Source organism: Trematomus bernacchii, unplaced genomic scaffold, assembly GCF_902827165.1.
Source record: "Trematomus bernacchii unplaced genomic scaffold, fTreBer1.1, whole genome shotgun sequence".
NCBI lineage: Eukaryota > Metazoa > Chordata > Actinopteri > Perciformes > Nototheniidae > Trematomus > Trematomus bernacchii.
The window spans coordinates 12,234,265-12,366,109 of record NW_022987714.1 but is presented as its reverse complement, the minus strand read 5'-3'; the positions used below and the strand labels follow the sequence as shown (position 1 = coordinate 12,366,109).

The 131,845-nt window shown below is 40.2% G+C and overlaps 5 protein-coding genes across 7 annotated transcripts; all 5 read left to right on the top strand.

Moving 5' to 3' along the window:
• Positions 1 to 30,350: 30,350 nt before the first annotated feature.
• si:dkey-246g23.4 (uncharacterized protein LOC559426 homolog) lies at positions 30,351 to 40,884 on the top strand. Its single transcript, XM_034141553.1, is given in 11 exon segments — positions 30,351 to 30,531; positions 30,534 to 30,598; positions 30,697 to 30,750; positions 30,753 to 30,849; positions 30,939 to 30,960; positions 30,962 to 31,425; positions 31,428 to 31,480; positions 31,482 to 31,649; positions 32,387 to 32,595; positions 32,597 to 32,622; positions 40,793 to 40,884. Coding segments are annotated over 11 exon segments (1,431 nt in total).
• An 8,258-nt stretch (positions 40,885 to 49,142) lies between these two features.
• Positions 49,143 to 64,616, top strand: wfdc1 (WAP four-disulfide core domain 1). Of its 2 annotated transcripts, none has more exons than XR_004556754.1 (7): positions 49,143 to 49,596; positions 61,734 to 61,929; positions 62,072 to 62,155; positions 62,624 to 62,764; positions 63,067 to 63,126; positions 63,217 to 63,276; positions 63,378 to 64,616. XR_004556754.1 is itself a non-coding variant. In XM_034141111.1 (7 exons), exons 1-6 carry the CDS (start codon positions 49,504 to 49,506, stop codon positions 63,273 to 63,275), a joined length of 624 nt encoding a protein of 207 aa, XP_033997002.1. In that variant the 5' UTR covers positions 49,143 to 49,503; the 3' UTR covers position 63,276; positions 63,378 to 64,616. The 2 variants fall into 2 exon arrangements, 1 of the variants encoding a protein (XP_033997002.1); XM_034141111.1 differs by having other exon boundaries at positions 63,067 to 63,117.
• Positions 64,617 to 65,646: 1,030 nt separating this feature from the next.
• On the top strand, positions 65,647 to 97,698 carry dyrk4 (dual-specificity tyrosine-(Y)-phosphorylation regulated kinase 4). 2 transcript variants are annotated; one of them, XM_034141779.1, is made up of 15 exons: positions 65,647 to 65,678; positions 66,650 to 66,719; positions 85,217 to 85,300; positions 88,679 to 88,831; positions 88,980 to 89,130; positions 89,349 to 89,512; positions 90,738 to 90,874; positions 92,123 to 92,263; positions 94,332 to 94,470; positions 94,717 to 94,798; positions 94,920 to 95,092; positions 95,227 to 95,287; positions 95,466 to 95,595; positions 96,101 to 96,237; positions 96,723 to 97,698. In XM_034141779.1, exons 1-15 carry the CDS (start codon positions 65,647 to 65,649, stop codon positions 96,983 to 96,985), a joined length of 1,917 nt encoding a protein of 638 aa, XP_033997670.1. In that variant the 3' UTR covers positions 96,986 to 97,698. The 2 variants fall into 2 exon arrangements, with proteins under 2 accessions (XP_033997670.1, XP_033997671.1); XM_034141780.1 differs by lacking the exons at positions 65,647 to 65,678; positions 66,650 to 66,719 and adding an exon at positions 82,414 to 82,649 and having other exon boundaries at positions 96,723 to 96,985.
• Positions 97,699 to 99,392: 1,694 nt separating this feature from the next.
• On the top strand, positions 99,393 to 107,002 carry ndufa9a (NADH:ubiquinone oxidoreductase subunit A9a). Its single transcript, XM_034141763.1, has 11 exons — positions 99,393 to 99,498; positions 102,922 to 103,095; positions 103,497 to 103,594; positions 103,715 to 103,806; positions 104,243 to 104,384; positions 104,520 to 104,622; positions 104,838 to 104,908; positions 105,185 to 105,261; positions 106,206 to 106,301; positions 106,552 to 106,618; positions 106,727 to 107,002. The coding sequence occupies exons 1-11, from the start codon at positions 99,444 to 99,446 to the stop codon at positions 106,895 to 106,897; spliced, it is 1,146 nt and encodes a 381-aa protein (XP_033997654.1). The 5' UTR covers positions 99,393 to 99,443; the 3' UTR covers positions 106,898 to 107,002.
• A 4,548-nt stretch (positions 107,003 to 111,550) lies between these two features.
• LOC117491673 (probable polypeptide N-acetylgalactosaminyltransferase 8) lies at positions 111,551 to 118,258 on the top strand. The gene is made up of 11 exons (XM_034141762.1): positions 111,551 to 111,747; positions 112,536 to 112,884; positions 113,075 to 113,241; positions 114,181 to 114,367; positions 114,984 to 115,181; positions 115,343 to 115,457; positions 116,158 to 116,343; positions 116,978 to 117,115; positions 117,256 to 117,348; positions 117,448 to 117,618; positions 118,089 to 118,258. The coding sequence occupies exons 1-11, from the start codon at positions 111,570 to 111,572 to the stop codon at positions 118,206 to 118,208; spliced, it is 1,902 nt and encodes a 633-aa protein (XP_033997653.1). The 5' UTR covers positions 111,551 to 111,569; the 3' UTR covers positions 118,209 to 118,258.
• The last annotated feature ends 13,587 nt before the right edge of the window (positions 118,259 to 131,845 follow it).

Sequence of the window (131,845 nt, the reverse complement as noted above, 5' to 3'; positions counted from 1 at the left end):
ATTATTATTCTCTCTCCTGCCTCTCTGATTTTGCACAAAAAACTATTCAGCTTGGGGGGAAATGTTTCAAGTAGTGACTCAGTACTTTTTAAAACTTAAATATTAATGAAATTACCATATTTCTCTCATCAGAGGATTCCTGAGGCTGCCAAAACACGGAGTAGGATGTGAGTCAAAGACTGTATACTGGCCTTTTAAAGGAAATGTACTCACATCTGGTGAGCCATATAAATAACGTTTTTGAGTTATTCAGTGGTCCATTTCATTTTTCATTTAATCGTTTATTTGAATAGGGACAATGCACATTAATGAACACTTAAGACAAATAATGCTTCAAGTGTAAATATGCCGGATTTTAGGTTTGAGCTCATTTCCATCCGTAGTCCCTGACATACAACATATAAGAACATGACATTTATAAACATGACAAAAAATAAATACATGATATGCAAAAAGAGCAAGAGCAGCATACACAAGTATTAACCACATGGCAGTACAATAGCAGCAACGACATATAAAGTGCAAGAGAAGATACAAGAGCTACATAAAGTGCAAGAGAAGATACCCCTGTATTGAAGTGCATCTAGCGGTGATTGCACGTCTGTTTGTTTCTCAACCATTCTTTGAGTTAACCTTTAAAGCTATTGAGAGTGGGACAATCCCGTATCTCAGTTGGGAGGCTATTCCAGAGTGAGCTGCCTTTAATGGAGAGTACATTTTGACCAAAAGTGGTCCGTCTACGATGGACTTCCCAGTCTCCTCTGGTTTCTGACCTAGTGCAGCGTCCAGTGTGTTTTTTGCGGATGAATTCCCCTAAGGGAGGGGGGGGCCAGTCCATGTAAACATTTATAAAAAAAGTTTGTAAAACAGTATTCAATGTGGGATAGAATCATACAGTGGAGGTATGACTTTGCAGCATTGACAGTTAAGAAGGGTCTAATTTGTTCAACATTTTGCAAGTTGAATTGAATGGTATTGGATTCTTTCTTGATATGTTTCTTAAAATTCAAGTTCGAGTCCAGTATGACTCCAAGATACTTGAAGGAGGAGACTAGTTATATTTCTGCTCCGTTTAAAAATACGTTGGATCCTTCGATTTTGACTGGTCGTTTACTGAGCATCATGCATACTGTTTTTTTTACGTTTAACTCTAAGGAAATGTTGTTCAGCCAGTGTTGAACCTTGTCCAAAGCATTTGAGAGACAAGATGAGATTATTTCTGTATTTTTCCCATGTATAAAGATGACCGCATCATCGGCATACATTTGCACATTCAACTCAGGACATACATTAGGCAAGTCATTTATGTACAGTGAAAAAAGTAACGGTCCAAGAATGGAACCTTGTGGAACCCCAACAGGGTTGACAAGGTAGGACGATTTTGCACCGTTGACCAGAACACACTGTTTTCTGTTTGATAAGTAGGACTTGAGCCAATGTATAGAAACTGCAGAAAAATTGAAATGAGTCAGCTTTGTAAGTATGTAAGTGGTCAACAGTGTCAAATGCCTTCTTGAGATCAAGGAAGACAGCACCTACATATGGGCTCGTGTCCAACATACATTTAACCTTTTCCACAAAGACACAGTTAGCTGTCTCAGTGGAGTGGTGAGCACGAAAACCAAACTGCATTGGGTGGAGTGGAGCGAAACCTTTATCTAAATGTTTGGTGATTAGTTTTGACACCCATTGCTCAGCTATCTTAGAGACACAGGGGAGGATGCTGATTGGTCTGTAATTGGATATCATTGCCTTATCCCCAGATTTAAAAATCGGTGTCACCGTGGCCACCTTCCAGGATGATGGGACTTCCCTCGTGCTGATAGATTGATTCACTAGCATAGTAATTGTTTTTATTAGACCGTCGATATGGGTCTTTATAAAGTTGGTGTTGTAATCATATGCATCCCTAGCCTTAGAACCTCTTAACCCTAAGATTATATTTTTTACCTCAGCCTCTATGATTTCCTCCAGGTCAAAAAACGGGGTGTTTTTATGCACAGTCGGGCTACAGTACGTGAGACCTCAGATGGCGGGAAGAGCTTTGTAATATCCAAAGCACTAGTTAAGAAATACTCATTGAGAGAGCTGGCCAACACTGCAGGGTCTTTTATCAGGGCATCATTGATTTTTAATTCTAGTACATTATTTTCCTGTTTGGTATGTTTACCTAATAGTTTAAACGTTTTTACCGTTACCTTTCGCACCTTCGATTATATTGATGAAAAAGTTTGCTTTGGCCTGTCTTATTGTTTGTGTTACCTTGTTACGAGCATGAGTGAATTTCTGTCTATCAGTGGATAGTCCGGATTTCAAGCTCTGCTTCAATAGTTGGTCTCTAGATTTCATTACATTCCTGCATTGTAGATTCAGCCAGGGAAGATGATGTTCATTCCTGTCCCTAAGGCACCCTCTTCTTGAGAAGGAAGACATTGTATCATTCATTTTAGATATAAACAGATTACTGTTTTCACCAATATCTTCAGAGGACAGAGTGTCCCCCCAATCAATCATTTTCACTGCATCCATAAAACGTTGTTACAGGTTTTTGGGGATGAAGCGAGAAACCAAGGCAGGGGTTTTAGGTGTGGCCATGAACCTTTTTTTTGTGAGTTTCCTGGTAAAAATAATAAGATTATGGTCAGAAAGACCAGTCAGTAAATTGTAGGTTTTAACTATTCTGTCAGCTTTGTTTGTAAATAATACATCTATAATAGTCTTGGAGGTTTTGGTTATTCTAGTTGGTTAGTTGTATTAAGTTGTGTGTATCCGTGATCTGCAAATCATGGTGAGGGACATTTCCTCAGATAGTGTGATTTCCACACCGACACAATCAAACTCAATGTTAGCTGGGAGTGCAATCTCCCAACAGGTAATGGTATTCCTCATGTAAAGCAGCACACCCCCTCCTTTTCCCTTCAGTCTGTCCTTCCTAAACACATTATATCCTGACCAACCCACTCTCTTCAGTCTGCGTACAAATGACACGACTTTACACATTGGAAATGCGTGCAATAGATACGCAGAAGTCCGATTTTGCGTGCATATGATACGCTAACCATTCCCATTGAGTTCTGAGGCCGAGTTTTCCGTGCATATGATACGCCACGTTTTGTCCGGTCGGGTCTTGGTAGACCGGAAGCTGTGTGGTTCATAAAAACATGTTCTTACTCAATACCAAGCCACGAATATTGTTTTTATTTTAAATCGTATAATGTCTGACTTTTTTTGCCGTCCGTGAGGAAAATAAATGGGGCTCAGAGCCTCAGAATACTGAAATCTGTATTTTTTCAAATCTTTTTTTCCTTCTAATTTGTTATTCTTTTCTAAATAACACACTGTTATTTACTCAACAATAACACACAATTATCCTTGTTTTTATTTATTCGTTTAATTCTAACATCTCTGGCTTTTTAGCCGTTCCTCAGGAACTGAATTTCAAAATAAAGTCACCGGAAACAGACGTAGGCCTATAAGGGACATTTCGAGCATCATTGCGATACACCACACACCCACTGAACTGATTACCCAAGATCCTGAGCTTGAAGCTCGGTGATTGGATTGTTTAGCCGCAATACACGTTGGGATATGGTGTTTATGCGATATGAAATCCGAAAAACATTTAAAAAAAAAGAAAATAATACTTTATTCCGAGTGTGCTTGCTTTTCTCTTTGAAAATCATCACATAACGGCATTATAATACACGGTTCGGCTGCATTACATATTACACATCTGCCGTAGTTCTTTATTTATAGAGCCCTGATTAGAAGACTTCTAGACAAACAGGAAGAACTGCCACCGAAACTGAATACATGACGTGGATCATAAATATATCAGCAATTAAACAACATCTTCAATTTCTCTTCACACAATACGTCTCCTTGCAGTATCAACATTAATTCGGCTGATTATATTTGATCCAATTGGTAGATTGGTTATATTTACACCCATGGGCGTAGGAAGCATCCTGAATGTGGGGGGGACATTTTTAACGGGGGGTGTGGGGGCGAAAAAAAATATAGATTTCCTGTATTCTGGTGCATTTTAACAGGTGGTTTGATACTTTTATGTGGCTATACTAGCATGAGGAAAATGATGGGTACATTTTGTAATTTCATCCAGTAGTAAAGAAAGGAAACACATTTGATTATTAATTCAGAGCTGTCTTTGAATTAATAAAAAAAATGTTTTGTACATTTATATACAACAATAAATATTTGTGAGTGCATTGAGAGATATTGTTGTGGAGAGTCATTTATATATAAATCGCAAAATACATTTGTGAATCCTTCTGTGAGCATTTATTAATATTGAGACTGATCTGACTCCATACGGATGTTAAGTTCACCTAGGAATGGTATCATTGTTCAAATAAATGTTGCTCTTCTGTCTATATTGGTCATATGATGCCCCTTGACTGAAATGTTTCCTGTTCAATATCCCCACTGATTTCCTTAAAATCCTGGGATGAGAGTCCACATCACAATTTACTCTAAACTGTCATATGCCTTTCATCACTCACCTCAGCAATGGACCTCTCTCCACTGTCCCTGTATTCTGCCTCTGACTCACTCTCAAGCGCCTAGATGTCAAGAGAGGTGGTGAAGTGATAATTATTTATTGAGCAGTATACTCTTTCACATTGAATCATAACAAGTCATACTGAATGTAAATACAACTGACTCTAAAGTAAGTCCCAGTCTGTGACATTGGACATTTTGAAGACTCAAAGTCCCAAGCAGTAGGTAGAATATTAGCTAGTCTATGTAATGTGCACAGAAAATAAATAGTTAACTGAATACTGGGATGGAAATAGCCTATAAGCACTCAGTAAAACATAAACACACACAAACAGCTTCTGAATGATAAGAAGTATAATTAAAACATAATGCACATTACCATTTTGAGAGAGAGTAGTTAAAGAACTCAGAAAATAATCTCTTATCGAACTAAGGCTCCAGTAAAACACACTGACTGCGTCTCTACTGTACATGGACATCAGTAAGCCGTTTATGAGTATTATCCCGGTTATGATCATATTGGGGATATGGTGTTTACATGAGCACAGAGAGATCGGGTTATTCATGTTCCCTGTTTACATGATAAATACTAGTAACCTGGCATTTCGATGCCTTTTCTCATCTAAACTATTCAGTATTTGTATCTCTATCATGACATAAAGACGAAACTCCTCTCCAGAAGTGAGACGCCGCCATCACTGTTAACTGATTAACTGCTACCAGCTGATGACTTACTTTCCTCTTCTTTGAATTTTTTTTTCTTAAGTCCATGTTGTCTGGGGGAGAAAACATATCAAACCAAGAGATCGTCAGCTTTGATTTTCGCTGTATTAACCATTTCCTGAACATTTGGTGTGTGTGCCTTACCTCCGCTACCGGCATCGCTTCATACAACAGATCTGAGCTGTCCAACTATGACAACACTCCTTGAACATGCGCGCGCTATGTGAGAATCTGCCTTGGTACAAAGTCGCAGTGAAAACATGGTACGGAGTTTCATTGATTTGGGGATTCTCTCAATAAGCAAGTGGAATGGATTTCATTTGATAGTGAAGCACTGACACAGCGCTCTACAAAGTGCGGCGAGTGGATAGACCGATTCACGGACTTTCCGCATAGTAAAAGTGGGGGGGGTCTAAACTAATCATTTGAAAAAGTGGGGGGGACTTGTCCCACCCTCATATAATGGCTGCGACGCCCATGTTTACACCATAACGGTGCACAGCTGATATGAAAGGACTTTTAAAGATATTACTGATTTTCTTTGAATATAAGAATGTAAATACTGAGTTGAAAGAATAGTCAGGTGTTTTGGGTGATGGGAGACACATCTATGGATTCAGAATTTCAATAGCTTACCATGAAATGACGGATATACCTTTCTGTCTGTGATTTTTTACAAATCAGATATTAATGTGTAGAAGTAAAACATGTGAAATAGTATAGCAATATCCTGTAAAATTATGTGAAAACATGAATAAAACTACACATCTTCAGATGTTATACACACACAAGTGTCCTACACTAATAATACAAAGTTATTATGGCTGTGTGTACCTTGTGTGCACCGCCTAGTGGTTAAAGCACGTTATTGAATTAGTTTTGTTGAATAATGTTATATTTGATGAAAAAAATATTAAGAGTACATACAAAATAGGGGGAAAGTAGAAGGTCAATGATAGAAATATAGAATATAAAAAATCAAGAAGATACTGTAAGTGATCTCTCCAATAAAACAGTTTAGTGCCGGATGTACAAAGATATTAATATGAGGATATGCAAAACAGACAAACTAATTAACCTTTATTTAAACATTAAAGAATACTTTAGATTAAGGTCTTCTTTTAAATAACAAAAAAGCTTTGGGGGTATCTACAGATAAATATTAAGCCTGACAAAGTAATATATTGCTTTCCTGCAATGTTAACTGTTGAAGCAGTTATTTTAACTGATAGTATACATATTAATTATACTCTTATAAGATGTATGTAGATAGTATAAGAAATGTGCAGAATATGACAGTTTAATGGTGGAGGTACACACATATTGATAGATGTCTTGCAATGCACTGTTGAGGAACCTGCGACCCAAGTTTTTAATTCATTGCATAACTACACCGTAGTTGTGTATATGATATGTCAATAAACCTTAGAAAATCTTGAAAGGGATGTGCAAAATAGTCATTATAATATACAGTCTTTAATTAACTATTAGTAGAGAATAACGAGTAATAAATATGCTTTATAGGGATCTGCAGATAAATGTTTAGTCTTCTCAAGCACCAACTATCAAATATCTCACCTGATTGGCATCCTGATCGCCTGATTGTTGGCATTTGACACCTTCCCTGAATTTTACTCAGGTGTAACTAAAGCCTGATTTAAGGGTTGTTTATATTTCACATCATTAATCAGAATCTGCAAAGTAACTAAAATATACCAGGTTAACCTCTGAATTGTAGTGGAGTAGAATTACAAAGTAACAATGAGCTGTCATGTGGGTATATATTAATGCTGCCCATTATGGACACAAGCGATTTTCACCCATTTATTAATTATATGTTTTAAATTTGTACACACCAATGTGTTTCCTATCGCCTAAACCTCCAGGGGTGTACACAGTTTAATACTGGCAACTTCTAATTCTGGGAAAAAACGAAAACGTCTTTTAAAACTACAATTCCCAGTAGAGACGTGCCATAGAACATGTTGCGAAACACAATAGCCAGCATGTGTAGTTCTGGGGGGGCGTTCGAGTCCAGTTTTGGATAGTCTGCCGTGGTTTCGTTTGATTTCAAAGAGCTGTTTGACGCTCGGCGTAACCTTGGCACACTGCCACTCCAACATCCAATCCCAGAGCTTGAAGATTAATCACGGGGTTTGTCAAGCAACGGGACTGTAGTCCCAAACGATAGCTGAGGATTATGGCCATCCTAAACTCGGAAATGTTTTTCGGATTTCATATCGCATTAACACCATATCCCAACGTGCATAGCGGCTAAAACATCCAATCACCGAGCTTCAAGCTGAGGATCTTGGGTAATCAGTTCAGTGGGTGTGTGGTGTGTATCGCAATGATGCTCGAAATGTCCCTTACGTCTGTTTCCGGTGACTTTATTTTGAAATTCAGTTCCTGTGGAATGGCTAAAAAGCCCAAGATTATAGAATTAAACGAATACGGAAGGGGGTTGTCCGGTGCCTTGCTCAAGGGCACCACGGCAGGGCCCAGGAGGTGAACTGGGACCTCTCCAAGTAGCAGTCCACACTCCATATTTAGGTCTGTTCTTACTTACTTACTTACTTATCGTAAATGCAAATCCAACCCATCGATTAGCATCGAGAGAGTACACAGAATCGATAGGTATATATATCATCATCATCACTTCATGATAAGAACTCGCGACTTTATAAACAAAAACAGACATCAAAACATGTGGCGCTAGGTAGCCCAAACGAGAATATGTCTTACCTTGGTCGTTGTCTGATCAAAAGTTGTCTTCAATGGCATTAAAACGATAAAAACGCTGCTGAAGGTTAATCCATAGGTTAATCCAATGTGTCTGTGTCACTTTGAAATGATTTCTGATAATCCATAAGCAATAAATCTACTTTTCCGTTTTCAGATTTCAGAGCGTGAGACAGGTTTCGATTTTGGGGAAACTGCATGCGCATAGCCCCCACTTTGTTTTGGTAACGTTGGTGTGTATGTGGAAATTCCCCTTCGATTCTATTGGCTCTATTGGTTAAAAAGAGATGTCAATCATCAAAATCGACCAATGGGTTCCAGAGAAACGGCAAAAACGCCCATTTCCACCCAAATCACCCCAGAGGTGGAGTTTTTTTTGCTAAACCTCTCTAAAAAGGTCAAATGTCACTTGTTTTGCATCAATCTTGATACAGGGTACGTATTATATGTTGTACTTTGGATTCCTAAAGCTTTTAGTCTACCATCCCATCATTCAAGGGTGGTTTTCACTATAAGTAAAAAAGAATTTTTGGACGGACACTATCATTTACAGTTTTTTACTATGTTCAATCTGAATTTTCTTTAAAATAAAAAACATCTATATTGATTCTGACTTTTCTACATCCAACTCACAGGTTTATCATTACTTTGAGAAAAAAGATTATTAATTTTCCCCTTTTAGAAGGCAAGATATGGTCATTTGTTCTGGAAATGTCATTTTCGAGCCTGAGACCTGAAAAACAGGCTCGGGGCAGAACAGGTTAATGCGATATGAAATCCGAAAAACATTTCGGAGTCTAGGATGGCCGAAGACACTACACTACCCATAATCCTCAGCTATCGTTTGGGACTACAGTCCCTTTGCTTGACAAACCCCGTGATTAATCTTCAAGCTCTGGGATTGGATGTTGGAGTGGCAGTGCGCCAAGGTTACTCCGAGCGTCAAATAGTCTGTTCCCCCCCAGAACTACACATGCTGACTATGGTGTTTCGCAAAATGTTCTATGGGACGTCTCTACTGGGAACGTTTTCGTTTTTCCCACAATTAGAAGTTGCCAGTATTAAACACATTGGTGTTATCAAATTTAAAACATATAATTAATAAATGGGTGAAAATTGCTTGTGTCCATAATGGGCAGCATTAATATATACCCACATGACAGCTCATCGTTACTTTGTAATTCTACTCCACTACAATTCAGAGGTTAACCTGGTATTTTTACTCCACTACATTTATTTTAGTTACTTTACAGATTCTGATTAATGATGTGAAATATAAACAACTCTTAAATCAGGCTTTAGTTACACCTGAGTAAAAATCAGCGAAGGTGATTGTCAAGTGCCAACAATCAGGAGAGATATTTGATAGTTGCTGCTTGAGAAGACTAAACATTTATCTGCAGATGCCTATAAAGTATATTCATTACTCGTTGTTCTCTCCTAATAGTTAATTAAAGACTGTATATAATGGCTATTTTGCATATCCCTTTCAAGATTCTATATTTCTATCATTGACCTTCTACTTTCCCCCTAAGAGTATGTACTCTTAATATTTTTTTCATCAAATATAACATATTAAGAAAATAATTCAATAACGTGCTTTAACCAATAGGCGGTGCACACAAGGTACACACAGCATACAATGCCATAATAACTTTTTATTATTAGTGTAGGACACTTATGTACAGTATGTATAACATCTGAAGATGTGTAGTTTTATTCATGTTTTCACATAATTTTACAGGATATTGCTATATTATTTCACATGTTTTACTTCTACACATTAATATCTGATTTGTAAAACATCACAGACAGAAAGGTATATCCGTCATTTAATGGTAAGCTATTGAAATTCTGATTCCATAGATGTGTCTCCCATCGCCCAAAACCCCTGACTATTTTTTCAAAATCAGTAATATCTTTGAAAACTACAAGTCGTTTTCTATCAGCTGTGCACCGTTATGGTGTAAATATAACCAATCTACCAATTGGATCAAATATAAAAGTCAGCCGAATTAGTGTTGATACTGCAAGGAGACGTATTATGTGAAGAGAAATTGAAGATGTTGTTTAATTGCTGATATATTTACGATCCACGTCACGTATTCAGTTTCGGTGGCAGTTCTTCCAGTTTGTCTAGAAGTCTTCTAATCAGGGCTCTATAAATAAATAACTACGGCAGATGTGTAATATTTAATGTAGCCTAACCGTGTATTACAATGCCATTATGTGATGACTTTCAAAGAGAAAAGCAAGCACATTAAAGTATTATTTTCTTTCTTTTTTTAAATGTTTTTCGGATTTCATGTCGCATAAACACCATATCCCAACGTGCATTGCGGCTAAACAATCCAATCACCAAGCTTCAACCATAGCTGAGGATCTTGGGTAATCAGTTCAGTGGGTGTGTATCGCCTATGTCTGTTTCCGGTTATTTTATTTTGAAATTGAGTTCCTGACGGACGCCAAAAAAGCCAGAGATTATAGAATTAAACAAATAAATAAAAACAAGGATAATTGTGTGTTATTGTTGAGTAAATAACAGTGTGTTATTTAGAAAAGAATAACAAATTAAAAGGAAATAAAGATTTTAAAAATACAGATTTCAGTATTTTGAGGCTCAGAGCCCCATTTATTTTCCTCACGGACGGCAAAAAAAGTCCGACATTATACGATTTAAAATTAAAAACAATAATCGTGGCTTGATATTGAGTAAGAACATGTTTTTATGAACCACACAGCTTCCGGTCTTCCAAGACCTGACCGGACAAAAAGACGTGGTGCAGGCACGAAACATACTACCAATAGAAATACATTGCTTTTAAAATCGTTCTGTGTAACACGAAAAAAAGGGGGAAATCGTGTTGGTGAACACGAATCAATAGATTAAATGTCGTGACTATAACACGAAATGCCGTGAAACTGGGTTGTGTGGAGGCACACGCTCAATCTTGGCCTGTGCAGCCCTAAGGGTAGGTCACCTTTTACCAAGATACATCAGTGGCTTTTGGAAGGAGTCAAAAAAGCTCTTTTACCATCTCAAGGTAAAAGAAAATGCAGCACAATGTGTTCTGCCCTGCTTGTGTTTTCTGTTTCAGTGACTCAATATTTTTCCTGTCTTTGGCAGTGTGCGCAATATAGTGATATGGTTATTATATAGCATTGGACTGGGGCTGGATTAATCAATTGGACATGTTCATGGACGAATAGATGAAGTTTTCACAAGTCATCAGTATCTGTATGTTGCAACGCTGTGCTAATCAGATCATGGATGAACTCTTGCAAAACATAATATGCTATATTACATAAGGGCATACACGTTCTGTATGTCTGCCTATAGTTTTACATAACCAATCAAATAACATCAAAACCAAAGTGATTCTATCTCAAACGACTATGGGGGGTTATTGTGATTGCAGTTGCACATGTTTTAAACATCAAATGATTTCTATTGTATTGTATTACAGTCGTCAAGGTTGAAACACATTTAGCTGAATTTTTCTTCCGTCTGATCACAAACTTAAGTGTCTCTTTGTGTCCAATATAATACACCATGTCCTTCTTTGGTTTTTACAAAGAATTGGTTCACAAGGTTGTGTAATTTATTTTGTAACACTTGAACTTGAAAATATTGCTACAAAGGCTGTTTACAATTAACTATATTCAAGTTCCAACTGCTGAACAGATAAAACATATTTTCAACTCACTGCTAAGGGAAACATAATTTGCTTATTATATAAACAACATTTTCTGCATGTTGTATTGACAGTGTCATTACAAGTGAATCCAAATTGGATGTCACTAATTTCTTTACACAATGAATTGTATTCCCATGTGACCTTATGTTCTTCTGCACTCCCTCCCATTACTGTCCGTCTTTTGTCATGCTGGAAAATGCCACCATTTAGCATTTATTTCCCCTTTGTTATAACAAATGTCTTCTTGAATTCCTTCTTCATCATCAGATTGATCAGTTCATGTTTGCTCCCTTCTGTACCCCGTCAAGGTGGATGCACACCACAGGATTTTGATAAGACGCGGATCCAATTAAACCACACAGAATATCGGGATAGAAAGCCCTAAAGAGGCTGCATCCCACCATCAAGATCCAGAGACCGTGGCTCAGACTGCAAATGTTGAATTTAATCAGCTGAACGAGTCGTCAGGGAGTCCCGGAGTGTCTTCTCCTCCCTAATTTAAAGGAATGAAATGGACAAGGGAAGAAAATCTGTGCTGCCAACACTGCTTCACTGTTGGGACACTAGAACCAATTACCTAAAAATGTGTATGTCAATGAAAAGTGAAGTTGTGTTGGATTTCTTTCAGATTTGAAATGTAAAAGTTGGTTTAGCAGAGCGTAGGGGAAAAATCAGAAAAGTGTGGGGGTTTGATATAAATGTAAAACTATTAGAAAAGCAGAACACCTTTTTGGTGACAGAATGAGGAGAGGCAGAAAGACAGCGAGCAGTGAGATATCAAAGATAGAGAGAGGGGGCGGATCGAGAGGAAGGGAGTCTCTTTATATCTGCCTTGTGAAGCCGAGAACAGTTTTCAGCCTCGTAATGAGCCGGACTACAGTATGTGCTCAGACTTGGAATGAGCCCTTGATATTTTGTCAATATTGCTCTAATGATCCACTCCTCTTTAAAAAAAAACAACTCTTATTAGCATATACATACTTGCATAAAGAGAGTAAACGAAACAACTACACTTACACACAGAAAACACCGAACGCACAGCAGGAGGGCAGCTCAAACAGCTTATATTGAGCCTGTTAGGAAAACAATAGTCTTTCACACAGGAGGCTTTTCAAACTTAATCTCTATCCAGGAGCACCAAAAGAGTATCTCAGTGGGAGAAATAACACAATTTCATTAAGATTGTGTTTCACTAGGTCATGTTGCTCAATTGTTTACAGTCACTATGTTATATGACTCCAGCATGAATGCAGCAGATTTATTAGAGATCGTCCCGGTTACCATTCCCATTATCTAATAGAGGATTGTTCCAAATAATATCTGTGTATGGTAAAGTATAAGCCCACAAATATTCCGCTGATGTTATTGTAATCATTTATGTAACCATCATTTTTGCATTTGACAATTTCCATTAATACTATACTATGGTGATAGAAAAAAGCTACTGTTTCCCAAAGCTGCTTGGAGAAGTTAATTTGTTTACTGTCTTCCTGAGTTTGACTCTTATTTTCACTGCAGAAAGTGTGTTGGATATGGGACAGAAGTTTTATTTGTGGCTGTATGGGAGCCTATGTTTATGTCTAAGTATGCCAGACTAGATAGCAACATATGGCTTTGCAGACAGTGCAAGTATCTGACCTACTATTTTAACAATATTTGTTTGTTTTTTACTTGGCATCAACATCGAGTCTTATTGTTTATTTATTGCTGTGAGAACTTGTTATAGTTGTGTGAGAATTTCATAAAGTTTTGGAATCTCACAAGTTCATACCTTACTACAGTTTACTTATAGTTTGGTCTTTTGAGATTAACCACATATATATTGTATATCAATTTAATGTTTTGTCAATAGGGTGTACGTACAACAGGTACTTCTGTTATTCCCTGTTATTCCAGAAACCACAAACACTGCCTTCTCGACCTGAGCATAATCACAACAACTGTACCTAGCTCACAAAATCAGCTTCTGGTTTCACTCCACAAGAATAAATATTATATTGAGCCATGAATTATCCCCCATTGCACACTTTTGCAGCAGATACAGAGCTATTACCTTGTTGGTCAGACTGCCATTGTTATCACTTTTGCCATGGCTTACTGTACTAAATGCACACAGATCACAAACTCTTGTTTTTGGTTGGATTCTTAGTATTTATATATTTGTTTCAGATTACATTCCTGGATTACATTCAGCTATTTCTTAATGATATACTCAACTAATTAAAGCAATTTACCAGATACTCTAAAATAAATCTGATATAGCTCAAACTCGTCAATGTATGAAGGAATACCAACACCCAAAACTTTGTATTGTAAGACTCAAATGATCAGACTCAGCATATCCAGCTTTTGCTAAAAGAAAACCCTCCTTCATCCGTTTATATGATTTTCTTGCAATATCTTTGTTTTACAATTGAGGAAGGGGGGATGTTAACAAGGGAGGTATTCCCTTGAGAAATCTTTATTTTAAAATAAATGATCCGACAGCAGCTGATCCCACTCATTAAGCCCCAGCCCTTGCTCCCTCTTGCATCTACAGTACCTGTAAACACCTCTGCATTTCCTGGAAACAACCTCCTGACTCAACACCTTTCACCTGGAGACCAGAGCTTCACCTCAGCCGGTAAACCATGTGATAAACTGAACTCCTCCGCATCGGCTCCAAATCCACCCTCAGCAAAACCCCCAACCTGACACTCACCATCGATGGCACCCCTGTTTCCCCCTCCACCCAGGCACGCAACCTTGGCGTTATATTTGACCCCACCCTCTCCCTCGAGCCCCACATCCGCCAAGTTGTAAAAACCTAATTTTTCCACCTCCGCAATATTGCCAAACTCCGTCCCTCTCTCACCCGCCCCGCAGCCGAACGACTCATTCGCGCCTTCATCTCCTCCCGCCTGGACTATTGCAACTCACTCCTCTACGGCATCAGCACTACATCCCTCAATAGACTTCAGCGTGTCCAGAACGCAGCCGCCAGACTCCTCACCCACACCAAATCATGGCATCATATCACCCCGGTCCTCAAAGAACTCCACTGGCTCCCCGTTTCACACCGCATCCAATACAAACTCCTGGTCCTCACTTACAAAGCCCTCCACCACCTGGCCCCCCCCCTACCTCACTGACCTCCTCATCCTCTACCAACCACCCCGGTCCCTCAGATTCACCTCAGCCGGTTTGCTTTCCATCCCCAGGGCCAAACTGCGGAGCTTTGGGGACAGAGCCTTCTCTGTGGCAGCCCCGAAGCTCTGGAACTCCCTCCCCCAAGACCTCTGTGAGTCTGAGTCCCTCACCCTGTTCCAGTCCCGCCTCAAAACCCATCTCTTCAACTCTGTATATCCATAAGCCCCCCCCCCCCCTCTCAACCAACTTCCTCCTGACTGCTTTTCTGTTTTTTTTTTGTTTTTTTTCTGTTTTTGTTTTGTTTTGTTGTTGTTTTATTGCCTGTCCTTGTTTGTCTACCCTTCCCCAAATGTAAAGCGTCTTTGGGTTGGAGAAAAGCGCTATAAAAATACAATTTATTATTATTATTATTATTATGTGTACTCGTGCTGTGCCTGCTTTTTGTTTTCAGTATATTCAGTGCACGTTGAAACACAAACAGCTCTAATTGTTTGTTAAACCATTTTCATTGCAAGTGAATGTGGACAAGGTGATGTGCTGTTTGCTTCTATTTTTTGTTGTAATAGTGACAGGAGGACCAACCAGGGATGTATCTCAATTTGGCAGTCATTGATCTGGAAATAATATTGTGTCTCTCAGTGTGTAACACGGACATCAGACATCCAACAATATCAGCAAAAGGTATTTATTTCCCTCATACTACCTGTGCTGCAGCACCTCTCTTCACCCTTTGTCTGAAACCAGAGCCCAGTCTGCTCTGATTGGTTAGCTTTCCGGCTCGGTTGTTATAGGTTAACCGCTTAGAGATGTCCCGCCCCTTAGCCTATCAACTACAATGTTTTGGAGCACTAGCCAATAGAAGCGTGAGTATTACATAGTTATGTCACTATGTTACGGAAAAAACAAAGACTACAATGCAGGCGTTTCAGGCAGTGTGTGGGAGAGAAACTCCCTTTGGAGGGAACTTTGGGATTTTAGCCTTTGCAGACCATTTACATGCACCAAAACCCATATAACACACTACAGGAAAGGGAAACCCCAAATAAACATGTAGGAAGGCCGCTTTAAATGAACTTATTTCATTTAGAAATGAATAAATAGTATATTAAAGGTAAGGTAGGTAAGTTTGAGAAACCGGCTTGAGATACACTTTTTGTTATATTCCATGGAATGCTCTTAACATCCCGATGCCAATGAATATCTTAAGTGCTTTGACAAAAAATGCATACAAAAATGTCATCTGTGGAAGCCGATATACTGTAAAAAGCACGACCAATCATTTTAGCCGGCCCGGCTAAAATAACTGGATGGCCTACCTGCCTGTCAGCCTTCCATCTGTGCACAAACTTATCTCGTGCCCTCATTGGTCATGTGCGCGTTCGTGCGTGTTGGAGGAGGGGCTCTATAAGGAAGTGGAAGATTTTCTCCGGTCGTGTATTTTCAAATTCTAGCGATCTCGAGCCGGTTTCTCAATCTTACATACCCTACCTTCAACTCTTTAGAAATTAAATTAAAAACTTTTAATTTAAAATATTTTTTTGACATAGTTTGTGGCGATTAGACAAACAGGATATAATATTACTTCAATCAGGAGAGACGGTTTTGATGTAAGAATACATATTTATTGTCAGGAATAAATTAATGTAATGCAGTTTTGGCGATTAGGCCCCGTTGTGCAGGAGTATCATTCGGGAGGGGAGAACCGATCCGATGAAACCCCCCAGGGTCTAGACACTGGTGGTGGTGAATGGATAGTTAGGTCCGGTCTGAAGGGGAGTGGCTTGGCTTGACCCTGGATTCAGAGGGACAGGAGGTGAAAAGGGGTGGAGGAGGGTTGCGTCGAGTCACCTGAAATGACAGCTGAGGGGAGAGCAGATTTAAAAGGTTTAGCGGAGCGCTATGATAGGCTTGTGAGAATAGAGCGAAGTGATTGGTTAAGCTGGGGAGTGACGCCCCCGATCACTTATTGAGAGGAGAGAGAGTAGTAACATGGAAATAGTAAATGAATGAGTAAAGAAGGTCTTCCTGGTTGAACTTGCGCTGAGCTTCATTCGTCTCAGTGTTTTATTTTATTTGTATTAATTGGGTTTTCTTCCTCTACAGTAAGATGTGCCAAGCAGCCCACAGACTTGTGGAAACATTTCTGATTAAAGTTCTTATCGTGTTAGAAAAGGTTGGATGACCTGCATGCAATCGTGTAGTTGGCTGCTTCCACTCTGCATCAGCAACATCGCCATCTGGGTAAGCCCACACACACCTGTGCTTTCTGGGAGTGAGCCACAGAGAGCAAGGGCTGAAGCACTGAGGCAGAGGTGGAGGGCAGGAGACAGGATGCAGGTCTGCACAAAGACAGGTGGTGCAGGGACAGACTGCATCAACTTAGCCATATGGTTTTAAAAGATCGCCTTTTAAAAGTCCCAATTGGAATGCTTCAATCAGCTTGTAAGAATAAGAGTTCAGCTAGTGTGGGACAGTTGTTTTAAAATAGGTAAAATGTGGATTGAGCAGAAAAAGTCAAATAAAATATGATGTGATGAACCCTGTTATCCCTGATTATTTCAAAATCCTCCTCCCTTGAACAGTATACTTAGTTCCCATAGATAAGGACAATCAAGCTTTACAGGGAAACTGATCTCACACACTCATTAACTTTGTCTGCATAATTCCTACAAATATAGCTTGGGGAAAAGAGCAGGAGGGGTTAGCAACACACCTGTTCCCCGCCTTTTTGGCACAATACAGCCGGATTAATGGTTATCCACGTCAAAAAGGTTAAATCTATTTCCCCTCGAGCTTGCAGCAAGGGTTTGCTGGGTTTGCGTGTGTCTGCAGAATTTCTGACAAGGCTGTCAGCCAAAAGGAGCCTGCTCCACTCTCCTATTCATTCACCAGAATAATTCACACTCAGCTAAAAACAAAGACGTCCGCTGAACATTCTTTGGGGCTGAGGAAAGTGTGAAGATGGATGAAAGGATATCTGTAAGCTACAGGGTTGTGCAGATGTGTTGCTGCAGCGCAGGACAGGCAGTGTGTGTGGGTTGGTGTGAGTTAGGGTGCGTACATGCGTTGGTTTTTAAGCAGGGCTGAATCCTAAATGATTATTGACTAAGCCATTTTTCGGTGAAGAGTGAGGAAGGTGCCGGGGGCCAGTTTTACAGAACATGACTTGTCTAAAAATTAGCCAGCAAAGATATCTTGAAACTTTCTTCAGCTCAGGAACCAGCTTGGCAGAGTTTACAACCTCACTGTTCTTTCTAATTAAAACACAAGAGGCCATTCAATCTGTTATGCTGCATACATGAATATGTATGGGAGGCCTTAGAACCACATGGCTTACTGTTTCTAGACAGCAGAGTTTATATAGGACAGAGGCCCACAACAAGAGCATGAAGACTTATAGCTTGGGTTGGCCAGTTTTGTTGGCATCATTGAGCATAATATCCATAATAGCCTTTAAGCGTATTGTAATTCAATTGATCTGAGAGAAAACTAGACTTCAGAACCTCCTCCTGGCTCAGTGTTCAGGCTTTAGAAAAAGTTGCCAGATACTTTAACGTTCCTATTGACTGTTCTACAAATGAACTTCCCTTCAGATGGTGAAAGCCTTATTCACAGGAGAATATAATACAGGAAAATAGCTTTTCCAGGATGGACAACAACTGCCTACACAACAAAGCAACCTCAAAAGACACAAACAAAGAGTCTGACAATATTTAAGGACTTTCAGAATGGCGGATAAAAGACTCACGACTGCAGCTAGCTCAAGGCAGATAACGGCAATAATTACAGGAAGGCTAATCTATTAGCAACCTTTTTTTTTCATCTCTATATCGCTTTTCCAATGTTCTGTAATGCTAAACCTTTGAATCGTAGTATTTCATCTGAAAGGGCTTTATAAGCCAACAAAACTGCAAAGAAAACCAGACAGTGATTCTCATAGAATTGCTGTTGACAACAGTATTGCGATCATGATCATAATGATGATCACAAATGACTAGTACTAACAGAATAGTCTACAGGTTAAAGTATGAGTTGCATTTGTCCATGCTCTTTTCTTGGGATGGGATTAGAACATACTGTGGAGGGGTGATGCAAAAGCTTAATGCTGAATGCTGTATTTTAAAATGATGGCTTCTATTGTGTCTTTTCAGGGAACAGCCACAGGCGTATCACATGAATTACAATAGGCTGAAAGGTTATAATGGATTTTTCCCCAATGACGGCAGAAATAAACTGCCTACCTCAACTTTAAATCACTAAGTCAAATCCTTGATCAGGCGCATGTGTGGTTGGTGTGTGTGTGTGTTTGTGTGTGTCTGTCAAATACACATAGATGAGTAGTATGAGTATTAAAGAGAGATTTGCCAGACCTTTGGCTTCAATAATCACAGAGTACTCCCTCCCGCTGGCCTATGATTACCAGCGCATTGTTCTTTTACAATGACCTTGGCTCATCACACAATCAAGTTTCTGATTGCCTCACACACACACACACACACCCCGGATGGCTTGTTAGCTTTTATAGCAATTACTCTGGTGGTGCATGTGTGAGTGGCTGTTGGACACATTCAAGCTGCATCAGTAATCAGAGAAGTTTTGACTTGCTGGGGCTTTCTACTGGTTGTGTTCACAAATCTTTCTGGTTGTAAACAGAAATCTTACTGGAGGCCATTGTTTCTTCAATTGGGTTGGATCGTTGTGAATGAAGGACATTTATTTAGATTTTCTTCGATGGGTTAGCTAGGGCTTCTAAGCCCCACAGGCTCCAGAGTGATCTTATAAGGAGGTGAAGCACTTGTAACACGATCAACACTTGATAACTACATAAACATACAACCATTGAAGGTGTACTTATGCACAGGGGTGCTGTGAGTAAAATGCTAACAACAGAATGCTAACCTGCACTCAATGGAAAGGCTAAAATGCTGATGTTTATCAGGTGTAACGGTTACTGTGTTAACCCTTATTTTCTGTATTGGCAAGCTAAAACAGCTGGGGCTGATGGGGATGTCATAAACCAAAGGATTGGACAGAGATGTTCATTTGATGTTGGCGCAAATTAACGGATCATCTACATTTAATTTGAACCTAAATGTCTGTGACAAATGTCAAGATAATCTGTTCAATAGTTATTGACACTTCAGGAAATGTCCGAAGATCACCAAAGGCATTAGGGTTAATCCTCTGATGGCTAAAAGGGGCAGTAGTTAAGATCTTTCAGTTGTTGGACAAACAAACAATGTTACAGTACCATCCCTGGGAGGCGTGTGGTGCAGTGGGTTGTCCGTTGGTGTTCGGATCAGGGGGTCACAGGTTCAAACCCCACTGCAGTCAGCATGTCGTTGTGTCCCTAGGCAAGACACTTCACCCCAAATTGCTCCTGTGGGGATTGCCCACAGTATTGAGTATGTAAGTCGCACACACACTTAGCAAGCAAATAAACCCCAGTAAATTCCACACATATAGGTAGAAAGAGGACTATAGACAGACTTTCTTTCAAAGACCTGGTTAGACTCTATTTCAGAGCTATTGCATCACTGAATTGCTGGAGTCTTTAACCATTCTCAATAAATTAATAAACAACAACAAAGATTTAGTCAGCAATGTTTTCATTGAAATTTGTATGCTGCAATTCTCAGAAATACCTGCTTATTTTGTATTTTTTCATATTAAATTCAGATATTACTTGGAAATGACTCAACACATGAAGGCAATACTGACCATGTGCTTGTGCAACATGAACCCTGATAAAACTTTAATGATCTTAGGTAAGACCAGCACCATGTTGTCTGCTATTCACATGCTGCAGGGTTACCATGGACAGAACTCGCAAGCATAAAGAGCTGACACGGGAGACAGCATAACATTATTTGTCTAGGACTTGTTTGGTGACATTTAGGGGCAGCCTGCACAGACAAACAAGTCCCTCCTGCAACAACATTTCAGGCACAAAAACAGATACAGTGAAACCAGCGAGGGAGACAAACAAAAATACAGCTAACGCGTCTAATAACACTTCTGTCCCTGCTATGTCAGGCCTTTCCAGCTCATATTCATTATTCAGAGGGTGTTTCTCTCAATCCATACCACTGCTCTCCCATTCCCAGTCATTCCCACCATAGATGTATAATTCATCACCTATGCCTATACATCTTTCAATGTTTTAAGAACACCCGTTGGGGATGTATAATTCAATGATCTGTACACCAAAGTACGTTTTTCCATGAAAGTAATATTACAGAAGATCCTCTGAAAAAGCCAGGGACAGTGATGCTCTTGACATTATGACACAATATTTTACTGGAGATCTATAGCCTCTTCTTATTTTCTGTGAGTTGGAAAGCTGCAGCGGAAGAAGATTGGCCCTGTTTACACCTGACATTCATGCGTCTCCACATACTTGACCACTTAATCTATTCTATTAACCTACTCTATATGCAAATAAATGGAAGAGGACGCCAGTCTGCCAAAAGAATGTGCCCATATGTTGCCCAGACCACCTCCAAATATGCTCTGGTCTCATGCAATCACATTGTCAAAATAAGCCAATAAACCTACACTACTGGTACATTTCCAGTGATAGTGACAGTTGGCCAACTTTATAATCCCCAAATGTCAACAAGCGCTTTTCTCCTAATGGAAATGTTTGGTGCCCCTGTCGGCCACCGTCCATAACAATAACTTGAACTTGAGCTATGACAGTGTATATGTGTCAAGTCTATCTTATCATAGAAATATAACAAAATACAGAAAATGTACCATCAAAGATGCAAAAGCAGGAACATCTTATATTGTTGTGCTGGCGGTTCCAGAAGATCTAATATGATTAGATCAGAAGACCCCAAATAAAAATGTGCATAACAATGTTCTGCCCTATTAAAGCAAAACTAGAACCTGTCTTTGAAACTGTCTGCTGAGCCAGCAGAAAACTTGGCCAAAACAACTGTGCACTCAGCTTTGTATAGATCCCCAGTAATGGTGTGACACACCCAAAGCCTTGGTAATATGCCTCCTTGGTGAACTGTAAGACATAAAAGATGCATTTCATGGCTGAATTAGTAGCAAAAGTCGGCAGGATGTACAACTAAGAGGCAGTTACAGGAAATGTACAAGGCATTTTTCTTAGCTATTTTAATGGAGTCATCAAACTGTATAAAATTCAACCGTGCCATTTCACAACCATTTGAAAATGCATACCATTTACATGTCCTGAGCATTTTGCAAAATGGAAGGCTAAATATATATTTAAAAACAAATTATATGAATAACATTTTTTTATTTGTATTTAGGTATTATTTTAATAGTGTTTCTTAGTCATTCCCAGCATTAGACAGCATCCTGTCTGGGCTTCATCTGTTTTAAAGATTTTGAGCAGTTTGTTGCTTTTGTTTTAGTTTTTGACACATTATTGGAACTATTATGGGATCATCAGAGCATTTATGTTAACTGTCTGTGAAGCAGCAGGAGACACGTGAACACGAGGAAGCTTATCACATCTGAAAGGACTGGCTGGGCGCCCCACTGTGTTGACTCGCCCCATGCAGAATTTATACTTGGTTGTCTGAAAGCAATAATATCCAACATTATGTTTTGATATGTTATAAAAGACATGTTAAAGCCGGCTCTGGATGCTAGCAGAGCTCATTGAAACATTAGTGGCGCTGTCCAGATTTGGGGAAGTTTACGTTACAGCAACCCCAGCCAAACTCAAAAACTAAAATAGTATTAAATGGTCCGTATTATGGTTTTTGGTGGTTTCCGCTTCCTGTACTGTATGTTAAATGTTCTGCATGTAAAGGGTATGCAAAGGCTAAAATCCCAGAAGTTCCCTGCAAAGGGAGTTTCTCTCCCATGCACTCCCCCCTGCCTGAAACACTGCTATTGGACTTGACATCACTATGTAACACTTGCGCTTCTATTGGCTAGCGCCACAAGACATGCTAAGGGTCGGGACATATCTAAGGGGTTAACCAATCACAACAGATCCGACCAGCTAACCAATCAGAGCAGACTGGGCTTCAGACAGAGGGTGAAAAGAGGTGCTGCAGCACAGGCAGTATGAGAAAAATACTTCACATCAAAGCATGTAAACATGTCACAGAAGAGGAACAAAATACAAATATGAAACCTAAACATTTGCATAATAGGGCCCCTTTAAGTTTGAGGGTTAGTTAATCCCACATTGTACATGAAAAGCATCAAGGATTGTTGAGTCAAAGTCAAACTTTTGAAATGTTATAACCAGGATATTTTTTCCAAACCTAATATTTTATTGGTCCTTATTTAGTCAGAAATATATTTGATAATCATAGAAAATTAATAGATTTGGAACACATTTTTCAGGGTTGTAAAGTTTTTGAAAAAACAAAACATTGTATGCAACATCTGCCTTTATATAAAGGTTGTTTATCAAGTAAAGTATTATGTTTGTTTTACCATTTCACTGTCATTTCAGGTTCTCAACATAGGAAAGTTCACTAAAGTTCACAATTCAGTGGCAGCGCTAGGGGGTGGCTACATAGGCTCAAGCCCCGGATGTTTTCTGAAAAGCCCCGAATGTTTCACTTAAAGCTCTTTTTTTTTTAAAAACGTCTCGTGAGTAATGTGCAGTACCGGAGTCCAACAGAGAGGCAGCAGCTGCGGGACTGTAGCCTGCGTACTGCGTAGCCTTTCCTGCCCTGAAGAATAAGTGATCCTTCGTTAGCGTGAAGAGTCTGCTTTATGCGCTCCGCAGTAGCCCCGCTGCGAGGCTCCGGCGAGTTCACAGTTCATGAGCGTGCTTCACTAGCGCCCCCCCCCCCCCAACAACACCTTCAAAATTCTGGGCTAAGCCCCGGATCTCCTACAATCCTAAATCCGCCACTGGTTCACATCTGCTCTTGTCTTGCTCTTGACTCTGATTCCCATGCGCAAACAAAAACTCACAAAACATTTGATGAAACCTTGCCCCCCAAGTGTTGTTTTCAGCATCTAGTAACACTGAGGAATGGTGAAAATGGGTTACAAATGTCTGTTGTGAAGTGCTCCAGTGCACATGTGTTACATATAACTTGTTTTCCTATAACAAGGCAGGTCATGAACATTGTAATTAACACTCTTTTATGACTCTGCCGCCTTCACATTCTTTTTCTTTTCTTTGTCTTGCTTGCTACACTGTTGCTCATTTATTGTCCTTGGTTGACCCATTGAAACTTTCACCTGGAACATGTTAGGACTGTTCCATGTTATGCTGTGTCAGTTGAACACATTGCAGCATGTGACGAGGGAAGAGGGAAGAGAGCTGGCCAAGATGGCTTCACTGTGACTAAAACAGGTGCTGGGCTTTGTTTGAAATGTGATTTTCCATGTGTTGTTATGTCATGTCTGTGTGGGGTTCTTTTGGGTTATTCTTCTTGGCTTATATTGTAAGCTATTAGGGTCATGATCCAGATTTAGGTTCAGACCGCTTTCAGTCCAATCCAACGTGAGGTGGGTAATCTCCTTAATTAAAATGCTTGAAAATCCTTTGTGAACATGTTCTTATGTCGTTTTTTGAAATTCCATTATTGTTATTTGATTTCTAATCAACAGAAAAAATGTTTTTTAGCCAAATCCAATCATGCATGGTTCATCTAATCTGCTTGCACTGACTGCCTGTGGTCCAAAGAGATGACAAAGTGTTTACAACGGCAAATTTCACTTTTTATTTCCCTTTTTTATTAGGGAACTCTTGTTCTTAGGTTGTTAAAGATATCCAATAGCATTTTGTTATTAATTATCTTTCCAAATAAAGACCTTTACTCTTTTAAATGTAATATCCAAGTACCTTAAATGACCTGAAAATACTAAATGAGTCCAGGTGTTCATACTGTAAATGTTGTTCATAAAAAACAAGAACACTGCAGCAGAAAAATATAAATCCAATCTTTTAGAATGTTTTTGTCAAAGAACAATAAAGGCAATGTTTAACAATTAATGTATTTCTTAACAATGAAGTTACATCACCATGTCATAAACAGAATCAAGCAGCTGCTCTGCTATATATACAGTTTAATGATTATTTTTGTATTATTGTAGTTTGGACTATGAACCTGGAAAAGGCTAAGTGTAGACTTACTTGAGCTCATGTCACTCGAGTGGAAACAGCAAGTCACTTAGCAATAGAAAACCTGAAGCTGAATAATACATTATTCTTATTTGTGTCCACATAGACTACTGTATCTTGCTGAATTGTCAGCGAGATGCTTTTTCAGTCTTGAAAATAATCAAATTGTAACCTGTTTGGTCATCAGTTGGAGCAACATAACTTACCTCCCCCTGCAGTAAAATATTCAAATTTGGTGACATACTAAAAGGGTCAGTACAAGAACTACATCTATCCATCAACACATGCACATTCTGCAAGTCTTGAGCAGCAACATTTCTACCACAATCTTCTCTAGGTTCAACTCCACCTTTTCTTCATGCTCAAAGCAATCTACTTAATTTCTTTGATTCCACTGATCTCATCCAATTGAAAAATTAAACTGGTCAGTTGTTAAAACAGCGGGAAGATCTCACACACACCCCTGATGTTAATAGTTCCTCAGTAAATGTAGACCATTAGCGTTTTAGCATTTAGCATTTAGTCAGGCCGGCTTGATCTCGGTGACGCATCAAAGTGGTTGTGTTTGGAACATATATATTGTACTTGCTGGCTGATTAGATTTGTGATTAAAGTAGATGCAACCTTTTTTTCGTAATTAGTTTTTATTGAATCAGGCACAGTGAGTTTACATTTATACAGTCAATATTTTTTTTTTTCTTCCCCTTTCCCCCCCCTCCCCTCCCGGTCCTACAGTAGCTAGTAAAGTAAATAACTAAGTAAATAGATACATATATAGGTACAAATACAGTAATGTAAAAGATAATATTAAAAGAAGATTAATTAATAGATACGGAAATAAAGAATAATACCCATAATACATGTACCCATATACTCACATATGTATACTCACATATGCACATACACATATATATATGTACATACCTACACACATATACACATACACGTACACATACATACACGTGCACACATACATGTATATAAAGACAAAGCAAAAAACAAAATAAACAAAACAAACCAACAACAACAAAAATAAAAAATACAAATACAAAAGGAGACAAAAACAAAACCAAACAAAAACAAACACATACATTCGTAGTTCCCCCCTTTCTTCTTAATTTAGTGTCTTAAGTTCAGCTATGTAGGCTATCATAGAGTCCCAGACAGAATCAAATAGTTTTGAGGAGCCCCTCAGGTTATATTTAATCTTCTCCAAGTTCAGGTACATCATAAGATCTTTAAGCCATAGAGATGCTTTAGGTGGTATCGAAGATTTTCATTCAAGGAGTATTCTTCTACGTGCTAATAGAGATGCAAAGGCTATACTGTCTTTAGTTTTCCTCCTCATCACTCTGTGGCCAGGTAGTACTCCGAAAATGGCAGTTTCTGCACATGGTGTCAATACCACGTCCAAGGCCTCAGCAAGGTGTTTGAAAATGCTTGTCCAGTATCCTTGTAGGCGAGGACATGACCAAAACATATGAGTCATGTTTGCTGGTGACGTGTGGCATCTGTTACAGGTATCCGTGACATTTGGATATATTTTGGAGAGTTTAGAATTGGTGTAATAGATACGGTGGACAACTTTTAGTTTTATAAGATTGAGCCTGGCACAGGACGTACTATTGTTCACTCTCGCTAATGCGCCATCCCAGACCTCATCATCTATTGCTTGGACTAGTTCCTCTTCCCAATCTTGTTTGATTTTATCAAGAGATGTTTCTGTGAGACGGGAGACGGAATTGTAAATTCTTGAAATCAAACCTTTTTCGGTTGTTAGAGTGTCCAGAATTGAGTCAATTATTGAATCCGGAGGGATATTGGGGAAGGAAGGGTTATTTAGTTTAACCCAGTTACGGACCTGGAAGTAGCGAAATCGATGAGAGCTTGGGAGACAACATTTGTCAGAGAGTTGGCTAAAGCTACCGAAAACATTGTTAATGTAAAGGTCCCTCTGATAAGACCTAATCTCTGCCACATAGAGAAGGCCCCATCAGTGTAAGGGGGGAGAAAGAGATGGTTGTTGCGAATGGGACTATGTATAGAGGATCCATAAAGTCCATGAGCCTTTCTAAATTGGGACCATATTCTTAGGGTGGAAACAACTATCGGGTTATTCGAATATTGAGTTGGCCGGCTGGGTAATGTAGATGTAAGCAAAGCCAAAAGTGAGGTATTAGGACAGGATTTGGCTTCAAGCTCACACCAACTCAATGTTGGTTCCTTAGTCCATACAATTATTTTGTAGATATTGGCTGCCCAATAGTAGTGTCTTATATTTGGAAGCGCCAATCCTCCTGTAGATCTGTGCCTTTGTAACAGCTCTTTCCTAATTCTAGGAGTCTTCCCTTGCCATAAAAAAGAGGAGATTAGTGTGTCTATTTTACGAAAAATTGATTTGGGTAGGAAGACTGGCAGACATTGAAAGAGGTACAGGAAGCGAGGGAGAACGTTCATTTTGATACAGTTTACCCTCCCAGCGATAGTTCAATTTAAATTATTCTACCTTTCCAAATCAAGTTTGAGCTTGTCAATTAATGGTGGGACGTTGTCTTTGTAAAGGTCTGAGAGTTTTCCACTTATATTCACACCTAAGTACTTAAAATGACTCTTATGCCCCTTTCACACCGGCGCTTTTCCAGCTCCGGCTCGGCGTCATAGCTCCGGAATGCGGTTCACTTCCAGCTCCAAAAAATTGTCGGTCTAGAGGCAAGAGCTTCGGAGCTATGACGCGGCGTCGCTTACGTCTCTCTTACGTCGAGGCGTGCAGGAAACTAAACCCACCTCCCCTGAACATGGGTCGACTGAAGAGTCTCGTCATGCCTGCCTACAAGCAGTAGCGCTGAGCAAAGTGACTAGAAGGCAACCACACACTTATAAAAAAAAAACACACTTTATAAAGTCAGGCAACACTAACCAGGCTTCGTGTGATTCTGTTTATTTGTACCTTACTTTGACCATCCGTTCGCTGTTATTGATCATTGTGGAGAGCAGGCAGACATTTTGTTTGTTATTATAGCAGCTATCGGATGGAATCAATACATGGACTGCACAGGTTGTCATGTCCGACTATCACAAGTAGAATCATAATGAAAAATACGCCGGTAAAATGTGCCTGTAGAAAACGGCTTTAGTTTAGCTTCGGTTGCTATGCTAACATCACCCATGTTCAGGGGCGGACTGGCCATCGGGACGTTCGGGACGAATCCCGATGGGCCGGTACTGAAGTGGGCCGGTCGGACGATGTGGGCCGCTCGGATAAGTCACTACCCCCCCCGTCGACAATTTCCTCGCGGTATTTACTTGCGGCACCGAGGTGGGCCGCTCGGATAACACACTAGCAGGTGGGCCGGTCGAGAGTCCCGGGCTGATTTGTAGTCCCAGTCCGCCCCTGCCCATGTTATACCAGAGAAACTTTCATAACAGCGTTGTGATGCCAAACAGCGTCAATTCAGACTGACACACATTCACTTAAGGGGAACTGGGGATATGTATCAGCTGCTTGTGTGACAGTCAGACAGTGAATACTTTAGAGCCGTGTGAGCTAACCCGGAGCTAATGGGAGAATAAACTCCTGTGGAAGAGCAGCCAGCACTGCAGCGGTCGGTAAATGCCGCTGAAACACATTAATAAACAATGAACCACGGCACTCTGGAGAAAAGTATAAGGTTGGAGAAGTCGTTATTTAATTTAATCTGGCTTCGTATGATTAAAAGCAACACGATCATCGACCCGACGCAGTCCCCGGCCCGTTGTTGTTGTGAGCTCCGTTGGGGAGAAAATCAGCGATGTAAACGGTGACGTCATGACGCAGCAGCGGCAGCTCTGGGCGGTGTGAACAGAGCGGGAGCTGAAAAGGGAAACCGGAGCTGAACCAGAAAAGCTCTAGCTAGGAGCTAGAAAGGGAAAAGCGCTGGTGTGAAAGCCGCATTAGACATCTTGAAGGTGATGAGTCTATCAGGGATCTGAAGGGCCAGATCATTTACAGGGAAGCACTCACTCTTGGAAAAGTTTAGCTTGTACCCTGAGAAGGTTCCGAATCGGGTTAACAGATCTATTATCTGAGGAATGGTAGATATAGGGTTAGAAATGAACAATAGTAAATCGTCAGCGTATAACGAGAGTATGTGTTCTGAACCATATCTGGTAATTCCTTGTGTAAAGCTAGCAGATTTAAGCGCAATTGATAGTGGTTCGATTGCCATGGCGAATAGTAAAGGGCTTAGAGGGCAACCCTGGCGAGTACCTCTACCTAGTGTAAAATATTGAGAGTTTATCCCGTTAGTACTCACTGAAGCCTTGGGTGAGGAGTATAACAGTGCTATCCACGACACAAATTTGGATCCGAGGCTGAACCTTTTAAGGACCTCAAATAGAAGCCCACTCCACCCTGTCGAACGCTTTCTCTGCATCCAATGAGACCAACACCTCTGGTGTCTTCTTGGATGCAGGAGAAAGGAGGATGTTGAGAAGGCGACGGATGTTGGAGAAGGAGTATCGTCCTTTCATAAACCCAGTTTGGTCTAATGATATGATGTTTGGCGTGACTGATTCAAGGCGTATCGCTAGTATTTTAGCTAGGATCTTATAGTCCGCGTTCAGAAGGGAGATGGGGCGATAGGAGCTACATTCAGAATTTTTCTTGCCTGGTTTTAATAATACGATTACTACTGCCTCTGTCAGAGTTTGTGGCAACGTTCCCCGGTCCAGAGAGTCCTCGAACATTCTCAAAAGAAGGGGGGTCAATTTATCGGTCAATATTTTATAAAACTCAATTGGGTAGCCGTCTGGGCCCGGGGGCCTTACCACTCTGAATCAGCCTGATCGAGTCAGCTACCTTTTGTTTGTTAATGCCGAGATACAATTATGCTTAACCTCACACATTATGAAATCATGGTAAATGGGCTGTACTTATATTTAGCGCTTTATCAGGTCTTTACGACCCCTCAAAGCACTTTATATACTGAGGTCATTCACCCGTTCAAACCTCATTCATGCAGAGCGGTACCACTTGCTCTTGGGAACTAACATTCATACACATTCATACACCATTGGCCATGGCATCAGGAGCAACTCAGGGTTAAGTTTCTTGCCTAAAGATAGCCTACATCAACATGTTGACTGCACGGGCTGGGATCGAACCCACAACCTTCTGGTGAAAGACGACCGCCGTCCCTCGCAGCCATCATGCTTAATTTAATTGCATTCTTGTAAAAATGTTGTTTTGTTTTTTTATTCACTGCTATATTCATAGTATGAGTGTGACTTTTTTAATTTTCTAACAGATGCAAGTTAGAATGTCCAATACTACATATGCTATATAAAAACCACTTTGTGTAAGTTATAATTGTAATAAATACTAAAAAATAAGCACCTTGTTAGAGTAATGAAAATGAAGGCATATGTGTTACTTAAACCTGCAAAAGATGAAAAATAACACCCAAACATTTGAAATGTGGCAGAAACCAATCATCATGGACGTCCCAGTGAAGGCTCAGAGGGAGAGGGTAGATGTGGCCTCAGCAGCAGCTCCTGATGGTGGCTACGCCTGGTTCATCCTGCTCTCCAGTTTCCTTGCATTCGGCCTGACCTTCGGTGTCATTAAGGCCTTTGGTGTATTTTACGTTGAGATACATACTTTGAAACCACAGCAACAGCAACATCTTGGATTACCTCTATTGCCGTAGGCACCTTTCACATTGTGGGTAATTATCCAAAACTCTTGTTCATATACATTTGAAATCTATATGCTTGTAAAAAAAATGATATACACTGAAGGTCATCAGTAACTTCTTTTAGCGCTCCTTAATTTTCAAAATATTCCATAAACTTCGCTACAGCCATCGCTCTGTATAGTCATAGCGGGAGGACTGATATCCAGCGTAGGAGTCGTGTTTTGGGCTTTTTCGCGCAACCTGATTGAACTCTACCTAACTGTCGGGTTTCTAAATGGTAAGTAGTTGGAATCAAACACACACATACAATTCAAACTCAAAAACATATGCACACATCCTGAGATTCACTGGTCTCTTTTGCCACAGGTTTAGGTTATGCATTGACATGGATCAATCACCTTTCTGGGTTTGTACTTTGAGAAGAGGCGTCCGATGGCTAACGCCTTGGCCTGTGCTAGAGAGTGCATCCTTACCTTTATCCTGACACCCCTATTCCAGCTGTTGATTGACAGCTACTCCTGGAGGGGTGCTTTGCTAATCTTAGGGGGTATTCAGTTTAACCTCTGTGTTTGCGGGATGCTGCTGAGACCCCTAAAAGCCAGAGACCTGACCTGTGAGGTCAAAGCCAATGAGGAAGGCTTGTCTTTGGAATTGCTACCAAAAAATGAATTGGAGGAAAGATGACCAAGATGCCTAGAGGCGAAGGATCTGCGAATACCCGGGGGATCTGATCATGTTACTGAGAGGGCATGTCTTGAGGACCCTGATGAGATACCACATTTAACCATGACGCCACAAGATTCTAACAATAAGAATACGATGACTGGACTAAGCACCAAAATCCTTCGTTATGTAGATATACCCTCATAACCAATGCTCGATTCATGGTCTACTCAGGGTTTGGGTTGTTTTGCTGCGCTGGGTTTCTTTGCCCAAGCTCTGTTCCTTGTTCCATATGCTCGTGGTAAGGGGATTGAGGAGTACCAGGCTGCTGCACTGGTGTCCATCTCAGCAGCGTTGGATCTGTTTGGAAGGTTGTTCTTTGGCTGGCTGGCCAACTTGAGACTGGTGGAGATGGTACTCTCAATTTAGTCGTTAAACCACGTTTGAAAATCTGAAAATCTGAAAGCAATGATTTGGCCAAGCTATATTAAGTACAACATAGATATATATCCACCGTCAGGCCTACTAATAATCATTATATTATATATATTATTATTATGTTGTTTTTTTCTGTACAAAACTATAGGATGTTGTTTGGTACAAGAGTTCAGAATTTTTACGTCATGATATAGATTTTTGGCATCCTTCTGATCGGTTAATTTCAACTAAATGCAGCAAAATATGTTCATATTGTAGTGAACCAGATAAAAGTAGCCCTACAAAGAACCAAATAAGCACAAATCATCATGAATCAACACAAAATGATCCTGCGGACAAAATTGCAGGTGTATCGCTAGGTGAAAGTGTGTTAGCGTTTCGTGTGAATGCTGCTTCCCAGTTATGACAACACTCCTGAACTCCATGTCTCAGAAAAATAGTCCGACACATATGCAGTAGGCATTTACCTTTGAGCTGAAGCAAGCCAGGCAAGCTGTTTCCCCCTGCTTTCAGTCTTTTTGCTAAGCGAAGCTAACTAGCTGCTTAGGCTAGGCTATCAATCTTCGCATCGCAAACTTATAACGAAAGAAATTAAGCACTGTCCAAAACTATTCCTGTAAAGAAATCATGTACTGCCTACATAAATAATGAATATGGATGTGGAAGCCACTGTATGCACAAAACAGTTGATGTATATGTGTGTCTCCCACCAGGTGCAGCAGCTGATAGCTTCAGTGATTCTGCTGGGTACTGTGTTGCTTCTCTGCCCGCTGGCCTCCTCATTCTCAGAGCTGGCAGCTTTCAGCGCAGCGTACTGCCTGGTGTACGGGGCCACGGTCGCCATCCAGATCACCGTGCTCTGTGAGGTGGTGGGCGTCAACAGGCTCAGAAGCGCCCTGGGGTTCTTTATGCTCATACGCAGTAGGCATGCTTGGACCACCCATTGCTGGTGAGTGAAAATTATGCTTTCATAGTTAACTGCAAGTACACAGTGTGCATACTGTGCATGTCAAAGAGAAATGGGTTTCAGCTTTAAGTTGTTGCTGTAAAATTCCCTGTGATCTGTTCCAACAGGGTAGCTGGCTGCAAGCTAGACATATTACCAAAAGCTACCAGTACTGGAAGAACTATTCAAATCCTTAGGCGCTTTCACACCAAGTACTTTTCCCAGGAATAGTTCCCAGAACTTAGTTCCCCGGAAATCTTTAGTTCCGGAACTATCTAGTACAGGGGTTTTCAAAGTGTGGGAAGGTGAGCCTCCCCTCAGAGAATATAAGAACAGCCGCGCCCCCCCTCCCAATTATTATTGCTATTATTATTATTATTATTATTATTGTTGTTGCTATAATGCAGGGGTATTATTATCCAGTGGAATGCCCTTACCTACTGGCCTAGTTAAATCAAAGTGGTTACTTATTTTTGTCTGGGCAGTGTAGTTTTACACACCATTGTAGTGCCGAGAGAAGGGAGACAGAGGCGGTGCATCGGAGCTGCAAATCTCTCTTTATTGGGGAGCAGAAATCGACGTGCTGTCGGGTTGCAGGAAAGAGGAGAAGAGAAAGTGAAAGAGGAGGACACACAGGGTGTTTCTCAATCGCGAGTAAAGCTGCTTCAGAGCCACTATTTCAAGCATACTACGTCATCGGGTGCCGCCGAAGTACTGTTCCAATCTCCAGTATACTTGGAAATCTACCGAGCCCGGCGTACTCCGTTTGGAGAAATATCGAGTCTGCACATGAGTAGACTTCGCGGTCTTAAAATCCCCACAATAGCCGCGTTCACACCGGAGTACTTTCACCGTACTTTTCGCGTTTTAGTTCCGTGAGTACCCCTTATGTCGCGTTCACACCAAAAATCGTACTTAATCTCGGGTACTTTTACCCCCATTTTTAGAGCCAGCTCAGAGAGCGTACTTTTCTGTGGGTGAAAAGTGCTCCAAAAGTTCCCCAGTGCTGATTGGCTGGGCGAATTGCAAACCACGCCCGTACAACTCTGAAAATGTTGTGTGGAGACGCCATTGTTTTTCCTCGCTACAAAAACACAACGCTCCGTGCGTTGTGTTTGTTTTTGAAAGCAGTTATGGCAAGCATCAAGAAATGATGAGGAGGTGTCGGCGCTTCTGGAGATCTACGCCGAGGAGGCGACCCAGGGAATGCTACTGAAGCCGGTTCGGTAGCTTTCACTCGACCTGGGAATTGTGCACAGCCGGCTAAATATAAAGAAACTCAGGACTACAAACGGCGGATTCAGTGGCCAACGATGACTACCACGATGAAGGTAAAATCAACTACATGCACTGGGGTTTTAATCTGCACAATAATGGTCTCAGATGTACTTTTATTTGCTCAGTAGATCAAGCTAGCCATGCTAGCCATAATAGGCTAACACCGGCCCCGGCTAGCTACATCTAGCTAGCTAGATATTCTCCGCTGTATGAAAACGTTTTGACTTGTGAATAACTGTGCAGTGTTTCTGTAATTTGCTTCACTAACTCATGGCACTAATCGTCTGTTTCAGGCGAGGATGGACAACTCTCGGGATTGGAAACAAGTGAGCTTTGCATTCTAGATCACAGCGCTTTGTCGTCCTCCTTACCAGCAACCAAACGCAAAGGTACACACACTGTAATTTTGTCTTGAAAGAACGTTACGCATCGAACTGATGTTCACAATCATGTTTATTTCATAATATTCATCATATTTTATGTTTAACTTGCCTCAACAACATTAAACAAAGTTCAAGCATACATGAAGCACTCTTCAAAAAGGAACAATCCTCCGTGTTTGAACCTCTTGAATCGCTGCATAGCCGATTTATTTGGACTGGATTATCCCAGAGAGGCCAAACATTCTTTATAACACAGTTTCAGATTTGTGAAACCTTAATTCTATTTGTGAAAATAAAAAAAAGGGAGATTTCAGTGCTTTTTTTACATGTAGACCACATTAGACCAGGTCCTGATCTAAAACCACTATACCTACACTCATCAAATCTGGACTGGATTATCCCAGAGAGTCAAAAGATTCTTTATAACACAGTTTCAGATTTGTGAAACCTTAATTCTATTTGTGAAAATACAAAAAACACATTCCTAGTATGTTGTAAAACTACATGGCGACTAAACTTGTATATTGTATATTGCTTATTTTCCCCTCTTAGGAAAGCGGACACGGGATGCGAATTTCTTTGACACCGCCCAGGCGTTGGAGGACCGGCGTGCCGTGGTGAATGAGTCGCTGCGTGGAGATCAGATGGTGCTGTTCACCAAGGCCCAGGAAACGGAGGACAAGATGCTCACCTCGATGGAGCGCCAGGCAGCAGATGGAGCGCCAGCAGCACCAGGATGAAGTGTGGGCGCTGCGCCATGAGGAAGCGTCGGCGCAGCGGCAGGATGAGCGACAAACTGCATTTAATAACAGTTTATTTGGTATATTTTTTGTAAATACTGACACACGACACACAACGTTGCACTAAGGTGTGCATGCTGCTGGGAATATCCCTACACCTGGGACAGTTTATTTTATATTGTTATTACTGTTATGACTTTATTTTATATATAATGTTTACTGACATGTACAACTGACACTTTATTTACATTTAAAATTGTTCTATTTAATGTTATGTCTTGAGAGTGCAATAAAGAAAACCGACATGGCGATTAAGCTTATTTCTCCTGACACTTTATCTTTTGTGACCTGTGTAGCATCCTATACATCACATGTAAGTGATTATTCTGATACCATCATGTTTCATCGGTTATAAACTGGCAAAGCTTTATTTGTCATTTATTTATCATCAATGTTGCAACCTTGTGGGGGAATGGCAGGGGCACATACACAAATATGACAATTTATATAATTTTAAATATTATTTGACCTAAACTTTTAATTCCCCCCATTTCACACAACACAACATGGAGTCCACTATGGGCCAAAACTAACATGTATGTTTGCATAGTGTTTATGGCAGACGGATGCAGTGGGTCTCAGGAAGATATATAATAAAGGTGGGTTTGCTGCTGAGACTCCCTACAGCTGGGAGTTTATTTTATATTGTTATTAGTTATTATATAGTACAACTGACACTTTATTTTATATTGACAATGTTTACTGACATGTACAACTGACACTTTAGTTACATTTAAAATATTTCTATTTAATGTTATGTCTTGAGAGTGCAATAAAGAAAACCGACATGGCGATTAAACAGATCCTGTATCAGTTTTTCTTCTTCTCTTGTTTTGTAGCGGGTTGCAAACAACTTTAAGGTGCTTACCGCCACCTACTGTACTTGTAATCTTCCCTCAGGGAAAAGTACTCCGGTGTGAACGCGATCTGTACTAAGTACCCTGGGGTTAAAAGCGCCAGGGCTCTTAGTGCCGGAACTAAGTACAGGAAAGTACTTGGTGTGAACGCGGCTATTGCTTTGCGCACGGACCAATTTCCCAAAATCTGTGGCGGAAGATGTAAGGCGGGGCCTCTCATATGACGCACACCTGCACACTTGCTAGCGTGTTCCACACTTCGTTTTCCGAATGCCAGGAAGTATTCTTGACTCGCTTCTGAAGCAAGATGCTCGGCAGACATGTGCTACCAAGCAAGTGTACTCGCGATTGAGAAACACCCACAGTAGGTACCCCGGAGGTACCGTCAACATATATGTCCGGGCGGAAACAATACCCCCAACCTGTAGTTCCCGGATAGAATTATGTAACCCCAGTGTATGAATCAGTGATCACTACACCATCTTATTTGACTTTCTCAGGGCAGACCCCCACAAAGAAAAAAATATATGTACACACGTAAGGTCATCATCTTAACAGTTTTTAATGCTCGAGTCATCCGTGAGCAGAGCATCAAGTTGGCATGCCTATTACAGCTGAATGCGGCGATTACCATCTTGTTCAGCAAAACGCCTCACAAACGTATTAACATCCAAAGCTTTAGTGCGTTTTGATTCAATGCTGAGCACAGCCAAACTTGACAGTCTCTTCTCTGTCATTGTAGACCGCAAATACCTTATTCCTTCCGTGTACTTGGGTCCGAATGCTTCTCGTTTTCTGCCGCCCGTTCAAATGAAATCGCCGCCAATCACATTTCCTCGCTCGCGCCAGGGTTACAAGGCTCGCGTCTTGTGCTGCATTCACTTGCACTCGGACATCAGGGATTTTCTCTGATAAATGTCCGATGAGCCACAACTTTTATTTCAAAACAAAGCTGCCAACTGGGGTGGCCAGACGCTGTCTCCTCTCTCACTTTAGGTAACTTCACTAAAAATCGATCCATGTTGCCGCTCGCATAAAGTTAGCTGAAGTTAACGAGCTAGATTTCATTGTTTCTCTTTATTTTTTTCTCACGCTGCGCCTCCCCTGAAGCTCTCTGGCGCCCCCCAGGGGAGGCGCGCCTCACACTTTGAAAACCGCTGATCTAGTAGATCGCGTTCACACCGGAATGAGTTCCTGGGGGAGGATTACGCGAAATGAAGCCGCTGACGTCACTTCTTCTTCTTCTGCTTTGGGTTTACTGGCAGGCCGCAAACAACTTCACGGCGTATACTGCCACCCGAAGTCCCCGGCCGGAAGTCCCCGGAGTTGGGGACTGGCTTCAGTAGAAGCTGCTGGGAGTCTTCCCAGCAGCTTCTACTGAAGCCTTCCGAGTAAATCGCCAGAAGCGCCGACACCTCCTCATCACTCCACCGCTCCCATGTTTTCTTTTGTGTTGCCATAAGTTAGTCTCTCTCCATTGGTGCGCTGGGCTAATGCTAATAATGCTAATGCGAGCAAATAAAATGGCGGCTTCACAAAACTCTTTTGAGTTTTACGGGGCGTGGTTTGCAATTCGCCCAGCCAATCAGAAATTGGAACCTTTTCCTCCCCAGGAAAGTCCCTGCTCTCTAGCAGGGACTGAAAAGGGGTGAAAAGGTTCGCGAAAAAAAGTTCTAGTTCCAGATCTTTTTGGTGTGAACGCAAAATCCCAGGAACTTTTGGAACTATTCCTGGGAAAAGTACTCCGTTGTGAAAGCGCCTATATGCTTAATTTAAGATTTCTTGGCATATCTACTCTAAAGCTGTGCATCTGACAATAAAGTGCTTTGAACCTTTGAACCAATACATGCATGTCAAAGTACTCCACAACAAGTAAAAGTCCTACATTCAAATGTGCAAAAATATCAGCAAAATGTATCAAAATGACTTATTCCACAGAAAAATGGACTCCAAATGTTATATGTTATTATATAAATGACATTTTAATATTGTTAAAGGGGCCTTATAATGCTTTTTCGGGTATTTCCTTTCTCGTAGTGTGTTTTTAAAGGTTTCTATGCATGTTAATGGTCTGCAAAAGTCTGCAAAGGCTCTGATTTCAGACAGAGGGTGAAAAGACATGCTGCCCCACAGGCAGTATGAGAAAAATAAAGACCTTATTGAACATTGAAGAGTGTAAACATGTCACAGTAAGGGCACAAAATATAAATATGAAGCCTGAAAGTTTAGCATAATAGGGCCCCTTTAATCAAGTTACATTTTACTACATTCTTTTTTAGCTTTTCGTAATAATCGGGTAGTTTCTTTACATTTTTGTATCTCAAACTGTTCTGTGGTTTAGATATGACATTTGTTTATTACATGTTTTTTATGCAAAACCTTGATCTGCAAAACGAGCAAAGCTTCAAAAATAAATGTGGTGGTAGATGTAGTACGCCGTTTCCTTTTTAAAGTTGGTGTAGTTGAAGTAAAATGTAGCTTTTAATGTACTGTAGGCCTACAGAAATTATACAGCACAGTACTTGAGTTAATGACCTTAGTTACTTTCCTCAGCACAAAGCCACACCGAGAATAATAGAAAAGGATATTACATCATTTTTTGAATGTTAACCTTTCTGTTAGCTCAGGAAAAAACTCCAATCATTTACTCAAGGTTACATTGCCCGTCATTTCCCCGTGCCTATTCATCCAACACATTAAATGTCACACAATGGATGTGCTTAGACATTGTTCTGCATTGTAACCACAGCCCACTGAGCCAATTCAACAAAAATGAGATTTTTATACGTTCATGACATGCAGCACCACCCTTCAATTAATCAGGAATGTTGTCATCCGGTCAATCCCACAGGACCTGAGGTTTTTATTCTGAGAGCAACTTTGCAAAAATTATAATATCATGATACTTTATGGTTGTGTTAATTTCATGGATGATTGATTCTCAAAGATTCTTTTTTTCCCTTCTAAATTAAGTTTCTTTCCCACTGACTTTCCAATATGTTACTGGTGACAGATTCATACACTTGAAAAGAACTGTACCGGAAACAATGTAGTATTTACAAGGAGTAGATAAAACAGACATCGTGTAAATGACAAATAAGATAGTTTTTTCTCAGATTTGCTCCAAACTGTGACCAAAGCAATAAATAATGCTTGGGGACAAGTTGAAAACACAACAGTCACATAGTATAGGTTGATACAGTGACAAAGAGCAATATTGGCATAAATGTAACACTTGACAAATGCAAGTCCAACATTGACTCTCCTTTTAGCTCTGTTTTATTTTCCACCAACAAACCAAAAAGTGTAATGCTCCCCCACCACAGCTTTTTCTCTCCCAAAATAAGAATCTAGTGTATAGGTTCCTGTAATATTTCCTGTCCCACCATCCGTAAAAAAATAGCTACCTTTAATACATCTATTCCACTGTGAGAAACAAACAAATCAACTGAAATGCCCTTGGTATATCCAGCAGTTTAGTTTTCCAGTTCTCTATTTGTGAAAACTGCAGCCCACCACCCACAGTGCTGTCCTACAAACCAGTGAGCATTTGATCCCTGTTACTAGGGTTAAGACCCATTTTCACACATAACTTCAAACAATAGCAGTAAATACAGCCTGAAAAACACACAGCATGACTTTGGCACCCAGGCTCAGCAACCCCTGCCAGAAAGTGTCCCGTCTGTGAGCACAGCCAGCAGTAAATCAGCCGGGCAACGGAGTGGAAAAGAAACACAGTCACATTATTGTAGTCCGGATTCATTTGATGGTATTTATGGATTGTTTAGAAGGTTGTAAGTTAGGCAAAATCAAAGTCATTTATGATAAACGACTGCCATTATTTTGCTTAAGTAGGTATAAAACTTGATCTTCCTCATTTGCCCGGTATATATTCTTAGTTTTACTATGTCTACTTTCCCCGGATTTCTTCATAAGAAATATGCTAGAAAGCACAATCAATTCCTCTTATTTCTATGCTCTGTGCTACACTCCCAATTTTCCTTTTAATAACCCCACAACTGCTGAACAAATTCCTTCACCGTTCCAATTTGGATTTAAGCAACACCACTACTGTGATTGTTAAATGTAAGGTCACGCTTAGGCTAAAACTGAAGGAAAAGCTCAGTAAAGAGGTTGTAGTGTTCTATTTATAACTTACATGGTCCCCCTGACACAGAGACAGTTTCATACTTATTTGCTGTACCGTTCTGTACTTTGAGCACTTTGAAGACCGGAGAGTTGATGTTGAGGATTCATCAAAGCGTTCTAATTATGTTTCCATCACGGGATGAAGGCACTAGCACCACTGCCTTAGGATAAAATGAATCTTCGTGCAAGGCTCCCTGCCTTATCTCTGCCTCAGTCTTTTGCCTCATTCAAAACTATTTGTGCATAGGTTCACAGTGGACATATTTCAAAGCTTTTTTGAAACCATGTCAGTTGTAGTACTGTGCCTTGAAAACCAAGTAGTTTATTCCAAACTGGTTGTCTACAATTCCATTTGAATATTACAGTAGCTTTCCATCTTTGTCTTTTTGAAAAATGACAACATAAATTAAAAGGGATGAGAAGATGCACCATACCATCACGAATTACTGTTAAATATTTAAATTTTCCAAAAACAACAAACAAAAACTAATATAAGATGTGAAAGGATTTATTCTCCACTTGTTGAAAGTAAAAGCAAACTGAACAATACATGTGTGAATGCATGTGTGTGAAAATATATGCTGTGATCTGGCCACCATACAGTAGGTGCATTTTAGTCGGGGAATTCATGTTAATACTAGACTAAAATGTTATGATTGATAAATATGGCTGTGTCAAATCACTCACACACACTTTTTTCCTTTAGGATTCTTCATAGACAAGTCGAGTGACTACGGAACGGCTTTCAAAGTGGGACAAAGTGTCAAAACTCAAGCCATAGAGCTGGACATAACATGAATGAAAGAAAAACCTGTTTGTGTTGCTGATAGGGGTAAGTTTGATAAGAGATCGTTATTAACAAACGCAGACAGAGGCTCTCGTGTTTGGGAGTGTTCACAAATTATTAGAGAAGGCACAACTTTTGTTATTGTATTTTAAGTGTTCAGTGCAGGGGCGATTAGAAAAAACTTTTATAACAAACTGCAACCAAAAAAATTAAAAGCTATCTTTATTTTATGCATACGTTTTTTGCCAAAAGATGACAATTTCTCATTTCACTGTTATAGTGTGTATTGGCTGCACACAATGTGAAGAATGAATGTGTTATAAAGATGTTCAATGTTTAAGTCAGGGTAGTTTATCTTAAATTAGTTTTGCTTTTCCTCTTTTAGGGATTGATGCTTATTTTTGTATTTATCAAGATTTTAATGGAAGGGTTTTTTAGTTTCATCCTAAGCAAAGGAACAAATTGTAATAATGTGTGGAAGGGTCTTGCTTTTTAAAAGTGAAAAAAAGGTTTAACCTTTTACCCAGGCCTACACAATTCATGTTTGTACAGTCCCTAAAGTCTTCATATTGAACCTTGAAATTGCTTTCCCAAATTCAGTAAACCATAATAATATAAAAAACTGCAGACGTGGTTTGTGAGGAATGTGAAAAATAAGATGGATTCATCTTGATTACTTTTTTAAATCAGAAGTGTATACAAAAAGCAAAAGCACATGTTTTACATATACTGCCTTAAGGTCACTCTTTGTTATGTAATGTGTGTTTCCTGCAGTAGTTTCATGTATGAATGACTGTTGTGTTACAGAGTGAAAATGGGACTTTAGCTCCCTCCTGTGAAAAGCTTCTGACATTACATTTGCAGCCTTCTCAACAGCAGAGCTGAAGATATATATCTTCATATTTTTACACAGGGTGGATTGGGAAATTAACAGATGTGAATCAAAAAGCTAAATTACAGTAAATTGGATCGGTTTTTGGTTCAGTGCGCCAACTGAATGTAGTGTTATGTCAAGTAATACATATGAAGCCTACTCCCATTAACTTAAAAGCAAATCTTAAAAACAGTCAAAAGTATTAAATTGCACTGCTTAAACAACATAAAAAGTTCTTCATGGTTCAGTACATTTCTTCCCAAGTTCCACACCAATGCAACCTGAAACCGAGTTAGAAAAGGTTATTTTTTATTTTCCTCCTCCTCCCTGAATGTTTGGTATGTGCAACCATCAAGAAAATAAGCTTTTATTACCCGAACCAACAAGAAGCACCAGATAAACATCTTCCTCCTGGTGTAATACACATATAACAAGTATAAATAAACATGTCATTCTGCATAAACCTGCAATAACAAACTGTAAACCAAGGTTTACAAACAGTGGCCCACACTGGAATCCCCCCCTCCGCGAACAGACACACATACTACACACAGATACACACACAGATACACACACCAGAGGAAAGAGACTGCAGAAAAAGAAAAACCCCCACATCAAGAGAGCTGGTCACAAAATACCTCAAACCTTTTATCTTCCAGACAGGAACAAAGACATAATCCATGTTTCATAGGAACTCTATGAAAACCAAACACACACTCAAATACTAAGACAAACACATACTTACACACACACTTTATGCAATGTCTGATTGCCAAGAGAGTAGAAGCCACTTATCATCAGGGAAATAAAGACTGCTGGTTCAAAATGTTCAAGATTTCCAATTACATGTAACCTAAAATATACAGTTACTTGAGGCATAAGGAAGTCTGATCTTTAATTGCAAAAAAACCTGTTTACATTCTCTCTGTTTGGCATAATTAAGGAATATAATACTGCATCGGACTGAGCAAAAAACAAAACAGGCAGTTTGGAGTTAAATATTGACCACTCTTACACGATGAATCTTCCTTCCTGACCTTGCAGTATGTGTAAAGTAAACTTAAGCTTGAGTAAACTTAAGTGATTTAGTACATGAAGTTCAGTTTACTCTTCACAAGGAGTTCTAGTCAGCCAAATTCAACAGCTATAAAATGTCTTCTTGGGCTCTGGAGGGGGCTTGCAAAGTCAAATAAAACGTAACCCTGATGGTGTCATTTGTGTGTCATCAGAAGAAATCTGGCCTTGGTTTGAAACTTAAAAATGTTATTCCTGCAATGTGCAGAGATAGGAATCACCATTTATGAGGCAGGGTGAATCTTTTGAAAGATGCAATTTATTTGAATCATGGTAAATGTAGAATTCAGCATTTTAGGAGCTTGACCTTCACGAGGGACTAAACATCAGGACATATTGTGCACTGTTGATTTGAATTGGACCATTCTTTAAAATCTCTATTGTCTTCATAAAAGTGCAACAATAACTATGATATTTGTTTTTATACCGAGAAGTAAAACAAATGGATAAGTAGCACCCATGAGCGATACACATCTAACAAGTAGTGGGACCATTTCAGTGTTGTCGTGCGTGTGTGTGTGTGTGCGTGTCATGCTATAGCTTCTGTCTTTTACATGAATAGCATGTCTGTGAGAGCTATTACTGGATACTTGATTTACAGCTATTCCAGGTGTGTACTTTATAAACATCACTGTTCCAACTCCACAGATTCCTTCTCCATCTGGCGTTCTCCACCTGGTTTCTGAACTGGAACAGTGTGTCTGAACTACATGTGGTGCAGTGTTACTGTTTAACCTAATATTATAAAAAACGATGTATGCTCTATAGACAGCTTAGAGTTCAAATTCCGAATAAAATGAACTTTCTGTGTACAGCAGAGCGATTGGATATAGGTGTAGACTTGGAAATATTAAATAGAATCAGGAATGATTGTGAATAAATGTTATGTATTTAGTGTGATTTATGCTGGGAATGGGGGTCTTCAGCATTGTCTTCTTGAAACAAGTATTGTTTACCATGCTTTTTGGATAAGACTTTGGTTGTCATCACTTTTCATATCTATACAGCCAATGAGTTTGATGACAAATTACCTGATTAAATAAAGTTAACCATTCTCTATGATATCATTGCATTAAGCAAATATTTTACAGCAACACCTTTTGATATTTTGAAACTCTAAATGCAACAATACTGCCTGTGTTCACGGGTTTCAGGAAAAGTATTTTTAGTAACATTTTAGTTTCTTAAAAATATCTGAAATGCTTTACAAACATTTACAATTTGAAGCTAACAGGATTGAAGCTCCTACCGGTCAATTTCAACACACAGAGGAACCCCTGTGCTCGGGGTTGCTATAGAAACAGCTGAAATACTTTTTCTTTTCTTTTTTTTTTACTTTTTAGCTGACCTTGCTCCAGGGGGTCATGTTGAGGAATGCTGCACAGCTACCTGAGTTCAAAGTGCTCTGTAGCGGTAGGATGAGAAAGAGGGTAGGTGAGAAGGTAAGGAGGAGGGAGAGAAAGAGGGAGAAACTGAAATGGGGGACAAGATGAGGATGAGGAGAAAGCAGCTGGGAGAAAGTTGGGAGAGGAACACAGGAAGAGGGACATTCTTTGCTGAAAGAGGAGCCCAAGAGGGGACAGAAACAGGCAAGCTAGGAAAAAGAGCTGAATGTGAAGAAAGAGAAGGAGATGACAGAGAAGAAGCAATTACTGAGTGCTGAGAAACCCACAGAGCTAGCTGAGTACAGTACAGTCCGACTGTGTGCTGGCCAGGGCCATTAGAGGATAACGGATGATGATACAGGGATGAAATAGTAATATTGTGCATGGCTCTAACCTCCTCACTGAATAGAAGAACAGAGACAGACTTTGCGTTAATGAGAAATGATTAGTGTATACAATGGCCTAATACAAATATACTTTAGCCTAATCGGCTATTTATAGATTACTGCACACATGAACAGTCTCATGTATTTGGGCCTGTTGCTAATCCTAATTATTTTTTTTATGTTTTCATCATCTTCTTTTGGAATCATTTGATTTATAACAGTCTTTTAACCAGACACTGTAATTTCAGTAAAGCTTTTGTCTAAGACTAAGCTTTTAATCGTATCCTTTTTAGTCAACTTCGGTTTATGGCAATATTTCCACTGCCTATTCGCGTTGTGGTTTCAGTATTAGTTTACTATTATAACCCTGTTTTCATTATGAAGGAAATTCATTCACTTCATTCATGCAATTCATATTAAAGGGACCCGATTATGCTTTTTGGGGTTTCCCTTTCCTGCTGTGTGTTATATACAGAATAGGATTATGTAAATGTTTTTATTTTGCAAGACTTTGGCACTTTAAGCAGCAGTTATTCATAAAAACACACCCATTTTTACGACACAAGCTAAAGAAGACTTCAGAGGCAGATGTTTGGTCTACGTGAACATATCTTTGTCTGCTGTCAATTATTCCTCGCACCCCTCTTTCTTTCTCTTTATCGACACATCTGTATCCCTTCTGCCCTCTTTTCCTGGTTTCTTCCTTTTCCCTCTTGATCTTCCTCATCCGCTCTTGTTTTTTTCCATTAGCCAGTGCTAGGCTGCACCTTTAAACAGCTGTCTCACTTAACCTCATCAAGTTCATTGTGTTGCAAGATGGCATCATACAAAAGCATGAAAAGCATCAATATATCAGCTTTCAGACATCACACATATGTGTTTTAAAAGCAGAGTTGCAGTGGTAAAATAATCTGATTCCATTATCCTTGTAGCAACTTGTCCTTGTTGATGTCTGTTAAAGCAGAGGGATTGGCGTCAGTAATACTCTCTTCGTCCCTTTATAGTCAATTAAATCCACTACACAGTCGTGTTCTCCATATGAGTGTGTGTTTCCAGTTTTATCACTCACACTCAAACTGTGCAAATAATACAAACACTCATCCCATTAGTGAAATAAAACAGTCATCAAGTCAGAGATTGATCCGCTCTCTTCAGTCTCCCAAGGTTTATATTCCAACAGACACACATTAAAACCAAATGCTTGCTGAACTTTGTAAATGCCGGACAGTAAAAAAGAGTAAAGTAGATTTTTAATGGTGTTGATATACAGCCCGTCATAGGGAAAACATTTGAGCAAAGTTTTCGAAAGACTTGTTAAATGAGAATTAAAAAGAAATGTGATTTTATTCTCCAGGCTTAATTTAGGATTACTTGTCTTGATAAGTATTTTAAATGTATCATTTGTATCCGTGAAAAAAAAAAGGTTATAGCCTGTAAGTGTAACTTTCACCCCACTCCAAATCTAGAAGCCTATTTCAAACCAACCAATCACAGCTGACCCCTGACCCCGGCTGACGGCCCTGATTTGGAACGAATGGCTTTGACAGGCTTCTGCTTCAAGCTGCCGCACACTGACACAAGAGCAGCCCACCAGAGGAGTGAGCTAATTATCATTAAAGTTTGTTAGCTAGATTCTTCATTGAAAAACAATAATATCTTATTCTCAAAGATTTTTCTCTGTGTTTCGCTGGATGGCAACGGTAATCTGTTGGTCAGTCGAACCTCTTTAGTCCTAACTGAAATGTGTCTTAACTATTCATCATTAAACCATGACTTTGCAGATATACATTCTCTCGAGATGATGAATTCTATTAAATTGAATCCCCTGCCTTTTCTCAAAGATGTTACCAACCACTGCATGAGGAGCTCAAAATAGACATTTTAGTTGTTCAATGAAATGTCTCAACAACTATAATATTTTCATGGAATTGTATAGTTTGTTTTTTGATTTTTTATTGGCCTATAAGATTTCATGGTCCCTGGAGGATGAATCATAAACTGCAAAGGAAAAGTTGACGTGGTCACTGTGACGTCACCAATTTTGTTTGTGTGTGTATTTAGTTTTTGGAACCAGAAGTGACACAAAAGGGGTCATGTAAAGTACAACTGAATGCTGAACAAGACAACTTTAGGTGACTCAAATTGTACAATTAGATTTGAGCAAAAAACACAGACTGCTGAGGAAGCAACCTTTTTTCCATTAATAGCCAAACCAGAAAGCATTTCTCATTCTAACGTGGTTAACATTATGCGACAAACATCAGCATCTTAGCATTGTCACTGGGAGCATGCTGATGTTAGCATTTGGCTAACCTACAGTACAGTAAAGTAATGTCACCTGACATTGGTAATAGTTAGTTGATGTGACACAAAACTCCCATATGTTTCATCCAGAAATATACTATGTTACAGAAGCATCCATTATCAAGCGTATATATATATATTTATATACATAGTACACCTTGTTAATGCGTTGAGCACACAGAAATGCAACCACACAGTATGGTTTGCATTTGCAAAAACCTCTGTTAGGCCAAAAATTGCACATAATCCATCCAGATGCACAGGCTGAATTTCATTATGAAACATATGCCACACATATTCCCATTTGGTTCGTATACAATACTAACTGTGTCACATGTGGCTGAGGTTAGAGCTGCACTGACCACTGAGCCAGATCCTTCTCAGGAAAGCTACCAAGTGTTACACCATGAATCAGACTGGAATTAATCTTGGCCATAGAAGAGGAGCATGTGATATGAAGCCCCCTGAGACTCTCGCACACTCCACCCTGCAGACACAGCTACAATGCAGATTAAAGGAATTTCTGTCTTTTGAGTGAAGCGTCTGTCTCTGAACACACTGATCGTTGGCAGACTTTATCTCAGAGGTGTTCCTATGAGGAGTTATGTGTGTCCTTCTGTATATAGAGTTACAGTACTGTACAGTATGTGTGAGTGCATTTACTTAAAGATGTTGCATCTGTAGGCTGGAATGTGTGAATGTTTCACCCCTTCTGTCCATGAATGCAATTGTTTAGTTTTAAACTTAATATTCATGTATACATTCCAGATTTTGGAAGGAGGCAGGATATGGATGATGTGAGAAGATGTCTGGCAATATTAGCACGCTGTGTATTACTGGATGCTTTGCAGCTGCAGTTTTCTTCCCAATAAGGACTTCAGTTACTCTGGGTGTGGTACAGTTTCAAAAAAACATGGCAAGTTAATAAAAAACAGCTGATTATAGTTTTGGAGTGAATAATGTAGTTAATTGTATTCCACTACAGTTTTAGAAACTGTTATCTGCAGCTACAGTGTAAACTAGTAGACTGCTTGTCTACGTCTGAACATTTTACATTTTTATAGTAAAGTGCATTTTTTCACATGCAAAAACAGTAGCTTGCAGACATATGCTGAAAACAGACTTTCATAGTGCACATATATTTGAGTATCTGAAGTGCCTCCTAACACATTGACTGAGGAACAGCACAATCCCTTTAGTTCTCTGTGGGCTACCATAAAACATTCAGATTGGGCTTCTCTTCCTATATCCAATGCATGCTCATTAGAATGTACCGCCTGCCATCTGTGTGTCTCCCCTAAACCTTAACATTTGCTTTGCAAAAGTGCACCATCTTTTTCATGCAAGCCAATTAGAACAGACTTTGAGTTTTTGGGAGGGGGGCATAAATAAACAGGCATTAAAACAGAGTGTTTCAGACAGAGTAAATACAGGTATATCAGACACATGGTATGTTAATTATTATTAGTTTTTTTTACATAAAAAAGTAAAGAAATGTTCTGGAAGAAACACATGATGCAAATATGAACCTAAAGAAGTGCTAAATATGTCCCCTCTAAATGCCGCATAATAATGATGCTACCAAACCTTCTGTAATGGACAGGCTCATTTATCTGTGTGTCTCACATACTCATTCATGCGGCCTTTTCCACTATCTCTTCATCTCCCGCTTCTCTTTTCTCTCCCTCTAACTCTTTACTCTGTCTTTTGTGTAAGTGAAGCCGGGGCCTCCCTGTGACATGAGCCCTGCTCCTGTAAAACTAATAATGCCTGAGATTTGTGCGGGCTTAGCATTCTTTTCTTCCTTTCAGTGCACGACACTGAGCATGGAGTTAGGGGAGGGGACGGGAAAGGGGAGAAAGGTCTAGGGGTAAGGTGGGGGGTGAGACTGGGGGACATGTCCTAGTTTGAGAGGGTACAACTGGTGAAATTATGAAAAAGGAAGGCAAAGAGGCCCCTTTCCCTGAAACACACCACATGCTTTAATTTTTCATGGACAACTAAAATCACACATCATCCTATCCAATGTCATCCTATGTGAAGCAAAGCCACAGAATATAACATATGATCCAACCGCACTTTGACACAACTCTCTCAAACTCGCATAAAGATCACCAGATGTGCACAGAGATGCAACTAGGGGGCAAGGGGGAGGTCTCACACACTACCCTATCTAATGCTCTCCCCTCCCTCCTCTCACCCTCCTCCCCTCCTCTACCAGAGACATGTGCACACGCTGTGCCAGCAGACAGTTCCAGCTCTCGGCAACTGATGCACAGACAGCTGCTGTTTCTCCCTTCCCCTGCTCTCCTAACTTTCCTTCTTTCATTTCTTCCCTACACTGCCTCCATTCATTCCCTTTGTACTTTCCCCCCACTTCTCTCTACTCAGTCATTCTGTCCTGCGCTTTTTCTCAGGCGGATATAAAGGCAGGTCCGGTTGGGGGGAGAGGGTTTGTGTAATCTCTGGTTGCACATGAGCACTGGAGAGTTATTGCTTCAGCTGGAAAGGCACCACAGACTCGTAAAGGACACACTTTGAAATAAGAAGAGGAAGAAGGAATACCTCTAAGGAGGAAGAAGGAGTTTGCGGTGCAGGACACAGACCATGCCGGGCTCTGTGGTGCTCCTGCTGTCCCTGTTGGCCCTGGCCACAGGAAGTGATGCCAGGAGGATCAGGAAAAGGGGACTCAACCAAAAGGTGGGACTGCTAACCTCACCTTTGCATGCATGAGTGTGTGGCTTTCTTCTCTATCACTATCTCTGTGGCTGTTTTAAGAAAATCCTCCAAAGTAGAAGTAGGTGAAAGCTCACAGACCTGTAGTACAATACTGGCTCTGTTGCAGAGCTGTTTCACACACTGAGAGCAGTTTTTTGGTTGAGGTGAGAGATGGTAAAGTTGACCTGGTATGAGTGATTGAATCTAGTAGCCAAAGAGCAGTGGTGTTAACTAAGTGTGTTTAACCTTAAAGAAAAAGCTAACTGCTATTTAGTTGCAAAGAGTTAAATGAGACGAATAAACTTGCAAAACAGCTAGCAAGCTCTACCCTCTACCAGCACTTCTAAACATCACTTATCCATGTGTTATATCACGTTTGTTTAATCCATAAATGAAAAATGTGTCTGTTACGTTGTTACAAGTATTTCTTGGCTGGGAGCAGTGATATCCCAAACATAACTGCAACTAGTCATTTCAGGTTTTGCGTGGTTTTAAACAAACACGATTAAACATTCACAGGTCTTTTTGCTTTGTCCTAGTATAGATTCAAATAATTTGTGGTTGCTATTTTCCATGTTTCCAGTCCTTATGCTAAGCTTAGCTCAGCTAACAGGTTTGCCAGCTGTAGTCTGTATTTAATGTATTGTGTAAATACATGTGATTATAAAGAACTTATACACTACTTACTACCTTTCTTTACTTTAACTTAAGGGATACAGGTAAATATTGTCCATTCAACTACACCTTTTTGACAGCTATAATTATTATTTTCAATACAGATATTGCAACACAACATACTGTATGGTCATCAACTATGATGCATGACTAGACCACCCAAAAGTATTTAAAGTGGTCAAAATGCAATGTAGCTTTACTGCATTGTTTTACTGCATTTTTTCAAGGAAAGGATACGAAAATCTTCCACAATTGGAAAATTGAATAAAAGTGCACTTTACTTTAAGCATGAACATTGACAGTTTTGATGAGGAGTAGAAAGTGGAGTATGCAACAGGTTGTAAAAAGTCGATGATTTTCACGTTTCCATACGAGTAATTGAAGGGCACACAGGATGTTCAACGTGTGTCTCTGTGTGTTGGGTTGTGGATTATTAGTGCAGGAACTGAACTGGCAGACCGGGCCCCTGCTTGTTAACTTGGCTCAGTGTAGCTGATTGATCAACTCTAACAAGGGCTCACTGTAGCGTGCTGCCTTCTCTTTCTTTTTCCCTCTCGTGCTTCAATGTTCTCACTTTCTAACTGGTTTATGCCCTCATTGGCCCCTTTTCACGCTGTCATTCTCTGCCTTTATCTATCTCCCCTTCACTCATATGAATCAGCTATACTTTCGCCCTCTTTCTGCCCTTCTTTCTCCTTCCCCTCGGCCATGTGCCTCTCAGCACACCACCACCCCCCGTTTTCCCTCTTTCAAATCTCATTCTTTCGCCTCCTCCTGCTCTCAGGATGGGCCAAAAGCAGCGTCTTGCTGGACTCGGCTTCAAAGCTGCTGTAATTGGAACATGCTGAGAAGGCTGGGCAGTTGGAGATTGTCTCTTCCCCTCTGAACCTTTTCATCTCTGCATCTTTCAATCTTTCATTTTTTTAATCACCACCTCCCCCACAAACTCATACATACACTCCCTTAGCATTCATAACACTGGGGCTTTGCAGAAAGTTACTGAGTAGTTCAAGTAAGCACTATGGAATAGTGTCTTGAAAGGAAAATGTGTAGAAATGTTTAAAAAACCAAAGGCCACCAGCGTGCTCAGTGACTGTCTTGCATTCATCTTATTACAACGATTTCACGGGTCGAAAAAGAAATCTGAATACACTATGATCAACTGAAACATAAAAGACCATTTCCCCCTGTAAAAGAAAAATAAATAAATACATTTGTGAAGAAAAAAAGAGCCTGCAATGATCATAATGACAACGTTTCTTACTCAAAATGAAGGCAAAGAGATACTATATCATTATTTTGAGAAAGATTCTCATTATGTTGCGGTACAAGTTGTTATTTCGCAATACTAAGTCATTATTTTTGTCACCACAATGCCTTATACTATAGGATTGTTATTCATCAAAATGCTATCATCTTTCCTTTTTTTCTTTTTCTTTTACAGGCCTGAGTGGGCCTCCATATACCTGAATGTCTTGTCTTTCTTAACAATGAGTATAAAATGTGTTTTCAATTTATTTGCCTATATATCCTACTATTTCTGCAGTCTTGGCCCCTAACTTCCTTCATGTGTAAATCTGAAGTCAGTCGGAGATGGTCTTGTGGTTCACAGTCATGTCCTCCATCCTTCCATATCTAGACCTCCCCCTGCCACAAAGTTCAAAGGTCACCAGTAGCAGTTTCCTAATTTGCTCTTTGTGTTTGAAAGGGGGAATGCCTGACTAATAATACATGACTAATAATAAGGGTGTAAAGGTAAGAAATAGGCGTGAGAGGGTAACTTACCATCAACAGAAATGCTTTTGATGAGTAGATGGGAAAACAGGTGGAGTGGTGTGGGCAGCAGAAGTCACACACACAACCACACACCCACCCACCCAAACACACACACACACACACACACACACACACACACACACACACACACACACACACACACACACACACACACACACACACACACACACACACACACACACACACACACACACACACACACACACACACACACACACACACACACCACACACACCACACACACACACACACAGCACCTGGTATTAAAACCGGGGCCCTGCAGATGCTCAGGAACATGTGTACTTCCTGTTCTTAGGCTGGCCGTCTGTTTGACTTGGCCTGGGGCCGCTATGTTAAACAAAACAGATCCTCACACCGCTATTTAACTGAAACTGTAGCTTTTAAGGAAGTTATAAAAATAATAACCCGGATGCTATCAAGAGAACAGTGTGATGTTCATGCCATACATTAATTGAAGGGGAATAACCTTGACATTTTGAGAATTAGTGTGTATTAAAGATAACTGAAAAACACAATCACTTCGAGGCAGCTGCTTCACGTTCCTGTTGTATACTCTTTTTTACCAGTACCATTTACAACCTTACACGTTCACTTCCTCACGCAAGGAATGCATTTTACTCACCAAACAAATAGTTTGTGGCCTTTAAGCCTGACAGTCGACAAGTCATGGGAATGCATGACAAATGCAGCACCGCCTTGGCAAGCGTAAGCTGTTTAAATGTCAAACCAGCATTTAAAATAGCAACAATTCTATTGGAAAGAAAGAAAATCACAGATATGTGTGGATTCACTTGCAGCCCTCTTGACATTGCTGACCTTTTAGTGGATGCAGACGCAGAGTGTTTAAAACACAGGAATGGTGCTTCGTTGCACCACTCATTTTTTATTTAACCTGTGTGTCTGATTCAAAACTTCTCCACAACACAGACATGATTGACAGTTATGAGACAGGAGGTCGTAGATACAAATACATCTTATTAAAAACGTGTGAACTTATTTTCTAATGAACAATTTAGCTAATCTAACCTTGTTAGTTCAAGAGCTTTATTTCCCCTCTCAAGTAATTGAAAAAATTGACAAACAAATGAATAGCAACAATAAATTCAATACCGATTAAATGAATATGACGGATAGATAGTCATATGATGTTATATGAAGATCCCATACCATATTTATGCATTTAAATCAAATAAGCATGTGTTGAGAGCCTGGATGTCCACGATCCACATATCATTACAATTAAAAAGGGTATGGTGTGTGTGTGTGTGTGTGTGTGTGTGTGTGTGTGTGTGCGTGCGTGCGCGCGCGTGCGTGCGTGCGTGCGTGCGTGCGTGCGTGCGTGCGTGCGTGCGTGCGTGTAAGCAGGACTAATCTGAGTCAGATGATATAAGCCTGCTGGTCAGAAGCACATTATTGGACTAACACTGGGGCAGTTTCCTCTTGCTACCATAGATACACAAACCAAAAAGACAAAAGCATTTTCACATGGACTGCTGCTTCACTTTCTTTCAGTGGTGGAATGTAAGTATGCATAATCACTCAACTGTGAGGTACCATTTTATGCAACTTTATAATTCTACTTCAAATACATTTGAAGACATGGCAAATGTGCTAGTACAAACATATGTATCATGATTTATTATTATAAGTTAAGCTCCCCAGCAGAATATAAAACCCAACTTTATAGTAAAGTGAGGACATGAATGCACCCTTATAATCCACCTGTGCAGTTTAACAAATGTGGTTCTGATATGGGCCATTTTGCACAATAAAAACTTTTGGAACTTGAAGAATATTTTAATGCCAATTTCTCTTGTGCTTTAACTTAGGTAAATTGCATGCATTTTACTTGGGAGTTGTTCGAAGAAAAATATGTTCTTTGGGGGCCTTTTGTCACCTCTGATTCGCTTTAATATGGCACCAGAGAGCCCATAGCAACCAGCAACAGAGCCAAAATTCATAGCAAATCTTAGTATGTGAGGCTTACAGTATTTTTATTAATATCTCTGCATACCCAATATATACAATAAACACCTACAAACTCAGAATAGAAGTGTATTACAGAACATTTGTGTGTGCGGGCACCCTATCTCGGGTATTCCTGCTACCTCAGGCTAACTCTGACAGGTAGCAGACGCTTGGTTTTCCCAACACTAATTATCTGCATGCACAGTTGGTTAACCCCCTTCCTGTTGTGTAAACCACACCTCAGCTTGTTTGTTTGCATTTCTAGGTGAAAAATCTCTGTCACAAATCAAGTACTGCTTTTCCCAGCTGTGAATGTACCTGTTTGTTTGTCAGCATGTCGTTCCATCACTGAAACCCTCATTTCCCACTGATCTACAGCAGTCTGTTTTCCTCACACTTCAGTCTGCTGCATGCGTCTCTATCTGTCTGCACGTCTGTCTATCTTTATGTCAAACAGACGGCTGGTATAGAGACAGGAAATGAGTCCTGACAACCCAAAAGCTAACCAGATGTTTGCTGTGGGCTACTTCATTTAGTAGGCATTGGAGATCTGGTGAATGTCAGCTGACACTTGCATGAAAGAACACAGGTTTTCCTTGTTTATGAATAATGTGCACAACCTTAACCTTAATGTACTGTATGTGCATATGCCTGAGATTGTGCTTGTGCAGGCATCTATGCGTATCTGTCTGGGATCTCTGTGTGGAACCATGAACGGTCTGATCCCAGTACAGTTATGGAGCCAGACAGGGTCTCCAGTGGCTTCGCCCCACCAACACCCAATGAACCACAGAGCAAAGAGCTAAAGAGAAAAGCAAAGGAAAGGCAAACTTAGCGAGAGAAGTTTGAGATCAATCGAAACAGTCACCATGATGCCACTGCTTTTCAACACCAAACAGATCAAGGAGAAAGCCGAGAGGAAGAGAGATAGTGAGAGTGCTTCGGAGACACACAGAAAGAGAGGGGGAAACATGCCCACAGATAGACATGAACATCACACACAGACCCTCAGGCAGTATCTCTACAGGAGAGCGGCACAGCAGACAGATGAAGTCCATCGTAGACGGACCACTTTTGGACAAAATGTCCTCTCCATTAAAGGCAGCTCTTTCTGGAACTGAGATACGGGATTGTCCCACTCTCAATAGCTTTAAAGGTCAACTCAAAGAATGGTTGAGAAATAAACAGACGTGCAATCACCGCTAACTGCACTTTAACACAGGGGTATCTCCTCTCGCACTTTATGTATCTCTTTTATCTTCTCTTGCACTATATATGTCGTTGCTGCTATTGTACTGCCATGTGGTAAATACTTGTGTATGCTGCTCTTGCTCTTTTGCACTTTTTGCATATCATGTATTTTGTTTTTGCTATGTTTGTAAAATGTAAACTTCTTACATGTTTTATGTGAGGGACTGGAGATGGAAAATAGCTCAAAGCTAAATCTGTCACTGTTACGCTTGACACATTTTAATGTTTTAAGTGTTCATCACTGTGCATTGTCCCTGCCAAATAAACGATTAAATGAAAATGAAATGACAGGAGTGTAAATAAACATCGTAGAACATCAGAGAGATGTGCCCAGGATAGTGTGAAAGAGCTCAGGATGTAGAGCATGGCATGGCCTCTAGCATACAAAGACATGAAGGCTGAAGAGGAGCCATGAAAGTGAAGCAGGTGAATGACATGCGGGCAAAAGTACAGTAAAAAAGAGCTTCAGTGTTGGCAAGTATCAGTCAAATCTCAATAAAGAATGAATGGCTTCAGAGTGTAAGTCATGTGTACATGCAAACATACACATTACTATCAGAGTCACATAAACAGGAAGGGCACACTTGATCCTTTGAAGGAGACGTTTGTACAAGACTCTGAGAGCAGATCGGATATGAGACAAGGGGAGTAAGGGCAGCGGTCATTATGTCATTATCTAAACACAGCGTACTTTGTAGTCCTCATTCATAAATTGTAGTTGCATACCAAGAGAGTTTGTGAACTACCGTGGCTCCTTATCTCCTAAGTACATGAATGAGGAGACAGACTACAGTGTGGGAGCATGTACAGACAGGAGTTACTGTAACATGCTCAAGTGATTAGGGCTATGTATTCAAGGAGACATTTTTTTTCTTCTTTTACTCTTTTAAGTAAAAAATTTGTGCAAAGGCTCCAGAGAGAGCTCTGTGATAGTCATATACCTTAGGGCTTTATGGCATGCACTGTCACCACTTAGCTACCAAGGTGCTCAAAACATGATTGTTTTGCAGGAGAAATATCTTTTTCGTTGACAAACCGTTGTCTTTAAAGTTGATATAGTAAACTTGTTAGCTAAGAATGGCTTATTTACTGGACTTACACTGGAGCATTGCTCTGTACAATAGATACACTACACACACTACACACACTTACACACAGCGAGCCTCTAATATTCCACTCATTCCTTTTATTTGGCAGCAGAGAGATGTTCCACATTATATCATCTAATCTCAAACAAGAGAGAGGAAATGAATAACAATCCAGTCTGGGTATGTGAAACCTGGTATGTTTGTATCCTTCAGATACAGATATAGTCAATGTAAAGTTGAGGAATTCATTTGAAATGTATATATATTTATATATATTTTATATTTACTGTCATTTCAAGCTCTGTTTTGGTCTCAACCATCAGGCTTCTTGGATGCTATTGATCAAATATGTCCACTAGCTAGTACTTTATCAAAGTCGGTTTATGAAAGCATTTTCAACAAAACCGGCTACCTGCTATGTCTAGGAATGATGTCTCAAAACCAAAACAATAAGCTGAAAGATGCTCAACATTTCTGTAGAGCTGAAGGGTTAACACATAGTCATTTGGTCTATTCTTCATGCAAATAGTAGCTTCAAAAGGAACTTTTTTATCAAATAATGATAGAGAGTCTAACCAAGACCATAATGTCAAGGTTCTACGCAATACTGTTTCAAAAACTCATAGTTACAGACATACCCAAACATATTGCAATATGAAACCCATCCCTACCCTACAAGTGATGTTCAATTGAAAATAAAAAAATATAAAGTACCATGAAGGAACTTGAAGTTACTCTTTAAGCTCTAACTGTTTCAGCCGTGATTTGTTCCCTCCATACCCCCATGGTGTGAAGCCCCCATCTCACCCTTAAAAAAAACATCCACCCACTGAGCTCTCAGCTGCCAGAACGAATTAATGTGTGTTTAAAGTGAACACACATACGCACACAGTGTGAGTGATTCCAACGTCGGCGCCAAACACTTGCTTTCGTTTTCCGGATGGTTTGTAAGAGCTGGTTCAGTAAGCCTGCCAAATAAACAGCACAGTTTTAATTACCATGCCCAACCCACAAGCTGATTATCTAATTACTAATGAAGGCCCAATCCCAAACCGCCCCCTACACCCTACCCCTACACTCTACCCCTCCGTTTGCGCGTTCGCGCAGAGGGTCCGCCACATTAAGTGCTGTTCCAAACCAACGAGTGTGGAGCGGTGTGAAGGGGGAGTGGGCTATTAAGCCCTCAAACAGCGAGTCTGCATCGGTGCTGACTGGAGACCGGTCTCTACCTGACCGGTCTCAACGCTGTGTGTCCGTCAGGAAACACGCTGTTTACAAGTAGTTCCAGCAAACATCCACTGATAAACTGCGATGTTAACGACCTCATGATAACCTCATATTTGTTTAACTTAGGATCGTATACCTGTGTTTGGTCTAGAAAAAGGTAAATGTGTGCATTTTATTATAAAGTTGTGTATATTTACAGACTGTTGCAAACATTAAGAAGCTTATAAACATCAGGTTTAAAACGAAAAGAGCTCTACAAAAAAGTAACACAATTAAAGATGTTTGGAGTTTTATTTTAGTTATTCATTTAAATGTGTTGTCTAAGAGATGCTGATTTGAAACCGTTGTTACATACAGTTAAGGCATTTCCTGTTTCTGCCGGAGAGAGGGGAGTTTGTCCCAAAGCTTGCCGCTGTATTTACTCCCTCCATCTGACAGGAGGGAGCCTCATTGAGCTGCGAGTGTCACTCCACGGAGTTCACTCCGTCACGGAGGGGTATTGTGTAGGGGTAGGGTGTAGGGCGTGGTTTGGGATTGGGCCCTAGTGTCGAGAAAAACACCACTCTCTCTGGCCCAATTCCAAACCACACCTTACCCACTCCCACTCCGTGACGGAGTGAACTCCGTGTCGGAGTGACACTCGCAGCTAAATGAGGCTCCCTCCTGTCAGATGGAGAGTGTAAATCATACAGTCTATGGTGTAAATACAGCGGCAAGCTTTGGAACAAACTCCCCTCTCTTCGGCAGAAACAGGAAATGCTGTAACTGTATGTAACAACGGTTTCAAATCAGCATCTCTTGGACAAAAAATTCAAATTAATAACTAAAATAAAACTCCAAACATCTTTAATTGTGTTACTTTTTTGTAAAGCTATTTTAGTTTTAAACCTGATGTTTATAAGCTTCTTAGTTTTTGCAACAGTCTGTAAATATACACAACTTTATAATAAAATTCACACATTTACCTTTTTCTAGAATCTAGACTAAACACAGGTATGATCCTAAGTTAAACAAATATGAGGTTATCATGAGGTTGTTAACATCGCAATTTATCAGTGGATGTTTGCTGGAACTACTTGTAAACAGCGTGTATCCTGACGGACACACACAGCAAGTGCTGTTCCAAACCAACGAGTGTGGAGGGGGCGTGGGTTATGAAGCCCTCAAACAGCGAGTCTGCATCGGTGCTGACTTCACGATTTTTGGACTATTCGACATACAGAACGATTTTAAAAGCAATGTAAATATTAACAAATTAGAAGGAAAAACAGATTAAAAAAAATACAGATTTCAGTATTCTGACACAAAACGATTTTAGAAGCAATGTATTTCTATTGGTAGTATGTTTCGTGCCTGCCCCAAATAATAACAAATTAGAAGGAAAAAAAGATGACAAAAAATACAGATTTCAGTATTCTGAGGCTCTGAGACATTTCTTTTCCTCGCGGACGGCAAAAAAAACTCCGACATTATACAATTTTAAATAAAAGGGATAGGGTTAGGCTTAGGGTAAGATATTGAGTAAGAAAACATTTTTATGAACCACACAGCTTCCGGTCTTCCAAGACCCGACCGGACAAAAAGACGCAGTGCAGGCACGAAACATACTACCAATAGAAATACATTGCTTTTAAAATCGTTCTGTGTGACACGAAAAAAATGCGGAAATCGTGTTGGTGAACACGAATCAATAGATTAAATAAATGTTGTGACTATAACACGAAATGCCGTGAGACTGTGAGTGTTTCTCAATCTCGAGTACGCTTGCTTGGTAGCACATGTCTTCCGAGCGTCTTGCTTCAGAAGCGAGGCAAGAATACTTCCTTGCATTCGGAAAACGAAGAGTGGAACAGGCGAGCAAGAGTGCAGGTGTGTGTCATATGAGAGGCCCCGCCTTACATTTTCTGCCACAGATTTTGGGAAATTGGTCCGTGCGCAAAGCATTGTGGGGATTTTAAGACCGCGGAGTCTACACATGTGCAGCCTCGAAATTTCTCCAAACGAAGTACGCCGGGTTCGGTAGATTTCCAAGTATGCTGGACATTGGAACAGTACTTCGGTGGCACTCGATGACGTAGTATGCTTGAAATAGTGGCTCTGGAGCAGCTTTACTCGAGATTGAGAAACACCCCGGGTTGCACCTGCTGCACTACATGACCGGACTCAATAGGCGCATTCACACCACAGTACTTTTCCCACAAAGGTTCATGAGAACTTAGTTCATGAGAACTCTTTAGTTCTCATGAACTAAAGCAGATCGCGTTCACACCGGAATAAGTTCCTGGGGAAGGATTAGGCAAATTAAGCCGCTGACGTCACTTCTTCTTCTTCTGCTTTGGGTTTACTGGCAGGCCGCAAACCACTTCACGCCATATACTGCCACCCGGAGTCCCTGGCCGGAAGTCCCCGGAATTGGGGACTGGCTTCAGTAGAAGCTGCTGGGACTCCCAGCAGCTTCTACTGAAGCCTTCCGAGTAAATCGCCAGAACGCCGACACCTCCTCATCTCCACCGCTCCCATGTTTTCTTTTGTGTTGCCATAAGTTAGTCTCTCTGCGTTTGTGCACTGGGCGAATGCTAATGCTAATAATGCTAATGCGAGGATAATAAAATGGCGGCTTCACAAAACTTTTACGGGGCGTGGTTTGCATTCCGCCCAGCCAATCAGACATAGGAACCTTTTTCTCCCACGAAAGTCCCTGCTCTCTAGCAGGGACTGAAAAGGGGGTAAAAATGGTTCTGATTAACTAATTTAGTTCAGGGGGCTTTTTGGTGTGAACGCAAATATATCTGAGTTCTGATGAACTATTGTGGGAAAAGTACTCCGGTGTGAACGCGCCAAATGTGGCGGACCCTCCGTGCGAACGCGCAAACGGAGGGGTAGTGTGTAGGGGTAGGGTGTAGGGGGTGAATTGGAATTGGGTCATAGTCTCCCTCTGTGGGACACCCTCCCAAATGAACGGCTGAGACTGTATCGTCAGGAAAAAAACACCCACATGACTGAAAAGACATACATTCACAAACTCTCTGGCTGTGCTTGTTTTTCATTGACACTGCATGTGTTCCTATAACAAACAACTCTGCAGGAATCAAATATGAAGCATTGGAATGATGACTGTTTAAAAAGGGATCAAATATCAAAACTAACTTCTACATAACTTCCTTCGCCGTAGAAGTGCAAAGTGTTCAAAGATAACAACCTAGCACCCAACAAATGGCCTATAATATAAATGTCCTTGTTATAAAAGGGATTTTAGACCAAACAGCTGTGTAGGTTGCTATTTTAGCAGTAAGAAGATAGGAGTTAAATGAACTTGCTCACTCTGTAGGGTGTCATACAACAGCCTATACAGTGTGTGAGAAAGTACGAGTTATTGTTTAGTCTATGAGGGCTGTGTTTCTTGGAATTTTGTTATAATATCTTCCATGTGTACATAAACCAGATCAAAGAATAGCGGCTTATACTTTGGCACAAATCATGTGATATTTGATACCAGCAGTGTTAAAACCAACAAATGATTTCCCCGACAAGTCTAAACCAATAAGCAGGAAACATTTAAGAGCTGCAGCTTGGTGAAAAACAGTTTAACAACAGAGGCTGTGGCTGTGATAGAGATCTCATTATGTTAGCCTCTGCAAAGCATACAAAGCAGATCAGTGCAAAAGTGTGTGTGTTGCTGTTTGTGCACACACGCATACACATGCATGTGTTACCAAAGCCGTCATAGTTTGTGAAGTGTGTCTTTGCTTGGCTCAGGGTTCTGTGGCCTACTTTCCACCTCTCATGATCACCAGGGATGTGTTTGTTCCCTCAGTGAATTACCTTACCAATCCAGGTCAAGACGTTAGCAGGCAGGCATGCATACTGAAGCCTACAGTGCTATAGCCCTGCTGTGCTGAGATGAAAAGATCACACAGATCCCTTGCTGCTCTCTGTTGGCCAAAACGTGCACTTTATGTCCATTCCAAAATTACAAGTCGTGTTTCAGTTAAGAACTTAATAAGACGTTACATTTAGTATCAATTGGCGTTCACAGAAATTATTAACAACAATTAACAAACATGGACATTGGTCTCATTTTCTCTCCCTCAGGACTACGAGTACCCCAACCACCCCCAGTCCACACAGCACCAGAAGAATGACCGGTGTCCACCGCCTCCCCAGATGCTGCCAGAGAGAGCCTGTGAGGTGCCGGGCTGCCGCTCAGACTCAGAGTGTGAGCGCCATAAACGTTGCTGCTACAACGGATGCATCTACGCCTGCTTGGAGTCTGTCCAGCCACCACCAGGTCAGCAACACCTTAAGACACATGCGGACACATACAAGTGTTTGCATCTTAATCTACTTGGAAATTGGTCCATTATTGTTTCTCTGTTTGAAATTATGTTAACCAGCATTTTATTGGCTGTGGTTCTGTGTTTTCTGAACAGTGTTGGACTGGCTGGTGCAGCCCAAGCCTCGGTGGTTAGGGGGCAATGGCTGGCTGTTAGACGGGCCTGAAGAGGTTCTGCAGGGTGAGTACTCACACCTATACTGGGACTTGTAGCTCAATGGTCAACCTGCATGACTTTAAAAAACTCTTAACTAACTTCTCAAAATTAGAATGCATCTTCAAATTCAAATTCAAATTCAAAAGCTTTTATTGTCATTGTACAGAATACGGAACAAAATAGGTTTTTGTTTGATTTTACCATAGCTTTACTCTCCTGTCATGTCAAGGTAAAAGTCTTTTTTCGAGTCTATCCTCTTGAACTACAACATCAAGTCTCATATGATCCCTGTGAATAAAATCCATATGATACATTACACCGCATATATAAAAAAAACGGGCTATTCTTTCGAAGTTTGCAGAGTTTGGATGCTATCAATTTGAGTGAGAAATGTATACATAGACATGACAGGTTAAAGGAGGTAAATACAAAAAAGTAATGTACTAACCACATATTCAACAAAATGACACTGGTGTGTTTCATGCCCAATAGCTGAGGCCTGCAGCACAACGGAGGATGGAGACGAGCCTCTTCACTGTCCTACGGGTTACGAGTGCCACATCATCAACCAAGGAAACCCTGCAGCAGGCATCCCAAACCGGGGACAGTGCATCAAGCAACGTGGCAATTCAGGTACGGCTAAACTATACTTCTGTTAACTTAAATAGCTGAATGGTTGGCAATGGCAATGTGTTATAGCGTTGAATCCAGGCCTTTGACATACCTAATTCCCTATCTTAATTTCATCAGAATCCTGTGAGGGGCCACGTTTTTCCTATTAAAACGATCTTAAATTATACAAATTGGAGTGACTTTTCAGAACAATGCCTGAACTTGTGATCTGTAGCTAAGGGGTTGGCATAAGTGCAATGTCTACCATATGGAGATCAGGTTTGAGTCTCTTATTTTGTATTCCCATTTTGGCCTTATTAAAGATGGACGTGGTCTGAGGCACAAATACTACAAGGACTACAAGGACTACTTAGGTAAGTGAGGTAATGTAGACTACCTGAAAACCTTTACTTTGACCAAATCAGTAATAAGTGCCAATCTGCCTGACATGATGATGGGTCTTTCACTGACAGGTACCAGCTCGAGCAACGCAGTGCGCTACGAAAAACATCACCAAAAGCACCTTGGATGAAGTATGTTTCCAGCCACTTTAAACTATCAAAAACCAAAGACCAAATGCACCTGTATCTCCCGCTCGACAAAGCCTTATGTTTTCTTAATTATCTGTTCTCAGATCAACCTGACCTCAGACTCAGCTACGACCATAACTCAACCTCAGACATCCCCAGTTCTGTTCAATCATCTTTCACCACACCTGAACCAGGATCAGATTTGACCATTTTCCATGGCCTACAGTTGCTACCTCCTCTTTGCAAAGCCCTGTATTTCAGCCTGACCTCCACCTTTGGGAGAGAAGTCTGACATATCTACAATACACAGCCAAAGAAATAAGTGTTTTTCTTCTGTCTCTCTGTCTGGTGTTTGTTAATGAATGGAGTAGAATGTGTTGTGGTGAAGCGGAGCAGAGGGTGTGCACCAAAGCTGTTCATCAAATGTCTCAAAAGGAACCAATGCCATTTTTTGTTTGTTTATACACAACCCTCCCTCTCCCTGCAACTCTTTCTTATTCTTGAAATCACACCCTCTAACCTTGAGGCTGGTCAGCAGAGAAAATCTAAACCATGCGGGTGTATTACTTATATTTCTGTATTTTTCTCATAAGGACGGTGCTCAAATGTCCTGATCTGTAATCTGGAACGTTTTATAGACAAATAGAACAACTTCCAGCAGCAGTGGTTCTCATTGTTAAATTAAAACCAAATGTGTTTTAATATTCAGACTAATTAATCAGAATGTGTCCAATGACTGTGTGGATTGTGTCAGTTTGAAAATATTTGGAACAGCTGTAGATAGTAATGGCCAACAGATGCTGACTGTTACTTCAAAATAAAATACAATTGTTTCATCTGTAATTTGATACTGAAAGGTAGATTAGGGGTTGATTTTGCCTTCAAAATAAAACTGGATGTTTTATATCTGTGATTAATGTCCTGAAATTAATTTAATGCAGTTAGATTGTTGGAACATTTTATAATTTTAAGTAATTATATAACATTATTTAAAAATACTTGGCTTTCTACACTATCTCATCCCCTGTTGCAGTGCGGGAAAGGGCTTTTGCACAGAGCAGATGTTTGAAACTGGTCAAAAAGATCTTCTATGTTACTATTAAACTTTACTTGCATGATCAAATCGCTATTGTCTTTGTTATAAATGCAAGTGGTGCTCACTTATATTGCTGCCTATAATAATACCAACAGGATAAAAAGCTGGTCACATAATAGACTGAGGGGTCAAGCTAAAAGCTGTTAACCATACTCTATGTGCAGAGCTAAAGTGGAGTCTGAATGTTATCTGACTGGTGCTGTCATGTTGCCTTGATTATTCTCAATAAACCATATTGTTGAAATCAGTTTTGTGATGTTTTTCTGGTAGTGTTATTATTTTTTAGCAGTAGAAACAAATTTGAGATGAATACTGTGTTAAGTCTCTATTCGTAGACATTCTAAGTAAAGACCGAAAACATCAGGGATTTTGTTTTTGACAGTTTCAGGATATCCTCTAAAAAGTCAAATTTCCTTCTGGTTAATCTAAATAGTATTCCAAAAAAACCACATCATATGAATTCAGTATTATGCGTCATCTATTGAATCATCTGATCTTACAGTGCAAAATAGTTTGCAACAGTATGAAATGTAGTATTTTTTATACATTAAATTAAATTTAGCTGATGCTTTTATCCAAAGCGACATAAAATAAGTGCAACAAAGCATAAAGATACAAACTCAGAACAACAAGAAAAATGCAGCTTATTATTAGTAGGGTGACTGTACAGTGAAAGGATGTCTTCATCCATCCCATGTTTTTTATTTCTATATCATACTTTCTTCTGGTGCAGTAGGCTATAGGCCACAGGGCATACATTTAAAACCAAATAAGGCCTAAAGGGCCACAATTTCAACATTCAGATCTGCATTAACCTTTTTAACATATGAATATAAGAGAACATGTTGTATAAGTATGCATCTGCATGTGGAAGTTAGAAATCCTTGTGTAAAACTAAACTTTGTACATTCAGGAAATGCTTTGTTATTGCAATGCTACACCGACATCATGTGGAAAATGTATATAGCCCAGTGGGTGCCTCGTGCCTGTCTCTCCTTTTGTCTAGCTCTCTCCCCCTCTCCCCTCTCTCATAGCAGCGCTAGCACGGACGTAAGCACCTGCCTAAAAGCTGCGTCAGAGGGAAAAAAAGCAGAATCAAATTGTCAGTGAGTACTTAGTGTGGCGAGTATAACAGCCATTGTTTTTGTATAAACCGGTGATGGTAACGCTCCGCAGCACACAGGCAGTGTTAGCACCGGGTCGGAGACTTCAAACAAACTATTGGGCATGTCGCGCGTGACTGCCTCATCACCGCCACCTTGTTGATTTATTTCACCATGAGTGCGCCGAACAAATCATCCGACAAAAGGTTAGTGCGGAATTCTCCTGTAAGTATGTGGAAGATAAGTTTCGTAGTTTGTTTATCTTCAACACAATGTTGTTGTGGTGTTTGTATCTTTCACTATAATAATTATTTAAACTAGTAGCCTACATATTTTCCTAGTTAGCAACATTTTTATTTTATTTGATGTCAAGTAGCTACCATTCAAAAATGTTGGAAACATCCACTTTTGGTATCACCAAAGCTGTCAGACTGACTTGACACCTCCAGTAACTAGGCAGAGGATCTCAATGTGTTTAAAAATGATACCAACATGTGCCCAGAAGGTGTCAGTGTAGTTTATACAAAAGGCTGCACTAATGAAAAATGTTCTTACAGTTGTGACTCTATCAACAATGTAAGTATTCTAAACATTTAAAGGTGGGGTAGGTAAGTTTGAGAAACCGGCTCGAGATACACTTTTTGTTATATTCCATGGAATGCTCTTAACATCCCAATAGCAATGAATATCTTAAGTGCTTTGACAAAAAAATCCATAAAAAAATGTAATCTGTGGAAGCCGTAGTACTGTAAAAAGCACAATCATTTTAGCCGGCCCGGCTAAAATAACTGGATGGCCTACCTGCCTGTCAGCTTTCCATCTGTGCACAAACTTATCTCGTGCCCTCATTGGTCATGTGCGCGTTTGTGTGTGTTGGAGGAGGGGCTCTGTAAGGAAGTGGCAGATTTGTTCCGGCTGTGTATTTTCAAATTCTAGCGCACTCGAGCTGGTTTCTCCAAAATTACCTACCCCACCTTTAAATATGCTTTTCATCTCAGTCAAGGTCATGGGCAGCAAGGACAATATTGGCTGCATTTTACAAATGTGTTCACTTTTTAACAGTGGCATGATACGCTTAACATAATTTAACACTTTTATTCATACGTTTCCATCCATAATATTGAACATAATTCCTTGTGCGCAAACATTTTTGACTAAAATGTCTTCTATTGTACAGAATTGGCTCCAAAACTAAGCTGGAAAGGCTACTAAAGGAGAGAAAAGGCACCTTTCCACTGCTGATCAAGGTATGAGGATTACTATTACTTTCTGACTAATCTACAGTAATGTGCTTAGTACGTTTTTTGATAGGCTTGAGTTCAGTTATTTTCTTGACAACCTGACCGGTTCACTACTATAAGTTAAGTGGTGGTCATGTTTCTGTTTGGCTCCAAGCAACCCTACACCCTGTGTTGATCTCCAGGCCATTAAACAAATGTTATTTCGGAGATTGTGTGCACTCAGCAGAAGTGATTTATTAGGGAACATAGCCTACTCTACCTTGTGATGTTGGCCTGCACCACTGAACCATTCGAGAGAGGTGGGAAGAGCAGACATACCCAACCTGGAGCCATTACAAGGCACTATACTGTATGTATATGCACTGACATCACCTGGGTTAGCCCCGTCGTCTCTTCTTCCTAGAGAGTTTCACAACTCCAGCTCTGCCCTAAAAGGACCCATTCACGCAGCAGTGGACCGATTCACCCCATCCCTTCCCACATGAAGGGATTAGTGTTTCAAAGCCCCTAGGATCTCGCTCACTGAGCTCCTTTGGGACACTGTTGTACTTACTGTTGATTAAACTTTGAATACAGTTCGGAACATCACATGAGGGAGGACAGTCCACTGCAGCAGGAAAGACTGAAACCCTTTGATGTGGAGCACTATGCAGGGCTGTGCTGGTCACCTCAGTCTAAAGCTACCTCTGCTCAAACAGAGACGCTTTGATGTGGAAATAGATTAATAGAGAGGAAACACAATATATGAATATTGAACAAGAGGGGCATCAGATGCAGACTGTGTGAGAGAGAGAGAGAGAGAGAGAGAGAGAGAGAGAGAGAGAGAGAGAGAGAGAGAGAGAGAGAGAGAGAGAGAGAGAGAGAGAGAGAGAGAGAGAGAGAGAGAGAGAGAGACACACACACACACACACACACACCTTTAAAAGAGGCCGATGAGAAACAGCAATAATATCCATCATGACAGAAAAACGTAGATTCAAAACCAACCTCAAACTTTAGTATTCCAAGTTACATGTAGATATTGCATTATGCAGGGTGCGTTGACTGCTCTCTCCAGTGCTTAATCCCATCCTGGTGCTTGTATTTGCTTTGAACTCAGCATTTCTTTAAAAGGCCCCCTATATTCTCATTAATAAGCAATGCAACTGCCAACAGATTATTAAACCTGATGACGTTCAAAAAAGAAACGATACTAGTCTTTGAACATCAGTGAGAAACTCCAGAAAGAGCTGCGTTTGAGGCATCATTTGAACCTGTGTGTTTTCACTATGAGTAAAATGTTCTCGAAGTGAAGTAAGGATATCAATAGAGCGCATTTGCGTCATTATAAAGCACTGACGCAAGCAGCTGCTCTGAGCAGATGCACCCCTTCAAGATGTGAAACGCCTTGAGACTACCAGGCAGTATGTTTTCATATTTGCAACTTTTACACGATATGACTCACTGCTAAAGTCCACATTCGGCATTTCAGCCTTATTTTTATATCATAAAGAGTAGTCAGAGGCTTCCAATAAAGTGCTTCATTTTACTTTATAGATAAACATGACTTATTTCTGAGTAATCGTCCACTCGCTGAGATTCAGGGCAAAATATTATTACAGTAGTGGGTCTGCAGTACTGATATAAATTCATGCTGGATTATGCTTATTGTCTAGGGATTTCTATATATGCAGCTAGCGTGTCCTATTTTCAGGAGTCTTGAACGTTTTTTTCCATCTGCTGATTATTTTCTCAGTTAATCTATGTCTTTAACAGCCATAAACTGAAAAAAACTGATAACTTTACTGGAGCGAATGGAACAAGAAAATGTATGGTGTAACCATTGATCGATCAACAAAGCAGTTATATTTATTTTGTTGATCTGTTGGTCTTTTAATCAAGCTCTACTTGCATCCCTATATAAATGCAATATAAATACACTCTGAATCTTTAGATGACCAGTTGCGTTTACCAGTATTTCACTACGCCAATCAATAATTATCAGTTGCAGTGACAAATGTGTTTTTCCACCATGTTAGCTATAGCTAACATTCCCTCAGATACAAAAATAGTCACTTTCTAATCGTTCTTTTAAACTAAAACGTGATGTGGAGTCAACAATGCTCTGCCAGTAAAATCTCAAACCTGTATGGTGAGGAAATAGGACCCTGAATACATTAAATTTGGATTCAGTATGGCAAGCCGTGAGGATAAGCAGAATATTATTTGTTGTCATTACATCTGATAGTGGCAAAACACAAATTAACAACAATTTTGTTTCCTTATATCTTTGGGAAGGGGGAATTATTTTAACAATCGGATGTGGTTATCAGTTATTGTTTATCAGGGCACACGCATACACCTGGCGGGAGAGGGCCTTCCCATTATTCTGATGAACCCTGCCCCTGATAGGGTTTCTCATCACAGCTCTGTCCTTTGTTGACACCGGACCCCCTGAATTAAGAGCGGTCAATTAGAGGGAGCTCACCTTTGCTGAATTACACACTGATATCAGTGTCACAGTGCACAGGGTTCACACTGCCACACACTGTGTATGAATTATATTATAACCAATATGATGCCAACTTCCTTGTCACCTCTTTGTCTGACGTGTTTGTATGCATTCACGTACAGAACAGCCTGTGGCTTGTTGTCAGGGTCGTCACATGGCGCTTGCACATGTGAGTCTCCGTATAGCGCCATAATAAATAGCATCATCCTCGCTGCTGTGTATGACTACGCTCCCTCCCACTGGTCCACACAGCGCTGGGAAGCTGTGTTTGGCCTTATGCTGCCCAGCCTGAGCCTACTTGGGCTGCTATGGCACAGCTGCACATTTCCATAGTGAGGATGTGCTCACCATCCTCTGCATGGAGAGGACAGCTGGACTGAGACACTCCCCAAGTCTGACAAACATTAATTGGATTTACAGAAGAATGCTGGGTAAACAGCCACCCAGGGAGATTTGTTAATGAGTGCCTGGCTTGGTTGCATGAAGCATCTGTTTTCCTTTAACGGTGAGTCATGCAAAGCAGAGCTGCTGAGCAGGGTATGCCAACGTCCTCCCCCGTCACACCCTCTCCTTCCATCTCCATAGGCTCGGGAGCGTTGTTGTGTAATAATGTGCGAGGTCTTATTTAAATGTTGTTATATAAGAGCATTGGTTGCTGTTCATAATCATAATATATCTTGGTGATAAATATAACCAGCAAATTCTGCCACTAATATTAAGAGTAATACAAGCAACAATAGTAGCATAAATAAAAGAGGACCATAAGATTTATATGGTGAAGAAACATTGGTCGGCTACTGGTCAATTGTAGAATGATCCAGAAGCAGTTTAAGGAAATTATTACTGTGATTGCACAACTAAAATAATGTAATTATATTGCACGTTTTTCATTTTTCTTCCAGATCTCAACAGTAATAAGGAATTGGGTTGAAGTTTTATTTTCTGTGTTGAAAGTGTTTTTTGTATTCTTTATTTGGAGTCACTTAGTATTTATATTACAGATTGTACAACTATCATACTGATCTATACAGGGATCCATCTTTAAGCTTTTTTTATTCCCTAGTATTATTTGACACAGCCAAAGCAGAAACAAAACAAAGCAAGGGAGTGTGTTTATATAAAACGATTGACACATTTTTTTTAAATAAATGTCCTATTACAATAAGACAGAATACTGTTAAGTAATTGTGATAAAGATAATCAGAATTATGTCGGTCGTTGTCATGCCTGTGTCAGTCTCTGTGTTGGACAGAGTGTGTCAGTATACACCTGTAGCACCTGTTGAATGAGATAGGCATGAATGCCAGCTGGGAAGGTACAATGCAATACAATACAGCTTTATTTATAGAGCACTTTAAACCTCCAGACCAAAGTGCTGTACAGTCAAATAAACAAAACAAAACATACAAAAAGTAACACAGCTCAGTTCACACACCATAAAACAAGTACAAGTAACAATAGACAATTTAAAAGCAACACTCGCAGACAGTGTGGATGCCTGTCTGATGTGCATGGGCAGATCGTTCCACAGTGTGGGAGCCGCTACAGAGAAGCAACGGCCCCCTCTGAGCTTTGACTTGGTTCTGGGCACATTCAGGAGCAGTTGTAAGGGTGTAGCAGCTCAGAAAGATATGGTGGGGTCATGCCATTTAGGGATTTAAAAGCAAATAAAAGGATTTTGAAATGAATCCTAAAATGTATTGGCAGCCAATGGAGCGAAGCCAAAATGGGGGAAATGGTCATATTTCCATGTGCCAGTTAAAAGCCTTGCTGCAGCATTTTGCACCAGCTGCAGACGAGCGAGGGAGGACCCACTGACCCCCACGTAGAGAGAGTTACAGTAATCCAGCCGAGTGGTGACAAAGGCGTGGATTACTGTCTCAAACTTCTGTCTGGAGAGAAAAGGTTTTATTTTGGCTAGCTGCCTCAGGTGATAAAAGCTCGTTTTTACCACAGATTTAATCTGACTCTCAAATTCTAGTTCAGGGTCCATTTTAATGCCAAGGTTCGTAATGGTGGGCTTGGTGTACTGAGCCAAGGAACCCAGGTCTACAGAATTGATGCCAGTGGTGCTACCACTGCTGCCAAAACCATTACTTCTGTTTTTCCTTCATTCAGTTTTAGGAAATTGCACGCCATCCAGGCCTTTATGTCCTCTAGACACTGTAGCAGTAGGCTAATTGAGTAACCCTCCTTCTTTTTTAGTGGGACCTGGCTATCATCAGCAGTGCAAGGTAACACCTGAGCCTTGGATAATAAAGCCGTTAGAATCTAAGACAGGTTCTCCATTTGCCTACTGTGTTTTAATGACACTGCGTGGCACCTGAAGACAACAAACGTTTCAGCCCTCATTGTCCACATCTGCCAAACATGTCAGATTAAAACCTGCAATTTGCGCTAATTGTAACAGTTTGAAGGCAGTGTATCGTCTGTGTCAGTCTAGCACGGACGTCGGGTCTTTTGTATCCAAGTGGCGACAAAAGCGGATCACCTTGCGAGGGTGTTGTGGAAGGTGACAGGGGAGTCAGTGCTTATGGGGTCAAAAGAAGGACGGACAATGCTCATCTTACCTGGGGGACAAATTAAGCTCACCTATGCCCTCTGTAGGAGTAAAGAGAAGGTTTGAGAGGGTAGCATTGTGGGATACAGGCAATGAATGAAGTTACTTAGATGCTTTTAGCACAAGCAGCAATATTTTAAAAGTAAGTAGAAAGAGAAGGGACACATTCTTTGGAAGTAAAAAATAGAAAAATGGGTTGCCTTGAAGTTTGGAGTCAAGAGAGGTAACATCGGGGCCATTTAAGGGCAATTTGTGTGGCCCCAGAGATGCCCGGCCATCATCACTCACAGTCCTGGCGGCACCTCCTCCATCCTCAGGTTCTCAGACCTGGCAGAGGGCAGAGTCTGGGGCATTCAGGTCAACAGCCGCGCTGCACATGATAGGGGGAAAAGCATGCAGTGTTGTCCGCATATTTAGCACTGAAACGTGTGAAGATAACATTTTGATATGGATGTCAACTCGCACACACACGTACCTGTACAAGCTTTTATGCCACACATGCTTCAGCTGTCTCGCATCGGGCTAATCATTTTATGGGATTGGCATTATTGAAAGAACAGTAGGGTTCTGCGTGGCGAGCAGAGCCATACATGGGGCCCTGGGTTGGGACTCATTCCAGGGATTGGAAGCAGCAGATCTTGGATGAAAGGATGATTAATGAGGTAAGGCTTGCATAGCTGAGCAATACAGCATTATGTTGCTTTGAAAAGTATACACTGTTTAGGTAGAGCATGTATAAGGAGAAGTTAAGAAGCTTCTATCTGTTTGAGTATGGACTCTTTCTTTTAAACATCTCTTGGGACTTTTACAAAACAGCTAAAACAAATGTGGATGCCAACAATAGTTACATCACTGAAATTGGTCAGGACATCAAGGAACTTGACCTGCTCTGTGAACTGCGCAAACATTTGCAATGTTTTAATTACTTTTAGCAGATGTTGAAAGCAAGTAACAAAATGAACAGCTCCATGTCCATGTACCGAATGTTTAGGTTCCTGTGTTTCTTTACTTGAAACTTAATACAAAAGAAGATAAGGAAGTATGTATTGCTCTGACAAATGCCATGACCTTACCTTAATCTCTCTCTAATTTGATTGCAAGGATCTTAAAATACATACAATGTATGTATTGGGTTATGTATTGTATTTGTATTATTGAATTGCTTCCCAAAAAAATTGTAAATGAAGACAAGGGCAAAGAAAAAGCTGTTGCAGGGTCATTTTTTCCAGGCCATGTTTCTCTGAAGGCTGCATCTCTATGAGGGCTAAGAGATGAGGAAATCACAAAAGAGTTGTCTTGAGTACAATAACTGTTATAACGTTTTTATAAATGTTTTGAGGTTATAACTTTTAATACAGTATGGCTGTGGGAAATAGATTGGTTTTTGGTGATACCGCATAAGATGAAAAGTAAATGTTTTTAGGACATTGGGGCAAAGGGTTAGGATTGTCTGTTTTTCGGTCTGTAAGCCTCAAAGGTGAGGGGTTAATATTCTAGACTCAGAGTTGTGGAAATTGGAAAATGGAAAATGCTATTGTATATAGTGCCACCACGGTCCAATATTCTGAGAAGAAAACTAGGGAGCATTGCCTATGGCACAATTCTGGTTCTATGTCTGGTCAAGAAGAGAGACAGGAAGCACTTGTATATCTGTTTGTGGTTATTACAGTACACAAAGTGATGTGTCATGTATTATGAGGGACAAGAAGATTATGTGTACCTTTTTATGTTGGTGGTTTTAAGGGCCTGCCACAGTGGACAACAAATAATCAGTGGTAGGTCAAGCTCTATCAACCACCCCACAGAACACGCCCACAAATACACAAAACAGTTTATAATTATGGTGTAATGTCACTCTATGAAATATTAACAAGGCGAAGGATCTCATAAGCACAAACAAAAATTTAAAATGAAATAAAGAGAACATTTATAGCAATAATTCGAGCAATAATTGAGTGTTACTTATTGAATAGTGTTATTCTGCAAATGTCTGGTGTCCAAATGTAAGGCCTGCTGTTTAGGATTTACTGGCATGTAGTGGTGAGGTTGCAGATTGCACTTACCCCTCCCTTTTCAAGCATGAGAACCTATGGTGGCATTCAGGTAACATAATACCCAGAACGAAACACGATATATAAGAATTTCAGTCAAAGTTCTAGGTACAATGTTTTGACGAAGCAGTCATTTATTTGTATGTATATGCATACGTACTAAAGTAAAAATAAAACATACTATTTGGAACACAGCCAGTTTGGTTTGTCCCTTTTGGGCAAATGTGCACTACACACAATCCTTCGACCAAACAACTTGGTTGTTGGAACCACTGGTATTGAAAACATATGATCTTATGATAGCATTTTGAAAGTTTTGATTATTATTTGTCACATAATTAATCAAGTGTGAGCCACCATATTTACCTTGCAGTTGTAGTAAATGTCATCAAAACACAACTTACCACTGCCCCCTCCACACCCCCTGCTCTAACTCTGTAGCTACATGTACTGTATATATCACTGAGTGATCACACAGTGTGTATATATACATCAGTACAGAATGTTCCTGACTGCAGCTACACAGCAAACATAATTATTTCCACTGGCTTCCATTAGCTCATTTTGACCTTGACGGAGCTTTTCTACAATGAAACACTGGTTAGTGTGACTGGACACAAGATGAATAAAGGAGTTTGTTTGTTTTGAATCACCCTCTTCACCCCGATGAAGTGAGCCTCTTCACGTGGCTAATGGGATTAGCCTTGGCCTGAGCCCTGCTTAATTTGCAGTTGTGTCCTTGTCAATCACATAAACACAGATTAACTTCAACAAAAACAAACACACTCAATCACTCAGTCTTTAAAGGATGATACTCAAGCAAAACATTCATTATTTGATTTGTCCTATTGGGGGTTATTTTAATGCAATGACTGATTGTTCATTGTTCATCAGCTACCAATGTTACAGTTGTTCTAGTTGAGTCAGTGAAACTCCCTGGACTATGTTTCTTTAAATCTTGTTCCACTAGATTTCTATTCATAGACGACCTGATGAAAGAGTCAGGCAACGTCGTCTGAAAACATGTTGTCAAACCAATTTCCATCACCATTATCATGTAAGCCACAGTTGAGCCTATAACTGTCTCTATGTCTGTGAGAGTGTTTAAGTGACTTCGCCTGTGTCAACTTGTGAACTCGACCCATATCTCACATGGTGACACCCTGTCATTGAGAAGCATGCTCTGCGTCTAAAACTGCAGATGCTGCAATCCGCCTGCAAGCTGGGTCAAACTACCAACACTGTTCTGTTGCCAAATGAGAGTTACTCTGATACTGTCTGTTTTGGCTGGCAGCGCACTTCTTTTCAGTTTGCCGAGTCTGGCAGCTTGTAGCAATTAGCCATTACCCAAAATAATTTAGGCACCAGGTTTTGGTCAACTACAAGGAGGAACACCCGCTGTTCATTATTCAATTAATTAAAATCCCAAGCTATAGGGAGAACAGGGATACAGAGGATACCACTGTGTGTCACATAAGCTTCAAGAATTGCTGACGGGGCAGTAATAAAATACAGTAGCCTGGAGCTTCAGGCTACAGAAATAGCAACATTTTTCCTGTCACCAAAACAAGGTGATGAACAGTTTTTATTTTTGGTAGAGGGGAAGAAGTTAGGTAAGATACTTCTAGTCACTCAAGAGGACGGCTCCTTTTATTTGAAAACATTTCAAATGAAAAGTTACTCTGGGTTGTAAAAGTGACATCGTCTCATGTTTATAAAGTTCTTGATTTGGCTAGAGTGCACATTTGTTTGTGGAAACAATGTAAGAAAAACACAAACTCTTTGTAATAGAATTTGTCATTGTATTTGTTTAATGCCAACAGGATCTATAGCAATCCGCAAATTTGGGTTTAAGTTGGTTTACTCACTTCGGTTATCTAGACTCTCCACTCTTTTACAAACAAGCATAAAGTATATTATCCGGTGCATGTTCTTCATCATGCTCAAACTCCCATAAAGCTTTGCAGTGCTTGCTTTGCGCGGCTAATGTGGGTTACATTAGTTAAACCAAACCTTAGCCAAAGTGTCATGGCCTGGCTCTTGGCCATAACAAAAAGCGTGGGAAGGACGAGAACATATATGAAAAATATATTTATTAACAAAAACTTAACATAAACCAAAACAAAGCAAAGAAAACTAAGCGACGTGGCTGCTCCCAGATCAGGTCCTCTGCGGGGAGAGAGAGAGATCGAGACTCTGGCTCAGGCCTCTTAATCCTCCGCCAGCCGTCAGGTGTCCTCAATCAGGGCGTCAGGTGTCCTCAATCAGACGGACACAAGCAGAGGAGGAACATTAAAGGGCCATACACACACACCACAGGAGACCTTAAAGCAGGGGTTGTCACAAAAGCATTAGATGACTTTGTTTAAAGGAGAGGTGTCATGGCCATTTCCACTGATCATAATTCCATTGTTGAGGTATAGTAAAATAGATTTATATTGTGCATTTTTCCAAACTCACATTGGTTTCTCATACAGCATCTCTGTAAACTACTTGTATTCACTGAATTTCACTCTCTGCCTTTAACGGCTCGTTGTAGCTCCCAAAGCTCCAGCCCCCACCCTCCCTGTGAGCACAGTGTGCTCTGATTGGTCGGGACGTTGTGAATCGCGCTGAGCTCCATGGAGGTGTTGTTTCCTTGTTTAGGATACATATCGAAACACAGCCAAACTCATCCTGAGCACACACAAACTCACATCCGAAGTAAAAACAATAAGTGTGGCTTGATATTGAGTAAGAAAAAGGTTGATAAACGCTGTGAGAATGGGTCTGCAGAGAGAATTTTGCCGCGATCCCAACTGTCTGTTATCAGCCTGCAGCCAGGGAGGAGAAATCAGCTGAGCTGCCTGCTCCCTGCACACAAATGTGTGTGTGAGGAAGTCCGTGGATTGGTCAATTTGGACCAATCAGCGGGGGCTTAACGTAACGGCTCCTCGGACGTAACGTAACGGCTCCACGGATTGGTCCATTTCGTTCCGGGTACGGCTTGACATCATGCCGTCCCGGAAGAATCAAATGGACAATGACGTATCTCCAACGAGGCGTTTTGGGGAGGTATTTTCTGTGTTAGAGTTTTACTCGCTATAGGGTGTACTTTGAGGGTTTTGACTCTGCACACCGTTTACATGCATAAAAACCTTCATAACACACAAGGGGACGGGTAATAACCGGAAAAGCATGACACCTCTCCTTTAAGCCACAAGCTTAAATTGGGCATATTGGTCTGGTACTTTTCTGACCCCATGACCGGTATTAAGATAAATATTTAGAAAAGCTGTATTGAAAAGAAAACAATCTTCTCGCTTGTAGGCTATATTTAGGTCATTTGAAGGCATCTGTATTAAGTTACGACTGCTTTTTAACCAATTAAAAATTCCTTGTAGGAGCTTTAATCACCTTTAACATTTCAGTAAATAATTGAATGATCAAAAATGTATAAAGAGATACAGAGAGGTAATTACTATACTTTGTTCCCCTATGACTATCAGCAATATGAATACTCAGTGTGTCCTGCCTGCAGGAGGCCAGGGCAGCCAGGGCAGCCAGGGTGTGGGAGATATGCTTTCACCTACGCACTATTTGTCAGCAAGTCTGCTGCATCCCACAGGGGTTTTGTGGCAGCAGCGAAGCAGGTGGGGAACGGCAGAAGAGATGGAGGTGGGGGGGGTTGACAGCCCCTCTGCCGGTGTCTCCTAGATACAGTGGCAAGTGAGGAGGCAGAGGAAAGTGATGGATGTCTGTTTAACCACATGGGAGGCCCATTAGAGATGCACCTCCTCCCTGTCTGACTTCCTCAGCCCCATGAAGAGCCCATCTGGGAGGATGCCTCTCCCTCTTGAACCCCCCCTCCCTTCTCCTTACCTGCCTCCCAGAGGCATCCTATACAGGAAGCAAAGTGTCAGGCCCCTGCTGCTGTGTCTCTGGTTCAGGATGAGTCCCTTGTTGAGTCCCAATCCATACGTCACTGGCAGCGGCGAAGACAGAGAGCACTCCCTCTATCATTATAGAAACAGCAGAAAACAACAGCATCCTCTCACTGTCTGTCAGCAGCCTGCCGCTCTACTCTGTCTTTATCCCGGAGCAAAGAAATATAGTGTGGAGGAAACTGACACAGAGGAAAACAAAGGGACACCAAGGTCCCACACCAACATAGTGTAACCTTATAGGAGTTGGATTAGAGTCCAGAGTGTAGGGGAGAGTTATGAAGAACCACAGTAAGCTCTGCGTGGAGAAGTTATACATATTCTCCGGACACATCTGAAGAAGACAGTGGAAATCCAGCATAACTGAACTTTGCAGCATCAAAGCACTGTCAAGTTCCAGAAGAATTTGATTACGTCAAATGGCGTTAAGGAGCAGCACAATGACTTGCAGTTTCTAGACTTACAGCAGGAGGAAAAGCAGTCCTGGCATCATCTTCAACATCTTTCATATTGCTTCCGAGGGTGGCTACCTGATCTCTGACCTGCTGCGTGACTTCCTCCATGGAAATGGATGGAAATGTTGTCTAGAGGCTGAAGTGGGTTTCAGGGTGTGCTTGTGACAGCATGGGGGAGATGTGCTATGTGGGAAGACGCCTGCTGTGGTTTTAGCCTCTTCCAGGGCTGCTGCTGGGGCAGGAACAGGAGGGTCCAGCCTGAGGTATGTTTTGGAGGCAACAGGATTTTCTCTTTCCTTTCTTCCTCCCTTTTTTTGTTCTATTTCCTGTTCCTAACCCTTTAGTCTTTAGGCTCACTGTTAGCAAAGTCCTTGTTTTTGCTCATGTCAGAAAAGAATTAACTGTGACACTTTGTTTGATCTATTATTAGTTGCCATGGTGAGATATACTGTATCTGCATTGTTTTGCTCACCGATGCGTTGTCACCTCGGTGACAAAATGCACAGAGCATAATGACTGTCCCCGGTGAGCTGGGGCTGATTTGCCGGTGGTTTGATGATGTAGGCTACTGTTTCATCTCTGCTACATTCTGAATATACTGTACCTTTCAGAGCTGGAGCATGACTTGCACTTTTCGTATGCAAGGAAATGTTAAAGGGGACCTATCATGCAAAATGCACTTTTGTACGTCTTTTATACATGAATATGTGTCCCCGGTGTTCCAGGGAACTCACCAAGTGTCAGAAAATACAACCCTCTCTATTTTCCTCCATACCCAAATCTCTAAAAACGGGGCTGCAACGGATCTGATAAAAACTGATCCAGATTTGAACACGTTACTGACGTCAGGACGGTGGCGCTACGGCTATATGGGCCAACTCTCCACCTATCAGGGGAATGTGGGGTTGGGCCACGGCCGGTCATTGCCGCTCGAAAGCGCTGGAGACGCTGTAGTACATATGCCAGGCCTGTAAGTGGCGCTGTAGTCTGCCACAAAAGCAGCGAAGAAGACTTCCCGCGCATGGTTGCCATGGTTGCCCTTCTGCTTATTCTCCGCTGTGGCTCTTTTTCTCCCTCCCAGAGACAAGCGTTTGCTCCCGCTGCTTTAATTCAATGCAATCCCTCCCCGTCGAGGCAAGCACTGTAATTCTCTCCGGTTAGTCCACCAGCAGATGACAAACACCCACCTCTCCGCCTCTTCCAAGGAACGAGGGGACCGTGCGGCAGAGTTTCAGTTTCAGTTTCTTTCGCCGGTCAAGATGTCCGTTAAAGTTTAAATCTTCCGGACAAAATTAGAAAAGTGCCGGTCAAAGGTCTTCTTTGTTATTTATTGAGCTTTAAAACAAATGAATAACGACTCTATATAATAATATAATAAAACACGGAGGTCTGAGATCTCCCCCCTCTTCTGACAGCCCAGCAGCTGTTCAGAGCACGCTCCCCTCTCCTGCAGGGGGGCGTGGTCAGCTGCAGCTCACAGAATCAGCCCCCTGCAAAAACAGTGCTGGAGCAAATGGAGCGAAATGAGGCATGGCTAAAATGCAGGATCTGTTTGGTATTTTGAAAAAAAAACTATATTTATATACTTTATATAGGTATGGCCCTACAATATATTGTTCAAATATAGCATGATAGGTGTCCTTTAAATGAATAGTTTGACTTTTGCGAAATACGCTTGGTGTATGACAATTTAGCGTCGGCTAAATATTAACAGTCACTTGAATGTTATCAGTCGAATAAATAGTGGCTTTTATTTGTCAGCAAGAACATAGTTTTGAGGTAGTCAGGCCCTTCTCTATTTTGAATCAGTAGGCCATAACTATCTATCGGTCAGGTGGATCTACGCAACAATGTTCACAAACATTAGGCAACGACCTCTAGTGGCTGTATATTATGGTGGGAGCAAAAAGGTAGTCAGATGACATAGAACAAAGAGCAACTAAGTCCATAATAGAGGGTAGTTGAGTAGTTAGTAGTTATTCACAGTTACATGCCTGAGTTAACTCACGAAAGCTCTCTTAACTTGTGTGAAACATTTTAAGTGTTTAACTTACCTATAGGTAACATAACAAAATGTGTGCTTATTTTAACTCAAACCGTGTGTTTCACTTCCTGTTAGTCCTTGTGTTTAAACTGCTATTTAATATACTGACACATTAGATAACGGGTGAAGCTACAGCCAGTAGCTAGTTAGCTCAGTTTAGCAGGAAGACTTGAAGCAGCTATAGCCTGGCTCTGTATAAAGATTTTATTAAAAAAAGTCTAACTAAATGATACAACAACTTCATCTTTTTACACTTTGTTTCCTGTACAAATTAAACAGTCAAGATATTTGTTAATTTGCTGTTAAGCAGCTTCTGTTACTGTTGGACAAAGCTGCTTCCCCCCATATCCAGTCATAATTCTAACTAAGCTAGCATCATAGCTTCTTATTTAGCATAAATACAAGAGAATGATATTGTCATCTGACTCTCGGCAAGAAATCAAATAAGGGTCAAAATATCAAACTATTTTATTAAACTCAGGTGGTCTGTGGTTTCACTATAATGTGATTTAACACATTTAGTATTTTGTTCTAATAATGTTGCATGTGGATACTTTAAGATGCAAAGTAATGTGTGACTGTCTACAATTATATCACAGCCCATCTATTCTGCTCCAGCTGTAATCTAGGTTGTGTAAGATGTATGCCCTTGTTGTTATTAATCAGGCCAGGTTTAAAAGAGCCTCCCACCCTGAGAGTGTACCCTGTCCTCCTCTTGTTGTCCCTCTGTTTCCCCACTCTGATGAAGGGCCACTCAACCAGCAGGGGCCGAACAAAATCCTGAAATCCTGTTTCAGTTCTTGAATGTTTTTTAGCAACACCTTACATATGTCTGTGACACATAATGTAAACACTCTCTAGCTCCATGGATTTATCTCCATGGTCACTGTTTGTTTTTATTGTACAGTTCACTTCTTAACCACAAACAGATTAGGGAATAAGGGAATAGATTAGGAGAGAGTAATAAAGAGGGCGGATACAGTTATGCTGTCCTGAGACTGATTACTGTAGTGGCCACCGCTGTTACATAACAGCTGTCACCTCATCATAATCATCTCCTCATCGCATTAAGCAACTGAGTTGTATTATGTGGTGGGAATTAGTCTCTGGAGAACAATATTCTTATATAATGTCTGTTCTCGTGTTCTGCATTTTAGTTTATTCCCTGCTCTCTGCGTTGAGAAAACTTGGCGCTTCTTGGTCTGAAGTCTTTCTGTCAAGTCTGTTCAATGACTCAAGAAAATATAGTTGTCAGGTTGGGGACTATTTGTCTTTGTATCAATTAAACAGAAACATATTTTTCCTCCACTCTTCCTTTGGAGCGTGTTGGCCATAAAAAACATTTTGATCTCAAGACACCAACCTGGTTAGATAATATTTTCCTGCACTTCGAGGATGTAGTAAGGGGGGTCAGTTAATGTATTTTCAGGCCTTTATATAGAATGTCTAGAAGGTCTAAGGAGAATTGGGAATTATTACATTTTTTTTTATTATTGTCTGCCTTTAACAGAAACTAAAAGTCTTAAAGCAATATTTTATTTTAACTACAGGTTTGGAGCTAATAATGAATTATAGGCATATTTAAAATATAGTATTTAACATTTGTTATTTTTCAAATCAAAACTAAAACTCGGTAATCTGATCAGATGATAATATATTATTTCCCCATGTATACCAATTTAAAAAGGCATCCTTTTTATTCATGATTCATTTAAAATTGTTTTATTTAGATTTTGCAGCTCGTTCAAAGTTGAAACACTTGAAATAAATGACGTCAAGCTGGATTGTTTTCACACGATAAAATGTTTCCAGTGTGACACGACTTTGCGGGTGCAAAGCCTCTCTGGAGCTCAGTTTAACAGCCAGCATTCTTCATAACAGCCTCTGTAAATTTAGTATGGCCACGACGTACGTGCGTCGGTGTGAAACCCTCTCTGCTCAGCGTCGGTGTTGGAGAGCGCATCAGTCATACCGCATGGTGTAGGTGGATGACAGCAAACGGATAAATGCGATCTATATCGGGAAAGCCCCGGCTGTCCGCGGCAGAAACCTGAACAGGTGGCTCCCTCAGAACCTTCGCAGTAACGCGCCAAGGCGCAGAGACCCTCGACAGCTTGTCTCGCTAATCGCTTCTCGGACGAAAGCGCATTTACCCTCGTGCGCGTAAAACCAGGAGTCCTGCAGGTTTGGGTCAGTGGATGTGATCAGTCATCAGGATTGTACTCATCAGTGTTGATTCAATCCTCTCCGCGAAGTTTTGGATAGTGCGTCTTGTTTTTTAGCCTGGACTGACATATTTGGATTCTATGACTCTTTCTTGGATTTTATTATCTCTCCTCTGAATTTGGATTGCCAAGTAGCTGTAAAGGCTGACACTGAGAACACAACATGTTGCCAGAAATAAACAACAAGGTGAGCCACTTTGATATGAAAGCAAGTGGATTGGTCGATTGATAAAATAGGCTATTTTCTTTGGATAATGGTATGACTGTGGTTTTCTGGTGTATATTCATTATCATTTGAAAGCTGTTTATAGTCAATCAGAGTGTCTCTATGAATTTATTTTTAATTGCCTGGCTGGTCTAGCTTGGTATCAACCTCATACTTGTCTAAAGTTAACTTACATATGTCCTATATTTGCTTTTCCACGCAATAAGAATTTATTTTGCCCAGATACAGGGCTTCATTCCAGACCAATTCCTTTTTGGGAAAAACCCTCCACAGGTATCCTTTTACAATGGCAGAAAAAAAAATCTAAACCATTTGATTCGGTTTATCTTTTTGATCCATGCCGATAATTTGAAGTGATTCTCACTTTGGAATTATTTCTATAGGCCATTTGAATTCTTATTTTATTGTCCGCCCCCTTCTTCCTGACCCCATGCCAAGATGTGATGAAAAATCTGATCCATTTCTATTTCAGTCGTTGTTTAAGCGCATTTGTTCTGCTGACATATTCCGCAGCGGCAGCCTATATGTGTTCTGGTGCATTTTTCACACCCTACATGGAAACTTGTACATTTTTCCCCTGCTGTTTTTGGATTGTAGAAGACTTTCAGCTTTTTTAATGTTTTTAGAAACCACCACCACATCACAAGGATTGATCCTGTCAAATGTGATGCCCGTATGAAACAGCCTGCGTGATTGAACATTGAAAAATGACTATGCATGTCTGCCAGCTGATAGTGATAGTGGGCACACACATTTACAGTTTGTTGATGTTTACCCTCAGTTGTTTTATTGCTTTGCTGACCAACTGACCCCAGATCTGCTCTCAGACCCCTGCTGCGATGGTCATACTGTACCTCCAGCAAAGACCAACAGTCACCCAGAGTCAGCTTGCTCCTGACTTCTGTTTCTGTGTCTTCCCTTTCATCTATTTCTGTCGGCACATTGAGAGGAAACCCACTCAATCATGTTTCCTTTATAAATGGATTGCATTTACTGAATGTCTACACAGGGAAGTTCATTTATTGTCATACAAAAAAATATATTAAATCTGAAATTGAAATATGATGTCTTTCACCTTCTTAAAACTGAATTTTAGATGGAGATACTGAGATCGATAAATATGAATGCTCTGTTGTTTGGGATCTTAACCCTTGTGCCTTACTAGGGACATTTTTTTTTTTTTTTTTTAATTGTACATTTGTATTAATCATTTTGACTATGTTACTGCATTTGGCATACATTTTGACAACAATGAGGGTTTTTTTGGGTGTTAAAATTCTTAAATATTCAGTAGTTACGATTAGTTTTAAAAATAGTTTTAAAAATGTTTCAGTGAGGATGAAAAATAATATTAATGTAAAATATTATTTCTGGCCGTTTTTTTACATTCTTTTAGGACATCAGAGCAACAAATAAGGGTGAAAAACACAGAAATGTGTGCACACGGCACCTTGGCACGAGCTATGATGTCACTGGGTTTCTGGCTAATTGCTCATCAGCCAGGCTTACCACAGACTGTTTACAGGAGATTTTATAGAAGCCAACCTGACAGTGACCCACATGGAGCCTGAGAATAAAACAGGACAACAATGATGTATCATACCTTGCATTGGCTGTATGTTGTTTGTCTTACTGAAAGATTATAATATAAACTTCAATATGAGCAGCAAGGCCCGTGCCTGTCTGCAGGATGTGTTTACTTTTTGTACAGTGAGCAGTGAAACTCAGAAGATCGGGAGTCAGATCAGTGGCTCATCCTTCTTTTCTAAACGATACAGCAGTGACAGCTGATGTTGCCTCTCAATCTGAGGTTAAGTATAAGATCGTGATTTGGAAGCTATTTCTTATATAGCACCCATGGACCCCAGCCTCCCTCGCTCCCTCCCGCCTCTCTCACCGACTCCCAGGCTGGCAGAGAGTGTTTGTGTCCCCATATGGGGCTAAGCTTGATTTCACCCATATGGTGTCCCCTCCAACAGCTGATTATTGAGGCACGTGTAAACTGGCTTGGCGTCAGAGAGAATCGTGCAGACATTCACGTAGTACTCTTTTTTTATATCCGGAACTCCGTTCTTTTATAACATTTTTTTCTCTTCCCTTTAACACGTTGAGGTGGGTTTGCAGTGAGCACAGGCACGTGTACACCCACTGCCAGACACATGGATATGCACATGTGCACAAACCAGCAGTTACACAGAGAATACCGGAGAGAAAGGGACGTTGTTGCTGGGCTTTTGCTGAAGTTATCTATTTTAAGATCACAGTGTATTATTCTTTGCTTGCAATCTTGCACAGCTGCCCACAGGCTGTGTGTTTCTGAAGAGAATGCAGAATCCACTCAGCATGAACTCAAGAAGCCTGAATATTTACATTATTAATCATAATAATATTTAGGTCTGCCTTAATCGATCTCTGTTAGGGTATAGGAGTTCCTTTATCTCATATCGGAGATGGCATTCTTATGTACAGTAACAGCATCTCTTTGTGTTTTTTCTTCTCGTATTTAACTGCTCTCTTTCTTCCCACAGTCATCTCGACCGGATGCTTTCCCTCACCCTCACAGACTCCCAGCAGAGGGAAACCGTCTTGGAACAAACCGACCTTGCTCACAGGTCAGGACGACCCCAACCACAATATGTATCACTAGTCATCTTTCTTCAACACATCTTTCAAGTGGAGTTATGTGAGATGGGCTTAAATTATTTTCGTGAACAATTAAAAAACAGCTTGAAAGATTTTTTTATCTCTAAAAGATATTTGTATTGATAGATTCATTGCTTGAATTTAAGAGCTCTTCACGAGAACAGATAGCATTTTGTAAAATACAGAAATTCAAACTATAAAAAAACAAATCCACAAAGATACAAAATAAATAATTTGAAAAAATACCATTAGAGATAAAACGTTACAGTCAACAGTAAGCTATTTCTGAATTAAGTTAGAAATTATAGAAATAAATCATATAAAATGTATTTAGGGTCACGATAAACATTCGTCACAATGACAACGTTATGTCCTTTTTCAACTAGAATTAAAACGCTTGGGTATGCATCATAAAGACGTATTATTTATTTTATTTAGATTTAGGACAGAGCTGCTCCTTAGAAACCGAATGTCGCACTCAAACATCCATGATGATGTTATAACTCATTTATATGGACATTTATTAACTACTTAAAGAAATCATGGATGTGATTTCACCCATCTGTCATCACATGTGGTTATGCCGAGTGACCCATCACAGATTTTCATTCATACAAGTGCAGTTTACTTAAGCAGCATGCCCCCCGCTGCCTGTGTTTACTTCCTTTGCCTGTTGTGGCAGGTGCTTGCACCTATATTTAGCCTTATCTCTATGCGTCATTACCAAGTTGGCAGATCGTGCAGAAGCTCTAAACACATGAGATGAAATATCAGATCTACTAAAAGGATGGGAAACCTTTTTTTATTTCCTGTCATGCTGTTAATAATTAATATGGATGCATGATTATGTTGCTTATACATCGCTGAAGGCTGCATGATATCCTGCAGTATGTAGGGGCAGCTTTTCCCCATGATATTCGAGTGGAGTCGCAGCTCAGTAAGACATATAATCAATAATGCTCCCCTTAACATGGATACACGCCGGTGGGATATCTACTTTTTCCCAGAGAACTTTGGCATTGCACAGAGGTCTAATTTTGCCAGTCATTGGCACGGCTTAGCTTTGCAAAGCTGTGACACATGTAATCGTGCTAGTAGAGCAAGCAGGATGGCAGCCAGTGAAAAGCAGGTTGCTGCTCTTTACCCCCCCCACGGAGCCACCACAGACAGACTTTGTCAGGACCCAGTCTCACAGGCTTTGTCCCCATTTCACTCTCAACCTGATCAGTAATTCCAGCCGCGGCCTACTGGAGGTCCTGGTCATCTGAGCCTCAGCAAATAAAGAAGAGATGTAGATCACTAGTGGAGAACACAAAACTGACGAGGTGCAGCGACACAGACACATGCTTGGGAAACATTTAACAACAAGCTTGTAGCTAAGTCTAAAAAGAATAATTATTTTAGATTTCACACTCAGACCCACTCCCTGTAGCTTACATGGTTCTTCTGTTGTGTATTTATGTGCTTTTCATTCTTCTGTATTGTTGAAAGACACTGGCTATTCCCCACAGAAAAATATCTCAACACTAGAACCGCCAACGGGTCAACTTTACCCGCAGCTGTTTCTTGATTGTATGTAACTTTTTTTCAATAAAATATTCAAGTCTCCCAGTCCGTGACTTTTCCTGAAAGTGTGTTATGTAGCACCCTCTGTTGTTAAAAATGGTCAATATGAAGTCAGATTGAAAAAATGGCCCAAGAAATTGCCATTTATACCCATCAGCGCCAGCGGGTAATATTTACCTTATAGAAAATGCAGTGATTTTGGCGCTAGTGATTTTGGCGCTATTGATCTCGCGAAAAAACATAAACATGACGTGTTGCTATAGCAACGCCTGTTGTTTACTGCGGTTCCTTATAGATAGAGGGATAGAGAGATACTAGATAGATAGATAGATATAGATAGAGAGAGAGATAGACACTTTGCACATAACTCACGGTAGCGATCTTTTATACTTCATGCAATCTGCACAAACTAGATATCATATGAAAGCTGAGAGTCCACAGATTGGTAGAAGTTTCATCACTGTGCGATCAAAACTCACTCTTAACCCTGTAGCGTAGGTCTTATCCCTGAACGAATACATTTAATTTGGGCGCTAGACAGAGGAATTTTTAATATAGCCAGCTGTCAAAACATGATATGCTTAAACACGCAGAAACAGAGGGATAGCCCGGTGACCTAGCTACTGAAGCTTACAAAGGAAAATAATAATGAACCAATTCACTTTCAACATAAAATGTCTGTATTTTTTAACCCCAAATAATAATCAGTACATTAAACAAACAACTCATGTCACAGACCATTTACCAGAAAAACTTAAATCCAATAGATACATAAACACAAAACAAATAAGTCAAATTAACTCACAAAACATCAATCACTTATGTGACTCCGAGAGCCTACGATTGTTTACATCATGTGGATTGACTGTGAGTGAGTGTGGGGGGGGGGGAATAAGTCTTTTTTGTCCTTTGTCACTCAGGGTAAGAGTGTAGTTCAGGGGATAGGGATGTGTGAAAGTAAAGTTGTAAAGTTCTGTTTTTCCAGTCCAGAGTGTGGTGTGTGGGTGTAGAGTGCAAGAGGAGGGGAAATGATATTGGTGTAGTGAGAATAACTTATCTGAGGGTGACAGGCCAGAGTAGATCACTGGATTGCAGGTTTTAACTGGGAAGGGGAAAGTTAAATGTTTCCCCAACAGCTCCTGGTTTCAGTGGCAAAAACTCCCAAAAATAGCCTGATTTATCTGATGAAGTCCATAAGAATCCACTTTCCTAAGAGGGGCGTTCACACCAAGTACTTTTCCCACTTGTTAGATCCGACTTCCTCCTGGTTCTTTCTTCTCTCTTTTAATGACATGCTGTCCTCCTTTTAACAGCACACAGGTGCCAATCATTTCCTTGATTGGTTTCCTCCAGCTTCTCTCAGGGGTGGCTTAATTAGCCACTCCCCTTTTTCTCAGGGAATCTGTAGGTGTGTGTTTACTTTTTCCCCTGTCCTGCTACAACCCTGTGTTCTAGTATGATAAATAAAAGAACATTGTACCTTGAAAATCAATGCATTCTAATAGCGGGTACATTTGACCCGTTGGCGGTTTTAGGTATACAGTGACCCCTGGCGGTTCTCGTGTTAAAAGCCTTTTATCAAATCAAATCAAGTTTTATTTATATAGCACATTTTTAAAACGATTTTTGGTCGAGCCAAAGTGCTGGTGCAGCTTTTAGCTGTGGAAGTTGGCCTATCTCTTTGTTGATTTTCCTAATTATTCTGTTGATGCCAATTAGACTGCAATCTGCCTTCTTCCAAGTCACACTGATATTCACAATTCAATTCCTCTTATTTACAGAAGTTTGGTTCTGGTGTAGGGACCCTCCCTCAGCTTGAGCCACCCGTGGTCCAGGTGGTGGTCAGCAATGCCAAAAACCAAAACCAGCAGTCGGACAGCATCCTGCCCCAAATTGCCAACAAGGGGGGCCAAAACAACTATCAGTCACACCCGGTGAGGCTCTCATACACCAGTAAAACATCCACAGTCGCTAATATATCTCAAATTGGAAGATGTTGAAAACATGTTGAAGGTCACACTAGTGTCTTAATCTTGTTTTGCTCATAATTATAAATGGACTTCCTGTGTGTCTGTTGTACAGGATGAGAGGCAGAAGCCCGCTCAGCAGTTCAGCATGCGCTTTGGTGCAGCAATGGATAAAATGTCCGTCTCCCGCAACAGCAAGATTTTCAGCAACAAGCTGGAGAAAGAGAAGGCATTCGAGGGACAAAGGCTACCCATGTCCCCCACGGGTATGTTATTGCAGATACAAATAGTGTATCACAGAAATGTTATTCCATTCCATTTTAAATCTTTGGAGGGAGTTACATCACAAACATATAACTAAGTAACTATTTTGATGCCTTTAAAAAAGCTGGCATTGAAGTCAACTGTTCACAATTGTCTGCTTTTGGCAGAGATGTGATCAATAACATAGTGACTCACCCCCTCCTCTTTCTTCCTGTTGCAGAGGCACTGAAGAACTTCAAGGACCGGATGACAGAGTTTGAGCAGGAGGAAATCATGGACTACGCAGAGATCTGGTTCCTTGGTGCCGGCTCTCAGAAGATCGAGGGTTCCCAAGGAACACCGCAGAACAATGGATATGATGACGAGCATGGAAGCTACGTCAGGGTAAGATGGGTGGTCTGTCACAATCATATCATTGTTTTAATGTAGTGTGGTTAAGTGGTTACGAGTAGAGACCATTTAGTAAAGTCTTCCTTGTCACCTATGACAATTGCTTTTTTCAAACTATTGTTAAATGTCAAAATGTGATACATATACAAGCTTTGTGGTTGAAACTCAAGCCTGGCATACAAACTTTTGTCATGGAAACAGATACATCTTGGACTGAAAAAGTGAGGCTGTTTTGAGACTCCCAAGCCTTAGATGTAAACATTTCCTAGAGGCACTTAAATGCACCAACCAAGACTTTCTAAACAGTTGCTGAAGTCAGCTTTGACAGAGAGAAGGTGATGAAATGGGATTTTCTTTATGGAATTGAAGCATTTCTTTCATGAATTGCCAGCAAGAGCTGAAACTCATACTGTAGCTACCAAAATAATTGAATCTAAACACATATGATGTTGTTTACAAAGTGTTCAGTCATAAGTTTAAACATAAACACCATAGTTCTATAAAAGTCAGCAGAGTGATGGACTAAAGTTCTGCAGACACACAAAGTAGTTTTAACTGCCTAAACTAAACTATACAAGACAAGATGCCTTCATGTGATCTTTATCCTGGAGCTGCAGACATAAACCCACAGTCAGTCTGTTGGTCTTCATTGTTTAATATTTGGCACAATAAACTGAACTGAGGTCATCATCTGGGATAAATCCGGTGACTGACAGACAGGTATGTGTTATGCGATATGTAATGAATGAGCTGTTTAGGGCTGAGTGACTGACCATTGTGTAGACTCTCATTGAGGCTCATCTCACTGTCACAGGCTTCAGCTGGCAGTCACAGTTAACACTGCACACACAGATCAGTGTGAGGAAGCATGATGTGCAGCCTAACTGTATTTGAGGAAATACGTTAACAAAACTATTAACAGTAGCTATCATGTACACATTTACCTGAATGTATTACATTTATATTTACTTACAAAAAGCAACTTTCATCTGATTTGATAAATGTATTACTTCCGGACATATATATGAAAAACAATCTATTCTTTTTAATGTAAATCATTAAAAACATCCTGTTGTTCACTCTGAAGTGCCAAAAAACTCGTGTTTTAAGTACACATGTTTTTATTTATTTTTTAATGGTGTACCTTAAAGATGATGATATATACCGAGGTTATAAGTCTCTTCAAATATTCACTGTGCTCTCCTTCTTGCTCCTCAAGGTGCTGCATGACCATATTGGCTACAGGTTTGAAGTGCTCGAAGTGATCGGGAAAGGCTCCTTTGGGCAGGTCCTCAAATGTCTCGACCACAAGAACAATGAGCTCGTAGCCATCAAGATGATACGCAATAAGAAAAGGTACACAGAAATATTTCACTCTAGTTCACAACTCGCTACATTTGATTGAACCTTTCCTAGAAAGTATCTTCAATTTACATATCCAGAATATTTTTATAAAATACCCCATTTATTACTCTTATATTTAAATGACGCTATACCTCACTCTATAGATAAGTAATTTCACAAGTCACATTTAAGGAGTTGTTTTTTTTCATTCACTTGAGGTCTGACACTCTGTTGTGAGTGTTTCCCAAATGCCTGTCCCGTGCTCACTTTACATTTAACGAGTCGGCCAAATCGCTGAGATCATGTTTTAGCATGATAGAAGTCGACCCCCCGGGGTGTTATCTTACCTGTCCTCATTCCCCCAGGATCACTGGGGCAGCGGCTGACACAGTGATTGTAAAGGTCATGTAGGTTCGCGCAGCAGCCATCGGGTCCTACCGCCACTTTAAAAATGCAGAAAACAAATAGAGGGAGCAAACTCTGCCCTGCAATAGCTGATGTTATCTCTTCCGGGAGAGGAACAAAAACCCTTTACATAAAGGAATGTTTAAGGATGTTTGGGTGTGGTGTGCTGGGAGAAACCTCTGCAGAAGAGAAAAACATCAGCAGATATGTTCATTAAATATATTCTAAAAAGATTCCAAGCATTTATCACCACTTTGGAATCTAAGATCTTGAATAAATGCATTTATATTATGCTAATTTTCAGGTTTCATATTTTTATTTTGTGCCTCTACTGTGACATGTCTCCATGCTTTAATGTTCAAAAAGCTATTTATATTTCTCATACTGCCTGTGCTGCAGCACCTCTTTTCACCCTCTGTCTGAAACCAGAGCCCAGTCTGCTCTGATTGGTTAGCAGGCCGGCTCTGTTGTGATTGGTCAACCGCTTTTACATGTCCCGGCCCTTAGCCTTTTATGTACAATGTGTTGGAGTTCGAGCCAATAGAAGTGCTACGCTGTGATGTCACTATGTCACGGAGGTAAACAAAGACTACAGTCGAGGCGTTTCAGGCAGGGGGGAGTGTGTGGGAGAGAAACTCCCTCTGGAAGGAACTTTGGGATGGTAGCCTTTGAAGACCATTTACATGCACAAAAACCTTTATAAAACACTACAGGAAAGGTACAATCCCAAAAAGCACAATACCCCTTTTTAAGTATTCTGCCAGCTTAATTCTTGGAAATAAAATTTAAAAAATAATCTCAATCACATACTTTTGAATTTCAGTTAACTAACAGCTTCTGTAAATGTGTCTGTAGGTTTCATCACCAAGCCCTGGTTGAGCTGAAGATCCTGGATGTGATAAAGAGGAAAGACAAAGACAACATGCACAACGTCATCCACATGAAGGAGTACTTTTACTTCCGAAATCACCTCTGCATCTCCTTTGAGCTTCTCGGGTTAGTACAATCATGAGTTATCACATTACTGAATAATTAATCTGTTGATCGAGCGTATTCCGGGTAAGCCACCTTTCCCGAGAACAACAACACGCTTAGATCACTGCAACGTGTTATCAAAGACTCTAATGACTCGTCTCTTTTCCAGTAATACTATGTGACCGCAGGCAATCAGGAGTTAAGTGATCACCTGTGATCACTTAAGGTGCCGTTTACACGAGAACGCAAACGGTTGTATCCGCTACTTTTCTCTTTCGTATAGCCCGTTCGTTCACACGAGGCTGTAACGGAAACACGGAAACGGACCCCGCAAACGATAACAGGTCCCAAGGTGGATAGATCTGCAAACGGAACGCTCTGGGGGGCCAAACGGCTCAGTGTGTATGCCCTATACGATCATTTCCTGATAACGATGAAGCCATAGCCCCGCCTCTCCCCACCTCTGCTGCTCACTGCTGTAGCATGGTCAGTAGCTACTGTCAGTAGCTACTGACCATGCTACTGACCATGCTACTGATGTTAGTGCAAAATCTAAAGCTCGACCATGCTACAGATGTTAGTGCAAAATCTACAGCTCCTCTACCACAACCATCAGCAACAAGTGGACATGGAGAATTACATGAACTACATGTTGCTAAATCCACCGCGGGGCATAAACAGAAGGGCAACCATGGCAACCATGCTCGGGGGTCTTCTTCGCTGCTTTTGGTGTATTTTGTGGCGAAAGTACAGCGCCACTTACAGGCCCGGAATATGTACTACAGCGTCTCCAGCACTCCCGAGCGGTCTCGTGTGAACGGAAGACTTTTTTGATATCGTATTCGGTTCGTTTGCGTTTCGTATGCATTTGCGTTTGTGTGTAAATGGGGTCTAAGCCTCCGGTGTTTTGGGAACTGATACCCATCTGAAGGGACATCGTTGTTTGTATCACTCAGGCTGAATGACCTTTAGAGGACGTCTTGGACCGCCACCTTGTCTAACATTACTGTCACAGAATCCTTTAGTTAAGGCCTTGATTAGGGCCCTATCTCTTACCCCCTGTTTTCTTCATGGTGTGAAGGCTCCAGTTACACACTCTGAAGAACTTTAGGCTTATTAGAAGTAGCAAAAGGTAGTAGGAGGACACATTCTGGGTCTCTGTCCATCCCTCTGAACGTGAGCACATTCATAGATTATTTGAGTATTGTGATGTAAAGTGTAGAGTGACTTCAGATTTAGCAGCCTTTTTTCTCATCATTTAGTTAAGAAACAGTTGTTAATATTTTGATTTAAAAAAAGGATGTGGATATGAGTCCTAAACCATGGAAATAAGTTAGAACTTTAGCATTTCTGGGTTCTCTCGTTGTGAAGTTATTGTTTTTTGGTTAATTGCCTGAAATAAGACCAGTGGTTAATACATGCTTTAACACGGCTTAGTTGAATACTATGATTATTCGAGGGTGTTAATACTTGATAACACACCACTGCTAAGCAAAATAATGACCATTGCTAAGGAGGAGGAAGGAAAGCGCTAAGAAGACAGAGCTTTGGATGTCAGAGAAATCAACAGAAGAAGGCAGACAGGAAATAAACACATACAGACACACGGTATGGGCTCTGGCATTGTTTAAGGACTTGTTAGTGAGTATTCTTTTCTTAGCAGAAGAAATATGATAGTTTTTAGGTGATCAAAATATAGTCAAGTTGTTGGTTTATTTAGTATGGGTCGTGTAATAAGTGTAATAATGTTCTCTGAGGCTTTCATTAATGAAAATAGAACACCCCTTGTGTTGGGCTCCATAATCAGCCAGTCAGTTGTTCTTTTTGTATTAATGACCACCACATTGCACATTATCCCTTGCAGATTTTCACATTTGGTTCTACAACATTAAATACATCAGTAGATACTTGTGAATATCTGAAGCTCTATGAGTCTTACAAATATGGTACTGAAAAGTGACTAAATGAGACTACTAAACATCATCATGCTGAACAGGAGTCCGCCTATCGTGAAGGGAAACAAAACAAATGTTTGTGTTTTAACAGCACTGTAAGCTAACCATATATCCCATTATGTTTCTCTCCTCAGGGTGAACTTGTATGAGCTGATAAAAAAAAACAACTTCCAGGGCTTCAGTATCGCTCTGATCCGCCGCTTCACCCATGCTCTCCTGCGGTGCCTTCAGATGCTGCACAGGGAGAAGATAATCCACTGCGACCTCAAACCGGTACTCCCACAGAGTTTCTGAACTTGTTTTTTTCATGTATAAATGAGACACAATTTAAAAAATATAGTCATCAGAACCTGACTTCTGAACGAAATCCCTGTACCGCTGTTGGCAATTGTACTGCAAAGAAATCCCCAAAAATAAACTATGAATTGTGCTCCATCTTGTGGATGAGTATAATATTGCAGCAGCCTTACATAAAAGCAAATAGTTTGAACTTTATTTGTTGCTTCTGCTTGTGAACAGGAGAACATCCTCCTGTCTCAGAGAGGGCCAGGGAACATCAAGGTGGTGGACTTTGGATCAAGCTGTTACGAACAACAAAGAGGTAGGGTCATGAAACTCAACTGAGAGAATATTTAACAATATGTACCATGTCTGGATATGCTAAGAAATGCTACATTATGAGAACTCATATCCATCACAGTCGCTTCTGTCTCTTCCATTAGTGTACACATACATCCAGAGTCGCTTCTACCGCTCTCCAGAGGTCATCCTGGGTCACCCCTACAGCATGGCCATTGATATGTGGAGTCTGGGTTGCATCCTTGGTGAACTGTACACAGGCTATCCTCTCTTCCCAGGAGAGAGCGAAGTGGAGCAGATAGCCTGCATAATGGAGGTATGACATGGAAAGAGTTGTGTGCCCATTTTAAATGTGTTTGTTTTGCTCACAAATGTAAATACAGAACAATTTTCCAATATGGTTGTTGATTTGCTGCAGGTTGTTAAGATGTCTAATATTTTGACTCACAGGTTCTTGGGATGCCTCCAAATGATTTTGTTCAGTCAGCATCGAGGAGGAGGTTGTTCTTCGGTGAGTATTTATCTCTATTTTTGTATCTTTTTTAATATGTCTTGTTTCCGTAGAGATAGGATTACTAATGTTCTCAAAAGTTAAATGAATTTATAGGGTGGGACTTTGCAGAAGGTGTGAGATAACTCTGTAGATGAAGAGATGATGAATCTGAACTGTGTTTGATAATTGTGATCAGACTCCAAAGGAAACCCCAGGAACATCACGAACAGCAAGGGGAAGAAGAGGAGGCCAAACTCCAAGGAGCTGTCCGCTGCGTTGAAAACGAACGATGTTTTGTTCTTAGACTTCATCAAACGCTGCCTCACGTATGTTCACATCTACTTTCTTTTATCTGTGATGTGACTTTTACATTAAAGGTAGGGTAGGTAAGTTTGAGAAACCGGCTTGAGATACACTTTTTGTTATATTCCATGGAATGCTCTTAACATCCCGATAGCAATGAATATCTTAAGTGCTTTGACAAAAAATCCATAAAAAAATGTCATCTGTGGAAGCCGATATACTGTAAAAAGAACGACCAATCATTTTAGTCGGCCCGGCTAAAATAACTGGATGGCCTACCTGCCTGTCAGCCTTCCATCGGGGCACAAACTTATCTCGTGCCCTCATTGGTCATGTGCGCGTTCGTGTGTGTTGGAGGAGGGGCTCTGTAAGGAGGTGGCAGATTTTCTCCGGTTGTGTATTTTCAAATTCTAGCGATCTCGAGCCGGTTTCTCAAACTTACCTACCCTACCTTTAAGTTGGTTCTTTATTAAAGATCAAATTGAAATTTGCACTTGAAAAATGTAATTATTTTTCTGTGTGTTTCAGTTGGGACCCAACCAAACGCATGACTCCAGATGAGGGGCTACAGCATGAGTGGATCCTGGAGGGAAATTTCAACAGAGTCCGGCCAAGAACCAGGCCGACAGTGAAGAAGGCCTCAGACAGTTCGACCAGCAAGCCTGGTAGGAGTATAGTCCACCTCATCGTCTTTATTAAGGAGCATTTTGAAGCAAAGTATACAAACAGCTATAATAAAGCAAAGTCCTACTGGTACCAAAGTAGCAGACATATCAAGATAATTGGTTTAAATTAACCTGAGCCAGTAGGGTGTTAGCTCAGTCCAGAGGGATTGGCTTGGGAACCGAAAGGTCACCGGTTCAAGTCCTAGAATGACCCTGATACCAGGATGGGTCAAATGCAGATTCTTCTTATTTTTTTTTATAATTTCCCAAATTTGGGAAGAATTAAAGAATCTATCTATCTATCTATCTATCTATCTATCTATCTATCTATCTATCTATCTATCTATCTATCTATCTATCTATCTATCTATCTATCTATCTATCTATCTATTCTATCTATCTATTCTATCTATTCTATCTATTCTATCTATTCTATATATATATATCTTTAGCTACCATTTAATGTCCTTTGTTTCTTTTGACAGCGGAGAAGTTCAGCTCAGACAGCAGCGCTATGGACAAGCTGAAGAGAGACGGTTCAGCAGCAAAGATGGCCCCCGCCGAGCGTCTGCGGCCCATCGGGGCCTCAGCGGAGGAGGAGGTGTATGAAAATGGTGATTTCAATCGCTCCACAGATACCAAGAGTGGAGAGAGGCCCGTTCACATCGTCATCCAGCCTCAAGAGGAAGCGGGCACGGAGAGAAAAGATAGCCAGGAGTCGTCTCAGTGTTTGCCCCCCATCATGTAACAGGCAAAGGGAATCGTGCTAAGGTCGTGACAAGATGTTGTTTAGGCTCATAGTGATAGAGTTGGTGAAGTCATAGTAAATGGACAGCTGAGAGAAAGTTGCATTTTGTTGTCCCTGCACACAATTTAATTTATGAGAATGTATGTTCTCATTTACTACAAACACTGCCATGTTGCTTCAGTCTCTACGTGACGTCACAGAACAACATGCATGAGTCGGACTTTCACGTTTGAAAGAAGTGGATGTTTTCTACGGACAGGTAGAACACAATATGTTTCCACATATTGAAACTAAATATTGATGTATACGGGACAAACTGATCATCAGCAAAGATGGACATCTTCTATTTATGGTTTTAAGTCTACAGCTACAGTGAATTATTGTATTCTGTGGAAGTCAACCAGTTGTACTTTTTTTATGAAATACTTAAGATGCAGTTGCAGGCTATATTTTTTATTTTTTAATGTGTCACAATTATTACACGTAGCCGTATGCTTCACAAGTATGCATATGTTGAAATTAGATAAAATGGTTTAAATCCTAATTCAAAGTACAGCATCAGCTTTTGGCTGTTTCTCTCTCATGTATTAGTTATTGAACCCAATCTTTGCTGTGCATTGACATCTTGGATAAACAGGTTAGTCAATAAACACTTTTAGTTTCCGTGATAAAAAGTAGTAGACGTGCATGGGTATAAAAGCTACCAAATCTTTGATATTCTTTTTATTCTTTTTTTTTCTTTTAGACATTTTAGCATTACTTCAATAATGGTAAAATATTAAGAGAAGTGCGTGCAATAAAGGCTGAGCCAAAAAAGGTTTTTTTTAATCATGTTGACAAATACAATTATTGTCATTAACTTTTTAATTGTGGAATGCAGTCGATGACAAGTAGGTTATTGATGATTTAATGTATTTATTTTGGAATATCTTTGATTCTATGTTTCACAGTTGTTTAACATCTGCATTCAACAATCATACAATATGGATTTGTAATAGAATCTATATATATATATTTATTCTGTGATTTCCTATGTTTGTGTACTATAAAACATTTTAAGAAAATATTTCAGATATTTGTTGAGGGTTTAGACAAGGTTTTACTTGTTGTGTTATAACTGTATGAAAATATTTTTTGTATGTCTGCGTTATTCATTTTTTATATTAGAAACAAAAAGACCATCCTGATCTTGATAGTTTGTGCCTTGCAGTATTAGGAATCTTGCACTTTAATGATGTGTGTATACATTCAGATTAGAAACAAATCAAACAGACAAGGGTTCAGACCCTGCCAGGATCCCTTTTTCTAACGTTACAAAACAAACAATTATGGTTAACATTATTAACCAGCTTTTTACAATTGGTTTAGGTCTTTGGGCGTAAGTGAATATAGACCCTTGCCCCGCACTATCCATTAGTAAGCCACAAGATATCCCAGGAAGTTTGATTGCAGATGAAATAGCAAAAGTGACGTTATAGTTATATGAATTATTATGTCTTTTTGTCTTTTATGATCAAATAAAACCTTGTTTCAAAGAACATGTTCTTCAATATTTCCTAATTTCATCTTCACTTTTGTCTTTTTGTTTCCTTGCTTCAACTTGAAATGACACTGAGGCATCGATGGCACATTATTGAAATCTGAATCACTTGTAAGGTGGTTAGTTTACAAAGCCTTATTATCATGATACGATTTATTTTTATGTATTTCATTTACTAATTTGTCTATCAATATCTCAATGAAGCACCTGCCTCAATTTAAACATCTGCAGCTTTCATTTTGCTCTAAGCAGCAGGAGCTCTGATTGGCTGGTACATGTTAAAGTGCTGCCACCTGCTGCTGAGTGCAGGAACAGGTGATGACAGTATTGGCTTGGACCTTCTTTACTTTCAAATTATTCAGTGCATCAAAATTGCTAATTTAAAATAGCTTTTATAGAATTTTGATTACATCTATTCATTATATTTAAGGTTGCAAGGCTATTCTGGAAGCACACATATTCCACCATTTGAGTTCAGTCAGAAAATATAATGTCAGAAGTATGGGAATAGAAAGCAGAGATAAATGTTAATCGACTGCCTATCCTTAGCCCAGGACTATTTAATCCGATGGTTATGTTCTGTTCCCATTGTAATGCAACTTCATGCAACCAATGATAACATCAATATTCCTTAATCACAGTAGAAGAAGCCACGTCCCCACCATTAACAACTTTATTATTTGATCACAATAGATTTATTTTCAGGCCTTTCATATATTGCCCAATGCCCATGTTGTTTAAAGCATTTTATTTTAAAGTATTTTCATTGTCAAACCAGAGGCTGCATGTTAGTGTATTTTTTTATAGCGTACCATGTATTGTTAAGACAGCACTTTTCATTTTTAGACTGTCTCCGTGTACCAGTGGTGAAGTGACGCAGGCGTAATTTGGCCCACACGGTCTGCCGTAGTCGGAAAGATGGCGACCTTAGCGCTGGTTAGCCGTCCTGCAGGTGTCCTTCCAAGGATTGCAAGTGAGTAATGTAAAATCAGTACGCGTTTGATAACTACAATAACAACTTAGAGTATTATGGTGTGATTTAAGATCTTTACACATGCTTTGCCAACCCAGGCTCACAGTTAGACTACACACTCTGCGAGAGTGACCTTGCTAACAGGCTCGGCTAGTTACCTGCTAGCATGGGCTTTAGCGAGCTACTAGCTTACAATTGAACTTTTTGATTATTTAAAATACTATCAGCTGAGTTACTTTACCATATTATTACCACCCGAACCTCGTTATGTGTTGTAAATGTAGGGTATTGAGTTACGTTTGGCTGTGCTTTAGCAATGTCCTTTCCAGTTGTCCAAGTTGACGTGACGTCTGATTCAGTGGCTCAAAACATGACTGAACGTTACAGTTTATAATAAACATACAACCCGGGATCTAAACATTACTTCATAACGTATCTGTAGTTTTACACTAACGATGCTGATAATAATAATATGCGTCTGTACAGTGACACTGAGTTACCGTTTGTTTCCTCTCTGCTCACTTTACATCACAAGGTTTCTGTTTGTAATTGTAGTATTCGTAAGTAGTGTAAGTAAGCATGGAGCCCTAAAAGACGTATTCTTCATCTGCTCAGTGCATTCACCAGTTTCCTATATCTTATAGCTAGTTTTGTAATGGTTAGTGAGAGAGAGGGAGAAAATAATAGTGGCGTAAAATACCATAACAGTGCAATGCTCAGCGTAAAGATCTGATATCAAGGCTGTAGTCTGTGGTGAATGTTAACTATATTATGTTACCCAGAATGGGGTTTTTAATTCCATATACATTATTACATTAAAAACACCCTGCTGTGTTTTGTTTTTATGTATAAAAACAATAATAAACTGTGATTGATCATGATTCATCTTGTTTAAAATACTTGTATTTGTATTTTGGGGGGAGGTAAAACACATACACGTGTGGTGTTGTATATAAATAATTGCATGAAAAATTTGTAAGGGAAATCAAAATGTTGTGTAACTAAATGATACGTGATATTTGAAACCTTTGCATGAATTCGGACAATTTCCCCACACTTGGCTATAACATCGATAAACCCACTATCATGGAGAACAGCGGTCATTTCTGTAAAAGGTGCGATACTCAGGTTACACAGAGGTAGTGCCATGCAATTTATAGTAAACATCCGTGCTGGAATTACGAGAGGAAGTTTGGGTCAAACTTGGTAATTAGATTAATTGAACATTAAAATGTTAACGCATTAAGGTTTCCAGATGAATCGCCGGCATAAACATTGACAGCACTATTATATTTATCGATAGATGGATAGATATACAGTATAGATAGATACATCAAAGAAAGCATCAATAACAGTTCCACAAGCTTCAATAAAAATAATTTAAAAAATAAACATAACCAGCATTAGGGTTGCATATCGTTGACTTTTTTACGATACCGATGCCACTGAACGATACCGATACTCAACCGATACATATCGTGATACTTTCATGTTGCATAAGGGGAAAATGTAATCATCCTGCAATTACTCCCATGAAGCGCTTTATGATATAGTTAACATGTCAAATGAATATTAAATTCAATTGTGAGACTTGGACCTTTTCGTACTGAACAAACAATGAAAAACACGTTATCTATGAAGAAAACAGATTCTGCAATATCATTTATATCAACCATCAGGCGTGAATAGTACATCTTGTCAATGCAAAAAGAAAATAGCACCAGTATAATCAATATTCAACCTGAGATTCGACTGACCAGAGAACACATAAAGGATCATGAGGTCTCGGCATTGCACATAAAAAAAAATAATAGCATCATTAAAATCAACATTTGCCTGATGAAAGAAAACAAATCCCATCACAGTTCAGTTTTGTGCATTCATCTTCAAGAAGATGAGCATATCTGCTCTCTGGATCCAAACGGGCCCTTTCACAACGTAGGATATCACCTGCTGAACTAAACACTCTCTCGCTTGGCACGCTGCTTCCCTGAACACAAAGGTACTTGGTTGCCATACGAGACAGCATTGGTTGGAGGTTGGATGTGTTGACCCCTTTCCCAGAAATAAACTTCTTGCAGTGGCTACAGACCCCACCATTGAGGGCACGACCATTAACCATTATCTGAAGAAGGAAGAAGATACACTTTATTAATCCCTTACAGGGACATTTCTTTTCTTTCCCCACTCTGTTGTGTTAACACACATTACACACACAGGGGAGGATATACATGCACAAACGCAGAGGATATACATGCAAACACACAACCACATGCAGATAGGAGAGGTGGCAGAGCAGAGAGGCTGCCAGGTACCCGGCGCCAAGGGAGCAGTTTCGAAGTTAGGTGCCTTGCTCAAGGGCACCTCGGCAGTGGCCTTGGAGGTGAACTGGCACCTCTCCAGCTACCAGCTCACTCCATCTTTTTTTGGTCCGATCGGGACGTGAACCAGCGACCCTTCGGTTCCAAGACCAAGTCCCTACAGACTAAGCCCTGTCTGCTGTTGTGGAAGAACGATAACAGATATCTGTGAAATTTCAAAACGTGAAGCATGTCAAGGAAGTTGAGTTTCTGAAGTGTAATTTTTGTGTACTTTCGGGTTAATAATGTGGCCTTTTTGGCAGTTTAACTAAAGGTGTGCGGCTGCTGCTGTGAGGAAATATCAGCCTGAAATTACAATGGGTTTTAATGGAGACATGTTGAACGTTTTTGTCACTTCATGCCCTCAAGAGGCATTTTGTTTAATTATTTTTGCTTAATTATTTGTCATTTTTCAAGCTACGAGATGTTTTCCTACGTTTGTCATGAAAGATTATGTCTCAGGAATGTAGGGTTTGGGAATTATGGCAGTTTTAAAAAGATATATGAAGGCAAATTTCAAGATTTGCTCCACTCTAGCTGTGACATCACACACTAGTTAATGTTAAAATCTGAAGAAAACCTCTTTAACAAGGTCTGAACAATGTTTAATATCTCTAAAAGTAAGAATCAGATTTAAAAGTTGTGTTACACGAATAATGTCAGAAAGATGTGTAACATTTTAAAGTTGGAATGAGGTTTCTGAGTGAAAGTATGAATGAACAGTTAGCAGTTGAAGTCGCATGAAGATTGTTCAAGTCTGAAGAATTTCTCCATTGACTTCAATGTTAAAAATGTGATGAATTATGGGATGTATCTCTGGAATTATGAAAGTTATGAATGATAAAAGTAATAGCCATCGATTCCCGACCGAGCTGATCGTTTTGATGTTTGAACGGAGTTTCTGCGATGTTGAATGTGGGAGGAGAAGACGGACAAAATAAGTCGGCGGAATAATAAAAATGTTGTCCGTAGCATAACATATAGTTGGAATGCTGTATCATTGTCAAGTTGTAGTCTTACCACCGGATGTGTATGAAACGCTGCTGCCTGTGTCCCTCTGCAGGTGGCTGCTCCCCTGCTGTGTTGTCAGCGGCCTCCGTCACCTCCGTCCAGCAGAGGAAGCTCCACCATGCCGTCATCCCCAAAGGGAAAGGAGGACGCTCCTCCTCTAGTGGGATAGCGGCGACGGTGTTTGGTGCTTCAGGTTTCCTGGGGCGATACTTGGTCAACAGGCTAGGTGAGTCTAACATGTACGGTGTAAATATGGATGTAAAATATCTTTCCACTCGCTAATATTTACTTCATATTTAACACATTTGTTTATTTACTTTATGAGCTGGTGCTTTAAAACTTCCCCCCCATGTTTGCTATATCCCTGATAAGATATCATCTCAGTTAGGATCATATGTTTTGAATTCAGTGGTTTACGAGAACTGATAGGTAATCTAGCATTTTATTTTAGCTCTTGATAACCAGAGAAAAAATGTAAACAAATCCTCTAAAAGGGCACATGCATTTTATTTTGAGCCTATCACTGCAGTTCATTTAAATGTTGGTATTTTGTTGACCTAATCAAAAACAATTTACTCCTGTTGTGAAAGATTTAATTGTATGCGTTTATCAAATGATGATTTGCAGGTCGGATTGGCTCTCAGGTTGTAATCCCTTACCGCTGCGATCCGTATCATGTCAAGCACCTTAAACTCATGGGTGATCTTGGACAGCTCATTTTCATGGTAAGACCAACACAGACACACAGGAATCTTGCTGAAGTATTCTAAATAAGTATTTGATATAAACACTTTGGAGCCTGAAATGAAATGCAAACACGTTGTCTCTGTTCTGTCTCTTTGCAGGAATGGGATGCCAGGAACAAAGACTCCATCAAACGCGCTATGGAGCACTCTAATGTTGTCATCAACCTGGTGGGCAGAGAGTGGCAGACGAGGTATAGTAGGTTAAAATATTATCTAAGGATGCACCGGTTGCACATTTTCAAGCATAACAATTTAGCCAATGCTGATGTTTTATTATTTATATTTATTCTTTTTTTGTGCCAGGGAAGTACATTTGTAATATAAGCCCTACATTACATTTACTTTGAATGATCACAAATTCAATCAAACAAATGTATTAAACTAAAATTAATAAATGTTGTGTATTTGCCTGGGACAAGTTAAATCTCATGGCCCTTTTTGTAGTTTGTTCTAGTGGCCGATGAACTTCCTGTGCATCCCGAGATTTATGTTATATTTTGTTGTTCACATGAAAAAGAATTAAAGCTGGCTTTGCGATGTTGGTGATTTTTGGAGAACAAAGCTGAATGGCCATGTAAATTGAAGGAAACATTCACATGCAAGTATTTCTCCTCTTTTTGTGTGAAGTAACTATCGCTTCGAGGATGTCCACGTGACCATCCCTCAGCAGATTGCCAAGGCAACCAGAGAGGCCGGCATCACCAAGTTCATCCATGTGTCTCACCTCAACGCCGACATACGCAGCCTGTCCAAATACCTCAGGAACAAGGTAGAGGGTTGTTTCTCTCTCTGTCAATTAGTACAAAGTGTATCTATTTGTCTGTGGCATGTTGGATGCATGCCAGTAAAAGGTTAACCTGTAGAAATGTCGTTCATCATTGTGAGTTATTTTTGTTGACTATAGGCCGTAGGAGAGGCAGCAGTGAGAGATGAGTTTCCTGACGCGATCATCATGAAGCCCTCGGAGGTCTTTGGCAGGGAGGACAAGTTCATCAACTATTTTGCATGTAAGTCTATTGTTTGTGAGTGATAAGGCTTTATTGGTAATGTGCCAGTCTCTGAGTAATGAGAGGTTTTTTGTTTTTTTTAAATTGCTCTAACACTCCTTGTACGAACACAGGTAACACTATATTTAAAAAAACAAGTTGGACCACTTGTTTGACAGTGGGAGTAGACGTTCGAAGAGTTTCACTCTCTGTGTGTTTCTTCAAATCTTTTTCAGATATGCGTTGGTTTGGGAATGCTATTCCACTCATATCCCGGGGGAAGAAGACCGAGAAGCAGCCTGTTTATGTAGGTTTGTTTAAAGCAATACCCTATTCTGAAATCTATCCCTTTTTATCACACATTTAAATATCCAGAAATCGCTTAGCAGCTGAGTCTCTGATAAATTCCTAACTTCAGGTTAAGTTGGCTTAAGACAGAAGGAATTTCACAAGGAGCATCACTGTATTGCTCCCATTGATTCTATTCTATCTATCTCTATTGTTTGTCTTAAGGAAACGATACACAGTGAATAACTCTAAATGTTCAACCAATCCTGGCTTAACCATCTCTTTCCTCCTGCAGGTGGTGGATGTGGCCAAGGCCATTGTCAACGCTATCACAGACCCGGATGCTAATGGAAAGACCTACGCTTTAGTTGGGTAGGTGGTGGTCAGCCCTTAAATAATCCCTTTGTTTGAAAACCTTTCCTTGGGAGTAGCGCAATCATGAAATTCTACAATCATAACACAAAACACAAATTATTTACAGATTTTAATTCATGGCAAGATCAATCAGCCATTATAACCATTCTTTGTACTGGTCCAAAAAAATTGTAACAAAAAAAACCCACTTCATTGTAGTCCTTGAAGTTTAATGCATCAAAACATTTCCTGGGTCTGAATGGCTGCATTGCACAGAAATACATGTTTATTGTATTTTTAATAGTAGGACAATAGGAATTCTACAAAAGTATACGTTTTTAGTCTTGGGAGGAAAGAAAAGACGGAACCCTGCACAAATGCCCTGTTCAGACATGGCCTTCACATGTGTCTGAGGTGATCCCATCAAAAGTGGTACCAAGATGCATTGAGATCCGATTGCTGCCTGCCTGCTCTTATCCCTCGCTCTCTTGCACAGGCAGCAATGAGAGGCTCTGAGGTCCCCGAGGGCCATGGGAAAAAGTTATGATTTTAGCTTCTTAAAATGTACCTAAAAGCTGAACATATGACACGCATACAGCCGTCGCATGTAGAAAAGAAGGTCTAATCATACTGAACAAGACCATTGAACACTTTTAATTAAAAAATTGCATGTTTGTGTATTCTGAAATGTATACACAGTCAATTGACAAAAGCAATTATGTTTTCTTTATGCAAACGGATTATGTTAATTTGCAATAAGGTGGAAAAAAGCAATCCGATCATCTGTATAGAGGACATTGGGTGCTGTGTTTGTCCATGGAAGAATGGAACACCTTTTGTCTACATATCTTGTCGTCGTCTATAGTTAATGACCTGTATCTGTGTCAGCAAAGACTAACATGGAAATGGATCTCTTCCGTAACCTGTTTTTTTCCTCCTTTCCTTTTTATCCTGGTTTCTAGTCCAAACCGTTACCTCCTGCATGACCTGGTGGAGTACATCTACGCAGTGGCACACAAACGTTTTGTGGCCTACCCCCTGCCCCGCCCACTATACCAGTAAGTGCTTTATATAAGAAAACTAATCCTTTTTTTAAACTAACTCAACCAAACCAAAAGGTTTTTTTCTCATTTCAAATTCTGCAGAAATGTTTAACATGTGTATTGTGTGCTGATTGAACACATTATACAAACATAAACAGCAACCTACTCATCAACATATCCCCTTACAGAACAAATAGTAACTTGTCATATACCACAGTACAATCGTGTTATAGTTGTTTATTTTTTTGTGTGTTTTTACTTTTAGCCTTGGTGCTAAGATTTTCGCAGCGAGTCCATTCGAGCCCTACACAACCCCAGACAAAATCGACAGGGTAAGACAACCAAGATTTTGAAACGACTTAAACTTTTGGGAGTTGTGCCAACAACTATGGAGCCTCTAAAGCCAACACTAACTTTGCACTGTGCTTTTTAATTGCCAGCTTCACACAACAGACATGAAGTACCCAGGACTCCCTGGTCTGGAGGATCTAGGCATCACTCCTTCCTCTTTAGAACAAAAGGCAGTCGAGATTTTACGTCGCCATCGTTCTTTCCGTAACCTGAAAGCTGACCAGGATGATGTAATGCCCGCCAAGACTGTTAGCTATTAGAATAGCAACAACACCAGGGCAGCCAAAGGATGTCAGTCCCTCTTATTGTTTGGTCATTAACTATATTCTGTACATAAATTAATAAAAAGTATCCTCTAGATGTTGTCTTGCTTTAAGTGTTTCACTTTTTCGTTGCTCATTGTTTTTATTCGAGGTGACTTAACCAATATAGATTATTGATCTGTTTTACATAAAGAAAGCAGAAGAATCCTGCAGGTACATTAACGTGTGTGTTTATCAGACCACAGCACTGAATAACTCGGTGTTTCACAAAAGCCTAAAGAAGAATACAAATCTTTTACGGGAATCTTTCCCGCAGACAGGCTTCTTTGAAAAAAAGCGGTCAGGCTTAACGGTTTAATAAAGATGGCAACAGATAGATGTAAGAAGCCATAACAGTTAAGGAAGAATAATTCAACATGGGGCAGAGTTTAAATTATATGAAGGTGAATATTGGCACAATCATGTATGACTTGTATCTGACCTGTGTCTTGGCTGCTAAGGTGTGACCGCGTAAAGGTTGTGCCTTGCTACAGCTTATCTCACATTGAAAGTGTAACTCTAAGAAGTTGCATTTTTCATGCACATATCTAATAAATTAGATCTAACCCTTACATAGGTACCTAGAAAAGTAAAATCATGGATTGATCTCTTGAGGTATGGTGTGGTTAAGTGCCATTTTCTGTCCAATAATATCCTGAATTACTTTGGAGTCACTCCGGTCCCAAAAAGTGTATTATGTTGTTACATCGTTTCAGATGTTATGTTTCAGTTGTGCTCTTGATAAGCCATTAAAACAGTACTCAGCCACACCACTTATATACCAGGTGCGACTGTTGCTATGTGAGTTAATCTTTCAAATACAAGGTTGCTTGTTTGATTCAAGCTCTTGTAGTCAGTATGTCAAGGTATTTATCCCTAACATTTTATCAGCTAACTAATGACACACACTCAGAGGATCTTTATAAACGTTTTAAGTATTGCACATCTTTAAACATGACTTATAAATCACTTTTAAAACCAGCGATGCACTACAGTGTCAGCTTTTCTAAAATAGAAACTTCAATGTTCACATCTTTCAAAATGATTCTACTTTTCAATGACCTACAAATAATCCTAATAATCCCATTTTCAATCTTCCAACTGTTCATATTTTTTGGTCAATTAACAAACCTGTTACAAATGTGTTCAACAAATTTGAGCCTTTGCGACATTTATTTGATCACCATGGAAACCTTTGATCTCTGGACACGTCGTTAGCTCAAATATAAACACCCGTGTCATGGAACACGATGTCATAACTCCAACTGACATGCTCAGAGCAGCAGACTTCAGATAATGGTTAATGGTCCTGCCCTCAACAGCTCTACGTCACGTATTGCGCCGAGGCTTCGGAGCGTGTGTCGAGTAATCCCCGAAGCTTTTTGTGAAGCTTGTATCGAGGCTTGTATCGTTTTCGGCCAGTGACGTCACCGATGACAAACGAAGCCTCGCTGCCCCTCAATACCACGTGACTGCTTCAGAAAGTGCTTTAGATTGGTTGAACCACAACGCTCATATTACCCATGGATGTATAATAAGAACGATATTACCCTTCCTGTACCCGGGCCCGGTGACACGGTGGAATTAAGAGAGCTCAGACCCTCACTCATAGAGGTCGGAACATGTCATAAGTATAAGTAAAAGCATAAATAAATGTAGGAATTAAAACATGAATAAATAAATAAATCAATAAATACAGTAATAAATAGTATCCGTTTTTTTCAGCGGTGCTATGCAGGGCCGTCCCTCCATACAGGCCGATCATGCAGGCTGCATGGAGCCTCACATTGCGCAGGGGGCCTCGCGCGGCTTATGAGCTCGGCTTGTGCGCAGTTCTCCGTGCACCATTCCATGGAATGCTCTTAACATCCCGATAGCAATAAATATATGAAATGCTTTGACAATAAATACATACAAAAATGTCATCTGTGGAAGCCGTAGCGCTGTAAAAAGCACAACCAATCATTTTAGCCGGCCCGGCTAAAATGACTGGATGGCCTACCTGCCTGTCAGCCTTCCATCTGTGCACAAACTTATCTCGTGCCCTCATTGGTCATGTGCGCGTTTGTGTGTGTTGGAGGAGGGGCTCTGTAAGGAAGTGGCAGATTTTTTCCGGCTGTGTATTTTCAAATTCTAGCACACTCGAGCTGGTTTCCCCAAAATGACCTACCCCACCTTTAACTCCTAACAGTCATCATGTCAACCACAACACAGAGAAATACTGATAGAAATGTGTGTGTAGTTTTTGATACATTGCTGACAGAGGGAACTACTCACAATGTCGCTTGGGGCCCCAAGTTGGTCAGCGACGGCCCTGCACACACACACACACATCTCCTTCATAATGCGCCTTCTCCTCGTTTTCCCAGCATTCACTGGATTATCCGTAAATCATACAAACAAAGCCAAAAGGTGGTTTATCTGTTTTCCCGTTTTGGTTTAAAAACTGAATAACGCCGTTTTTTTAGTTTTCGGTTTTTCCGAAAAACACCGGTTCTTTTTTTTTTTTTTTTTTTAAAGTTGTTAATATGTTTTGGATGCATATTGTTCTAGTATTTGTTCAGGCTGTTACATACAATTAGTCTATGTTGCTACCTACTGGTGAATAAATATTAAAATCAGTTAAAATTGGCAACCGGTCTGCGATTCTTTTTTTTTAATGTATCGTGGCACAATTCAAATGGGATCGAAAGATAATCTTTCTCTCTCCATTGACTTCAATGCATAACTTTTCCGAAATAAGGTCCCATGGAGCTCAACCGGAAGGGGAGGGACTTCGCCTCTCTATAAAGGTTGGGAACCCCTGAGATAGAGCATACTTATTGAGATGTCAAATCTGCCTGTTTTACACACTTTAACCAACAGGGGGGTTTGTGTCCAGATGAAGCCCATGATGAAGCCTCATGAGATGAAGCCTTTTGAACCAATTGGCTGGAAAGCTTCAAAGCTTCATAAGGCTTCATTACCATAAACCTACCACTTTTAATTCACATAGCCTACTTACGTCTGCAAACTGCTTTTTCTTAACCCCCTTGTTCCACTTTTACACACAGCAATGGTTGCTACCTGTGTCCTTGTTTCAAATCTTATTTCACAACGATAGAGTGTTTAGGTTTTTTTGCATTTTATCACACGGTTAGCGGCGGAAGCAGAGCTGGGGGCGTCACTAATTATTAAATTAGGAGCACCTGCGCCAGGTGAAGGGCAGGTCTCACCTCGCCTTTCAACAAAATAACCCACAACCCAATGTGCATTTTACCAGCTGCGTAGTTGTAACCAGGGTTGGGTTGTAACGGAATACATGTGTAATCAGAATACAAAAATCAAGTAACTGTATTCAGCTCGCGTTACATTTGAAAAACGAGTAATCTGATTACAGTTACTTTAGTAAACCTGAAGTGAATACATTTTGGATTACTTATTGGAATTATTGGTGGAAAGATTTCCTCACAACATGTAATATTCATTACTAAAGGTACAGCCGAATCATCACAGCGCACAAAACCTATTACCGCCGCAGATGGACCAAAAAAGGGAGCGGGTCCGCTCAGTGAAACAATAACAACGAAACATGGAGGAACAAAAGTCTGTGTTTAAATCGTGTGTGTGTGTGTGTGTGTGTGTGTGTGTGTGTGTGTGTGTGTGTGTGTGTGTGTGTGTGTGTGTGTGTGTGTGTGTGTGTGTGTGTGTGTGTGTGTGTGTGTGTGTGTGTGTGTGTGTGTGTGTGTGTGTGTGTGTGTGTGTGTGTGTGTGTGTGTGTGTGTGTGTGTGTGTGTGTGTGTGTGTGTGTGTGTGTGTGTGTGTGTGTGTGTGTGTGGTTAAACACATCAGCCTGCGGTCGCTCTTTAGCCTTTCTAATGATTCTGAAGGTAAACACAGTGAAAGCGGTGCGTGAAAGGCACTGCGCGCTCCTCTTCTGCTGAGTTAACCCTCCCGCTGCCTCCTGGTGCTGCAGAGATTTTCTGTCCTGCCAGTGTTGGCAGGATATGAATTAAAATGTCGAACTCGGACTTCATTTTAAGGACATTTCGGCCAGGGGTGTAGAGCTATATGTGTTTAAGCACCGGATTGGCAAAACAGGAGAGTGTGTGCACCAGTCTGCCTTGATCTATGAATTCATGTCCGTGACACTCACAGTATCTGCTGCCCACAGCTGTTTTATAGAAGGAAAACCTCCTTCACTACAGAAGGCGACACGCCCGTTCTAAGCCGTGTCCCTCACTCCTCACATCCCAAGCTGCATCCCCAAAAAGTGTATTATGTTGTTACATCGTTTCAGATGTTATGTTTCAGTTGTGCTCTTGATAAGCCATTAAAACAGTAAAAACACATTCAGTTTCCTTTTGCTTTTTGTGTCTCCTGTTCACCAAAACATACCCATCTGTGATGGAAAAAGAAAGTAATCCAAAAGTAATCTAAAAGTAATCTGATTACGTTACTTTTTTAAGACACGTAACTGTATTCAGATTACTTTCAGAGCCATGTAATCAGTAATCAGTAACTGATTACATTTACAAAGTAACCCTCCCAACCCTGGTTGTAACCGTCAGTGCAGTCTTATCGCACTGTGGGCGTCTGAGTTGCTTTTTATTATCTTGGTGTTGGGTCAGTCGTCGGGTCTGCTATCAGTATGAGAGGAGCAGGATTAAAGCGACCAGTCTTCATATTAATGATCATCGGGCTCATCTTCTACGTGAGCCTGTATATAAAGAGTGGATATGAGGATACAGCGGGGTCCAAAAAAGATATTGAACCTCCTCGGGTGATCAGGAGTCCATCTGACCTGGAGACAAGCATCAACAACCTCTGTGAGTCAAGGAAATGATTTGTTTTTTCTAAGTTCATGTTAACACTTTTTTAAACTTTTTTTTTTAATCAGGTTTAATCGGTAGCCTACGTTACAAATAAAGATGGGGAAATTGTAAGGCAATTATGTTTAATTGGATTAAACTTAAGTTATTAGACATCCTGTGCTTTTATCTTCATGTTTCCATGCTCATTTCATTCAGATATGTCTGTAATGATATATAAAAGTGCCCTTAGAAAATGGCAACTTTTTTAAAGGTATAACAAAAAGTTTGAAATAAAATTAACCAACATTTATCAATGTGTTTATACATTTTAATGCATTCATATAAATATGTTGCTTGCTGAGGTTCAAAGTACAGGTGTGCTATTGCTAGACACAGTACATTCTCAACTCATCAAAACCTGCAGTAAGTCATTAACATTTGTCTTTTGTAAAATGTTATTTAAAATGTAATTTCCTTTAACCACAGGCTGCATTCCTCACGGAAAATTACTTGTAAAGATATTTATTCTAGTTTGTGGCTTCTTTCCAGTTTGTTCAACTGCGAATCATTTACAACAGGAAAATGTTTATGGTTTTTTTCTGACAATATAATTCTAAGTGCTTGCCAGGGGTCAGCGATACTTTTCAACCTGAAATGTGCCATTATGCCCATATCTGATCTTATTATTGTCAGGGTGTACAAAATGGCTTAAAATGTGCCAAATTTGGTTCAGTAGGTCAATATAGTAATTAATTATCATGGTTAATAGAACAAATTATTCTAATTTTGCTTGTTTTGTCAAGACAACCTACTCAAAGCTTTTGAGCAGAAGCAGGACACCATGCAGAAATTGCTCGAAGAGGACGTAGAGCGAAGGAGAAAAGCTGCAGAGGTCGTACAGCCACCAGTCCAAAAACTCCCAGAGCAGAAAGAGGAACCTAAATCAAAGATCGAGGAAAAACAGGAGGCCCCTGTAAAGAAAAAGTCAAATAAACTCTTCCCTGACTCCCCCCTGTTCAAGGAGTGGGGTGGGAATCTGTCTGAGGATGAGCAAAGAGAGGCACAGAGTTTGTTTGATAAGTACGGCTACAACGTGTTTCTGAGTGATCGCCTTCCTCTAGATCGTGCTATTGCAGATACCAGGGATACAAGGTACGCATTGATATCTCCTATGAAGCCATAACTACCGTGTCAACTCGTACACAAAGCAGGGTTAAAGGTTGTTTATAGTTCACCTAATTTGTTTGCTGATAATCCTTCACCTTTTTGTTACCATGAGGTCTGTTTGGATTAAACATTTAGACAGCTTGTTAAAAAGACAATACCTTCTGTTTCTGAATAGGTGTCTTGAAAAGACTTACCCAAAGGATCTGCCAAGCATCGGGGTGGTGTTGATCTACCTGAATGAGGGCCTTTCGATCCTCAAAAGAGCCCTGCGCAGCATCATCGACCGCACCCCTAAAAACCTGCTGAAGGAGATTATTTTGGTGGATGATAATAGCTCGAATGGTGTGTATGTTTCAAGTGAATCAGATTAGGCTACTGCTAAATCCTGTTTCTTTGTGCAGATGCCCATGCTGCTGGAACATGTCTTTTAGTTTTTAAATATATTGCTGCTTTTGGACTGGAATCCTGATTTTTTTAATCAGTTTTTTTATATGAATATACTTTTCTCCGAGGTCTTGTAAATCTCCCAGAAAGCATTTTGTCAAATGATCCTCCAGCTTTGAAGCAGTAGTTTCATACTTTAGGAAATACACCTCTTGGCAAGAGTAAGTTCAGAAGATGAATACTACTGTCATATCTGTAACGTAAAATATGAAGTTATGATGGCAACTGGTTATCATAGCTTTTGAAGAAACACTTGCATGTCAACTAAATGTAATTCATCAGTTTAAACACATTTTGTTGATCATACGCTGGATACGACAAAAACGAGAATTCATTTTGCTACAGCTCCAGCACATTATCACCAATAAAACCACACATTTTAACATTTGTAAGTGTAAAAAAGTGTATTAGTCTGCTTTAGAGTTCCTGCAATTTGTACGATGTGACCTTTGGACAAGGCCATGCTCTGCAAACTTATTTTACAGTCTTGATGCTAAACTATCCAGGTGTTCGCTGTAAAACTATATTTCCAAGACGGACACAATAGTGGCATCAATCTTCTATTCAAACTCTGCAAGATAACATAAGCTAACAGAACTGAATTGACACCAGTGAAGTCAACAAGAAGAGAACGTACTGTAAATGTTAGTGCTGCGGCACTGGATTGTACTAATAGGACTCATATTTGTCCATCCTAGAATTAATTAAACATCAAACGCTTTTCAGTATAATTAAGGTAATTGGTATCACCACCTTGCTTTGGAAAAACCAAATCTGTCACGCGCCTGTTCTTCCCTAATGTCATAACATATTCCCACTTTATCCTCTCAATTCAAGAGGACCTGAAGGGTGACTTTGACGTGTATGTGAAGTCGCTTGAGCAGCAGAACCCAGGCCTCCGCTTTACAAGAGTGAGGCACAATGAGCAGCGAGGCCTTTCATACGCCAGGGCTTCTGGGTGGAGGGCTGCTACTGCTGACGTGGTGGCCATCCTGGACGCACACATTGAAGTCCATGAAATGTGGTAAGACTGTGGCAAAAATAAATCCTTTTCAATGTTAGTTTATTTATAACATTTAGAGTAAATATGTTATGTTTGTAGAGAAACATATTTAACTTTTCATTTGAGCCAGCCAGCTGAGTGGAAGCACACTTACTCCTGAAAGGTGATAATGTTTCTGGATGTAGTTTGGTAGAACATTTTTAAAACCTTTAAACTACTCTCAACAAGATATTTTTGTATTATTACCAATCCAATACTGAAATAATCACAATGTTAAACAATGTAATAAATGTACACAGCAAATACATTTGAGCTATTGACTAGATCCCTGGTAGTCTATGTGGCGGTAAACTGATCTTTTTACCTGCTGAAATGTTTTTAGCCAGGCATTTTAATAGCATTACAGCCTGTGGTCGAATATTATGCCATCGTAAAAGTATGTGGTGTCTCTGACTTTGTCAAACGTTATTACCACAGTCCCATAAATAATAAAGGTGGGAAGGTTGCAACACATGAAAGCTTCCATTCTTAAGTAACAGAAACAAATTGCTCCAGTAGACCGACTGGATGTCAGGGCTCGACAAATGATCAAAGTGAAGAGTGAACCTGCTCTCCTCCCTTCCTTTCACTCATGTAGGGCTGAACCTCTGCTGACGCAGATCAAGGGGGATCGGACCGTGGTGACGTCCCCTGTGTTTGACAAAGTAAACTATGATGACCTTACAGTTACTCCATACGAACCGGCCGCACATGCCTTCGACTGGGCTTTATGGTGCATGTATGAGAGTTTCTCCGACGATTATTACAAACTCATGGACGGCTCACTGCCTGGAAAGTAAGTAAAAGTTTATCCAGTCTAGTTTTACATGTGTCAAACAAATATGGATGAGGCTTTCTTGATGATTTGAAAGCTTCACTTTTAATGTAGTACTGATGTAGTCCACTGTAGAATGTTTAAAATGATACACTACTCACAGTTTACTACTTTTATTTCAGGAGTCCATCTGTCATGGGAATCCTAGTGGCTGACAGGAAGTATCTAGGAGAAATTGGAGTTCTCGATGAGGGAATGAAAGTGTACGGTGGTGAAAATGTGGAGCTGGGAATTCGAGTGAGTAAGCGTCACCTATCCAACATCAAATCTGATGCAGTCTCAGGCTTTAAAGGTGGGGTAGGTAATATTGGAGAAACCAGCTTGAGTGCGCTAGAATTTGAAAATACACAGCTGGAAAAAATCTGCCACTTCTTTACAGAGCCCCTCCTCCAACACACACGAACGCGCACATGACCAATCAGGGCACGAGATAAGTTTGTGCACAGATGGAAGGCTGACAGCAGGTAGGCCATCCAGTTATTTTAGCCGGGCCGGCTAAAATGATTGGTCGTGCTTTTTACAGTACCACGGCTTCCACAGATGAATTTTTTTAATGGATTTTTTGTCAAAGCACTTAAGATATTCATTGCTATCGGGATGTTAAGAGCATTCCATGGAATATAACAACAAGTGTATCTCGAGCCGGTTTCTCAAACTTACCTACCCCACCTTTAAGCACCATTACCCCTGTCACTATTTTTGTTTTAATGATTGTGAGGTGAACAGCTATGTTAGAGGATAGAGATGTGGACAGTGGCTATTTCTTTATTGTTAACTTCCTGGAGTCTTTGCTGGTTGTCTGGCAACTTTGCCAGGAAGAGATGGTGTCCTGCAAACTGTGTGCTTTGCGCCTGCACTAATATTATTGATGACAGAACAATTATTCTATTTGATAAATGAGTATAAGGATGACATTTTTAGTTTTCTGCTCGTATAGGTGTGGACATGTGGAGGCAGTATTGAAGTTGTTCCATGCTCCAAGATCGCCCACATTGAGAGGGCCCACAAGCCCTACATGCCTGATCTGTCTGTAGCCATGAGGAGAAACGCCATGAGGGTAGCAGAAGTCTGGATGGATGAATACAAACACAATGTCAACTTGGCTTGGAACTTGCCATTTGAGGTACTTCATTTGTGGGCAAACTAAATGTGGCACTTTTGTGGGCACTTCAAACTAAAAGTAAATTGTGAATAAGTGGCTGTTTTCATTGTGAAATGGCCCCCAAATTATAACGCATACATTAATCACTATCGTGTGCCAACTATTTGAAAATAGCATAATGATGCTGTCCCAAAGAAGTGTGCAGTCATGTCTGTGAAAGAGCAGGAGTTAGTTATTGTAACCCTTTTTTTTTACTCTTATTAAGCTCTCTGGCACTTTGTATACGTGAAGCAATGAATAAAAAAAACTGCAGTTGAAGCGTTTATTTACTTCATCCCCAAACTCAAACCTGCTGGCATTTTGAGAATGGATGAAACAAACTATAACTATAACAACACTGTCGATTTGTATTAGAAATCGGTTTAAAACGATTGATTTTTGGAGCTTAAAGCTTAGTATACTTGGTGTTTTTGACAGTATGTTTTTATGACTGAAATATAATTGGCTATTGATAAAGCTTTATGTGCATTTTGAGATTTCTCGGGGCATTTTTTTTCCCCGTGCCCCCTTAACTTCTGACAATAAAGGGGGCATCTTTGAGTGAATTTCAATCACTTAAGCTACAAAATAACAATTTATACCATATTCCTTGCAGAATCATGGAATTGACATTGGGAATGTCACGGAGAGGAAAGAACTAAGGAAAAGGTTGAACTGTAAACCCTTCAAATGGTACCTGGAAAATGTGTATCCCAAGTTGGATCCCTTGGACAACCTAGTAGCCTATGGAGGAGTACGTTTAGTTTCATCTAATGCTTTGAATGGTGGTAGAATTATTGCAAGGTGTGTGTTTTAATGATTCACTCCTACACAGCAGTTTTATATTCATTTGAGCCCCCATTTATATAGTTTTTTTTTCTCCCCTACTTAAAGATGAAGAATCTTGATACCAGCATGTGCTTAGACCAAGGTCCAGTGCCGGGAAACACACCCATCGCCTACAATTGCCACTACTATGGACCTCAGGTAAGTTAAGATTCCAAAAGTAGTTTTCAAGATTAATACTTAGTCTTTGACGTTGCTGCTTATTTAACTGCCAAAACTGCTTTTTTAAATCCTTTTTAGATGACTTATTATCGCTCAAACGGAGAGCTCTACATCGGCGGCATCAAGTCCCACAAGTACAATGACAACCGGTGTATAGCTGACATTGGGAATAAAGAAACAGAACCAGGACTGTTCAACTGCAGAGAGGCTCTGCAGAAGAAAATGGGGATCTACTGGGACTTCACTCAGGTACTATTAATGAAATGTAATCTAGCAAAAGAAGCAACTGGCAAAATACTGTTACTAGTAAAAGCCCTGTGTTCAAAAATATTGTTGTTGTTAAAGTATTAGCATCAAAATAAACACCTAATGTAGCATAATGTGTTTAACACTTATAATTAACATTTTTAACACTAAATTGTGTTATTAACTTTCACTAGGAGTGGTTATATGTATCTAACCTTTGTTTTTTTTTACACATCTGAAATGTTATTGTTTTACCACTATATTAATCAAATGACTGCACAAACCACGTCTGTTTTCACCAAATCTGAAAATGCATGTAGTCGTCATAATTTGGTATGTACCACCCTTTGAAATGATAGGGTGGGTTAGCTCATGGTGACTCATTGTTCAAAATGTTGCGGCCGTCTGAATGTTTAATGATGACATACTGTGTAATGTGTATACCTACTATTTACATGTATTCTCTTTTCTAGGGCAAGGAGTTAAAGAACAGAGAGACAAAAAGATGTCTGGAGATTCAAAAGGATACACTAGTAATACAGGAGTGCTCTGGCCAAAGATGGGAAGTCCAACACATAATCAAAGCCTTTTAAAGTGTGTCTGTCTGTGTGTGTTTGCGGCCAACAAGAAGTGCACTTCTCTGCTCATACTGTAGGTCAGTCTCAAAGAAAGTCAGTCACGCTATCATGCTTGTAATTTAAAGGGGACCTATCATGCAAAATACACTTGTTGATGTCTTTTATACATAAATATGTGTCCCCGGTGTTTCGGGGAACTCACGCAGCGTCAGAAAATAAAACCCTTTCTCTTTTCCTCCGTACCCAAATCTTTTAAAAATGGGGGTAAGATAAGATGACACTTTATTCCCAATTTGGGAAATTATTTTTGTTGCAGCAGCATAAAAGACCAGGCATAATTAGAAATAAACAAGAATAGAAATAAAATAAAATAGAAAATATACATGTAGATATTATATATACAAATATATATATATACATAAATATGACATGGAATATTAATATTAAATATTAAAAGGGACCTATCATGCAAAATGCACTTTTGTATGTCTTTTATACATGAATATGTGTCCCCGGTGTTCCAGGGAACTCACCAAGTGTCAGAAAACACAACCCTCTCTATTTTCCTCCATACCCAAATCTCTAAAAAAGTGGCTGCAACGGATCTGATACAGACTGATCCAGATTTGAACACTTCTATGACGTCACAGAAGTGGCGCTACGGCTATTGGGCCAACTCTCCACCTATCAGGGGAATGTGGGGTTGGGCCACGGCCGGCCATTGCTGCTCGAAAGCGCTGGAGACGCTGTAGTACATATGCCAGGCCTGTAAGTGGCGCTGTAGTCTGCCACAAAAGCAACGAAGAAGACTTCCCGCGTATATGGTAACCATGGTTACCCTTCTGTTTATTCTCCGCTTTGGCTTTTTGTCTCCCTCCCCGAGGCAAGCGTTTGCTCCCGCTGCTTTAATTCAATGCAATCCCTCCCCGTCGAGGCAAGCACTGTAATTCTCTCCGGTTAGTCCACCAGCAGATGACAAACACCCACCTCTCCGCCTCTTCCAAGGAACGAGGGGACCGTGCGGCAGAGTTTCAGTTTCAGTTTCTTTCGCCGGTCAAGATGTCCGTTAAAGTTTAAATCTCAAAGGTCTTCTTTGTTATTTATTGAGCTTTAAAGGGCCCATGTCATGGCCATTTCCACTGATCATAATTACATTGTTGAGGTATACTAAAATAGATTTATACTGTGCAATTTTCCAAACTCACATTGGTTTCGCATACAGCATCTCTGTAAAGTATGTGTATTCAGCAGTATTCACTCTCTCCACTAAACGACTCGTTGGAGCTCTTGCCCCCCCCTCCCTGTGAGCCTAGTGTGCCAGTGATTGGTCAGCTCGGCCACTCTGTTCTGATTAGTCAACCACCAGAGAGGCTCCGCCCATGTCTAACAGTGCTTTTTTCGGCTCGCTCTCAGAACATCAGTCATATAATGGCGTCGGTACAGCCGTATATTTTATACGCTAACTAACCGAACTGTACCTACAACTGTTGTTATAGAAGAGTACGTTATTTTTACCTGTAATAAACTACTACTGTTTGATGAGAAATCAAATCATGGTTTGCTATATATGAATGATATGTTATAGGAGCAAATAATTCAGGGAAGAAAGGATAGGCCTACTAAGTATTTCCATCAAACTTTATTTTTAGAAATGTACAAAATGAACATACGTAAATATACATATATACACTGTATATCATCCATTCCTCCCCTTATAGGCATTTTCGGCATCTTGCCTATCGCAGCTTTGTAAGCGGCTGCCGGGGCTTTTTAGGACGAGGTATCAGAGTGGGTCATCCCGTGTGTGTGTTGTCCGCCAGATACGCCAGGAGTTTCCTGATCTGGCTGGACGAAATCAAATGCAAATCACAAAATATTAGAGAAACTTAGTTGTTTTAGATTCATTAGTAGTAGTTGTGATAGGAGTGTGTATCTATCTAATCTATCTATCTAATCAACACAGTTAGCTTGCCAGCTAATATGCTAACCTCCGTTTGCTAGTTGTTCAGTGTAATATGCTATAGGCTACTATACTATGAACAACAGATAGTGGTTCATATTAGGCTATCAAGAACATGTTTACAATTGCAATCTTATACGGGTAGTCTGCTACGTTCGGTCATTCATTGTAACTGGCATGAATACGATGTTTTCCGCTAGCATGTATAGCTAGCCTCGTTAGCTAGCCAACTGTAATGTACTGACCGTACGGTAAATCACCCGGAGTATACTGTATGAGTATTCCGTGTGTGAATGCAGACATTCTCCTGCCATGACAAACATGTAAGGCCATCTGCTGACATTGTAGTTGATATATTTAAACGCTAGCAACGTCGTTAGCCCAGTAAGCACTGTGTCAAGTGTTTTCCCGAGCAAACCCATGTCTAGCTCCGTTGGTTAGCTCGGTAGCATACACGCTAGGAATGTCAGCTATAATGTAATTACGTTTCGCGACTGACCGTACGGTAAATCACCCGGAGTATACTGTCTATGAGTATTTCGTGTGTGAATGCAGACATTCTCCTGCTATGAGATACATGTATGTAAGGCCATCTGCTGATATTAGAGTTGATATATGGAAACGCTAGCAGTCCGACACACGTTTACACATTTAAACAGTCGTGGTAGATACCTTGTTTGATAAATACACAAATAACAATGCAAACTTATAGGTTGTGTACCCGAATCTTCCCCTGCTCCAAACGGTCCAAACAAACTAGGAATAGCATCGTCCTTCAGTTTCAAATGCTGTGCATATCCGGCCTCAAACTGGGCAATGTTTTGGAAGCTTTCGTCTGTGAAATGCCGCGCACACAGTAACGTTCTTCGAACCTCTGAAGGAACAGTGTTAAACAGAAATTTCAACCACTGACTTCGTCGTGGTTCTTCCGTCGGTAGGACAAACAGCTCAGATTTCTCCTCACATTTCATGAAACAGGTCCTTGGCATTGGCATGACTGGATCGATTGTGAACTGAACCAGAGCTTCCAACAGTAAATGTTAGGCTGGCAGAGGGTGCGGCCAGCGCCGCTGGGTGTGGCCATAGCTCTTCGGGATTGGTCCATTTCGTTCCGGGTACCGCATGACATCATGCCGTACCCGGAACTAAATGGAAGACTCAAATGGGCAGTGACGTATCTCCAACGAGGCGTTTTGGGGAGGTATTTTCTGTGTTAGAGTTTTACTCGCTACAGGGTGTACTTTAAGGGTTTTGACTCTGCACACCGTTTACATGCATAAAAACCTTCATAACACACAAGGGGACGGGTAATAACCGGAAAAGCATGACATGGGCCCTTTAAAACAAATGAATAACGATTCTATATAATAATATAATAAAACACGGAGGACGGAGATCTATTTTTCTGCCCCTCTTCTGACTTGATCAGAGCACGCTCCCCTCTCCTGCAGGGGGGCGTGGTCAGCTGCAGCTCACAGAATCAGCCCCCTGCAAAAACAGGGCTGGAGAACAGCAATTAGAGCGAAATGAGGCATGGCTAAAATGCATGATCTGTTTGGTATTTTGAAAACAGAAACGTATAAATATACCTTAGGTATGGCCCTACAATATATCATTTAAATATAGCATGATAGGTGTCCTTTAAATATTGTGTTACAGAATGGATGGTACCTCTTTTTGAGTGAATATGTATTCTTTATGTTGAGTGTGTCAATTATCTTGGTGTTTTTCTAATGTCTTGTCTATTCTGGGGAGCCTTGATACCTCTACCGCCAAGAAATCAGAAGCTATATTTTGTGTATTTACAAGCCATGGTTGGTAGTCTTTTTATTCACAGTTCAACTCAAACAATGGAATCCAAAACAAGTTTTGTAGATGGAGGCCTGTGTTTAGAATATGTTTGAATATTATTGTCTTTTAAAATCTAAATTTGGAAATAAAGTTGATGTTTAAATTGGTTTGTCTTTGAATTGTTTTTGTTTTGGTATCAAAGAAAAGTTATAGCCTATTGCCTCACCGGCCACTGTATTAGGTACACCTGTTCAACTGCTCGTTATATTGCTATCTTATTAACCAATCACATGGCAGCATCTAAATGCATTTAGGCGTGTAGACATGGTCAAGATGACCTGGTGAGGTTAAAACGGAGCATCATAAAGGTGATTTAAGTTACTTTTAACTGGTTGTTGGTGCCAGACAGACTGCTCTGAGTATTTCAGAAACTGCTGATCTACTGGGATTTTCGAGCACAACCATCTCTGGTTTACAGAGAATGAGGAAAAGGAAATATCCAATGAGCGGATGTTCTCTGGGTAAAAAAAGGCGTTGATGCCAGAGGAGAATTTTTGAATTCTGATGATGAATGATTACTTTTTTTGCCCTGGAAGAGTATTCAATTATTTGCCCATGGAGGTAGGCATTGAGGGTCTCCCATAAGGTTGAATGAGTGATTTCTGTGGAGGTGTTAGTTTCAAGAAAGAAGATAATTTGAGAAGTGATATGACTTACAAACTGTTTGTCAGCTAGAAGGAGGGAGTTAAGTCTACAGTTTCGAGAGGGTCTCAGGGAGTTAGGCAATGTTATATGAAATGGAACTGCTCCATGATCTTAAAGTGGACCTATCATGCTATATTTGAATAATATAGTGTAGGACCATACCTATATAAGGCATATTTATACTTTTTTTTTTTCAAAATACCAAACAGATCATGCATTTTAGCCATACCTCATTTTGCTCAATTTGACATTTTTTAGATCTGTTTTAGCAAGGGTTGATTCTGTGAGCAACAGCACCATCTAGAGGCATATGTGACCTGCTCTATCGAAATCAGTCGCATTGACCCGAAGACACATTTTGAGTTGTATACACTGTTGGAAAGAGGAGATTCCTAGCTTTCTAATGATATCAAGATTGTTTTTGTACTCCAAATATTAAGCAACATATGTCACATTATATAATGACTGTCACCGAGTCATCATTTTGAGAAAAAGGCCTTCAAAGTTTCCTCTTCTCCGGAATCCATCGATCTGATTGACTATTAGCGGAGCAAATGATCAAAATAATCCAGAGGGAAAATATTTCCGTTTGGATTACTGGTCTGGGGGAAGCTCGCGAGTGTGTGTGTGTATGTGTGTGTGTGTGTTTGTGTATTTTTGCGTTTGTGTATATTGTGTTTGTTTCCCGGGGAAAACACTCACGAGAAACACCGGCTGTTGTTATGCTTGCTGTGACGTTAAATTACTCCGTTCTCTGCTCGTAATTATGCCGTTACAAGCTTCATAGTTGTATTTATCATCTAAATTTGCCGTAACAAGTTTAATATTCTGAAAGCCAAGACTTTGTTTAATTGAAATCAGATGAAAACAAACTGTAACGGACCCTGCCGTGTTATCTATGATTACTATATGCCTTACATTCATAATTTCAGCCGGAGGGAGGGGGAGCTGCGCTACGGAAGAGCAGATTGCGAGTGAGAGGTGCCTGTCATCTTCCCTTTACAAGCTTCACAAATGTATTTATCGTGTGATTTTGGAAATAAAAGTTTCATATTCTGAAAGCCAAGACTTTGTTTATTTAAAATCAAACAAAACACCCGAACCCCGAAAAAATAGTTTTTTACGCAAATCCACGTTTATTTTGCAATGAGCCGTTGCGACTTCCGACTGATTTCGATAGAGCGGGTCACATATGTACTACAACGTCTCCAGCGCTTTCGAACGGCAATGCCGTGGTTGTCTCCTCCTGATTGGTGGAGTTGGCCCAATAGCCGTAGCGCCACTGTCCTGACGTCAGGAAAGTGTTCAAATCTGGATCAGTTTTTATCAGATCCGTTGCAGCCCCTTTTTTAGAGATTTGGGTATGGAGGAAAATAGAGAGGGTTGTGTTTTCTGACACTTGGTGAGTTCCCTGGAACACCGGGGACACATATTCATGTATAAAAGACGTACAAAAGTGCATTTTGCATGATAGGTCCCCTTTAAACTGTGATACTTTCATATGAGCAGCAGTTAAAGGTGGGGTAGGTAATTTTGGAGAAACCAGCTCGAGTGTGCTAGAATTTGAAAATACACAGCCGGAAAAACTCTCCCACTTCCTTACAGAGCCCCTCCTCCAACACACACGAACGTGCACATGACCAATGAGGGCACGAGATAAGTTTGTGCATAGATGGAAGGCTGACAGGCAGGTAGGCCATCCAGTTATTTTAGCCGGGCCGGCTAAAATGATTGGTCGTGCTTTTTACAGTACTACGGCTTCCACAGATTAAACATTTTTATGGATTTTTTGTCAAAGCACTTAAGATATTCATTGCTATCGGGATGTTAAGAGCATTCCATGGAATATAACAAAAAGTGTATCTCGAGCCGGTTTCTCAAACTTACCTACCCCACCTTTAACATTTCCTAGTAGTCTATTATCTAAGAGAAAGTAGTCAATGCGGGTATATGTGTGATAAACATTGGAGAAGAAGGAAAATACTTTTTGGTTGTTACATTTAAATCTCCAAATATCCGAAACAGCATTTTGAGTAATGAAATCGTTGATAACTTTAGCAGATTTGGTAAGAGGCTGAGCCCTGTTAGATGATCTATCCAATGCTAAGCACGCAGTTAAAGTCTCCTCCTATTATCAGATTGTAGTTGTTATCACTGCACTGTAAGATATTACCATGATTTCACAATATTTAGCTGTAATATTTTACAATAAATTACTGTTTTACCACTTTACAGTCTTTACCTGTAATGTTCACAATATAATACTGTAATTTTGAATTTCACAGTTAAATCAATGCATGCACAGTTAATTACTGTGAATGTACAGGATAAATGATTACCAGGATTTCACAACATGTTACTGTATTATTTCATAGTAAAATACTGTATTCAGACCATCCTCTGTGATAACACAACAAATTATGTGATTTTCTTGCTTTTATCGCTCTTGCTTGGCTTTAAATACTAATTTCTTTCTTTGGTGCAGGTTTTACTTAAATTGAAAGGGGCACAGCTGCATGTGCCTTAAAAATAAACGATGCAACATATAAATCTATGTAAAATTGAAATTGTTGTCTTGGCTTATTGTTTTCAGTGCTTCCTGGGCATTAATCCTGAGACGGGCTCGAAAGCCAAAAAGAGGCATGGTAATTTAAACCCCCATGTCAGCACATTCTTCAGAAAAATTGTTGACTTTGAGTGGATGTCATAGACAAGTGCTCCCCTCCTTGTTTTCTTTTCTGTCTCCCTGCTGCGCATGTTAGTGTGCATGGGGTGCACCTGGTCTGCCCCTGGCTCCGCCTCTGCCCAGGTGAACCTGGTCTGCCCCTGGCTCCGCCTCTGCCCAGGTGCACCTGGTCTGCCCCTGGCTCCGCCTCTGCCCAGGTGCACCTGGTCTGCCCCTGGCTCCGCCTCTGCCCGGGTGCACCTGGTCTGCCCCTGGCTCCGCCTCTGCCCAGGTGCACCTGGTCTGCCCCTGGCTCCGCCTCTGTCCAGGTGTTCCAAATTCCACTCAGCCGTGTATATATAAAGAGAAGCTGGAGGAGAAGGATGTCTCGCCTATTCTAACGCCGGGAGACACTCTCCTTAGAATACCTCTTTGTCCTTTTGAGCTGTAGGCCATATTTTTGCAGATGTGTTTATGTTTAGCCGGGAGGACCTGGTAGTCCAGTTTTCGCGGCTTCCGTTTGTTCCTTTTGGCCAGTCCTCCAGACCTCTTTTTGTTTCCCGTTTCGCTTGTGTGAGCAAACGGATGATTATCAATAAATGCTCATTACCAAGTACTGGTTATTGCGTGTATTCTTTCATGTTGCGGGTCTCAGTACGAGCCACTACCGCGGAGTAGAGGTTGGGGCCGTAACAACATGTCCAAGACACTGTGAAATGTACTTCAATAGAGTAATAAAAAGTTAAAAAGGGCATTTTCTTTGTTTTTCTTTGTTGATTGAGCTGATTGAATTGTGTAGTTATGGTAAAATCCCAGTTAACTAGTCAAATTTACAATATATTATCGTATTATTTACATTTTTATATTTACAGTAAATTACTGGCTACTGTGTTGCATTACTTCTACAGTAATAGTGTGAAAATACAGGTAATTACTGTAATTTATGTACAGCAAGGTACCATAATACCACAGCTCTGTACTGCTACATCACAGTAATTCCATGGGCATGGCAAATGTAAAGTCACAGTATTTAGTTGTACTTTTATCCTAATTTACTGTAAAATATCTACAGTAAATTACTGTGAAATATTTACAGTCAATTACTGTGAAATGTTTACAGTAAACTACTGTGAAATCCATGCAACTAGTAGCCAGTAATTTACTGTAATTTTACAGCCAAACATTTTACAGTGCATATTTGTTTGAGACCCACTGAGATAACTTAGACTAAAATTAACTATCTAAACACTCAGAGAGTCCTTTACCTCACTGAGCCTCTCAGTCTGAGAGGAGAGCTCTCCTCCACCCTGGTTGTAGAAACATCTACTTCTTATATCCGTTAGCGCAGCTAGCACCAGATTCTAATAACAACAGCGCCAGTACTGGTGCGCCCTCTCTCTCGCTCCCTCGCTCGCTCTCTCGCTCCCACGCTCGCACTTTGGCTGTGAGCTGCGGGCGCCTGATAAGCCAACATCCCCCACTTTCATCACTTACAGCGCCCATCGTACAGGGCAAATGAAAAGTGTAACCGGGGTGAAAAGGGTGTTACATTTACTTAATTATGAATGTTGTTACATCAAGGCCAAAAATGAGGATGAGCGCCTTCGGTCAAACAATGTTTTACCCCTCCCAGAGCTACCAGCGCAGCGCCCCCCAGATCTGGCGCCCTAGGCGACCGCCTATGTCGCCTATGCCAAAGATCGGCCCTGCCTAGTACATACAGTGGCAATGTCTCAAGATTTAGCAAAAATACACCTTTATTGAACATACAGTAACACAAATACTACAAATCCACATAACAAACAATCAAAAATGAAAAAGGGTCTTATTCTCACTATGTGTTAAATATCTTTGCCTTCAATACATTAAATTAGAAAGCTGACAAAGTCATATTGCTTGTTAACATCTAAATGTAACTTTTGCATGGAAAAAACCCTCAACTTCACTGATGTGTAGGTGATCTAGTATTTAGTATTGTTTAATGGAATGTATATCAGTGTATTAAAGTCAATACTTCATTTATTTAAACCAATATCTTTCTTGATTCTTGGTACAGTCTGAACAAAATAGTCTTTGTACCTGTGCTGAAGTTCACTGCTGTGAGGAGTCCAGTTCTGTCTCTCACTCTCTGATCCAGCCTGTCTGCATCACCTGGACACTTTAAACAAACAGATATATATGTAAAGTACCATGTGTACAAACAATATAACTTATTCTCTTCTGTTGAACATGTTGGATTGTGTATTGGCCGAGTCAGGGTCCTTTTAATTTTACTGTAACTTTGGAAGAACAAATGAAATGCAATGAATAAGCTTAATTTTAACTGAAGTGCAGATAACGTCTGGTCTAATATTTTTAACAAATTATCCCTAAAGCATTGACTAGGCTATTCATCGTCCTTAAATGCAGGCATTAAGTTACATGTTCACGTTCTACAGCCACAATTACTCAGTTTCACAAGTGTAATGAAAATCAAATAAATAGTAAGCATTGGTATTACAATACTTACTATTTATTTGATACCAATTTGGTAATACAATTAATAAAAATAACAAGGTTTGGGTTCATTCTTCAGATATGACTGTGACGTTAACGTGTAAGCTCAATAATGAACTCCAGCTCAACCAACCATATTGTTATATCTAAGTAATCATCTTGAAATATGACATTAATAATTGTAATATACACACATCTTATTGTGAGGTTGATTTCACATACACTACGCTGCTCTTCAACACTACTTTGACGTTAGCTTGTCTACATACTCGAGCATAGCGAATTTAAATTTACCTTGGCGACAGTGGCGGTTCTAGACCAATTTGACTGGGGGGGCCAGGCTGGGGCCAGTTATTTTCTGAGGGGGGCACAATAAATGCAGGACGAAAAAGACAAAGACAGTATGAAGTAATTGTGCATAAGAAAACAATGCAATACAGTTATTGGTATTTGTTTCATTACACATATTTATTTCAGATACTTATAGTTACAGTTTTTACGCTCTATTGCAGGGGTCTCCAACCGTTTTAGCTACTTTAAAAAAATAAAACAAGTCGTGAGCTGCTTTGTTTTTTGCAGTGTATATATTTAGCACATTTTAACATTATTATATGCTTACCTTTAACCTTTGTGCGCTGTTTGGGTCTGTGGGACCCGCTTTCAGTGTTTACTACAAGAACATGTATGCAATTTAATTATTTTAACTTGCTTTATTTGGGGGTGGACCTCACATCCTCTAGGGGGGTCCGGGGGCATGCTCCCCCGGGAAGATTTGTTTTTAAATGTTGAAGTGAAATGCATCAATCTGGTGCACTTTGAGCACAAAGTGGATTTATGGATACAGCTCTCAACACTCATATGAAAGGGAGCTGTATACTTTTCAATAATCCAAACATCTTTAGAATATGATCACAACCAATAACAAATAATTTAACCTGTTAAGCCCGAGAGACCCCGGTACCGGGGCACTGCCGCAACATCTTGCAGGAAACAGTGTCTGAGGGCATGTTCATTTAATAAAACTATGAATGTTTTATATCCATGTAACGGGAAGAAACTCATCTAACTGATCTTTTTTTTTTTTTTTCAAAAGAAAACCCACAATGCTAACACTGAGCCTCTGAATTAGCAACGAGCGAAAGATGCTAACACCTTACTGCACCGAACATCACTCACAAAACCTTATTATTTATATTTTCACCACATCCAACACATCGATTCACATCGTGAGGTGACACAGAATCTATTGACACCGACATTACCACTGAATTATACGTATTTGCGACGTTATAAGCAAAAACGGACATCAAAACAGGTGACGCTAGGTAGCTAAAAATGCTAACATTTTTACCTTGGCTCTGTAGTCTCTCCAAAGTGGTCTTCAATGGCATTTAAACGATAAAAACGCTGCTGAAGTTAATCCATAGGTTAATCCAATGTGTCTGTGTCCCTTTGAAATGATTTCTGATAATCCATAAACCAGGGTTGCCAACTCTCACGCATCTGGCGTGTGACACACGCTTTCACTCTCAATCTCACGCTCTCACGCTGCCCAAACTATTCTCACGCCAAAAACAAGAATACCGAAGACTAGAAACGGTTTTGAAAACTTTTGTCACGTAGTGATCGTCTTCTCAATAGAACATCTTTGATAATGTCTTCTGGCCAATCAGAATCACGATAACGGCGTGGTGTTGTTGCAGGAAGTCCCGACGGAGAATACTTTTGCTGTAGTACATCTCTATATACATCGATACAATATTACGTGTTGATAGAAATCAACACGTAATGAAATAAGACCCCACGGTTTGATGATTGATCGGTGTGTGGGCTGTCTTTCATTTTGACACACAGAACAATGGGGGCTATCCACCCTTATCCCCAATGTAAAGTAATTCACACAGCCTCTTCTCTCTGTGAGGAGCAGCAGGTTCAGCTTTCAGAACAAAGTAACAAAAAACAAAAATGGCATTCATTTTTTTTAAATGTGTAGTAATAGATTTATTTATTTTTCTTCTCAAGAGAGTACCAGAATGTGTATTTTATGTTAGTATTTAAAAAAATATCCTGGGGGAGAATCCCCCAGACCCCCCTGCAGGGGTTGGGTTTTCATGTCAACTCTTTCACCTGTGGGGAAATTGCAGGATTGGCTCCAGGCCGCCCTTTTTATTTACTACAAGACAAATGTGCCTTTTTATTTCATACAGTTCAATTTGGATTGAGACAGGGAAATCATCTAAACCTCACGCGTGGCGTTTCACTGTCGGGGGAAGTACGTATGTAATTACATTGCAAATACTGACTTGAGCCCCACCACTGTATGGGTTAGCCCTACCATAGATTACGCAACAAAAATACTCTGGAGCCGCAACTGCCGACCCGTATGCGCAGATCTAAGATCCAGTAGAAATGATAAAAAAGTTAAAGTCTGCTGCTTATTGTTCTACTAGGCCAAAATAGAGTCAAAGAGTATATGAGAGTGAGAGTGTGTTAATTCATATATTTGGCAGAGTAAGTCTGAAGATTTGTTTGTGTGTGTGTGTTTCATGTATACTGTAGGCCTCTCACGATAATTAATTTTGTTGGATACATTTTCCCGGAAATTATTGCGATAAACGATAATATTGTCGGCACTGTTGTATGACCATTTTAGACCACTGACATAATGATAATATATAATAATAATTCAAATACATCCTTTCAAACTGCTAGTCACATCCTCATGTAAATGGCAATTTATCGAGGTCAGAAAAGTTATCGAGTTCATTTTCATTTATCGTACGATAAGTCAATTAATTGCTTATCGCGACAGGCACACAATAAAACAGTGGAAATAAACATGTTTGACTTTCATTAGTGAATGAAACTGTGTGCCCTTTATAGTCTGTGTCCATTATTGTGTATTTGTATATATTGTATATATATCCTATATATATGCTAAGGTCCCGCTGCTGACACGATAGCAGTCATTTCGTGCGCATATGTGTAATTAAACCGAATTAAACCCATGATATCAAAATCTCACTCCAGCCAGGTACCCAAAGTTGGCAACCCTGCCATGAGCATTAAAACTGCTTTTCCGTTTCCAGATGTCAAAGCTAGAGATAGGTTCACTCTGATTGAAAATTACATGCGCGAAGCCCCCACCTTTTCTCTTGACAACGTGTGTGTGTGGGGGACTCCCCCTTCGATTCTATTGGCTCTAACGGTCAGAAAGAGGTGTCAACCATCAAAATCGAGCAAGGGGGGCCAGAGATATGGAAAATCCACCCAAATGGCCCCAGAAGTGGTTTCTTTTTGCTAAATCTCTCTAAAAAGGTCAAATGTCACTTGTTTTGCATCAATCTTGATACAGGGTACTTATTATATGTTGTACTTTGGATTCCTAAAGCTTTTAGTCTACCTTACCATCATCCAAGGGTGGTTTTCACTATAAGTAAAAAAGAATCTTTGGACGGACACTATAATTTACAGTTTTTTATTATGTAAAATCTGAATTTTCTTTAAAATAAAAAACATCTATATTGATTCTGACTTTTCTACATCCAACTCACAGGTTTATCATTACTTTGAGAAAAAAGATTATTAATTTAACCCTTTTAGAAGGGAAGATATGGTCATTTGTTCTGGGAATGTCATTTTCGAGCCTGAGACCTGAAAAACAGGCTCAGTGCTTAACAGGTTAAGTGAGAAGTAAAGAAAAGCTGTGCTATGAAAGTTAGCTTTTGCTACCTTTAGATCCATAACAATGCAAGCTAAGTAGCCTAATAGCAGGGACAGTTAGCTACATAGCTAGCAGAGAGTGAGCGTTCAGACACCGGCGCACAAACTCAAACGGACTCGTGTGCCTGACTCTATCAACAAGCTTTCATGATTCTGTTTAGATATGCAAGTATAAGCCATGATAGCTCATTTTATTAACACCATAATTTGATATGAAAATCAATGGAGGCTGAGTTAACTTTGTAGGAAAACCTACTGTCCATGACTGCCCCTGAGCTGTGTTTTATTTGTTAACTTAAATTAACATATTTT

Excerpts from the sequence above, each read along its gene's own strand:
- wfdc1 (XM_034141111.1), top strand. The coding sequence starts at position 49,504 with ATGCCGGGCTCTGTGGTGCTCCTGCTGTCCCTGTTGGCCCTGGCCACA. Across the intron at positions 49,597-61,733 it reads AAAGGGGACTCAACCAAAAG|GACTACGAGTACCCCAACCA; the intron begins GTGGGACTGCTA and ends TCTCTCCCTCAG. Across the intron at positions 63,118-63,216 it reads GGACTACAAGGACTACTTAG|GTACCAGCTCGAGCAACGCA; the intron begins GTAAGTGAGGTA and ends TTTCACTGACAG.
- dyrk4 (XM_034141779.1), top strand. The coding sequence starts at position 65,647 with ATGAGTGCGCCGAACAAATCATCCGACAAAAG. Across the intron at positions 85,301-88,678 it reads CAAACCGACCTTGCTCACAG|AAGTTTGGTTCTGGTGTAGG; the intron begins GTCAGGACGACC and ends TCTTATTTACAG. Across the intron at positions 90,875-92,122 it reads ATGATACGCAATAAGAAAAG|GTTTCATCACCAAGCCCTGG; the intron begins GTACACAGAAAT and ends ATGTGTCTGTAG.
- ndufa9a (XM_034141763.1), top strand. The coding sequence starts at position 99,444 with ATGGCGACCTTAGCGCTGGTTAGCCGTCCTGCAGGTGTCCTTCCAAGG. Across the intron at positions 103,595-103,714 it reads TTGGACAGCTCATTTTCATG|GAATGGGATGCCAGGAACAA; the intron begins GTAAGACCAACA and ends GTCTCTTTGCAG. Across the intron at positions 106,302-106,551 it reads CTGCCCCGCCCACTATACCA|CCTTGGTGCTAAGATTTTCG; the intron begins GTAAGTGCTTTA and ends TTTTACTTTTAG.
- LOC117491673 (XM_034141762.1), top strand. The coding sequence starts at position 111,570 with ATGAGAGGAGCAGGATTAAAGCGACCAGTCTTCATATTAATGATCATC. Across the intron at positions 114,368-114,983 it reads ATTGAAGTCCATGAAATGTG|GGCTGAACCTCTGCTGACGC; the intron begins GTAAGACTGTGG and ends TCACTCATGTAG. Across the intron at positions 115,182-115,342 it reads GACGGCTCACTGCCTGGAAA|GAGTCCATCTGTCATGGGAA; the intron begins GTAAGTAAAAGT and ends CTTTTATTTCAG.